Genomic DNA, 121,896 nt, shown 5'->3' on the forward strand with positions numbered 1-121,896 from the left:
CTCCCTCAGCATCTCCTGCCGCATGTGGATGGCCTGCAGCGCCTCCTGGATGTCGAAGAAGTTCTCCTGGAGACGCAGAGCACACAGAGGAACGTGTCAGGGTTGAGTTCAAGGGGGTCAGACCTTTTGTTTCTAATACTAATAGAGTTTGTGTCTCAGAGAACCAGGTGACAAACAAACTGTGGTTTTGGGGAGTTTGTGTTTTTCTGCAGTAAAATGTCCTGAAAGTGAATTTGACAGGAAACTCCCTCCGTTAGTCAGTGGGCAGGTGGCGGCTCACGGTGGTTAAAGTCCCGGCTGCCGCCACATGTTTCCAATCAGCGGTTAACAAACTGAGAGGAGCCATTCACAGCTCAGAGACGCCTCACAGCCAAGTGTCAGGGGAGGAGCAGGGAGAGGTCACGTTGTTCAAAACTACACAAAGCTGCGACCCTCTCTACACTTCACACAATCTAGAGCAGGAAAGAGCAGGAAGTGAAAGTCACACAGCAAAGAGAGCGTACCTCTGTTTTGATCCTTTTGGGGGACGGCTCGTCTCGGTCTCCACATCGAGACCTGCAGAGACACATCAGCAAACAAATGACTTCAGGTCAAGAGAACCACATTACATCTGAAATCTGACGCTCAGATCTGAGATCAGTGCCCAGAAGGCTGGAGCTCTTACTTGCTGGTGCGGTAGGTGTATTTGTATGTGACCTCTCTGGAAATCTGCCGGGCGAGTCCGAACAACTCGTCTCGACGTGTCAGCAGAGCCATGTCCCGCATGCAGAGCTGAGCCGCCGCCTCGTTCACCGTCAGCTGCATCAAACACACGAGTCAGGTCAGGAAACACACAATCGTAAACCTCCGGGAGGAAAGCTCATTGAACAGGAGAAGGTGTATGAACCTCGTGCAGCGTCAGGTGTTTGCCGTCCCTCCTCTTCGAGTCAAAGCGCCCGTAGATGGCGCTGTACTTACGAATCTCCTCCTCCCTCCGCGGCTCCTCGTCGCTCATCTCAAAGATGTGTCCGATCATCTTCGCTAACTTCTTGTTGTTCTTCAGTTGATCTTTGACCTCGGCCAGGTCTGCTTTAGGAAGTCCAGGGGCCATCCTGTCCACACACTCCAGCACCGACTGGACGGCGGCCGCGTCCAGGGCCTCCAGGGCGTCTCTGGGCGAGGACGGCGAGCCCAGGTCCGACGGCGACAGGCTGTGCTCGCTGTCGTTGCTGTGGCCCGACCAGAACCGGGCCTCGCTGCCGCCCTGCAGGGGCGACCCGGCCGACACTTTGTCCCGCGCCACCTCCAGCTTCCCGGGGTCTGAGCAGGCGGCTGCGACGGCTTTGGGGATCTTGACGCTGGCGGTGTTGGCCCGGTCCTGAGCGCTGAGCAGCGTGGGCGAGCCCTCGGGCAGCTTGTACACGGGGATGCTGCAGACGGGCAGCGAGCTGAGCGGCTGGTTGAAGATGGCCGGGTTGGTGACCCAGTCGCGCAGCGCCTTCTGCAAGCGGCGCACGTGCAGCGGCTTGCTGGCCATGCCGACGAGGGCCATGATCTCCAGGAACTCCTCCTCGCCGGCCTCGCACAGCTGCTGCACGTCGTCGCCGCCCTGCTGGATGAAGGCCTCGTAGTAGTAGAGCAGGTTCGCTCGCTGCAGGATCCTGTAGAGCTGCAGCTCACCCAGGGTCCTCGGCAACACCGCCGCCATACCTGAGGGAGGACAGGCCACACGAGGGGATTAGAAATCAGCGTTACACAACAACGTGAAATGGGGAATTTAATGAGAGAGGATCATGATCAGGACAATAAACAGAAAAAGTATAAAGTCATAAAAGGGGCAATAACAGGTAAACCGGGTTAATGTAGTGAAAGCTGCATTTTTGAATAACGAATCCAAACCTGCTCTCACACCTTCATCGGTTATTTCATGTCCCAACTGACTCTGAAACCAAATTATCACCGTGACCTGAAGAGGAGACACATTTCCACAGAAACGTACTGTACTCTCTATTCCTGGCAGGTGCCTGATTTCGGTTTATCAGGCCTGAACAGGAGTTTGGTTAAACACAGGAAGGACGAATTGAACTGCCATTTTTTTTGCCTGAATGGCACCGACAGGATATTTGAGTCTTTTGCTTTGCTCGTCCTAAATAATCTACATTTAAAACATCAGAATGCAGGATTTAAAAACTACAAAACGTCTTTTCACAGGGCTCAGTCAGTCGTTCCTTCACCTACGATTAAGAGAAGGTATTTCTTACAGTGCCGCTCCAATGCACAAGGTGATAAAATGCAGAACAGAGCCGTCAGTAGTGTTTCTACATGCATTGGATTCCACATCGGCAGCAGCCTGTGATTACACTCCTTCTGGTTGGGATCTTTGGTTGTTCTCAGATCGTCTCCTTGCCACCTCGAACTGAGAGGGGATCAGACAGAGGCTTGTTTCGGACTCTTCCTATGTGCATGTGAGGCCCTGCGGAAGCCAGGCTGACAGAGGAGTGGCAGTCAGCAGGCCCGGGCTGCTGGGAGGACCACATGCCTCTCTCCACCCCTGCAGGATGTGTGGGTGGTGGGCTCGCCTCGCCCAGAAATAGGCCCGGAGAGCCTCGGCCCAGGGAGCCAGGCAGGCCTCGACTCGGCCTCAGTGAAACGAGAGAAGACAATGACCTTATCCCATCTCTACCTCCAGCTTCAACAACCATCTACCACGAGCTTTAGCTGAACCTGAACCTGCCACGTTAATCAAATCTGTCTCAGTCAAAGTGCTGGCACAGAAAGGTCTGTGATTTATCTTCTTAAACTCTATTACTAGTTAAAGTAGTAATATATATATGTCTTTAATTAAACATCCTGGTCCGTGAGTCACTCAACAAACCCCTCAACAGATCCACGAAGCATCGAGCAGCTCCAGAGGATCCAAGTCCACGAATACACAACCTTCAGAAAACTAATTTACCAGTTTGAGAGTTTGAGATGTGAAGAGGAATCCACTGGACAAGATATAGAAACACAACCACCATAGTGTCAGTGTTTCATGGAAGGTAAATATTTCTTTCTTTTCCTCTTCACATCTCGGCAAGTTTCATCCAAACAGTTAGATTCACATCCGAATTAAAGAATGTTTTTGTCCAGATCTGGATCCGGCTGCTGAGTCCGACCTGGGAGCCGTCTGAACATCGTGACGTCTGATTACGTCTCGAGACAAAAGATCGGCTCTGATCACTCACGCTCAAAAGGTGGACAATTGTTTGCCATCGCAGAGAAAGGTGAGACCCAATGAATCATGGAAATACAGATTACACCTTGTTCAACCTGTTTGCACATGTTATATCAATTTGACACAAGTGGGGCAATAAAGACTTGAACCTTACAGAGCAAATAATTAAAGTAAAGCTTAAGAGACACGTTTTAATTCTTTAATCTTAAGTTTCTTGAGTTTGAATTCATACTTTCACACCTCTGCCATCGTTTATTAGTTCACAAGGTCACATTTGACATATGGATCAATGGATCTTAGGAGTTACCAGGTTTTGTAATGTTTAACTCTCAGAGTTGTGTAGTTTTTATTTCCTCCTGCAGGTCTCATCTCCTGAGTCTGTTTCTGAGAGAATCGTCAGTTACGTCTTTGTCTTAACAAAGTTTGTACGAACATCTCGGACTCACGGTGGATTCTGGGAAACAACGTTCCAGCTCATCTCCAAATGAAAAGACATGACTGGTTCGATCGAGCCTGGACGATATCAAGTCTGAAGACAGATATCGTCCAGTTTCAGAGTTAGAAGCTTTTGGAACCAAAACAATCAGACAATTAATCAGCAAATCCTCTGATAACGTCTTGATCTCTTCTTCTTTTGTCTTAAATGTGAGAGTTTGATGCTTTTCTTTGAGAAACAGTCGACTGCAAATTGAGCATCTTTGGGTTTTGGACAGAAAACCCACGTGAATATGTCACAAAACAATTAACTAATTAACAAAGAAAGCACTTGGCAGATTAATGGACTTGAGAGCTGCAGCCCTGAACACGACAGCAGGACCGAACGAGGCTGTCACGCTGGCACGGACTCTTCTCTGCTGCTTTACAACAGATCTGGGATCTGAACGACTATATTTAGCTGCAGTGTAAACGTGTGTGTTGCAGGTAGAATCGTCCATCAACACAGACAAACCTCTGCTGGAGAATGAAAGCGATCCTGGCGGCTGCAGCTTTAAAAGAACCTCGGCGTGTTCTGAGACGGGATCAATTTACTGTATTAGAGGAAAAACAGCTCCAGTGATGTTGTGTGTGTGTGTGTGAGTTTGTGTGTGTGTGTGTGTGTGTTTGTTCATCATCCGTCTGCACAAACACTCTCAGACTCCAACCGCCTGCCATCATACTCCAGTTTGATCACAGCAGACGTGTGAGTGTGTCCTGGGTGTGAATGGCAGCTTCTAAATGAAGCCCTGCTTCACAAAGCGAGTTGAGCGAGTTCAGCCTTTCACCTGGACAAGCAGGGCTCCCTGGCACAATGGCACCCACACACACACACACACACACACACAGACACACAATGAAGGCTGCTGTGTGGTTTTCCAGGTGAAGTGGCACGCCGGCGTTATCTCTGCCCTCCCACAGAGAAAAACCAGGATTCCTTTGATTTGAATGTGATTCAAGGGGAATTTTCTGGTTTGTCAGAGCAGCAGCATAAATGTTCTAATCGATAAATCATCACTATGACCCGGTCACCATGAGTTCATACAGCGTGAGTGTGTGTGTCTGTATCATATTATCACAGTAATTGAGTGAATATGGCTGTAAAATGCCCCCAAATCATGTAAAATACCAGTAATTCTCCTACAGCAACTTCTAAATGACTTCTCGTGGTATTTTAATACATATAATATTCATATAATATACATGTATCTGGCCATAAGGCTGCTTTACTGTATTTCCATGTCATAGTATTGCGACGGGGACCCAGAGCTGTTAATGTGATGATGAGTTCTGAGCTATTTTTATCTCCTTTGAGGTATTTTCAGAATTTTCTTAAAGCAGCCCATTCATTCTGAACACATAGAACATATAACAATCAGGAGAGTTGATCTCTAAGGTGTTTTCCCTTGACAGAGACTCGCAGCCTGTGTGCGGCTCAGTAGTGAGTTAATAATGGCATGTGGCGCTGTGAGCTATTTTTAAACCCAATTTAATATTTCTTTAAGGTATTTATATATCTTATAATAACACATACATCTTTCAAACGGAGGCATGGTTTGCATTTGCACTATTTCATCTCGCCATGATGAGAGTTCCTGTGCGTAAAAGTGAGATTTTAAAACACCTCCTATAATATTCCTGCAGAGACATGCAGGGTTCAATCCGAGTCTGGTTTTACCTACCTGGTGAGTTGTTGACCCCCTTCGGCTCGCCCTGGTCCGGTTCCTCTTCCTCTTCCTCACTGTGTAGCACCACGAACCCTAGGAGTCAGTTGGAGGAGATTCCCACAGCGAGATCCTGGTGCGTAAAAACGGGAAAATAGTGTCCAAGACGCAGAAGATATGAAGCCAAAGAGGTTTCTGTCGTCTTCTCTTGCTCGCGCCGAGCGTCACTCGTTCTTTCTTTCTTTCTCTCCTTCGGGAAACTTTTTCTTTCTCCTGACGTTGAGAGAAAAGAGAGAGAATCAGTGAGGAGCCTCTGACCTTCGTGCGTCTTCGGTGCGTCTTTTTGCCTCCAAGTGTGTGTTGCGTGCGAGCCCGCGTATGGAGTGTGTGTCAGAACGTGCGTGAGCGTGTGTGAGTGTTTGAGTCTTCTCTCTCCACTCCCCTTCACTTGTCACCAGCGTCAAGACACACGCACACACTCACACACACTTCCGCCAGAGGTAATGAAGTAAAAGCACCAGGAGGAGGATGCGTGAAGGAGAATGTTCAGGTTACAACTTTTAAACATGCAGTGATGCTAAACGTACTTTAATATGATATTTGTATCTATATTGTTAAGAGAATGTGTAGTTGTCTCTTTCATTTACATTCCACTTCAACATTAAGGTGTCTTTCTCTTTCCAGATCCAAAACCCTTTCAAATTTACAAACAACAAAAAGGAAATTTAAATGCACAAAAGAATAAAATTAAATAAAAAAGCCAATAAAAATAGATTTATTACGAAGATTATTTAAGTACATGAGGCTTTTTGTGCACATTCGTGTATTTCTTGATCAGATTCAGGAGCTTTTACTTTGTCAGCACTTCCTGTCTGCCGCGTCCTCACAACGAGAAGCTTGACGCGTCAGCGGAATAAAGTGGGATATTCCGCGTCTCTCTCTCTCTGTCTGTCTGTCTGTGTCTCTCTCTCTCTCTCTCTCTCCCTCTCTCTGTATCTGTCTTTCTCTGTCTGTCTGTCTCTCTCTATTTCTGTCTTGCTCTTTCTCTCCCTCCCTCTCTGTCTGTCTGTCTCTCTCCCTCCCTCTCTTCTCTCTCTGTGTCTGTCTCTCCCTCCCTCCCTCTCTCTCTCTCTCTCTCTCTCTCTCTCCTCGCCCACGCTGCTCCCTGCGTGACGCAAATCCGCGCGTGGGTGGACACACGGGGCGTGGGAGGCTTCTGCACGGAATACCAAACACAGGCAGGTTCAACACCCACAGAGACACAGCAGTTTGCGCACTCCGGCTTCTTCTGCGGATCTCACTTCGTTATTTCTGCATTTTAAAATAATCAATGGAAATGGATCAATGTGCAAAAAGTCCTGGAAGATTAAAATGTTCTTTTGAACTTTAAAAGTACAACGTGTTCAATCAACAATGTGCACATGTTTACGTTTACATATTTGTCAGTTTATCTCTAAAATGTCAATATAGTTAACTTTATTACAGCCTTTGTTTAATTCACGGGTCCACGTATAATGTAAGTATGATATAGTATATGTATTTATGTGTAGTATAAGTATATTAATAAATACTTTCTTTGTTCAATGTGTTTATATGTGTATGTTTGCCTGTAAACAGTCAATATTGGAATATTTCTTTGTACAAATACAATTATATGGATTTAATGGGTCATAGTTTTTTCAATATAAGTATAAAGTTGCCATATTAATGTTTTCCTGTATATGTGACATCATACACTGACAGTTGTACCTGTTTGTTCCTTCAGTTCATGTTTCCTCCTCAAGCTTTTCAGAGGATTCTCTTTCAAACTAAAGGAAAAGAAACTCAAACATCTGATGAAGGCCACGACCAGAATTCCCCCCCGAACACACTGACTCTGTGCTTTGAGGTCATCTGCTGTTATCTTGAGGTTCTGTGGTGAGTGATGTCTGTACCTCTGTTCACGTGCGTCAGTGAAACAGGCCTGTATGCAAATGCTGCGATCTCATTGAGCCGTTTACAAGCAGCAGCGATGAGACAGGAGATGCAAATGGTTTCCAGCGCCGGGCGACGTGCAGCAGGAAGCCGTAGAGTACTTAAGAATACTTCATTAATGGCCACTAATACTATTACTTTCACTTGTTCAGCTCCTAGTATCCGTAGTACTACTTATGTTATTGTTACCAACGCACACGACTGCAACAACTCCAACGTAAACACATACTACGACTACTATTACTGCTTCTATTGATTACCTTAGTAGTTAGAGCTGCTTTGAATACTAACTAACTTTACTGCAGGGTAGTAACAGTAGTATTTTTGCAGCATTAGTTGAACATCATGACCTTTGACCTTTGTTCTACTTCCTAATGTGCACATACATATACTCGTATAATAGTACACTGGTAGGAGTATGCAGTGAAGTTTGAGTACTACGAGCTCCGATCACATCTCCACCCGATTCCCCATCAATGAGCTATTCTGGGGAATTAGGCCAGCTGCCACCAGTGTAACACCCTGGGGACGGAACCAGAGCGGCTTTTGTCAAACCCCCCCCCCACATCCCACCCTGAAACCCTGCACCCCCACCCACCACCCACCTCCGCTGCCTCTGCACCCTGAACACGGCAGTAATGAAATAAAATACAATAACAGAAGTACAATTCAGCGTCTGTGCCGCGGCTCCTTTCATGTGTCTTCAAAAGCCCAAATGATGAGAAAACTAGTATTTGTAGAGTGTGCGTGTCTGTGTGTGCGTCTGTGTGTGTGTGTCTGTGTGTGTGCGGGGGTGGACGGGGTGGAACTCCATGCTTTTATAATCCTCTAATTAATTTCAGAAGGAAACTAAAACAAATATCAAAGCAAAACTGCAGATTAGGCTGAAATCTAAACTCCTGCAGGAACATGGAGACGGCAGCAGAAGGTAAAGACACAGCGTAGAAATACAACATGTAGACTTAGTATGAGGAACAACCCACGTTAGGTTATGGTCAGAAATCGCCCGGTTCACACATCACCACCAGACTGCCGTCTGAAGAGCGTGACATGTGCTCGACAGCTCGGGGAGCCGCTCGTAAAAGGAAGCTCTGAGTTGAGCCGGTTGTGTGTCATTGTGCGAGTCCAAGGTCAACGACGCACTTTCATGCAAGTGTGTGATGTGTGATGAATTTTCCAAACGCACACATGGAGCAGGTAGCAGGTAGGATTCCAGTCCGCCCACCTTCAGCCGATAAATCCACGTCTGCCTGCTGAGTGTGTGTCTGTGTGTCTGTGTGTGTCTGTGTGTGTGTGTGTGTGTTATTATGCAGATATGACCTTGGATGGATCAGCCTCCGAACAGACGGGGATCAAATCAAATTGTGAAAGAAACGAGGAGGAGGAGGAGTTTCACCTCCAGATCTCCCTCTTTTGATCTCCTCCTCCTTTCCCCCCTCCTCTCACCTACACACACTCACAGACACACACACACACACACACTGTACACTCACTAACTAACAACAAGAACCAAACAAGAACAAATTAAAATGAGAGCGCCGGCAGGAAATAGGATGTCCACCCACACTCTGAGGTAGGTCGACACCCAGGCTGCGTGTTCCCACAAGTCCCAGTTTCCCAGTTCACCAAATTTTACACCACTGCCTTGCTTCTTAACACTCCCACTGCTCCCTCTCCGCACGGCACTGTATTTACATGATGGTTTCTACAGCCGGGTTCAGAGGAAAGAAACACACACGATACATCCATAAGAAAGATATATGAGCTATTCTCCATATCATCCACTGTTTGTCTGAAGATGATTTATCTGCTTCTGGACACATTTGAGTTCCCGGTGTCTGAACGTCAGGCCCCTGGAGGAGTCAGTGTAGGCTTGTGTCTGAGAGTCTTCATCACAGGAGCATGTTATGGATCCTGTATAACCCACAGACATCAGCCTCCTTCAGCTGAGCACCATCTCAGCTGAACGAGTCGGAACAGGCAGCTGTGGTCAAACGGCTCCTCTCACTGCACCTTCTACTAGAACATCTGATTCTGATGTGACAGGTTGGAGCAGGCGTCGGTCGCCCGCAGGGAAAAAGGTTAACCCACATTGACCGAGATGCTTTAACCTACAAAATGTATCACTGTTTGTGTGTCCTCGTGTGGAGAAGGGTTTGATTCCCGTGGTCCTGCCGGGCCTGGACATCCCCTGTCCACACCCCCGGCCCCAGACGATTGGCTGATGCCTCCGGAGGCCAATTCATCATCAGCCGAAAACCGAGATTATTATTTAACTCACTTAAACAACAGCTCCTGAATATGCATCACACTGCAGTAGCCACTATATTTACTGCATATATATATATATTTATATACGATTATACTAATGTGGAGTATCACCGTCAAAGTAATAAATAAAACTATAGATTCAATTTTCTACTCATTTTTCAATTAAGTCCTAAAAACCTCAGGGGGGAGGAGTTGTGAGGTTTTCACATGACATCAGCAATCTGCTTTCACCGCGTCCTGTCAATCATTTCCAGTGAGTAGGCGTCACACACACACACACACACACACACACACACACACACATTCACACATTCACTCACACACACTTTTGGCAATGAGCTTCTTCATATTTCACTTTTCTGGAGACGCCTGCTTGTTTAATTCCTTCTCGCTTCTGTCTCTTCTTCTTCTTCTTCTTCTTGTTTTTTCCCTGCAACCCCCCCCCCCCCCCTGTCTCCTCCTCGACCCCCAAGCCACCCCCCCACCCCTCGGAGTAGAAACACATTTCAATGACACGCCCACGCCTGGGCCTGTCAGCCCCTCGCCCTGTCAGAGCGCCCACGCTGCTCTGCTCCCCTTCTCCCTCCCGTCTGGCTCCTCTCCTCCTCCCCTCCCCTTCCCACCAACCCACATCCTCAACACTTTGCGCTCGACAAAAAAAAGCTCTTTTCATCCAAGTTCCTCTTTTGGAGGAAGAAAAAAAAAAAAAGAAACTAGAGGAACAACAGAGCAGCATGATTTAGTCTCCAGGCGGTGGTGGTGCTTGTCATGGAGTGTCCCTTTTCATTTGGAGGGAATATGGGTTACAGAGAGACAGTGGTGCCAAAAGCAAAAGTTAAAAGATTTCAGTAATGAGGGAAAAATAAAAAACACTAAACTATCAGGGCTCTCCTCTCGTCTGGAGCTCGGTGACTCCATTGTCTGCTCCACCCTGCGTGGTGCTGCCGGTCCGGGTGGCAGGCCCGGTGCAGTCGGGCGTGGACGTGACTTCACTTCACCGGGAGGGAAAGAAAACGTGAAATCAAGAATCTGGACAGAAGAAGCAAAGACAAAACGTTTTCCTTTGAGTTGATGGTGTCGTACGAGGCCACAGCGTGTGTGTACTGGGAGAATGTGTGTGTGTGTGTGTGTGTGTGTGTGTGTGGACGTGCAGGGCGAAAGCTGGTGTGTTTGCACAGGCTCCCCGGTTTGTCTTACTTTGTGTCTGTTGAGAAAGTGTGGGATGGTATGAGCGGCTTATGTCTGACTGAACACGTGTGTGCCTGCGTGGGTGGGGACTGTGTATAGGGGCGATGTGTGTGTGTGTGTGTGTGTGTAAGTGTGTGTCTTTGCACACAGTACACTGGTGTGTGGGCGTTTTGGGCAAGGATGTGTGTGGGCGTAGTGTGTGTAGGCGGAGGTTATGTGACATACAGATAGAGACGGCAGTGTTCCTGCACTGTGTGTATGTGTGTGAAACTTTACTGCAGAGTCTCAACTGCACAAACAGCTATAGGGGCCCTGCTGCCTGCAAACGTGCCAGCGTGGAAATCTGCAGCCTTCACACACGTCCACGACAAGTGAGAGTTTGAATCTCCTCCGAGGAGTCGCGGGGAGAAGGAGATTCTAGGGTCCAGAGGAGGAGACGTGAACTGAGGAACTAGTTTTTTGGGGTTGAAAACAACTTTAAAAAAGCCTAAATGAGTTAAATGACAAATGAAACACAATGAATTCCCGCTTGATGGAATTTTGCGGTGACTGTTGTTGTGAGGTGATTCATTGTTATGGTGTAAACGCTGTGACCTGAATCCAGCACGAGACTCACTGGAGAAAATGAGTCAAAGCAAACAGCAGCTCACAAAACAACCCGGTTTTATCTCTGTTGAAATTATGAAGATGTTCAAAGTTAATTAGTTAAATCAATTGATCCTCAGATGTCGACACAAATCAACAGTGATGTGGTTTAAACTTTCATTTTTATTAAAGATGAATAAATAAATATACGTTTGACTTGATGATTAATCTGAATATAGTTTGACTAAACATTTAATTTGTGTTATCAGAGGGTGACACAGACTCTCCTGCAGTTGAAAGGTTAAATTGCCAACGTGTCAAACATGTTTAACTAAAGTCTTTTAATTCAGAGTCTCTGGATTCAAATATCTGTTCAAGCTCAAACCCTCGGACGTGTGTGTCCTTAAAAATGTTGTGTTAAATCTAAAATACATAAAATAAAAACTTTCCATTGAATCTAATCACAATATCTGAAGGCTTCACACCAAAGGAACACTATTAAAATGAAATGTTGAATATTTGAATATAAAATGTACAAAATGTGCATCAAATCACCTTCACAGATGGAAACACAGATTTAATAAAGTGATCCTCTGCTGAAATAAGTGTTATTTATTAAAGTGTGGTTCTCAGCACATCTGCAAATCTCCTGCATCGCTGGCTGCGCTGCCAAAGTAGTGGAATCATGAAAGAAGTGGGCCGAGCGTCATTCATGCGGTGGAGTTCTCACTGCTCTTTGCTCTGCTGCACCTTTAGAGCTGTAAGTGGGAAGCCCTGCAGCTCCCTGCTGACAGGCCGTGGGCTGACGTGGAGGGGATTTGCCCATTTTGGCCACGTACGGGCCTCAGCGACCCTCGCCGCCCACGCCATCCTCACCCTGAGAGTGCTGCTGACGTCTGACATGTCTGCTGCTGCCAGGCGGAGGCTGAGGCTCCCTCCGCCCGACCACACACTGCAGTCAGAGAGAAACCGTGGAGCCTCAGATGTGGTGAGAGAAACACCTCAACTCTGACGCGGTGATTAATCTGTTAAATGTATTAATTTGAGGAGGAAAGGTCACGACTACCTATGAGAGCGCGTTCGCCGTCACATGCGACAACAGACGAGCACTAAGAGGAAAAACATCCCTTGCAGGAGAGTGAGGAGGAGAGATACTGGTAGAGATGATGAAACAATGCGAGCTACAAGGGCGTGAGCAAAGTTGAGGCGAGCTTTGAAGTGAAGCCACACATTTTGCATGATTATTGCTGTTAAGTTTTTGATCTCAAGCCAGCAGGCACGAAAAACAACAGCAGCTTGGGATTAGTCCCCCCCCACTCGCACGCCTACCTTGCCAGCATAAGTCCCTGACTCAATTAGAAAAAAACCTCTGCAACTTAGGGCTCCTCGCGCACAAGTGCCCACATCGCCCTGCCCACGTCCCTGCAGCACAACACAACCGGCGTCACTCTAATCGCACAACGAGCGCACGGGGGATTTGTCCTGGTGACATTAACGCAGAGACGTGCTGACAACTAATGTACACACTGATAAGACACTGCGGAGACAACAGGGCCGAGCACACAGAGGAAATCAAGATTCATCCGCCTTTAATTAAATATCAGGTTTCATCCGCTGCGGCTCCTGTGAGAAGCAGAAAGGTGAATATCGACTGGTCGCAGATCAGAACCCAGAGATTCTGGTTTCACTGGAGAGTTTCAGACCCGTGATCGACTGTTTATGAAGCTTCCACATTAAAGATGAGAAGCACTGATGCATCGTGTGTATGCAACAAGGTGGATTGGGATCCTGGACTGGGAATAAAGATGGCTGACCCCTCTCCTCTCCCTCCCTCTACCCGTCTTGCACCGGTAGAGGATAGAAACAAGAACTTAATGTCCTGGTCTATTCTGTGAGATCCTCCTGGTGGTGAACGACTCCCTCCCTCTCCAGGAGGTAAATCACCAGGAGGTGAATCACCAGGAGAAAGCACCGCTCTCCTCGCCGGTGACTCTAAGGTTCACTGGAGTGTCAGTTAAAGTGCAGCTCTCCTGCCGTGCCGGCCCTGCAGGCTGCGGGGGCCGGAGGAGGGCCCGGGCGGGGCCAGGCCGGGCCGGGCTCCTGGGCTGCTGGGCTGCAGGCCGCCCACGGAGAGGCCTGGCTGGGTGGGCGTCATCTATGGAGCGATTGATCCCGGCCAGGACAAAACGTCTCCCTGTTGTCCTGCTCAAGCCGCAGCGGCAAAAAAAAGATCTCTGAGTCACTGCAGCAGAGACGCCCCACTGCTCTTAACTAGTAATATCATACTGGTTACTTACCAGTTAGCGCAGGACCAGATGGTGGCGACTATGACCAACAACCTAAATATATATAATAATCATAATACCACCACGCAAAGCGAGAGGGGAGATATAATATTGAATATATGTTGTGATTCAGCTTCATTCCCACTGACCCAGGATCTTTACACCTCTGCAGAAATCTAACAAGTGTCACCTTCATGTAGATCAGAGCTTAAACCCCGAAACACCACTGTACCCCAGGAGGTCAGAGGTCAGGGGTCATCAGCAGAATCCTCCAGACACCGTGCAGTGACATGTGAAAACACATTTACCTCCTCAACGCAGCAGTTTCCATTCATCGGCGCCCCTGAGTGAGGGGACAGAGGGGGAGAGGCGGCCATGACGGCAGGTTGAGCGTGGGGCTGTCGTTTGACTTTGGTCTCACGCCGGTCTCTCTCTTTTGAAGTCCACGCCGCCTTGCTGGTGCTGGTGGGGGAGCTGGTGTGGGCTGGTTGTGGGGGTGTACGCCTGGAGAGGGGGAAAGGTCACAGCCACAGAGAACAGGTCTGTTAGACTTTCTAATACGTATCACAGCCGAGCCCCATCAGGCTGAGCTGTTTATCAGCTGCTGCCGGGGAAGAGAAAAAGCACCTGTAGTTTCTGGTGGCGTGGGTTTGATGCTCACTTCTTATGCAGGAGGGAGTTCTGGAAACTTTTGGGCTTGAAACATGTGAAGGAAACAAAGGTTACTGCAAGGAGGCATGTTACTACAGACACACACAACAGAACACAATCAGAGAAACAACACATTTGTTTAAAAATACATTCTAAAGCAACACTTTGCAACCTTACATCTATCTATCTATCTGTCTATCTCTCTATCTATCTATCTATCTATCTATCTATCTATTGATTTTTATATCTATCTATCTATCTATCTATCTATCTATCTATCTATCTATCTATTCTTCTATCTATCTATCTATCTATCTATCTATCCTTCTATCCATCTATCTATCTATCTATCTATCTATCTATCTATCTATCTATCTATCTATCTATCTATCTATCTATCTATCTATCTATCTATCTATCTATCTTTCTTTCTATCTATATCTATATCTATCTATCTATTCTTCTATCTATCTATCTATCTATTGATTTTTCTATCTATCTATCTATCTATCTATCTATCTATCTATCTATCAATCTATCTATCTATCTATTGATTTTTATATCTATCTATCTATCTATCTATCCATCTATCTATCTATCTATCTATCTATCTATCTATCTATCTATCTATCTATCTATCTATCTATCTATCTATCTATCTATCTATCTATCTATCTATCTATCTATCTATCTATCTATCTATCTATCTATCTCTCTTTCTCTCTATCTCTCTCTAGATCTATCTATCTATCCTTCTATCCATCTATCTATAATTTCGGTCAAACTATATGTGAGATGAAACATGTGAGAGGTTTTCATTTATGTTTTAAGATATGGAGACTGAAGGATATTTGTGCAGCTTCAGTATCGTGGAATAAGTTGTCGTACTTCAACTTGAGTATGAACCTTCAATTCATTGTTCTGGGAATTAAACAAAGACGTAACGTACCTGAAGATGAAGAACACGTTCCTCCTCCTCCTCCTCCTCCTCCTCCTCCTCCATGTTGGTGCAGATGAAGTGCGTCCTCTCCGCCTCACAGCACGACTGTCAGAGGTCACAGAGGTCGCTGCATCTCTGGAAATCTCCTAATTAGTCAGATTAGTGACACATCAACTCTCTGCTTTTTCATCTGATTGATAATCATCATCATCATCAACCACATCACAGACGCACAAAGCTCTCATTGAGTTTTAATGACTAATAATGCATGTTCCCTTTTCACCCAGTGATCTCCATTCACAGGTTCCTCATAGTCCCTGCTGATCGAGAGGCTGCTGTTCCATGTTGTTTTTTATTTCTTTACCGTTTCATGGTTTCCTTCCTAATCAGTTGTCGCTCGTTGATATAAAACGTATCTGAGAACACTAATCTCGTTAAGGTAGAGAAACACCTCCCATCCTGCTGAGGCTGCTCTCGGTTTGTTCACCACAATCCTTCTTGGCTGGTGAGACCGAGAAGGACTCTGGCAAAATCTGGATCCATTGTGGCCGGTGGATGAAAAAACATGTTAATTTCCTCCCTTGATAATGATGCATGTCAATTCCAAATGTGATTACACAAGCAGAATGGCGCACAACACGCCTGTAATGTGCTTAAGATGTTTTAAAATACATGACTGCGTCTGCACACTGTGACATACATGAGACCCTGAGGGGAGCCTGTGAGGGGTTTTCAGATTAAAGCCACGGGGGGGGGGGAGCCCCAGGATTAAAGGTCTTTAAAAACAAAAGTAATTCAAAGCATTAGTGACAGGAAGAACTCAGGAGATTATAAACTGGGTTTGGTTTTCAAAATGAAGGAATGAACAGTATACACACCAGAATTTGATTTAATCCAAAGGATAAAAAGCAAAACCCTCAAATAGTTCAGACTGATAATGAAAGTTTGAATTCCTCTGACATGCAGCTGATCTGTCCCAAACTGGAAACATGTTGCTCACGCAGGTTGTTGTTTGTGTCCTACAGCAACAAGAATCAACATATGTGTTTCAAAATGAATTCCTTGAACTGAAACGGGGAGTCAGACATGTCCTCCTGCCAATAACACGACTCTGTGGTCTGTACTCTGACTCACACTTGACTCAGGTGGTCCCGAGCGCAGTGCTGCAGGAAATCTAACTGGTTTCACTGGAACGGCGTCAGCAGCTCTCGTCTCTGACCCGTGACCCTGCTGGTGTCTGCTCGGTCACACTTCACAGTTTAGTCATTTAGCTCGGCGCTCTCCAGCAGGTCACCTCGCAGGTTCCTGATCTAACACTGACGCTCAGCCCATCAACTCACACAACTCACACAACTCACACAACTCACACAACTCACACAACTCACACAACTCACAGGGCCACAGACAGCCAGACGTAAACAGGAAGGACGTCGGAGTTTGAATTATAAATGTTCAATCGAATATCTCAGAATAAAAACCAAAACAAAAGTGAAGATGTTCTCAGGGTAGCGGTTGTTCTGGGGAGAATCTAGTCTCATGAGCTGAGTGTTGTTATAACACCGACTCATCTTCAGCACAATAAACTGAGGTTCTGCACAAAGGGAAACTGAAGCCAGAATAACTCGCTCCTCCACAATAAGATTTAAAGTTGGTCACCAGCTTTTTTATTTGTGTCTTCACGTCTGTCTGTTTGTTTGTCAGTTACCAGGATTGTGCACAAACTACTGGAGGGATCTAAATCTGGTGGAAGGATGTGTGTGGCTCAGTGAAGATCCCGTCTCCATCGATTTCTCTCTGGTGCTTGATGTTTCCCACTTGCATCATTAAAAACCTGCCCCCCCCGAGGCGATTCACGTGCACACAGAACCATTTATCATCATTTATCTCTGAGAAGGTAACGAGACGGAGGTGAAGGTTTCAGTGGACGAGCCTCTGTCACCTCCTGCACGACAAATAAATGAATCATTTCAAAGAGCCTCTTTCAAAACCCTTCATAGCTTTGTATATGTTTGGCATTACCAGTAACCAGCAGCAAGAAATCTGTCTGTGTGGTTCTGTGAAACCAGACAGCAGCTTGTTAATCCTTGGAATCCACACTGCTGTCGTTCTAGCCATCAGCTGTGGGGGGTTCTCTGGACCTCAACATGGGGAGAGGAGCAGATTATTGAACGTCTAAATATGGTTTTGATTCTTTTCCAACACAGTAACAGAAACAGAAAATAGAAGATGAGAGACAAAGGAAAGTCTGAGAATTCAAAAGGTTTGTTTTCCCACAGAAGCTCAAAAGTTTGAAACGTGAAATCTAGAATTGCAGTTTTTGACTCACTGGCAATTATCTTCTTTTGTTAGTTTTTTATTGGGGTTGTTTTTGGCTCAGTTCCTGTGAGTCCACTGTGATCCCCAGGGGGATTGTGGGTAATATGGACACCTTGTTGAGGCTCAGGGGGGGGGACAAGAGGCGCCGTCCTCCCCTTGACTCAACAGCCCCCCCCCCCAGTCGCCTCCACAGGGCGTCTCGCTCGCCTTCACATCACAGCAGGGACGGAGACGAGGCTAAAAACAGCTTCAGGTTGCATCGGAGCTGGAAGCCGCTGATTAGCATAATGTTCAGGCTCGTTCCCAGTGATGCTAATTGGGCCCAATTAACCGGATGCAGCTTTATTGTGTTTTGACAACGTGGTGGTTCCATTAACGAGGCATTAATATCATCATTTAGGTATTTGTAATGGTCACATTTGTGCAGAAGGTTGAAGGAAGAAGCATTTTTCTGTGCCTGAGTTGACTTCAATTACAAAGGCAGACTGACCCTAACAACCACTTTTGACCTCACTGTGACCTTTGACCTGTAATTTGAGTCTGGTGAAGATTTAAAGAAATTCCCTCAAGGCCAGACGAGAGATATGAAGTCTAAGAACCTAAAAACACCTGATTGTATTCTCTCTTCTCCAGGGATTGACCCTGAGACATTCAAACCGAACCATTCTCCAAAATCGAACAGTTGATCCAATACGTTCATGAGGCACAAGGGTTTTGTGAGGTCGCCCTTGACCTTTGACCTTCAAACCGCAAACTCGCATCAGTTCCCCCGTGGCTCTAAGTTAACATTTGAACCCAAATTAACTTCACAGCACAAAGTTATTGTCTTTTTTCCTGTAGATAAAAGTCAATCAAAGCTCCACCTGGACCTCGGTGTCATTGAAACTGAAATGTTTATTAGTATTAAGACCAAAGAGCAGCAGCAGCCATCAGCAGCAGAGGAGCAGCTCAGATCTCTCCCCCGGTTATCAGACAGGCCGAGTCTGCCAAGATTTTATTATCTTTATTTTTATTTATTTTTTTAACGACAGCTCAAGCCTACTTTTTTGAGGAAGCCTATTACTGTCCACCCACACACACCCATCAGTAGCAGGCGCACCACGACCTCAATAACCCTCCACGCACACACACACACACACACAGGCAGAGGATGGTTTAGTCCATTTAAGAAATCCACTGGAGTTCCCACAACACTACTGCCATCAAGTGGCTGCTTTGAGTCACGACATCTGCCTGAGAAACACCCTGCAGCATCGATATGGTGAATGCTAAGGTACTTTATACTTGTAGTACATTAACATGCGAGTAAAAGTACAGCCCTTTTTACTGCATTATATTTGCCATTCTGCTGGAGTCACGTAAACTGATATTTCAAATTGGTACACTTGTAAACAATATCAAATATCCATGCTACTTTGTACTAAATACTCTGTGTATTATTATATTGATTAATGCACAATAATTTATCAATAATTATACACAAACAGAATATTAGAATTAATCTGAAGTGTTGTATTTTTGCAATAGAAATAGAAAAACTTTCAAGGCATTTTTCTGTCCCCAAAATGTCCTTTAATCAATCATCCATATTACAGTGAACAGGATTTCTTCACTCCTTAAACTTTCCGACTGAAAAAACACTGAATACTTGGAATTATTTGGCATGAGAGGCAAACACAGCAGGTCCAGAATCTGTCAGTTATTGGCAGTTTCAATACAAAAGCAGTGGAATCGACCTTCAGAAACCCCCGACAGTGTGTTTTACAGTAAAGGGGTTTCTGCCGGACATCTTGTTATAATAAGTTAAGACAACGATGATGATTAAATAAGCGAACAGTGTTAAAAAGAGGCACTTCTTCATCAGGGTGCTCCTCAGGAAAATACAAATATACAGCAACAGAACGTCAGCACTTCATCCAACGCTCAGAATTCATCAAGAAGAGAGAAGTGATGATATCTGAGGCAGATGATTCTTCTTTATGGTCCCTCGTGTTTCCTTATATGTTGTACTTGAATATAACAGAGGTTCCCAAACCCTGGACCACAGAACACACAGAATAGAGACTCAGACGTGCAAGCAGCTGTCGTAGAGACGCGTTTGTTTTATGTTTGGACAGAAGAGGTGAAACGCCTGGAAGCTGCAGTCACACACTAACGGATTCAAACACTCACACGACGGCCTACAGCTAAAAACAAGTTGTTCAGAGGACTTGTCAACACCTGCAGGAGTTTAGTTTGAATCCTGAACCTGAACAACTGTCTGGCTTTTAACTTAGCGTGTAAACATAACGATTCGGTGAGTTCTCTTTGATGCGCCTCCATCGTGTATCGAGGGAGAAGAAAAACTGAGAAAAGCACATTTGTTTGGTAAAAAGATTCAATCCATAAATAAAAACAGTTTTTGATTTGATTTCTTTAAGGATTTGCGTTTTGAAGAACGAGACAAAGAGAAGGTCGAGTCGGTTGCTGAGGCAGTTTTCAAGAAAGTTTCCTGCCAGAGAGAAAAACGCCAGAGTGAGTGGCCTTGGGAACCTCTGTGTTAATACATGGACAATAACAAAACATGTAAGTGAAGTTCACTTGTTTTACATTGTCAGATTTCATCACTTCCCGTGAGAATATAGTCACTAAATAACTTAGCAAGAGGCACATGGTTCAACTTGAAGGATTCTCCTCCACACTCCAGCGGTAAAGGGCAGTTTCACTCAGAATATAGTGCACAGAGCTCAGAGGTGCGTTGGATTTGCTTGCCTCGGACGAGCAAACGCCACCAAGCGCACCTCTTTTTATTGTATTTAAACATATCAACTAAAGTCCCCTCTGCAAATACAACCCATTAAAACAAGTCATAGGCTTAAAACTGGTTTTATAAATTAATTGTAGGGTTAAAATATTTCCACCTTGATTTGGAAACGACTGCATTCTTAAATTATTATAAATATAAGGTTGCAGCTCCAGTGGAATGATTCCACCACACCTTTGTTAAGCGACCTGTCATGATGGATATTTTTGCAGTTCTTAAAGCTCAGCCAGTTCAAAGCTCAGCGAGTAAAGTAAATAGTTTCTCCACTTCAGGTCAGTCTGTGGTCTCCACTGTGAATGCTGGGTTCTCATGAGGCCCTCCTGTGTCTGAGGGGGGCTGCGTTTGGTCTTCATCCGGTTGGGCGGTGTTTGGGTCGGAGGTGGCCGGCGGCGGATCGGAGTGTTCCTGTGAGGACGCCACCTCCCCAGCCGACGCCCCATCATTAAGTACCTGGCAACAGGAGGAACAAACAGTGAGGGCGTTGGACACCATCTTTCATTTCATCTCAGAATCGTCTCTTACTTACTAATCGTCTAAAAACCCTCAGATAACTAGAACTAATCTAATCTAGCTGGAACAACTTGTGTCTCCCTGACTAGCTGACTAGCCCGAAATAATAAAGACATAAAACGATTATTCTAACTTTCTATCTTCAGAGAAACTGAGCAGAGGTTCAATCTGACAAACAGTCATGAGGTCATCGGCTGCACTGACCTCTGGGAATCCTGTGGCCTCACTTGTGTCGTCTGCTCCCTCAACAAATCTGTTTCTCTTGTTCCCGAGACAAATGTCTTTAATGTGTGTGATGTCACAGATTTCTCTCATCTGCTTGAAATGACTGATGTGGTCAAACGTCATCATTCAGAGACGACACATAGATTTCAATAGATTTAGATTTTTGTCCCTAAATCAACAACACGACTAAGAACCTGGTTCTGTTCTTCTTAAAGTTCATGTAAAACCAAGAAGTGACTTACTTGTACTCAAGTAGAAACGTTCACGTGGTTCTTTTACTAGAATTTCTACCTCAGACAAATGTTTGAGTACTCCCCCCCCCTCTGAGTACCACTATCAGGTACTAGTGTACTGGTCTGAACATGGACTTTGTGCAGAGACAGTGTTTGTCCTGCGACTGTCGACGTTTCAGTCGGGAACAGAGAAAAGCATCAAGAGCAAAACCCAGTGAGAGAGAAGAGGGTCAGAGAGACGTCTTCATGCAGGAAGATCAAACACAATCACATGCATCACACACAAAAGGATCTGGGCCCATATTTACTGAAGTGTTTACACATTTAGAGTGAATACAAAACGTAGAAATATTCAGTTAAGTTCAATAAAGAACAGATTCTCGATGAAACAGAGTCAACAATGGAGAGAAGAACTTTCAAAATAAAAGTAATGGGGCCCTGACGATGATTAATGGTGTTTTATTTTCTCACAGGGACGTTTTCAGATTTCAGTCGTTTCAGCTTCTTGCTAAATACAGGCCCTGATGTAATCAGGAATGCATGCACCTCACATGACGTCACCGCTGGGGCGTGGGAGTTTTCACAATATGCAGAGACGTATGCATGCGCGTACACACCCACATACCACACACACACACAGACACACACACACACACACACACACACGGTAGTTTTCCATCGACCTTTGCACGCAGTTATGTCTCACCTTTCTGAAGCCGTTGAGGGGAGGAAGTGTAAGAGGGTTGAGATTAGTGAAAGGTAAAGAAACATTTCCCACACAGTTACGAAACAGACACAACACACGTTACTATGATACAACATCTATTGTTACTGCAGCTACACAAGCACGCATCTCTTTCCAGTGACGACACGCAGGAGTCTCACCTTAGAGCAGAAAGTTAGTTTTATTAATGGATTGATGTGAAAGTCTCTTAGAGTCTTAGAATTCCAAAAGCTGGATACCGTGAAAAACCAAAGATGAGGATGTGTTAGAATTTAGAATGGATGAAATGGTGTTTTGTGTTCACCTGCAGTGGGTCCGCCTCTGCCGGTGGTCCGCTGCTCTTCGCAATCTTCATCATCTCTTTGATCTGGAAGATGGCGAATGCGATGGTGACCCAGGGGGCGCCGGAGAGCACCCACGCCGGCTGCATCACGTCCTCCTGATCCTCCTGGTGCTTGGTCTTCTTCACGGGTAAGACGGCGGCCAGGTGGACCGGGCTCCCGACCTGGCTCTGGCTCTGGCTCTGGACCAGGTCGATGGTGGCGATGGGGACCGGGCTGGAGGGAACCGGGATGTTCTCCGCTAACATTTTGTCCTCTGAGAAAGAAAATGAACAGGACATAAGAAGGAAACATGGGTTTATGGATAAAGACATAAAAACTGTGTGATGGAGGAAGCTCTTCCCACCTTTGCCCTCTGAATCTCCGCACAGAAACTGGATGAAGGAGAAGATGAGGAGGATGATGAGGGAGGCCATGCCGATTCCTCGGAACGTCTTTGCAGCTCCTGCAAAGCAAACAGGGAAACATCAACTCTGGGAAAGGGACATTTCACTCACATACACACAAAGTCAGTGACACCACCACTGTGTCGTACCAAAGTAATTGACGAACACTCCTCCCACCATGGCCCCGCAGCCCCGGCCCAGGCCCAGGTGAAGGCCCTGCAGGATTCCCTGGGCAGACGTCCTGAGCGCCGGCGGCACGGCAGCGCTCAGGAAGGAGATGCAAGCTGCCCACACAGAGGCGTGGGTCACACCTGGAGGACACAGGGAGACAGGGACGGGTCACAGCTGCTGTCACATATCCAATATGTTAGAAGAGATACAGAGACATTTTGAATTTGAGCTTGTACCTGTGGCAGTTACAGCTCAGTTAATAGATTGGAACCGTCAGATAAGAGCAATAAAGCTCAATTACAATACTCATAACTGTAAAAGAAGTTATATGACACCAGAAGCTGCAGGAGAGAAGTCTGCAGCTCTAATGACTTTTACATTAGGCTCATTTAGGGGACTGATATCTGTGAGTGTGTCCACTTTGCTGCAGATCCAATAGAACATCTTCCTCTGGTGGATTTAAACGTGGTTTCACCAGGAGACTGCTGAGCTGGAGAGTCTTTCTAGTTAAGTTTGAATGGTTTTAACTGGTTGACTTCACAGTAAGATCAGTGGAACTGGGACTTAAGCTCCGAACTCGTTCTAGCTTGTTGACTCTGTGAGGCGTCGGTGTTTTCTCAGGGTGGAACTTCTCAAGCGAATGACTCATCCAGTCGCTGTCGTCTCACACAGTTCGAAATACACTTTACTAACAATTCTATTAGAATATTTGATCTTTAAATCATTTTCATTTTTAATTCCCCCACAAAAGGAGCTGGTTAGAAGATATAAAATCACAGAGAAAGACCTTGAACGATGAGTCAATTAATTAATTAGAAGATCAGCAGTTATTTGTTTGTATTCTGATTAAAGTTTTTCCAAACTGAAGATTTACAGGTTTTCTGATTAATTGAGAAAATAATCAATGACAAAAATACAACAGTGGAACTTTTAGTTTGTTTGAATAGATTGTAGTGTTGGAGTCGGGTTTGTTCACTTTGTGTTATCATCCAGACGTTAAACTGTGGTCAGACACGCTCCATTAATAAGTAAATATACACACATGCACGCGTCATGTGATCTTCAGTGTGCTCAACCACAGCTTCACTGCTCTGTTTGAACATTCACCCTGTGAAAGCTCAGGGTTGGTTTCTCTAAGCTTCCTCTCAGAGTCTGCAGCTTCATCGCCCTGCGTGAACCCGGCTGCCGCAGGAAAGACGCCATCTGATAAGCGTCCTGTTAAACAAACAGACACTTTCCGACTCGCCCCGGAGTCCGAGCTTTTCTAATCCTTCCCTGCAGGCGGAGAAAGGAGCGGATGTTACCTTGAAGGACCTCCATGGGCAGGACGATCCAGGCGTTCTCCAGATAGGAGATGTAGAGGTACCGAGCCGTGTTGCAGGCCAGGCCGATGTAGAGCACCCTGAGGGGCAGAGACAGAGGGAAACAGGGGTTCATGTATTGAACTACGCTCATTTGTATGAATCATTGTCTTAGGAGCATTTTAAAACATGCACAACAACTTAATTTAGGGAAGAATGTAAATGTCCAATATGCAACTTTGGCCACTAGGGGTCTCACATTCAAAACAACAACAAAAGACCTAGTTTAATGATGTCATGGACCCTGATGAGGTCATATATATTAAGTTGTATTCACATCGGGATCCACTACGAGTGACCAGCACAAACCATGGAAGGACCGTGATCAATGAATCCAGTGCCTGATGAGCTCAGGATCAATGAGTGTGGTTGAGTCCCGAGGGAACAAGGTGAAGAGCAGCTGAGAGCAGACGAACCTGAATGTGAACCCGACACGCCCTCTGTCAGTCGCGTGTTCAACACCAGACAACAGTGTGTCACTGTTTGAGCAAACACCGACAACATTGTTTCTAAAGCTGCATTTTTCCATTTGTGTGTGGTTTGGCATTTTACACCTGAGGCAGCGTCTCATGAGCGACTGTCCACAGGACGATGAACAGACACGGGGGCAGAGCGGCTCGCCTGCAGCCGCTCTGTGACAGATGCTCTCTGCTCTCGACCACAAGTTCCAGAGAAACAGGAAGCAGAGCTTCACATCCTCGCTAACTGTCGAGTGACGACTCCGCGACGTGAAGAGAAACACAGTGTGAACATCCTGGATACGAGTCACGTGATGCTCTACAGCTACAAACACCTCAGAGCTGGAACATCTGCTGCTCTGGATTAGAAGTGTTTGTTCTTGTAGATGAGCCAAATCAAGGAGACACTGACTGCACGTGATCTGTTATCAAACCTGAATTACATTCTACACATGAAACAGCACCAGGTATTCTAGGTTACTGTGACACACATGCATAACTGAGGGCTGTTAGCTTTTAATATTAACAGCAGGATGTGTGACGCAGAATATTTCTGTATTTTAAATCCTTAGACAAACTCTGCGCCCTCTCTCTTAGGAGCTGTGTCATAGAAGTTGTGTGTTTTATGCGATTTGGGTCCGGAGCTGCAGACCGACACCTAACACCGCACTCTCAAATGTCCCCAAGGCCCGCGAGCTCCAGGCCCAGAGACCCCCCCCCCCCCCCGAGCATCAATGACGGCTTTGTCTGCTCGCTGCTCTGAGGCCGGTCGCTGCAGAGACGTTTATCTGCTGTGACGAACCAACACGGTTTCATCACGCTCCGTGTAAACTGCAGGAGAGAATGTCCAGGATGATTGTCATTAACACACTGGACATCACAACCTCATTTACTTTGATAGAAGCTCTCATTTCAGTTCTTTTCCTAAGATTTATAATATTTAAAAAGTTCTAGATGTAGATTTTGATCTGTTTTCAACCTCAGTTATTCATTCTGACCATGTGTCCCCCAACTATCGCAAAAGATGTCAAGCATGCAAGTTGTTATTAAAAGTTGTGTGATAATTGTTGGTTATGCTGAATATTGACATTTATCTTAGTTTATTTATTGATTTATTGGCTTGTGTATTCAGAGACCTCATCAGAATCTTCCTCTCCTGTGTGAAACTATCTTCAGCGTCTCACCTGACGTGTCCGACCAGCTCGATGAACTTGTGGCTGGTGAAGTAAGCGGCGAGCTCCGAGATGTGACTGAGGACGGAGCAGACGCCGAACAGCGTGGTGGTGCCCTTCAGGTCCTCCAGGTGCCAGTAGAGGAAGCTGAAGACGAAGCCGTAGCCGAAGCCCATGAACCAGGCGACGAAGAGCACGGAGCCGTACCGCACGGTGCACAGGAGCCTCAGGAGGTCGCTGTAGTGGAACTCCTGAGCGGCGTCGGGGCTGCTCCGGCCCGAGGAGCCGGACTCTGGCGTCTGCCCCCCCACCCCCTCTGGAGGCTCCTGTCGGTACTCGTCGTCCTTTTCAAAGTGAAACTGAGTGGCGACAATAAACGCCAAAATCATCAGCACGCCAAAGACGATGAAAGCGATCTGGTAGTTGTGCAGCCGGTAGTCGGGCAGGACGCAGCCGATGACGTCGATGAGGGGCGTGACGTGAGTGTGGTCGATCCAGATGCCCACCAGCAGCATGGCCAGGCCCCAGCCCAGAGAGCCCCACATCCTCTGCAGGCCGTAGCGGTCCCGGGCTTTGCCGAGGTACTGCAGCGTGATGGTGTCCACGATGGTGACGGCGGGGGCGCTGAAGAATTCGCCCACGATGATGACGAGGAGGATGAGCAGGAAGTTGGTCTGCACCTGGTCCGTGTTGTAGGTGATCTGGTACTGCTTGGCTGTAGTCGGGGCAGCAGAGGTGGTGGTGGTCACGATGGTGGTGGTGGGTTGGGTGGAGTTCGGTCCGAGCTGGGTGGTGTTAGTCGGCTCAAAGGGGGGGGCCACGGTGGCGTTGGCGTCGGCGTTTCGCTGGTACCTGTGGAGCACGCTGAGGTGGAGGAGTTCAGGACGGTCGAGGAACCCCCGGCGCCGCCTGGTGTGGTTGGTGAAGTTGCTCGGTGGTGTGAAGTTCCCATGAGGGGGCGTGGTCATCCCGGGCGGCACCGTCGTGGACACAGCGACATCCTGTTCCTCACAGGTCATCTCCGCCGGTTTGACGAAGCCGATGCCGCAGTTGAACATCAACCAGCAGAGCACCGAGAAGAGCAGGAGCACCTTCCCCTTCTTGAAGCGGTCAGCCACCACGCCCCAGAAGGGGGCGCTGCAGAACTCGATGAAGTAGCGGATGCCGACCAGCAGCCCGCTGCGGCTGGCCGACATGCCGAGCTGCTTGTAGTAGATGGGCAGCAGGGGGTGCAGCGAGCCGTAGGCGGCGTAGAAGAAGAAGTAGAAGACCTTGGAGACCAGCAGGTGGCTGTTGATGCGGAGGCACATCCTCTGGCAGCAGTTGATGGAGTCGGGCTGCGAGGACGGGGGCTGGTCGGCCGGGGCGTCCGCGGCGGCCACAGGCATCGTGGACACGTCCGGCTCCACCGACAGAGAGTTGAACGACTCCGCCAACACGTACTTCCTCTTCTGCTCCTCCTCATCGTCGGTCAGGATGGCAACCTTGTCGTCAGCCGGCATATCTGGAAGATAAGGAAATGAGGCCGACGGTCAAAAACCAAATGCCACTGAAACGATAGAGCTTCATCTGCTCTTCATCATCATCATCATCATCACGTTCAGATGCAAACAGAAGACAGCTGCCTTTTTATCACAGATCATAAACTGCTCACACTCAGTTTATTTAGATACTGAAGTAAAACAATATATTAAAAGTCATTCTACGCTCACAAAACAGGATAAACCCTGAATGTGGGTCCCCAGTATTTCGAATTGTACACCTGAGGATTATGGGTATTGTGGTTCTTACCTGAACATGTGGCGTCATATAACATTGTTTAAAAATAGATGGTTTAAACAATAAGTGTGATCCTTTAAATAAACATAGTGTATTTCTATGGGCTCAGTGGAAACCGTCCCGACGCTCCCATGCGGAAGTGTTGACATCAAACCAAACTCCATTCATTTAAATGAGAATTTAAGGAAACGGGCTACATCATCGTTGCAGGTGGATTTAATTCGGGTTATTAAAACTGAACGTTATGTAATTTGCTGTGAGCTCATGAAACGGTGGAAAGCATCAGATGCAAACCGGAAACTCAGAGAACTCACCGGCTCCGGTACCATGGAAGTCAAACCGCGCGGTGTGGAGTTTCTCTCTCAGGAGATAAAACGATGAGTTCCCGGTGGAGACGCCATGTTTGTGTTCCAGAGACAATTCAAAGAGTTTCTCCGGCTCTCGGCTCAGAGAAGTACACACGCGAGGGAGCGATACTCGCTGGATACTCGGCAATACTCCGTAAAATACTCGGAAACAAATATCTGTGACAACAACAGACACTCGTCCAACCGGAGCTCCCACCTGTCCGCGCTGTGACGTCACGGCCACACCACACTTCCGCTTCAAAACAAACCACTTCAGAATAAAACTCACGTTCCCTTCGATTCTACTGTATTTTATTATATTATATTATTATACTGTATTGTTATCGTCCTATGTTATTATATTTTTTTGGGTTGTATTTATTTGTGTTGTTTATTATTATTAATATGTTTTATTTATTAACTTTAAGTTATACTATAATAGGTTGTATTATATTATTGAACTGTATTGTCCCATGTTATGCTTTAATATTAAGTTATATTTACTAAATATAAAATTGGATTATATTATAATTTGTATAATTATAACCTTGGTTTATGCTTTTATTTTGTCGACTTCCTGTAGTTTTGATTGATAAACCCATATTGATTTGCTTCTGTGGCAAACAAATATTAATTTTTGTATATTCTAAATGTATCTCATATTTCCCTCTAATTACATATATATATATCAAAATAAATCAAAGCACGGTTCCTTTTTAAAAATAATTGAACATGCACGTGATGTCAGATTGTTGGATTTTGCTTAAGTTCCTGGAAAGTGTGATAAAGATATTTGACCAGGAAACAAACCAACCATCTGCTGCTTCAGGTTTATTAAATCAAATGCTATAAAGTAATTTGCAGTTTAATAAACCTTGTTACCCTGCAGGGCTGTAGTGTGATTTTATGTTGTTTTCTATTAGAAACACAAAACGTACAAATAAATGTCACAACATCCCATTTAATGCTTTTCCAAAGTAAGAGTCACATCAGGGACATTAACAACACGCGGCCGCTTCATTAAATCCATTCACAGAATAAATTATATTTGCTCTTCAAAGGTTTTATTCGAAAATAAACATTTCTTTCTTACTTTAATATATGATGGTAACATGAAGTGACACACAGACACAACTCACAAACAAACAGGGATAAACATGAGACGAGAGGTGTTAATAATAATTTAACTAATAATAATTTAACTGAAAACAACTCTTAAGAGGCAAAAATCAAACTAGGACGACAAACTGTGACAAGAAGGATACGTGGATGTTGTTTATACACATTTTTTATTTGCTGCTCAGGATATCTTCATAACCATTCCATGTATTTTCCTATTCACAGACATAAAGTATTTTGACCTGATTGTTTTTATTGTATAAATATTTATATTAAATCTGGAAACACTGATAAACTTAATTCTTGATTATAAGTCTGAAGAACAAACTGGTGTCAGATGTGATGACAGTGAAGACACTGATAGAGACTCCTGACTGAGTGTGAAGCCATTTCTGTGAATAACCTTCATCGCTGCTGTAGCTACCTTCATCACTGAGTGTTGGTGGAATCTTCATCTTCATCATCTTAGCTCTAACAAATGTTCAAACACTGGAATCAGAAGTTTAGCTGATTTCTTCCTAGAATATAAATCCAGCCTGAGGATGAATTAAACTGTGTGTGTTTGTGTGTGTGTGTGTGTGTGTTTGTGTGTGTGTGTGTGTGTATGTGTAAGGGGAAAAAGTCAATGAGAAACTGATGAATATACAAATATTTACATGAGCACAACAAGAGACGGTGAAGAGACGACTCAGAAGAGGAGGGTACTACTGTCCCATCTGATAACATGGGAGAGGCATGTTTGACCTCTGACCTGTGTGTGTGTGTGTGTGTGTGTGTGTGTGTGTATTTGTGTGTAAAATAGAGCTTTCAAAGTCACGGTCGACAGAGAAAACACCTCCGGGGAAACTGGGAAAAGAAGTGTGTGTGTTGTTTGAGTGTGTTTTCTAACTCAGTCTCTCTCTCACATACACACATACACACACCCATACAGAAACACCCACACACACACAATCACACACTCACACACACACACACAAACACACTGGGGAGAGAGTCTCCAGCGGTCTCTGGTTGTCAGTGTGGATCCATCAGACCAACAGGGGGGAGGCCGTGACCTCCAAACCAACACCACTCACTTCTTTTCCTCCGTCTCCTGTTTCCTTCTTCCTTTCCTTTACATCTCATCTCTTCTTCCTCTTTCTCTTCATCATCCATCTCTTCTTTTTCTTTTCCTTCCTCCTCCCTCGTCTCGTTCTCCCCCTGTTTCCTGTTTCTGCGTCTTCTCTGCACACTTGTCCTTCTCTCAGAGGAAAAGGTCAGCGACTACTACTACTGTTACTGCAACCCTACTAGAACCTAGTACAAATACTACAATTAATGCAGTTAACAAAATACTGTGATACAACAACACAAAAAGAACTACTGCTTATACTATAACAACAACTTTTCCCCATCCTCTTCCTTGAGTCTTATGTGTCTAATAATACATAATTAGTACTATTACTTATGGTACATTCAGCTGTTAATAATTCACATAATGAGAATTTAAAATAAATAGATACATAAACTTCAATCTTAAATATGTTGTTTTAATTAAACAAATCAGAATGAATTCAGCTTGAAGTGAATCAGCAGATTAAAGACGACTGTCGCCTGTTGGGAGCAGTCGTGTCCTTCAGCCTGTGGCATTAATATTTCATAACCTATCCACCCACCTCATCTGCTGGGGTTGACAAAACAAACACGCTGATCCAACGTGTTTTGCCATATTGACATGAAGGGGGTGGTGTTTTCAAGGCGGGGGGTTAAAGGTCAAACCGTGCGGGTGAAGACGCTCAGTGAAGCGTTGTCACCGGAGAAGTCAAAGAGAAACATTTTCCTGTCAAACACAATCACAGCCGAGCGTAAACAAAGTCCATGTTTACATGGTGACATGTTTACAGTGTGATGTCAACAACGTAAACAACACACCGACTGTGTTCAGGTTCCTGAGGTTGTTCTTACTCATCTGTTTTATTCAATTTTATTCAAACGTAAATCTTTACATTTTTATTAAGGGTTTTATAAATTATAATTATTTGATGTGATAAAAAACAGGTGGAAACATCATGATTGACAGATGATACTGACCTCGATGCTGTGACTCCGCCTCCTGATGACGTGCAAAGTGCAAGATGGCGGCGCCTGTATATTTCAGCTTCATTTCTTTACAACAGGAGGAAGTGGAGACGCGTCGTCCATCTTTAATAACAGTCGTTAAGAGAGAGAAACCGTTATAAGACGGATTTCTTCCGTCTTCCTGGAGCCTCACAGTTTTCTGGGTGTGTCATCGAGCTGTCACTCAAACCTCTGGGCCGCACAGGAGCCTCTGTGGTTTGACCCGAGCGTCACGCTGAGGTCGAAGCCTGCGGGCGGCTCCCAGTAAAGGTCAGCAGCAGCATCCCGCAGACACACACACACACACACACACACACACACACACACACACACACACACACACAGACACACACACACACACACACACCCACACACACACAGACACACACAAACACGTCCTCTGGAGGTTTGGTGACCTTTTAGCTCCCCCTTGACTTCGACCACCTGCAACTTCTGAAGCTGGTTTTGGGAAACAAACTGAAATCTTGTCCAGATTTGATTTATTTGATTGATTATCTGTTATAAATTGTGTTGTCGTCTATCTGTCAGGTTGACGGAGGCCGATGCTGTTGATGCTTATTTTTCTCTTTTGGTTCAAACTGATGTTTTACCTGCAAAGTAGTTAAAAGCCAATAAAACCAGTGACCGCTGTATGACCCTGCTGCGGGAACGTGACCTTTTCTACAAAAACAAAACAACACTCCTCACAGGGACCAGCTTCATTCAACAAGAAACCAGTTACAAACCTTAACTCAGACCATAACTCTGCAGACACATGTGTGTGTGTGTGTGTGTGTCTGTGTGTGTGTGTGTGTGTGTGTCTGTGGGTGTGTGTGTAAACAGGCACCGAAAGACAATGTGCTACAGTTATAATAAAACATATGTGGTCATAGAATAAAAGTAAAACCAGATGAATGGGTTTTGAGAAGGACTGAAGGTGATGAGACGAACATTAAATTCCTTCCTGTCAGATTTCCTGGTTATTCTTTATTTATTCATGTGTTATTGTCTGCAAAACACTTTGTATCTATTATTGTAACGTCACCACAAATAAAGTTCAGGTCCATAATTCATGGTTTCCTCTGGCGGAGCAGGAGTGTGTTTTACCTGGATGCAGGAGGCAGAGCAGGGGGAGTGTGTGGTCATTGGGCGGAGGTAATGCACAGTGACAGGCCTACGGGTGGAGGCAGAGACGGAGGAGAGAGATCAGTGTTTCCTGCTGCAGCTCTGCATATGGACTCACAGGAAGAAACACAGGAATAGAAACACACTCAGGTGGAAGAATGGATCGGTCAGCGATCGATCAGAGGCTACCTGAGGAACTTCTGGAGGCTTTACAGAATACTGGGATTTTAAAACATTAGATTTTAACCTTTAATAGACAAATTTTCCCAATCATGAAGATGGAATGATTTTAGTTGAATTTAAAGATAAAGATGAATTGTTCCTGAATTGGTGAAAAGCATCGTGGGTAATGTAAGAAAGACGACTAACTGGGAACACCTGAAGAACAACTACAGGTGACACTGGAACAGAAACGTCAGTCAGAGCATCTGAGTGTTTGTGTTGCTGAGCGGTTTAAAAACAGGTCAGCAGCTCTGCTCCCGCTCACAGGAACTTCCCAGGTCTCCATCTGGGAGAAGGCCTGAGTGGTTAGAGATGGAGGGCAGTAAATATTTCATATCTCCTCTGTGCAGCAGGAGCGACTCACAAGCACATGTGCTCCTGATCATTAAGTACTGGACACAAAGGACATGTGTGCAGGGGGTGTGGTGAAGCAAGAGTCTATCTCTCTATCTCTCTATCTCTCTATCTATCTATCTATCTATCAATCTATCTATCCATCTATCCATCTATCTATCTATCTATCTATCTATCTATCTATCTATCTATCTATCTATCAATCTATCTATCTATCCATCTATTTATCTATCTATCTATCTATCTATCTATCTATCTATCTATCTATCTATCTATCTATCTATCTATCTATCTATCTATCTATCTATCTATCTATCTATCTATCTATCTATCTATCAATCTATCTATCTATCTATCTATCTATCTATCTATCTATCTATCTATCTATCTATCTATCTATCTATCTATCTATCTATCTATCTATCCATTTCTCTATCTCTCTATCTCTCTATCTATCTATCTATCGATCTATCTATCTATATATCTCTCTATCTATCTATCCATCTCTCTATCTCTCTATCTATCTATCCATCCATCCATCTATCTATCTATCTATCTATCTATCTATCTATCTATCTATCTATCTATCTATCTATCTATCTATCCATCTATCCATCCATATATCCATCCATCCATCTATCTATCTATCTATCTATCTATCTATCTATCTATCCATCCATCCATCTATCTATCTATCTATCCATCTATCTATCTATCTATCTATCTATCTATCTATCTATCTCTCTATCTATCTATCCATTTCTCTATCTCTCTATCTAACTCTATCGATCTATCCATCTATCTATCTATATTTCATAGTTCTCTTTCACTTCTACATTTTCAAACTGTTGTGGACATTGTTTTTTTGTCGTTGTGTGATCTCAGGTATTTTCCCATCACAAACCAGTGAGTCTTCGTCCCCCTGCCTTTGTAAGGTGGTGAATTCTCTCTCTCCCCCCCCCCCCCCCCCCCCAGTGGGCCTGTGGCGGCGGGTGTGTGACGCAGCGGCCCACAGAAGCTAAAGTGGGACACACAACATCTTGCTTGGATGATTGATCACGTCACAAGCGGGCAGAGTTAACCGGCTGAAGACTGCGGGAGAAGAAAAACTCTCATAAATGATTCAGGGGGGCATTAAAGATGTACAGTCAGTTCTGCACTCTCACATGCAGCAGCTCCCTGGCTCCTGCAGAAACACCTTTATTTTAATATTAGACGATGATTAGGAATTCCTCTCTGTCCAATCGTGTCTCGTCAGGAGCAAATATCGTTTATTAATTTAAAAAAAACTCCCACAGAATAAAATGAGCAGTTTAATACGGCCAGGCTTTGATTTTTAAAATGGATAAATCCTGATGATAAAGCTGAGATGCAGCTGATGTATCAGATGCAGAAGAAACAGGTTATCTAAAGGTTCAGTGCACAAAGAAAACAAGACGGATTCTGCTTGACCTCCTTTTCTCCCAGCAGGAGGAGGGAGGTTTGATTTGTGACACTGCTCCTCCCTCCTCTCAGGAGCTGCAGATCATCCTTGTCTCCTTGTTTTCTGAACTGATCTCAACCTGGAAAACTAACTGAGCTTTAAGTTCAGGGAGATTTTACTTTGTCTGAATCTCTGTGGTGTTGCTCCTCAGTAGTGTGCGACTGTTTGTGTTGGCAGTGGATCACCTCTGGTCTCAGTGTGTGTTTGTTTGCTTTCCGCCGGGTGTGAGTTCACACGTCCTCTGGTGCAAAAAGCATTAGAACGAGTGGGTGGAAGTGGACAGCGGTGTTGTGGTTGTGTGTGTGTGTGTAGGTGTTAGAGTGTGTTTCCAGTGACAGCAGCTAAAAGCGTCCTCAGGTTGTTGGTGGCGTGCGTCACTTCGGTGTTTAACTTCTCTGAGGTCCCAGAATGCAGCTGTGGCTAGATTTCATCATCATCATCATCATCATCATCATCATCATCATCTTGTTGTGATTTGTCGTCTCTGTTTAATTTTCTATTAACTTATCAACACAACTAGAGCCTAAAGTCTACAAAGAATAGTTATATTAGATATTTAAAACCTCAAATCACGTGTCAGGCTGCTTTCAGTATTATTATCTTCATTGAAATTATATATTTGTTCATGTTTTGTCAGTAATTTTCATGTATATAAGTAAAAGTTATAAGGAAAGTGATTTGAGGGGATTTCTTTAAACCACGTGGAATAAAACCTGAAGAGGAAAGTGTTCAAGATGCTGCTCTTCCATCTGAGATCAGCTCTTACCTAACTTTCCTGTGAGGCTACTCTGTGCACTGAAGGGATGGTTGGGGGGGGAGGAGCTGAGGGAACAGGTGAGCAGGTCAGGTGATGGATGGAGAGGGGTGCTACACTGACGCCTGGTGGGCAGGTGAGGAATGACAGGGCCTGAGAAGACACAGGACGTCAGCACAGAGATGAACAAAGAAAAGACTCAGCCAAGGGTGTTTGCACCAAATCCTTTATTCCAGGATCCAGGAGCACATCTCAACACATGGCTCCGACACAAACCGCCTTTTTCTTTAAGTTCAGTTTAGGTACAACTACGACTTTCAGTGATAAAAGTAGCAAAATAAAGTCTGTGTGCCTTTAAAAACATCGAACAGCTACTGGAGGGTTTGGTTTCAAAGTTCAGTTCAGTCTCAACTCTGAGGAAATGACTCACGGCATAAATATAAAGCGATTGGTTCACTTTCAAAGGGAATCTGTGGACAAAGTGGATTATAAAGATATGGAGAGAAGAAGCTTCATGTACGTAAAGTGTTTTGAAATATATTCTTCATTTACTGAAACATGGCGAGTGGGAGCTCACCGTTATGGCACCATTTTGTTTTGAGCTAAAGTGACAAACTGTCTTTAAACATGACATAGAGATAAAACACGCGACTCTCGGGAACAATATTCAAACAACACTGAGTCATAAAATGCTTTTTTTTTTCTACAGGACTACTTTCAGTGCTGGAGGAAGTTTGTAAGAGCAGTAAATTCAAAGTAGTGCTTGAAACAACGTCGATAGAAAAAACACTTACTGTCTATATACACACACACACACACAAGCTTCTGTTTCTCAGCGTCTGGAAAATGACCGTCTCTTTATAAATGTTCCTTTCATACAGCATTTGATCTCACAACTGGTTTTAAATAATCTGTTTTATAATAAAAGTTCATAAAAGCAAAAGCAACCAGAGGAAAACAGACAAGAGGCGTGAAGTCAACCTTTGATTGACAGTTTGTTATCGTAGTGAAATAAAAGCTTCAGGTTTAAAACATCTTTACAGTTTGTTTTTTTACCAGAGACATTCAGCGAAGGAACAACTGCAGACACACACACACACACACACGCGTGTTCACATGTTTCTCATTTGGTTTTGGAGTCGGTGCTAAATGCAGGGGGGGGGGGGGGGGGGGGGAGCTGCTTCTTTTAAACGCTGGTCAATGGGAGTGAAACTGCATTCATGTCATATCAGACGTTTGTTTAACACAGAAAATTGACTACACACATAATTATTCAATCATAATTTCAATCGTATACAGTGAATCTGACATGACATGAACGCAGGGTGAGGTTTCAAGTCCCACTGACGGCTGTGGGAGTCCAGCTGAGGATTCTTTTCACTGCAGGTTTTGTCGAATTGTTCAGTTTGTTTTGTTTAAATATTTAACACAAAGAAAAAATAAGACACAAAACTGTGTGGGACAGATTCTGTTTTCTACGATTGAGGCAGTGGCTTGAATTAAAGTTGAAAAGTCTGTTTACAAAAATCTGTCAGTTCAATAAGTCTGATTCCACATAAATGCACAAACTGGCCAGATATGAAATTAAGAACAGTTCAAATGTTTCCTACCTCTTAGTGCAGGTATGGGATAATAATATTACCAATAATAAAAAATTGTGTGATGACAGAAATCAAATCTTGAGAAATGCTGACATGCACCTCCTCCCTCACCTTCAGTTGTGATCTATTATTTACATTTAGGTCCTTAATGGACGTGTGTGCACGTAAGTGCACTCAGGGTTTCCCCACATGACGGGGGGTGGGGGGGGGGTCTGACTGGCCGCGGCCGCCCAGACAAGGCAGTAATGGGAGATTTTCACACTGTCTCCGGTCAGGAAACCAAAATGCTTTTTTGTTAGAGTTCAGTGCCACTGACGGACAAATCAGATCCTCTCTGATCACGTCTGTAAAACACCAGTAATTGCCCAACTTCACTGTAAACCTCAAACGGGCTGAAATGCTGCATTAGGATAAATGTCCTGCTGCCGCGGCTGAAGAAGCAGCAGCGATAACAAAACACCTTTAAACTGCTTCTGGTTTGAACCTTTCAGAACTAGTTTGAATCTCATCTCAACAATATATAAACGCCTCGATTGAAATGCTGTTTTCATGTAAAGCACCAGGACGCACATCTACATCGAGGTGAGGAGCGAACACTGAAGGTTAAATGATCTGCTGGTGAGTTCAGTCCTCGTGTGTCTCCACTTCACACACGGAGCAGGATTACCAGGCGCTCACATTCCTGCAGAGACAGATTACCAGCAGACGTGTTGAGCAGTAAATACACTAATGAAAGCAGCATGTTCTCACACACACACACCCACACACACACACACACACACAGCTTCAAATGCTCACTTGTAGACTACTGTGAAGTTAAATCTCCAGTTGTGTGCTTTATTTGAACAGTCCAGTGGCTTCTATCTTATTAAATGGCACTAAAACTGATTGTCAAACGAACCACTTCTGTTGAAAGTCACAGTGTGAAGACGAGAGGAGGAGGAGGAGGAGTTTTGGCTTGAGGCTGATGTTCAGGTGACTCCTGATGAAAGAACACAAACCTCACACATGGACACAAAACTTTCAGTGAGCGCACAACTCACGAAAAGCCTCATTTGTCTTCACTCGTTATCACCGTCTCTAGGTTATCTTCGACACCTCGGTTCTCTGAGTGGAGCTTGTAGGAGTTGTTCCTGGAAGAGGAGTTGAAACGTTCTCTTGCTTTGTGATTATTTATTCTTCCTTCTGTACCTCCTCCTCTCGCCTCCTCGGACTCTTCCTCCCTTCAGAGGAAGAATCCAGACGTCTGTGGGTCCTGTAGAGCAGCGAGTCCTTCAGGGCACGAGACAGGGATGTCCTCGGTGGCCACTCCGTTCCCGTTGGGCATCAGACACGTCTTGATGTACGCTGCGTTGGTGGCACTGAGGAGGCAGCCGTTCTCCAGCTGGGAAACAAAAACCACATGGTCCCAGTAAGAGATGTTCAGGGACTGAGACTGATATGAAAATACAAACTGATTGGAACCGATGAGCAAAGTCCAGGTGTCAGAGGCAAGAAGTGAAAAATGGTGTCGTGTGTGTGCTCTTTGTGGTTGTGTACTTATGTTGACCTCAATCACACAATGAAGGTCGCGTCAGGTGGACCTCAAGTCCCGAGAGACCCCGTGACAGGATGAAGAGGAAGGAGGAGGAGGAGGAGGAGGAGGAGGAGGAGGAGGAGGAGGAGGAGGAGGATCCGACAGTATGCAGCTGTTGAGTTGACATCACAGTGACTGTAACCCACCCCCCCCACTGAGTCTAAACAGATAAGGTCATTTGCCAGATAGTTAAGGACGCAGTCGTTCAGCTGTACAACAATAAGACATTATAGAGTCATATATATAAAAGTGATATTTAAATATACATATAAAATAATATTTTTCCTTTTAAATTAGATGTTCAAAAGTCGTTCTCCAGTTTCCTGCCCCCCCCCCCCCCCCGCCAAGCCTTCACAGCATTAGGTGACGATGACAGTCAGATTGTAGGTCAGCTCTGCTCATGCTCCACTGCTCAGTCTGCCAGTATTTTTCTTTCAGCGACAGCCACTGACCCTGAAGAATAACAGTGGATGCTGAATGGGGCGGGGGGGGTGAATGGATGCCTGGCGGGGTCGGCCATCTCCTGGGCCCGTCCCGACCTGATTCTATTCATTATTGTTCTCCTCTCACTGCTGCCGCTCTGTCCTCGCTAGGGCCCGAGCTCCCATGAGGAGTCATATCTCCTCTGTGGTCTCTGCGTTCAGTAACACACAATAAGTGGGTTCAGGGTGAAGAGAAGCTTTTCTATTCGATCGGATTCCTCTCGGATCAAATCATAATGTTGACTTTATTGTAAATGTGTAAGACGGTTGATTTTCTGTCGTTTCTATGTGAAAATGTGTTGATTTTCAGAGAAACCTGCTTAAATATGCCGACTCATCAGCTCATCGACAGAATAAACTGGATTTAGAAGCAGTAGTAAAGGTTATTTCTGAGCACACGATGTGATTTAACACTGAAGATACCATAAACATTCAGCAGGAATAAAAGAGGAGCAGTACGGATCCAGACTCTGCTGCTGCTCTAGGTTCCAGTCGACTCTGACCCATCTTCCTCTTATCTTATTTACATGGCATGTCCGCTCGCATCACCACAGTTTACCCTGAGCTCCATGGCAGCCCAGGGCCTCTGTGTGCTGACTCGGAAACAAATCTATTTACATGACAGTGAAAGAGAGCAGTGCGGGGGGGGGGGGGTGAAGGGTCAGGGTTGTGGATTCTGCGGCGTTCGCTTTGTTGATGTTCGATGATATTTGAGAGCAACACAAACTTAAGGCCTCGCCACTGGGAGAGAATCAACGGCTCTGACTCCCAGACCAAACAGTGGTGAGTGGAGCTGGCAGCCTCGCTTGTTCAGAGAGGGAAGGAAAGAGAAGAGGAGGACGGGACAGAAGATGGAGGTGGGAATCAGGTTTTAAGGATCACTGGTCCTCCCTTCATTTCATGTGGCTGGTATTTCACAAGGGGACGTTCTGTACACTTTATTGAGTTTGGAGGATGCAGTGTGGTTCACATGCATCTTCAAATCCAATCACATGCTTGATAGATAAGAATAAAACCAGGATCATCCACAATTTAAGGCCATGTAAACTTTTGCATTAATGTTTCTCTCTGTACTTTACCCCTGTTTAAAATTTGCTGGAGAAAAAGGTGATGTCAAGTAATTAAATTAAATATTCCCTGACGGCCAGAGAAGCTCCCTGACATGTGCTCCCTCACCTTGCCATGGTCTTCTGCCCCGGTGCTGAACATGCCGTAGGCCTCCAGGGACGGCAGGCTGTGCTGTGGCTGGGACAGACCCAGTAGCTGCTCTAAGTCCAGCGAGGAGCTCTGACTGGGACACTGGGACAAACCTGATGGAGGAACCTGAGCCTCCTGCATCATCTGCTGGTGTTTCTGTTGGGCCCATACATCCTGCATGATCACACTGTTGGAGATGCTGTAGCCGGTGTGCTCCACCTCCGTGTGCGCTGGGAAGGCTGCGTGTCCGTTTGAGGTGTGAGATCTGCTCAGTCCCAGCTGGTTGTGGAAACCAGGTAGCAAACCGCTCTGGCTGTTCTCCTGCTGGTGGGACTGGAGGTGCACTGGGTACTGGTCTTGTTGGAGCTGCCACTGTTGACTCAATCCCAGAAGGGAATGAAGGTGTTTGTGGTCACCGTTCAGCTGTGAGGCTTTGAGCACAGTGTGCGGGTGGAGGTGGGTGTGGTTGTTGGGGTGATGGAGGTTCTCCGTCGTGACCATCCAGTGACCGTTGGTGTCCAGAGGCTGGATCTGCCCCAGCTGCCCTTTCACCAGCTCACCTGCTCGGACGTGTTGCTGCATCTGTTGCGAGAGCTGGACGATGGGCTGCCGGCTGCTGGGGGGGGCTGCAGGGACGGCAGCTGTGGAATAGTCCTGTTGGGAGACGCTGTGGGCGGAGTCTGTGTTCGGCGGGTGGCCCAAAAGTCCAAATCCAGCCGGTTCCCCTCCCTCGTTGCCACCCTCCAGGGAGTCGTGGATATAGGAGAGGATTTCATTGTTGGTGAGCAGGTCGCTGAGGGAGGGGATGTGGTTTGGGTCCAGCTCCACCTGAATCATCCTCTCGTCCAGCAGCAGGAGCTCCAGGTCTTCAGCGTTCAGGCCCAGGTTCTCCAGAGCGCTGAAGAGCTCGCTGTTGGAGCACGTCTCGTCCCCGTCCAGAGACAAGGAGTCCAAGGTGGCCAGCAGGGGGTCGAAACTGGCTGCTTTACCGTTGCATCTTCCTGTCTCCCCGTTGGATACGATTTGCCAGCTGTCAGCACCAAATAAACCAGTGAAACCATCAGTCTGGCTCGGCTGCTCCCCAGTCAGGCTGCTCTGATAGGTCATCTTCTTCTCCATGTCGGGATGGCAGACGTACACAGACTCGTCCTGGCTCATCAGAGCTCCCAGCAGGGACTTTGGGTCCAGCTCATCTGAAGAGCTCCGGTCCACTTTGCCCTTTTTGGACTTGCTGCCTTTGGCTTTGCCCTGGAAGGATTCAGGGAAGCCGTGCAGCGGATGCCCGGTCTGGTAGAGCAGCGCCTCCCCGGTGGCGAAGGTAAAAGGAAGGTGCATAGATCGCTTCCTCAGGGTTTCCCCTCCTTCCTCTTCCCTGTGGAGGAAGAGGTCACAGAGAAGACATTAAAAGAGATACCACAACTCAAACAAATCAAGCTGGAGTCGCTGCGCACTTACACCAGAGGCCTCTGGGTGGCGATGATGTAGTCGGGCTTTCCGTTCTTGTAGACGAGCCGGGCGTTGGCCTGGACCCACGCCCACCGGTTCTCCTTGGTGAGCAGCCTGAAGACGGTGAGGCCGCTCTCTCCGGTCTTCATCACTGGAATCACATTGGAGACGTTGGAGGCTCAGTGTCACTGCTGTTCGCTCTGCACCCCCCACACTGTGCCATACTCACACTGCATCTGCTCAGTGACCAGGGCTACGTGCTTGCACACGCTTACACAACACAACACACACACACACGTACATACATCCTGACATCCTCCTGCCCAAATCCCTCCTCTCCAGACTCAGCGTTGTGTTGTGTCAGTGTGTGTAACAGTGTGTTTCTATGTTGTGTGGTTTCTGAACGAACCTCAGAGTGAAGCACAGCCGGGGGAACTCAGACTAACTACTGACATCTAATCCCTCTGAGAGAAGTTTCCTGGTGTTCTGATCTGTGGCCTCGTTTTCCTTCTTCATAATCTGAGGGATTAGAGGAGTAAATGTGTGTGTTCTTCGATTGGGCCAATCACGTCTCCTGACCCCACGTGGCCCCGCCCGCTGGGTGGCAGGTTCTGTGTGAGAATGTTTATCATGTCCATTGAACACAGGAGTGATCAACACTGCATCGGCAGGGATCACACATGTTAGGGTTGTCCCGGGAAAATCATTCAGCTGACGTCATGTGTTATTGTCATGTTGTGTTGGTGGCTGCTGAACCTGCCCCCCCCCCCCCCCCCCATCTGTGCGTGCATCAGAGCGTGGCCAACACGTATGTATCTCTGAGTTATACGTTTCCAAATGCATATGCATGTATTTCCCTTTCTGTATGCATGACTACATGCAGTGTGTGTGTGTGTGTGTGTGTGTGTGTGTGTGTGTGTGTGTGTGTGTGTGTGTGTGTGTCTGGTAGCAGTGATGCGGGAGTTGAGGGCACCATGGTTACGACTAACCGGGTCATCCGGTACACAAGCTAAGTAGGACACTTGACTCTCGCTTGGAGATTTCCTGCATCAACAACAGACACGCACAGCGTTGGTCTGTTTGTTTGTTTGTTTGCTTGTTTACTCGTAGCATGTGTTACAACTGTAATGTGAAGTCAAACATGAGACATGGGTCAACAGTCTGGGATATGTAAACACCAGGAAGTCAGTAAAATCTCCCTGGATCCAAGTTCCAGCCTCAACTTCATCTTTCTACTGAGCTACAACAATACACTTGAATAAACGTTCATCCCTGTTCTTTTTCAGTTTATTATGCACTTTGTGTTAAAGTGAGGAAAGTGAGACAAGAGAAAGAACACAACTATGTGAAAACATGAAATTGCTGAACTAATTTTTGCTACAGAAATAGTTTTTGATCAAAAACACGTTATACTTGTGTACTGTTATTATAAATATGGAGTCTGAAGCGTTGCTGCCTTGCACAAGAGAGTCCTGGCAGGCTTTATAGACAGAAACCATCTCATGTTCCTTGTCTGTTAACATGGAGGAGGCGTGTTTCTGATGAGGAGGTGAAATGCTTGTCCTCACTTGTGTAAACCATGCAGACAGCTGTGACTTACTTCTCACGTGGTTTTCTGCACAGTACAACATGTCGGCAGCGTGGATGAACTGGTAACCAGAGCCTCGGACCCTCAGCTCCGCCTCGGTGTAGCCCAGGACTATTTTACCCCTGAAACCAGATCAGATCAGTGGATACACGTGTGAGTTACAAGCTGAGCTGTGCTTCATAGCAGAGCAGTAATATCAGGAGTTGTAAATGTACTTTGCGTCGCAGGCCATGGGAGTGAAGTCGAGCTTGTGCTTGGTCCTAAAGATCATGTTCCTCGTTCTGATCTCCAGGATGGCTGGAGGCTGGATGGGCGTGGCGATGGCGAAGAGAGCGAGCTGAGGCGGCGTCCCGGCCTCGCTGCCACTCGGCTGACGGCTCTGACCGTGGAGGAACTTCAAGCGACCCTGGATGTTCAGCGCCTGAGAGGACAAATGAACACAGAGAACCAATAAGACGTTGAGCTTCTCTGACTCTCCCTCTGAGACGACCGGACTTCATCCCCTCATCCCTCTCATCTATATGTGTTTGACTTTAAAAACAGAAACCTCAGGGTTCAAGTTGTGTCAAGTTTTGTATCAACGACCCACAGCTGCTCAAAAGGAACCAAAACGAACTTTCTCCTGTCGGCCGCCCTCCCCTCGCCCTGTGGCATCTCGTCTGAAGACCCCCCCCCCCCTGCTCGGTTAGCTCTGGTTAATTGACTTTGGTGGGTTTAAGAGCCTGCAGCCATGATGTCAGGAATCTAGCCCTGAATAGCAGGAGGGATTACGAAAAAACAAAGCCATAGCGACCAGTAGACACAAGTACAAACCTGGCTTACTGCTCACGCAAACGCACTGGGAGGGAAGACTGAGGGATGCAGGTTTTCAAAGTCATCGATGAGCCCTGCCGGAGTGTCCTCGAGCAGGAGAATCAACCTCTTTACGTTCCAGACTTCAACCTCTGACCTCTTTGTAAACATCTGCAGTAGCAGCAGCTGCAGAAACATGCGTGTGGCCTGTGAAGTGCCTTGCTCGTGGGGGGCCCTGCCTCTTTTTTCTCCCGGGCAGGTTTCAGGGATTTGCACCGCTGCTGAACCGCGACGAGATTTTCTAATTGTCTTAGTGAGAGCAGAAGTGACCGGTCTGGAGCTGACAACCCTGACTAAGCAAGTTCCCCCACTTCTCTGGTCTGTCCTGAGCGGGGGGGGATTAAGACCTTTACCCACGACCCTGAGGCTCTCTTAAGGCGGATTACAAGAGTAAATGGTGGCTTCTGATCCCGGAGGGACTCTGAGGTGGCACGCCATACCGCCGGCAGCACCGACAGGCCTCAAAACACTACACAACAACTGATGTCTGAGTGTGGACACGTACTGAGGTCAGTCACGCTTATAGAACTAGTTTTTCTGCTAAACGTGACAATGAGTCGGCACGAGAGATGCTCCAGTAACGAGCTTCTCTTCCGGAAACATGGACGAGGCAAAACCTGTCATTTGCTTTTTAGGAAATAGATTTAAGTTCCTCTTACCAGGAAGCCGGAGGAGTTGTCCAGCAGACAGCGGAAGCGGCAGATGAAGCCTCTCTCCAGGAAGGAGGAGTTCTCAGGTGGAAGCTGGTCGGGGTTGTAGCTCACGAGGCAAGAAGAGGTCGACTCCGACTCCCCATCTGAGGATATTAAACACTTTATTACTATTTGACTTATTTAATGTAGATATGGGAGTGTATGTGTGTGTGTGTGTGTGTGTGTTTGTGTGTGCAGATTGTACAGTGTGTCCAGTGAGTGTGTGAACTGTTCCAGCTGCCTCCTGCAGTTGAAGGTCACCTCTCGCTGTGACCTCAGTTTAGATTCTTTTTTTAGAAGAGGAGAAGAAACTGTCCTCCAGGCTGTTTATCTATCTACATGCACGATCGTTCAGGATGTTGGGTTTAATATTCTCACATAGATAAATGTTCCACGACATCAAGACTCATCAGAGTTTCTGCAGGTTTCCACAGGTTCAATGTGAGACCTTTAAAGACCCTGAAGGAGAACTGAGGGACTGGGAGCGTGTGCAGGAAACCCACCTGTAGAGGGATCTGTGGGGGGGCCGACAGGGGGGTCGAGGGCCCAGTGCAGGTTCCTCCTGAACTCCTGCTGGTCTTCAGTGTGAATCAGCTCAAACACACTCTGATGCATCACGTCGGTCTGGCAGGAGAACAACACACTCTTTGTATGAATACACAGTTTAACCGGTGCAGGGGCAGCACAGAGACGTTCAGGGAGAGGACGTGACACTTGGAATGAGATTCTGTGAGTGAAGGTGGATGTTTGGAAGAAGCCGTCACTGTCAGCAGGTCCCCTCAGGGCTTCGTTGGATTCCGTTTGCCTTGAAGTGGAGCCAAGAGAAATCAAGTGTCGCTAAACGTTTAATTCAAATAGCTGGAGCGGAGCCAGAGACCTGCTGTGACCCTGATATCTGCTGTCCAGGCCCAGCGTGAACCGGTGAGGACGAGAGGACGAGAGTGGGACTGAATGATCCAGAAGGAGATCTGACAGGTTAAAACCACAAGAGCCCAGAGGCAAGGAGGATGAATCACTGTACATCCTGTGATTGGTGCTGCGTCTGTCTCTCGTGGTGTTTTTCTGTATTTGTCTCATTTAAATCTGCTTTATCACAAAGTTTTATCAATAAACAAAATGACAAAATCACCTCAAGTTATTCCTCTAGAGCTGCAGTGTAAGTTCTGACATCCTCATTTCAATCTGTTACCTACAGAATACAACAAATACAGAACACAGATGAAATCATGACGATGAATCCTTCTTGTCTGAGTCCCTCCTGTCACTCCTCCTGTCTTTATCCACTTGTCCCACTGTTGTGTCTTCTTTCACGGGTGTAACAACAGCTGTCGACACCTTTTTTTTGTGTGTCTTTGTGTTCTCGAGGTGTCATGCTGTGCCTTGTTGTTTCCAAACACGCCACGCGAGCGGAGACGGATGCTTCACCGAGGATTTAGGTCTGTTTGGTAAATGGGAGGAGACGCGCCTCAGGTGGACAAAGACGTGGGGGGGCGAGAGGTGATGGTCGCACCCTTGCCAGCAGTGACAGAGGGGGGGGAGAAGATGTGTGAATGTGTCCGGGTGTGTTGAGTGTGTTGTTGTGTCTGTCTTTAGTTTGTGTGCGTCTCTGTGTGAGTGTGTGTCACAGAGACGCTCAGGCAGACTTTGGATAATTTGATAATCACATTCTCAAAATAGAGATTACACTGGAGCCTATGGTGCTTTGTTGTCAAGCCAATTGGATTAAACCTCTCGCTCCATATGTGCGTTTGTTTCAGTGTTTGTTAACTCCACCCGCCTCAGAGACACCTGCCTCCTCAGAGGCGCCCCTCTGCCGGCTAAACTAATTCCCCTTAATCCAAAACATGTTTAGGTCCCACAGTGAGACTATGAAGGGACACATGTGGTGGAGAACCAGCCTTTGAGAGTGAGACAGATATGTGACATGAAGGTTCTCCAGGAGTTCTGACCTGATGGAAACCCAGGTAGTCCTGGATGGTGTGAGAGCAGAAGAAGACGATTCCCTCGGCCGTCACCGCCAGGACGAAGCCGTTCAGGGCCTGCGGACAGAAAACACACTGTGTTGTTTGGAAGATCAAGTTTTATGTCACCTGTGATCAGGACTTAAACCCAAATGTCCCCCGACAACAAGACACTTCACAGGACCAGAGTAGAAATGCCTCATCCAGCTCCACATGTCACATTGTGTCACATTGTGTTACGGTAACAATCTGCTGGAAATGGACTGCGTTGAACCGGAAGCTGGAGAAATGAGTAGAAAGGCTTGAAAACAGGAAAGGAAGGAAGAGAAGGAGTAAAAGCTGGAGCAGCGTGCGTCAGTTCAACGAGAAGTCATGTGGAGGAGGAGACGGGAGGCGAAGGAGGTCACTAATGTATGACTAACACCTCCCTCATCGCTCCTCCTCCTCTCCCCGTGTTTTCCCCGGGCCTCGGGGCCCAGCGAGGAGGTGATGACACTCCGTCCCGCCGCTGCCATGAGTCACAGCGGCATCCTGCCAGCAACCGCCCACACCTCGCGGATGATGATGATGCTGATGATGGTAATGATGGTGACCTCTTGAGGAACACACTCTTCATCTAATCAGACACATGCTCTAATACACTCCCCTGAAGTTCCACGCACAGGCTCGGTTGGATTCTAACATTCAAATCGCTGCTGCTGGGTCAAAACTTTACATTTCCATTTGAAACCTTTTTCAAAATCCATTAAATGATGTCAGAAATGCATCAGGCCGGAAACAAGACGGTTTCTCTGAGCTGCTGAATAATTCACAGTTTAGAGGAAGAGGGTCTCACCCGGTGGTGTGAAGGGGAAAAGCAAAACCTGAATTCACTTGTTCCCTGGTGCTATTAACAACCGATGCTAAATGAACATACACACACACAATCCAGGATCCAGTGAACACAGCAACTCAATTTAAAGATGCTTCCTCCCCAAAAACACAAGTGGACGACGTGTCTCCAAATGAGGCGACATCCACAATGAGCGGATTACAAACACATCTGTCCACAGGAGCCATGACACAGATCCAAACTCAAATAGGTTTCAGTAGCTCCACAACTCGAACACGTAGCAGCAGCGATGGTATTAAAACTAAACCACTGATTAGAATCAGTGCATTGATAATGTATTGATCCCAGAGGAGCAGGTGAAGAGTCAAAGAGGAGTCGGTGTGGAGAGCAGCAGCTTCCTGCCTTCAGCGGCTCCGTCCCATTACAGACACCGGCCTATGAATTATACAGAGCTGGTGAACACATGCATTATTGAAGGGAGGGGGGGTTTGGATGTGTGTGTGTGTGTGTGTGTGTGTGTGGGTCAGACTAAAACATGACGACCTCTGCTGCTCTGCAGAAAACATACGGACCAGCTACTTCGATTCAAAATGACTTCATGAAATTCGTCCTTTATGGTGAAGTGTTTCCTGTCACTGGATTGTCATCTTCCAGCGAACACACACACACAAACAGACACACAAACAGACACACAAACAGAAACACACACTAACTCACTCTCAGTCCCAGGCGAGAGAGGTTGACCAAACATGAGAGCGAGAGAGAGGGATGCGTTTCCTCCAGACAAATGAATCTACAGTAAATATTTATACACACAGCTTGTATCTGTGTGTAGTGTGTGTAGTGTGTGTTCATGGTGTGTGTGTTGGACAGTTCTGGGCGTGGTCACTCACTGAAGGTTGCCTCTCTCTGGCAGTTTTTAGAAGCTTAAGTCGTTAATCCAAGACTAATGTGATTATGTATAAATAATATGCTGATTGATTTTAATTCAACAACAAATTATAATGTCTTTTAATCCATTGAGCAAAGACTGAAGAGTAGAAATCTATCTGAGTTTGTATAACTGATGTTTTCTGCCCATCAGGTATTTGTATGGTTTGTATTTATCGATCAAACAGTTAAAAGATATTCTATTTACGGTGAAATATAAAACAACAATCATTCCTCTGTGGCCCTGGACTGAAAGGAGAGACGTCTCTGCAGCAGGTCAAAACCAAACAACCCTGTCCTGCTGCCCCCCCGCTGTGCAGCGCCGCCTCTCCTCCATCAGAGGCCTCCGTCTGACCCGGAGCCGCCCAGGTCCTGGTGGTGTTCCTGATGTGTGCAGACTCTCAGTGTGATGCCTTAAAAAAAAGCCAGAGCCAGACTCACTGAGAGCCTGGGAGCCGGGGGGGGGGGGGGGGGGGGGGGGGGGGGTTCGTGGTGTCTGGAAAACAGCTCCTCACTGACAGCTTCCTGAAGCTGACCGCCCCCCCCCCTCCCCCCTCCTCCTGCTCCAGACAAACTTCATCCACACCAGCCAGAACAACGTTTGTGTTTGGTTGTTTGTGTACCTGCAGCAGCAGCTCCCCCTCAGGCATTTGTGTGTCAGCTGAACCCGGCGTCTTGCCGTCGTTGTGTTGATCGCTGAGCTTGTTCAGGCCGGTGGGCGTCTGGCTCTTCAGCGCCACTGCAGGAGGAGAGACAGAGACGTTAGTGAAGTACCAGCGGCCATTTGCAAACATCTGAGCTGCACCCTGCACTGAATCGAACACGTCGAGGGGAGGAGAGTGTTTTCAGGAGACCAGAGGGAGTAACACGTCTCCAGAAAGAGACGGAGAGCGACACAGAGGGGACGTCAGGACACGAGATGGAGTAACACCCACAAAGGTGAGAGGAGGGACAGAGCAGCAGAGGACAAACAAAATGCAAAAAGAAAACTACACAGAGACAGACGGATTTTAACTGATATTTAGAGTTTCACTCTAACGAATAAACACTGGTGTTTAAAGTGTTCCAGGTTTATCATCGGTTTCTGTGAAGGCAGACAGAACCAGGCCCTTCTCCTCTGTGAGGCCCGGGGACAACAACAGAGAGGCCAGCGCTGCGCCTCTGACCCTGAGGACAGAAATCTATTTGAGTGTGTTGAGTCTGAGCGAAACAAAGAGCTTTTCTGAAGCAGCAGTGCTGACGTTAATGGAAGAGGAAATCTCAGACAATGAGAGGCCGAAGGTTCGACCGGTTAAATTGCTTCTTCCGAACCTGACCCACATTCCCCAGAGGGATCAATACAGCTCCTATCTCCGTTATTATGGTGAAAGTTGTCTTTTGTCCAGTTGGCTTGTGGACAAATGTGGAACATAGCTTCTGTCCTTGTTTTTAAAGTATGTATTTGATCCTTCATATAAAGTTAATTAAAAAAACAGATTGCTGATCTTGTCCCTCGTGTCCTCCACTGTCTGTGGGACGCTGGGACATGAACTGAGCTCAGGCCCCATCAGGACACCTGACTACCAACAGCCAATAGGGAATCGCACAGGATAAAGGACAAATGGTGACATGGAATATTTCCTTTTCTATCTTTTTGTAAATTTCCACCTCAGCTCCGTCCCCACCTGACCCAACAGAAGTTCACCTTGTATTGAAATGTGTTTGTTTTCCACTAACGACCTGAATGACAGAACGAAATCAGCCTCACAACGTGTACGACAAAGGTTTAACACAAATGCTGCTTCGCTGTGTGGCAGCTTGTGGCTGCGGCTGGGAGCCCTGTTGGTGTCGGAGCTCAGTGTAGTGGAAGCTGCCGAGAGAGAAGCACAACAAGCATGTCCACTATTAATAATTAAGACAGGAGGGGTGGAGGGGGGAGGTGTTCTCCCTGACGTCATGACCAGGAGCCGGCGGCAAGAAAAAACACCCCAAGGCACCGGAGAGGAGGAGGGGAGGGACGAGGGGGCAGGGGGGGGCATCTGTTGGCACAACGGAGGACACACACAGCCGATAAAAACATCACAACAGACACTCTGCAGCCGTCTGAGTGGCTTCCCAGCGGCGGAGACAAAGGGAGGAGCGTGGAGGCCGTGATTGGAGGAGGGACACGCAAGCAGCTTCCTGTCCCACCTCAAACTGAGAACTTGAATTCCCTCCCCCGCCCCCCCGCCTCTCCCATTAAAAGGTCTGTGACCGAAATGAATTTTTCAAAGGTTCAGCCGAGTGGCAGTGGCTGGGGGGGGGGGAGAAGAGCACCTCCCAGATGACAACAGAGGGCGAGCTGCAGGCAACAGAGTGTCTGTGGGTGTTGGGCGATAAAGAGATTTGAGTTTAATACTAATGATAACAAACCTGCAATATTTATCTTATTGTTTTAATTATCTTTACACATATAATCTACCTTCAAATTCAAGCATGTATGTTATTGATATTTGCTTTGGGACGAAACCAAAACAACTAAAGTGATAGAAACACTCTTGAATAAAAATGTGTTTAACGTGAGCTTTCCCTTTTCAGCTGGATCCATGTCCCATCTGCTAACATGGGGGAGAAGGCGACTGATACAGTCTGTGGCGTCAACAGATATTTAAGTCTCCACAACATGAGTCGTACACACACAGACACACACAAACACACACAGATTGTCTCCATGGGTATAAACAACAAGGAAGCAGCATGTGACGGTGATAAAGAACAATAGATCCGCGGTGCTGTTACATAAATACACACTAATCTGCTCTGAGCACTTGGCAGATGGCTTCACATGGAGACAGATGTGCACCAGCACACACACACACAGACACACACACACACAAACACACATGCTGGAATATCTGCTATATGAATAAAGTTCATCGGCTGAAGTGTGTTTTTTTTTTTTTTACCAGGCGACCTGAACGACTTGACCTCCACAGAAACTTTCTCCTTCACTTGCCGCCTCATGAGGCAGAAACAAGGTGTGATTCCAGCTTCACTCAACATCTGTGGCTTGTAATTGATTCACGACCTCAAAGCCAACGGGGTCAATCAAAGATAAAAGGCTTTGTAAAGATAAAAAAGCAGAGAGAACAATCTGCTGTGCTCTTAAAACTCCGGAGGACGCCGGGCTCCTCCAGAAGGCCTCAGCAGCAGCGTCTCCTTCCTAACACTGACCCATGGAGAAAGAAAATGGATGCAGGAGTCAAAAGTTAAAAAGTGGGTGCCTGTCTCCCCCCTTCCCACAGTGAGGCGGCTGAGTGGATTATCCCCCCCCGTCCAGCTCAGCCTGCAGCACCTTGTCCCCGTCCCAGCGTCCTCTGTTTGACCTGAGCACTAGTGTGGGACAAAAGCTTGAGGACAGGGAGGTGTGTAGTTCATGTCCCACCTGAGAAGAAGTTCTTGGTGCGGAGGAAGCTGACGCTGAGCCTCAGGATGGACAGCTTGTCCAGGCTGGACACCACGTCCTCGGGGAACGGCAGCAGGCCGGCCAGCCGGTCCAGCTCCCCGTTCAGCCGGTCCCGGTGGCGTTTGGACGGGTTGGACTTGGCCCCTTCAGCCGGGGTCGGCTTCACTCTGGTTACGAGGGGAACACTGTGAGATTTAACTTGATTATCGGGGGGGAAAACATCCAGTTCAAAAAACAGTCATCAAGGTGATTGACGGTTAAAACTAACCACACATATAACAACACTTTGTTGAGTTCTGTTACATGTGTGTGTGATATTAAACAATAAACTATTTCTTTACAATGCAAGCTTAACATATATGTAATAAATGATTTAACACAATAATGTCTGTAAGTGATTCATGTTTAAGACCATTACTCAGCATTTATAAGCTCTAACATATAAATAATCTGTTAAAACATGTTTAACAGCCATAAGCACATTGAGGTGATGAGTGACTCTACATTTGTCTGCAGCTGGTTGTTGTAAATTAAAGTTCCACTGCACCAGTCAAACATAAATAAACATCAACAGGAGCTTTGGTTGATTTGCAATGAAAGACTAGATCATGTAATGAAGTGTTAGCTCCTTGTTTACTGGTTTTAAAGTGGGAGAAGAAGCTGACTCACCCCTTCTGAGCCGGTTTCCTCCTCTTCCTCCCCGCGTACATGTTGTTTAGTCACTGGTTCACACGAGCAGTAGAATCCAGTAGAGTCCAGGTGTGACTCCGGATCGAGAAGGGAAGTTAGATTCGGATCAGCTCGAGCGGCTCCTGCTCCATCTCAGCGTCTCTGCCTCCGAGGGAGTCCCGCCGACGCTCCGCTGGAACTGAGCCCCGCTCAAAGTGCACGTCCCGGGGAGGAGTTCATCACCGAGGGACGCTGAATACACCCGGTCTGTCCCCGGTCCTGTCACCACTATGTCCCCGGTCCACTCTCCTCTCTGTCCCGGCTCCTCCTCCTCTCTGTCCCCGGTCCACTCTCCTCTCTGTCCCCGGTAGTCTCTCCTCCTCTCTGTCCCCGGTAGTCTCTCCTCCTCTCTGTCCCCGGTAGTCTCTCCTCCTCTCTGTCCCGGCTCCTCCTCCTCCCCGCTCCCTAAAGGCAGCGCGCGCCTCGTGCCCTGCCCACGGGAACGCGCAGTGGGGTGAAAGGTCATGTAAAAGGAATTCTATTTTTTTTAAATAACACTTTAATTTTAATGACAACACATTAACTCACAAATTGTCATGATGCAAGTATAATTACTAGTTATTTATTAAACAATTATATAATAAATTAATCAGTACTATTATCTGCATTTCGTGGTATAAGTACTTGTTTTATTTTATATAGTATAAACAAACTTTATATTTACTATTCGCAAATATGGCACTTTACATTGTATTTAATATTTTGTTCTGTGTTTTTTTTTTATTGGTATATATTTTTTAAGGTACTTCATAACCTTGTTTAGAAAAGTGTGAAGGAAATAAAGTTGTATTAATAATATATAACTTTCTACAGCACAAGTACTTTTACTTTAGCTCAAAGTACTTTCCCTTCACTTAAGTAAGAACTTGATTTGTACTTTAGTTTGTAATCGAGTATTTTTATGGTTTTTTTATACTTTTTTCACGTAACATTTGTAGTTTTATCTCCAAACCTTCAGATTTCTGTACATTTATTCAACAGATTATAACAAATCAGATCTCAGCTCAGCAGTAAAAACTGTTTCCTGCTTTAAACTCAAACTGTTATTCAACTGAACGTGAACTTTCTGTGTTTCAAAGTGAGACACGTCGAGAGGCAGCGTTTTATCCTTTGTGGCCCAATTTGCTGCTGAATTAAAAACAATTAAAGGCTTAACTGGGAGAAGATGTATTGTTACACTGAACTCATGGAACAGCTGCCAACAGGCCGACAGCAGCATCTAGTGGCCACTGGACGCCATTACACCAACAACACCAACACTAGGATTATGAAGAATAAGTGTAAAAAATAGATAATATGCTAAAGTGCTTGGATAATCCTGAAGAGTAGAAGACCAACAGGGGCAGACACAAAGGAAAAAGGTATATTGATGTGAACTTGACACAAAGTGGTGGAAACGTTAGCGTGTGATCACTTCACCTTTAATACGGTGAGCAGGAACATATTGACTCAACATTCATACACTGTTAGAAGCAAAAATATTGAAGGCAAATCCACAAGATATAACAAGTTGAAAAGTTACAAAGTAAAAACCATCATAACAAGAGATTACAAGTGAGTATGCTGTGCAGACAATGTACAAAAAAATTATAGTTGTGAGTCAGGTTAAGCCATTATTATGATAAAATACACATTATATGACGTATTGGGGTTTTGAAAAAATTAAGAAGACAAATATAGATATTTATATACAAGGTACACAAAGATACTGCATTTTGGAGCCTTGAATTTGAAAAAAAAATAAAAGTACAATGGCTTTGTCTTTTTTTTTTATCTAGAAGCAAGCAACAATATATATTTAAATTTCTATATGCAGTGAAACAGAGAGAGAGAACGAAACGCTTCATTTTGTACTGAGTCTTAAATATTTGGCCTCCGATGAGGAAACATCCACATGTGATGGTTTACGAACTTTTGCTGAATTGACGACAAAGAAGCTCAGTTACTTTTGTTGTAGTTGCTCGCTGCTGATGTTTAAAAAAAAATCTTGGGGGGTTTGTGTGACTTTATTTAAATTTCTTCTATTTTACAACTGCTTCGGCTCGGTTTTCGATTATTATTCCAAATCCTTACTTTCAAATACCGAATCCAAATCTTATTTTGGTGCCTTGAACACAAACAAACAAACTTTTTGGCCTTTTCAGGAGATTCACTGAAGCATCGCTGCAGAGTTAGATCATATATGGCTATTAAAGAATAATAGATACAAGCCGAAGCAACTTTAAACTCAATCTGCCTCCACTGTTCTCACTGCCAGTCCGTGCTTTACTACATTACCCATAATGCAGCTGAACGACCCTCAGAGAAAACAGACTCGTGTCACATTTGAGGATTTCCAACATGTAAACAGCGTCAACATCCACGAGCGGATAATGAAGAGAAAACGCAGATTTTTAAATCGACTGTCAAACAAGTTGAGTATTTTTCAGCTCTTTTAAAAAGGTTCAAAATAAAGTGCTGTGCTAATATAGAGAGATAAAAGTTCTGCTGCATTTAATTCATTTGTTTGCTTCTTTGAAAAACAGCTGGATGAAGTTCCTGACTTTTTACATGTTGCTGTGAATTTACATGTTGGAAACCATCGACCACAAACTCCCCGTGTGACATGAACGCAGCTCGACGCGAGATTTTCTACGTGAAACTACAAATACAATCATTCTGGTCCATCTCTCGTCGTTTCTCTGTGTTTCCACAAACTATAGAAATCAGTGAATCCGTAGATCTGAGTCTGATTTGTCCCTTTGGTATCCTCGAGTATCAAGCATCACACATGGCTGCACCGACTTGTTTGGGGTTTTTCAAGTCAAGTGTTCAAGTTGGTTGTGAGCAATCTGCTAAAGTCTGCTTCACAACTAAGTGTTTGTTATCAAAGGTTCAGAAGTGCTGAAGAGGAAAAGTGATTTTACGGCTCAGTCCTGGATGAAGCCAGGTGTGACTCAGCGTCTCTTTTCAATCTACGTGCTGAGTAAAGATCCACAGACAATCGAGAAGAGCTCGTTTTAAAAAGGCACTTGACGTTTCCAACCCTGTCGTGTGTGTGTTTTTGTTTAACTTGCAAAGTGTTTTCCATTTTTTTTCCTCGTTTAAAATATACAATAGCTGCCTTTCACTGTTTTACTTCTGCGTTCTCGCCGCCGGACGATCAGCGTTGATACATAAAGCACAAGACACAGAGCGAAGAAGAAGAAAACGGAAAGCTGAGAATAAAATACAAGTATCGGAAACATTCTGGTTTTTCATTTTCAGGTTCTGCTATTTGAGGAAGTGTAGTTCGACTTTAAATACAATATTAATGAAATAGATATTTATTATCCATTTAATTTGGGCTTTATTAAAATAATAAGTCATTAGAATGACTTTATAAGAGCATCTTGTTTGTATTTTTGCATCTATCATCACCAAACCTGTAGGAACTTTTCTCTGATAAAAGTATTCGTGAATTATTTTCACTATGCTTTGGCAATAAAGGGAATAGTGCAATAAATCTTTAAAAAACTGGCGAGTGAAGTTAAGGCGAGGGCGAGTTTCACTTTGGTTTCAAACACCAATTTCCACCACGCCCTTTCTCTGCTCCTAGTCCGGATGGAAAGGCTTCTTTTTTAAATTGCAGATAATTGACAGACTGTCCCTTAAAGGTTTCAAACAGTCTGTCGGGTTAAGGCACTGTCTACATTTGTTTTTCCTCTATAACAAGAAAACAACGACACAGAAATATTGAAGAACAGAAGAAGAAGAACTGGCTCAGTGAAAAAAGATCGGACTGCTTTAAAAAAATCTAGAGACGAACTAACAAGCAGCTGGTTTCACTCGATCATCTTGTTAAAAAACGGTCTGTTAGTAGGATGATGCTGTGATTTCATTGTGCGTTTCTTTTTTCTTTTTTTAAAGATATATATATATGTGTATATATATATATTTATACATACCCTGTCTGCAAAGCAAATCTCCCTCAGTGGGACAGTAAAGAGTTGAAATGAACTTAATCGAGACGCAATTTGAAAAACAGCAAAACAAGAAGACGTCAACACATTTCATCCTTCTGAGAAAGTAGAAAAGAGGAAGAGCAGGAGGTCGAGTCGGCATCCGGCCTCTGACTCCACGTGTGGGTTGATCTGATCCACTGTGTGTGGGACAGTGGAGCTCAGGGACCAGACCGGAGAAACATTCGCCCAAAGAAACCAGTTCTACTTCCTCCTTCGAGTCTTTTCTCATCTTTAAACATCTCCAATTTGCACAGAGTGTAGAACGGGCACACTGCTGCCTCCTTGTGGAGAGACACCACCCGCTGTTCACGCAGCGTCAGCAGAATTAGCTGCTTTTTATCTCCACCACAGTGAATTTACTGAAGTTCTTCTCTCATTGGTCAACACTGAGAGGAGGTGGGACGATTCAGAAGTGCTGTGTGGTGATTGGCTGACACCAGTTGAGCTGCAGCCAATCCTGTGACAGTGTTTTGCCAAACGTACTATTTCTCAAACTTTGCACATAACAAATCACTGAGGAAGTTTTTTTGGTACAATCCAATCAGCTCCAAGAAAAGATTTCATTCTTCTTCCATGAAAACAAACTCTCCTCCGTCCTCAGGAGACGTCTCCTCCTCCTCGACCACTAACCAGCCGTCCTCAGCCACACTTGAATTTTTAAAGCTTTCATCACTCTGTCCTAATTGGGAGAATAAAGAAAAAGAGAGAGGGGGACGTGTCCTGTTTTCTCTCCTCATCCTGTCCAGGGGCACGTTTCTGTTGTTCAGTCTATTCCGTTTCATGTTTAGAGACAGGAGTCTAGTTTTCCTCTCGGGCCGGGTGGCCAGCGGCTCGTCCCTATTTGTTCTCGGAGTAGTACAAGGTGTCGCCGGGCAGCGAGGGGAACGGGAAGCCTTTGTTCCCGAGGACTGGGCGGCTGTTGATCTGGGAGGAAGAACCGGGACAGGTGAGGACATCTGACAGCTTGAGGTGTGGAATCAAGAAGATGATAAAGAAACCTCATAACTAAAAGTCAGTTGAAAGGATTCTTACCTGCGTCTGTTCAGTGAAGTTCAGATACTGCTGCTGCTGCTGCTGCACCAACAGGTCGTTCAGGTCCAGGCTGGCGGGCATTTGGCAGGACAGCGCCGCCTCATCGGGGTTCGGTAACGCCGGCATGCCCAGCACCGAGCCTCCTCCCTGGTAGAAGCAGGCGGGATTGGAGAGGATCTGGTTGTTGCCGGTTGCGTTCATCTGCTTGCAGGCGTTCACCTGACCCAGGGGCAGTCCGTTCACAGGCACAGACACCGGGGCGTTACCGAACATACAACTGCTCGAAGGTGCCAGAGGAGGCGGCGGCTCCAGGTTCTGCTGAACAGCAAAAGGTACAGTGGGAGTCTCTGGAGACCTGAACACTGGTCTGCCGTTGACAGTGGTTTGTGGTGCAGCGACTCCAGGCAGAGGGTTCCTCTGAAGTCCTGGCATTTGGTTGAGGCAGGCGGCCATTTGTTGGCTTCCACCGGACATGAGCTGCTGCTGCTGCTGCTCCAGCTGCCAAGACTGTCTCTGATTCTCGCTGTGGTGTGTGTGAAGCTCAAAGTGGCCCTGCAGGCAGCTGGACGGGGGAGGAGCTGCAGGGAAACCTGGTTCCTCTGAAATATTCTGGGTGTAAGTCTGAGCAAAGCTGTTGACTTGGTTGGAGTTTTGGATGGAGGAGTTCCATCGGTTTCCCACGAAGTTGAACACAGGGTTTAACTTTCTGTCTCCGCTTTGGTCCTGGAGGCCGATCGGCGCGCTGGGCATCATCATCTGAACCTGGTTCGGCACTAGGTTTGGGTGAAGCTGATTGGTCTGCCTGAACGCTCCCAGGTTGTTCTCCTTGGCAGCGACTTGCAAGCTCCTCAGTTCGTTCTGTGTCTGAACACGAGAGTCCACCAGCGAGGGGTTGAAGGTCACCGGAGCGATGCCAAGGCCGACAGGATTGGGGAGCATCTGCTGGGAGGCCATCTGCTGAAGGGTGGGGCCGTTTAGAGCAGAAGACCCCAACTGAGGAAGATCCATGTGGGTGAGCTTCATCGTCTCCAGGACCGGCACCGTTTGTCCGTTCATCATCGGACCTCCGTTTGAGATCAGCTGGCTCTGAGGCTCCAGGGGCCACCCGAAGTTCTGCTCCACAGCCAGGCTGGGGTTCTGGATCGGGTGGTCCAGAGTGGAGAGGGAGGCTGGGATGTCCAGCTGATCTGGCAGCTTGAACCCGCTCTCCTTCTGCAGCTGCTCCTCCACGTACGACAGGATGTCGTTGTTGAGGATGTCGTTCAGGTCCTCGCTCATTTCAGACGTGTTGGAGCTCATCCTCAGCAACATGGTCTCCCAGCTCCTGATCTCCTCCGGCTCCACGTCCAGCGTGCCGATCACGTTGCTGTCCCCGAGGATCTGCTGCAGCGTCTCCATCATGTTCTGAACCATGGCCTCCGACTTAATCAGATTCCCCAAAGGTTTGGGTGAAGCGTGGGGCCAGATGTCTCCGGGCACGCTGACGGTGGCGTGCGTGTCCTTGAAGGCGGCGTCGTTGAGGGAGCTCATGGAGTTGGGGTTGTGTTCACAGTAGATGGACTGGTCCTGCCTCAGAATGCAGCCCAGCATGGAGTTGGGGCTGACGGAGAACTCGTCTATTTTCCTCTGCTTGGGGCTGGAGCACATGTCGGGCATGTCGGGCATGTCGGGCATGTCCACGGTCGGGGTGTTGTCGTACAGCAGCGCCTCCCCGGTGGTGAAGTTGAACGGCAGCTGCAGGCGTCTGAGACGTAGCTGTTCCTCTCCTTCTTCATTTCTGCAGAAAATAGAAAAAACATTGTTACATGAAACAATAACAGAACCAGTCTTCTGCTGTTTATTATTTCAAACTGAAACGTGTGGATTTTAGAAGACGTTACAAAACAATTAATCCCCAAAAGTTTGAATTACTTCTAAGAAGCTGAAATAGGCAAATATTTCTGTTGGATTCAAAACAGAATTAATCAAGCGACTGTTTATTTAAACAAGTAATAATTGTGGTAAATGATGGGACGTCCCCTCCGGCTCTTTGGGTGTTAACTCACGTCAGAGCTCTCTGCCGCGCCACGATGAAGTCCGGTTTCCCTCCTTTGAACACCAGCCTGGCGTTGGCCTGGACCCACACCCACAACCCCGTTTTCTTCAGCAGTCTGAAGATGGTGAAGCCGCTTTCTCCGGTTTTTATCACTGGACAAGACACAGACAAAAAACAGTCAGAGAGAGAGTCATCTTTAAACAGGTGCCACTCACAGACCTGTGGGTGTTTGTGGGAACTTACTTTTAATGTGGTTATCGGCGCAGTACATCATGTCTGCAGCGTGGATGAAGTGGTAGCCTGAGCCCCGGGTGCACAGCTCTGTCTCACTGTACCCTAACACCACTTTACCCCTGTGGACAAGAAACACAACAACATGAGAGACTGGGTCTTAGAGCTGGGGGTCAGTGTGTATGTGTGTGTGTGTGTGTGTGTACCTGGTGTCGATGCCCATGGGCGTGAAGTCGAGCTGGTGCTTGGTTTGGAAGATGAGCGTCTTGGTGCGGATCTCCAGGATGGACGGCGGCTGCAGCGGCGTGGCGATGGCGAACAGAGCGAGCTGCGGTGGCACCAGAGTCCCGTTCTCCGACACCCGGTTCTGACCGTGGAGGAACTTCAGGCGTCCGCGGAAGTTCAGGGCCTGAAGACGGACACGAGACAAGTTCACACACAAGCAGAGGTGAGGAGGAAGACGTGCGTTCATCTAGGTGATCGATGGCGGTTACCAGGAAGCCGGAGGAGTTGTCCAGGAGGCAGCGGAATCGGCAGCAGAAGTTCCTCTCCAGGAAGGAGGAGTTCTCTGGGGGGATGGCCTGGGGGTCGTAGTTCATCACGCCGGTGGTGATCTCTGCAGAGTTCTCACCTGTAAACATGATATTCACATGGTTAGGGAGCTGGCGGTGAAGCCGGGGTCGGCGTTTCTCCTATGGTCACTCACCGGGACTGTCCACGCCGCCGTCCGATTGGCTGGCGTTGGGCTTGAGGGCGAAGTGGAGCTGTCGTCTGAACAGAGCTCGGTCGTCGGTGTGGATCAACTCGAAGACGCTCTGATGGACCACGTCCGACTGGAAACACAAGTTACTCATCATGAAAACTTTAAACCATATTTTTTGTTTGGTTAAAATGTTAAATGCGTGAGTCTGACGATTAAAAGTCCCTCAAAACTCCACACAGAGGCTTTCAAAATAAAAGAATCCAACTTGATTTATCCTTATCAAGAAGATGTGACCTTTGCATGTCAAAGAAAATCATGTGACGTCTCTGTCTGTCACCACTGGCTCTTCACGGCGAGCACATGTGATCATAACAAATGTTAAATAATGGAATGGCAGCCTGTGTGTGTTGGCGCACATGTTTCAGACTGGCCCTCCTCCAGGCCGCCCTCAGTCCTCGGCTGGGTGGCGAGCTCCATCCCGACCCGTGTTTGCACTGGCGAGCTGCGTTCAGGACCGATGATGTGAGTGTAAACACTCCGCAGCGGGAACAATGCCCCGGCGGATGAATGCCACTGATTTAAGGCTGGAAAACACAGAGACCCTGTTGTGCTCCAGGAGCGAGGTGCTGAGCGGACCACACCTCGCCGCTTGGTCTCTTACTCAACCGATGACAAACAAACCAGAGACAAAGCCGCTTGTCGGTCGGAGCTGACAAATGGCTTCTCCGAGTTCAAAACACGCCTCAAGTCTGGATTTGTCAGCACGAGAGGTTTGTGAGTTGTTGTTTTGAAATCACTGCAGAGACAGAATGAAGTGCCTCCAATACCTCAGAGCTAATTTCACGTTTCATCTCCTTGAAACTCAAAATAAAGTACAAGCTGCACATTGGCATCGACAAATCAGCTTCATCAGTTTCCTCTTTTTCTATCTGCGGTGCGATCTCGCCCGTCTGCTCTTTATCTGCAGCTCGTCTCTTCTGGTCCCCGCTCTGTAACTGCGCTTAGAGCCGCTCTATAAATAAAGTTTACAACAGTGGTAAACAGTCCAAGCAGCTGGGGAATCGTTTCCTTCCCTGATTAGCATCCTGACTTCAGATCGTCGTGGAAAAGCTGCGACCTCTAGTTTTTCATTCTCTAAAGGAGCAACACAGTGTTTTTAAATGTTTTATCTCTTTGGTCTCCCTGTTTTTTGTCAATGCAACATTTATTAAATGTTTATATTTTCGTCTTCTCTGTTTCCTAATGTTTATAACTTGTTATTTTTGTCTTCTAGGTCTGAATCCTGGGAGGAGGAACGTGGGTGTGCTTGGAGACAGTCACAGCCTCTAACTGACATAAGAAGAACACAATGTTCACTGTGACAGACTCGAATCTGTGCGACTGTTATTGTGCAGGAACACAAAATGAAAGTCAGTAGGACTCCTGCAATCCCTGCAGTGCTCAGATCTTTTGAAAAGGAGGTTTTATGAGGAACAGCAGAGGTCAGGAGGTCGATAAAGTGAAAACACGTTTTCCTCACGTGACCTCGAAGCCGACACAAGATTTCTATTCAAAACAAATCACCCAAACATGCGCGATCAATTCTAAACATCTCCAATGTCCCACTCAACAGACTCTCATGTGTTTCTCGTCCACAGGGGGAAGTGGGTTCCAGTTACAGTAAGACAGAGCTGTGCATAACTTCCTCAACCCTGAAGAAGAAGTGCAGACTCTGACTGTTGGTGCTCTTACCTGGTGGAAGCCGAGGAAGTCCTGGATGGTCGGGGACATGTAGAAGACGTAACCCTCAGCCGTCACCACCAGCACGAAGCCGCTCAGCGCCTGTGGACCAGAACACAACATCCTGTCAAGTTAAAGATGAAGAAGAAGCCAATTCAAGATATTAAACATTACTAAAAGGCTCATGTTGAATATCCGACTGCAACTAAAGTCAATAATTAGATTTGATTCCTTAAGTCTATAAATGTCATTGATCCACAGACGGCGTTTACAGATCCCTGGTCGTCCGGGCCGAACCAAACCCGCTGGAGCTCCTCCGATCCAAACACATTCATTTTGGTTTCATCTGACCAGAGAATGTGCTGCCAACATTCATCCGGTGGCTTTTCATGGCACTTTGGCAAAGCTGAATCTTGCAGTTTCATGCGGCGTTGAGAGGTTTTCTCCTGTGATTGGTGGCACGGCTCTCCCTACACCAGCTAACCTCTGCTCCAGCTGCGTTTCAGCTCGTGTTCGGGAGCCGACAGAAGCTTGGACACGTCTCACGGCCACTTTGTTATCACGTGGGGCCGTGTTGCATCAGACAAACAAGTCTCAGTGAAGCAGGACTCGTATGTTTCCCAGTGAGGTGTTACCTGGAGCAGCAGGTCGCCCTCAGAGAAGCTGACTCCGTCCATGGAGGTCATCTGGGAGCAGTAGGGCGTGGAGGAGGAAGAGGAGGAGGAGATGGTCGTGGAGATGGGAGTCAACGCATTCTGGACTTTTCCCCCAAGCAACAGGTTCCCGTCGCTCGTCCAGCTGGAGCCGCCCTGGCTTTTCTTCATGGTGGCTGGAGGTGAAGAGGAAGGAAACATGTCACACTTTGTACTTTGCAAAACGCAGAACAGGGAATTCATCATCATCATCATCAGAATCAGAATCAGAATCAGAATCATCAACAGTTTATTTTCAATTTGCATTTTTCGTCCACAAACAGAAAAACAGGAAGTGAAAGAACTTTGAGAAACAACTTTTACTCTTGTCCACAAATCTGTGAAACAAGCGGAAACGGTTTTGTGCGACATCGACTCTGCAAGCAGCCGAGTGACGGATCTGTTGAAATGAAAAGTGTGAAGTGAGAACAGCAGAAATGAGGAACATCTCTTCTCTCTATCAGGGTGGAGCTGCCTGATGTTTCCTGTCACTGACACTGTCGCTGAACCCATCCTCCTCTTCCTCCTCTTCCTCCTCTGGCACTAAGCGGGCGCTTCTCATCACCGAGAGAGAAAACTAACTGACCCCAGCAGCCGAAAATATCCTCTGAGAGGAAGCAGGTGGATCTGAACAATTCAGATGATGATGGAGTGATGAGGAGGAGGACGGACACATTTATGAACATTTCATTTTTGCTGTGCTCTTCTTTTCCAGCATTAGTCATTTTTTGATCAAATCTATTCTCTAAGTGTTCGACTCCGAAAGAAGTCAAAGGTACAAGTGTGAGGTATTTCAATCAGCTCTCAGGGTCACCGCGACCTTGAGCTTTGACCTTTGACCACAAACATTTGATCATTCCCTCCTCCAGTCCCACTGAACGGTTTTACCAAATTTGAAGAATTTCCTTGAAGCTTTTCTTGAGATATTTTGTTCACAAGACTTGGATGTGAGGACAGAAAACATTCTGCCTCCGGCCACTAGGTGTCACCAGCGTGGATTATGCACCATCACAATCTTGTTTTTTAAAGTTACTCAAATTAATATGCTGAGATAACATGTGCAAAGTAACAAGTCTCTCTCTCTCTCACGCACACACACACACACACACACACAAACAGACATACACTGTCTCAGGGTGGAGGCTGGCTCAGCCCAGGCTAAACAAGGATAACAGGCAGAGCCACAAAATTACCCGTTGGCCTTGGTGTTTTGTTTTTTTACGTCTTCCTGTGGACTGAGCTCAGCGGGGAGCCGCAGATTCTGGAAGACGAGACTTCGTGTGAAGTGGTCGACGGACGAGACTCCATCGATCGGCTTCTTACACGAGATCCTCGCCAGTCATTTCAGAATAATGGACAATAACTGTCAGATTAAAAGTTATAGGAACAATTGTTTGGAGCTGTTTCTTTAGGAAGCAAGTTGTAAACCCATGACACGCATTATGTTTGAATTGAGAACAACTTGAAGGGAGGGTTGTGCAACAAATAGATGTTTCATTTGGAGTACTTCTATTCTTAAACAAACTGAGGAGGTTTGACTTAGAGGAACTTGATTTTATTAATGGCTCATGCAGAGAAGAAACAAGAAACCAGTGTGAAATGCTTGTCGGGGCTTTTTTATTCTGAGAATGTTCCCTAACGACATTTTGAGTGATCATCACTAAGATTTGTACGATTTTAACATTTTACCTGAACTCTGGTCTGTTTTCTTTTTTTTAGGTTCCTGGATGTGTAAGACTTTCTTAAACCGACAACTTAAAGCAGAGTTTGTGCTTCAAACTCTACCCAGTGCATGTGGAGCAGCGGCAGATTAAACGGACACTTACTGGTCCAACATAAAACGCAGAAGATTTATGGTTTTGCAACAGACTGGTAAAGACATTTCTTCAGTCGATGTGGTTTTTTAATTTCTTCTCGTCCACTGCCGTTTCAAAACGACGGCTGAGCGAGTGGAAAGCGGTTTCATTTATTATTTATTTCAGTTTTGGAGGCTCTTTAATCAGCAGGGACAGATGGGAGACGTCAAGAAGTTTGATGTTTGAGAGCGAGAGCCTTTTATTTTGATTCGTGATTCAGGGAGAAACTGTCATTTCTAATCTTTCATGATCTCTGAGGTTTGTGTCGAGGCTCAAATGTTCCCTGGTTTCTTTCTGCTCGCTGCTGCAGTGAAACAGAGGACAGGAATATGTATTTCCACATTTCTGAAGACACATTCAATCCAGGGGCTTAACTTAAACCAAACAATCCTGGTCTTTTAGGAGCCTCGACACAAATCAAGCGTTCTCTCTCAACCTCGCATGAACTCGCTCTCAGTGGCGAGTGTGAAGCTCTGACGCTGGGAACCCTGAGGCTTTCATATACGCTTTAAGACTTTCTCTCTTTTACCAACATATGGAATCGACTGAGCTGAAGCTGCAGCTGTTTCACACACAGCACCACGGAAAGAAGGATTTTGAAAAGGCAAACAAGTCTCTAAAATGTTGACACGAGTTTAAAGCTGCAACTAGTAATCATTTTCTTTGTCTTGTTTGGTCTATAAAAAGAAATATATATAAAACAAAGCAATGATAGTAATTTTACTGTGGTCTAAATATCATGCTTTTATTTGAGATCGATTTAAACCGCATTATGCAAACAACAATCTCCTGCAGGCAGATGAGGGAAATGCTCTGGTGCCACCACACGCAACATAATGACGTCATCACAAGTGATCAGGCGATAGACAGAGCCCTCAGCTTCCCCCACAACAATTATGAATGTTCAAACTAATATGGTTTCAATATTAAATCATCAGAGGCCAGTTAGGGGACGGCTGCAGGACGAGTTAATCCTATTTCCCCAAATGTCTAAACTATTCTAATCGTGACATCCTGGTTGAGCCACATGAACGAGGCGACCACATGAACTGGTAAATATGATCAGAACCCAGTGACAGGAGAGAGTCTGTCCGGGCTGTAAAAGAACCGAGAGAATCTGGTAGAAAGAGACAGAAACATGCAACAAAGGAACAACAGAACCAGATGGGTCGGTTCCACACAACAGAGCAGAGGCGGAGGAACTTCAGCGCCGTGGTTCAAACTGGACACACGCTCTGTATCGCTGCTTCCTGCGTGAGGACGACCAGGTGGAAAGACCTTTCAAAAAGCCAGCGTTTACACAAAGGTCGATGCGAGAGGACGCCGTGCCAGGAAATGTAAATTCTGCGGCTGCAGGCTCAACGTTTGCAGAAGAATAACACAGAGCTGCTGGATTGATCATAAAAATATGAAGGGAACACGTAATCTGAGTTATGGAACCGTTGGAACAATTTCTGCTGGAGAAAGAAAAGAAAGACGAGGGTTTTGTTTTGGTGAGACACATAAATCCACCAGTTAAAGAGACGGAGAGAAACTTTATTACACTGAGATGCCCTCTCGCGCTGATTTACACCGCTGTCTGTTTGATTCACTCTGATTAATGGTGCTGCATGCCGCTCACTTTCCCAAAGCTTTGTTTCACTGGTTCCACACATGTTGGCGGGTGGCCACCCCAAGAGCTCAGGCTCCAGAAATACTGATGCAGCAGCAGCAGCAGCAGCAACAGCAACATGCAGCAGCAGCAGCAGCAACATGCAGCAACATGCAGCAACAGCAGCAACATGCAGCAACATGCAGCAGCAGCATACAGCAGCAACATGCAGCAGTGAGAGCAGCAGCAACATGCAGCAACATGCAACATGCAGCATGCAGCAGCAACATGCAGCAGCAGCAGCAACATGCAGCAGCAGCTGTCTGGGCAAGACAAAAATCAGTTGCCCAGACATTTCCAGAACCTAACCTGCGAGCCCCCAAGTGAAATGTCCAGAAAAGTTGGAAAAGATGATGATCCAACTCTGCTCCTCAGATCTGGAGGCGATTTTCCTCCCAGACGTTATCACATAAGTTGCATGAATGTTGGTTTGATCCCTGAACCACACAAACCAAGACAGAGGAGCACTCGCCCGACGCCTCCTTGCTTCTCAGCTGATGATCAACTCCTTAAGGGAGCTGCAGAGGAATAACATTTTACAGCTAAACTGTCAAATCAATTTAAATAAGGAAGGAAAACTCAGATTAATTTACACCTTTTTAGTTTTTTGGGGATGGAAACTTGACGATTAAGATTTGTATAAATGTAAAACATTCTTGCGCCTGCTCTGAATTTTCAACATTTCTTTTTCATAAAACAAATGCAAATCTAAATTCTAGACCAGATCTTTGCTGAAAAGCTGCACTCGTCTGTTTCCTCACACACAGACCGGTTTTAAAAATCAGCTTTAAAACCTCCCGTCTTTCAGATTCCGAATCTGTGGTGATTTCCTGTCATGTGTTGTGTGTTGCGTCAACATGCGAGCTTGAGTAACAGCTTCATGTTAAAACAGACTCATTGTTAATCCCGGGCTCCTTCACTCCCCCCGCGCGCTGCCAAATGTTTTACTGCTCCCACGACGCGCTCGGCTCAGACTGCAACGTGATTTATGGCAAAGCACAACAGAGCCAATGGATTTCATGCAGTCTCACATTTCAAATTTAAATACTGAATCCTCTTTTCTTCTGCCGGCCAACGGCAACACCACAACCTGGGCTGTTTGCTTAAGAGATCCCACGGCTAATAATAATAATTATCAACAGTAATACGACATCGTAAAACTCCAAAGACAGCCTGGATGCACACACTAACCAGAGCTCACAGATCCTGACAACCTCTAATTACACTGGAGAGAGAGATATACTGTATTTTATAACTAGAATGGCACCAAATACAACACATTCATAAATATCAGTCCTCTAAATAGGCTGAGATTTGATATTACATCTAGTATTCCGTGGAAAATCAATAAAAATGTTGATTCAGATCAATGCCTTTATTTGATCTGCTTGCCCCGTGTTCCACCAGGTTTTGTGGAAATTTTTTCCGTGCCTTTTGTGCAATATGGTAATAATACTAAACAGGCTTTGAAAAAATGTTAATCACCAATTTCTACTTTATTCTTATGAATCATTTCCTCGAGGATCCGTTAACCTAGATCTGCTCTCTGACGAAACCTGTGAAATCACCTGGTGTTGATGTGCAGCCACACCTGGTGTGACATCGCTTCTGTAACCCGACCTCACACACACACACACACACACACACATTCATTCGAGTTGTAGGAGTAACGGACAGCTCTTACACATAATATCATTCATCAGCAGACGACACCTGGGGACGAGATTTAGAAAACACTCCTCCACCGGAAGAAAAAGTGACATACAAGGTCATTAAAAGTGACGAAGGTCCAAGCGGAGACGGAGCAGGACCCAACTTGTGCTAAATGAGACACTTCATCACAATGTGCGGCTCTGGATAACGATAACAAGTGCAAATACGAACCAGTCGTGCATATGCATAAACAAACAACATGTGGTGTGTGGGTTGTTTACAAATATTGAGTTAAGATGTATGTTACCCGAAACTAGACACAAGAATTTTCGAGAGTGTACGTCTTTGTCTTGGGTTTCACTGCTGCCTTTCTGTGGTTTTGGTGTAAGTGTGTGATGGGGGGGGGGTCTGTATGGGCATGCCCGGAGTTAGGCGTCTGACGCACACTCGTGTACACTCATAGCCGAAGGCGATCTGGTTTAGTGGTTCAGCGTCACAGTGCAGGAACAATGAGATATTTTAGTACAGAGGGGAGATGGTGAGAAAGAAGTTTGATTAAGATAAGGCCGACGAAATGAAAGAGGCGTGGGAGGTATAAAAATAGAAAGTACGACACAAAGGGAGAAAGAAGAGACAAAAAGACAAGCTGGCTTCCAAAGGAAAAATACTAATTATTCTGAAAGAAGTACACAGACAAATACTACATAAACAAAGACAGAAAAAACCTGAGAGGACCGAGGCAGGTGCCCTGAGGGACTTCCAGGCTGCTCTCTGACATGGTGAATAAAAACCACTTCATTTACCCCCCCCCCCCCTACCCTGAGTGTGGAGGTTTAACAGGGAACAGCTGACTCCTACCAACCACCAGAGCCCTCATAAAATAGGAGAACCCCCCCAGAACCACCACCACAGGCCCCCCCCACCTCTTCTCCTCCCATGTCTTCACAAATAAGACGAGGCCCTGAAGCGCTCGGTCCGTCCCATTCGCCAGTTTCGTTTTCTGATCAAAAAGCGTTACCAACAAAGCCTGTTTATACCAAATGCTCTTGTGGTTCCACGCTGGACTTTAATGGTGCTCAGATGTCCCGACAGTGAGTTTACAGGGTTGTAAAGGAGCTAAAAGTGCTTTTAGAGAGTTTGGATATTGACATGATGGCGAACTACCTAAACGTTAGAGTGCAGCTCGGGCCAAACCTTTCCCGACTGAGCCCGAGGGAGAATTAGCTGAACCGGACCCGAGCCTGATGTTTTCTGAGATTACAGATCCTGCAAATAGGAACTTGAATATTCATTAGCCCTGTTTTTAAGACCTAATAAATCATATTTGAACGTATTTACAGATGTTTGACGGCCCTTTGGAAACCCTGTTCAAACATTTATTACAAAAACTGGCTGCTTCCCTCTGTAGTGATATGATAAGTTGATGCTTTTCTTTTTGATTCATATTCGGAGATTGATCGATGATGTAAAAAATCAAAACTAGATCCTTAATGTTGAAACCTTTTGATTCCTGGTAAGAACAAATAAAAGCGATGGCACTCAAACCCACAACGTGGCAAATCCTCTTGGGCTGGTGCGAGCCCCTCAACCCGCCACCCCCCACCTCCCCGTCTCCTCTCTCTCTATCATATTTATCATATTTGCGAAAACACCCGCCCTCCTTCTCTCTCTCCTCCCCCTCCAATCCCTCCATCTCCCAACACCCGCTCTCTGAGGCACTTTGTGGTTTCTCTCCACTTTGAAACCCAAGAGCTGAATGGAGTCATTGTTCTTCATCGCTTTGGACTGCAGCAGGATGGAGGAGGAGGAGGGAGGAGGGAGGAGGGAGGAGGGAGGAGGGAGGAGGGAGGAGGGAGGAGGGAGGCGGGGGATTGTGTGTGTGTGTGACAGGAGATCAGCATCACAGACACTCATGCTCTCTCTCTCTCTCTCTCTCTCTCTCTCTCTCTCTCTCTCTCTCTCTCTCTCTCTCTCTCTCTCTCTCTCTCTCTCTCTCTCTCTCTCTCTCTCTCTCTGCAGGTTTGGACATGAGCGGTGAGCAGAACGTCGAGCAGCACAGAAAGAGGCCTTGTCTGGTTTGGAAATGGAGAATGGGTTTGGGGTTCGAACGCTGCCTCCCTTTGCTCTGGGGCTTTAAATCATCTCTGTGTTTTTTAACGTGTATCATCTGTTGTCTGAACTGTGTCGTTTCCTGTTTTTCTGCCGTGGCTTTGATCCGGGACATTTCGCTCAGCTTGGCTCCCACTCAGCGCAGACCACATGTAATACACACTGGAAATAAAACACACTTTATCCCCTGTAGTGGGCGCTGTCACACACTGTCATCATGATATACAACACCCACACATTTATAACATTCTATATGTGCAGATATAACAAAGATGAGGTAAATTAAATTGCTGTTTTAATGATAAGGGATTCAATAAATTCTAATAAAAGTATATTTTAGATGAAATTGAATTTGCACTGATTATTTATGAATTAATCCCATCTGAGAATAACAGCACTCAATTAATTTATAGTTGAAGAAACTTATATGAATAGATTGCAAACTTTCATTTAGTCCCTTTACAAACTCACTCACAACACCAGTCATCCGAAGCCTTGTTTTTCTAACATTTCTCATCGCACTTTGTTTTCTTCCTTCACTGATGTTGTTACTGCAACTTCCTTACAAACCACAACTATTTCACCGATGGCCGCGCCCCGAAGATGAGCCCACACAAAGACAACAACCTGACCACGGGAGAGCAAATAGAAACGATTACAACCTAGAAGCCTCCAGTTGTGTGATAAGTCATTTCCAGAAAAGTGTTCTCTCTGCAGAACATCATGACGTCACAGTGACGTTCACCTTTGACCTTTTGAATAAATATATGTGTCATCACATTTTTGTCATAATTAGCGCATCAGTTCTTGAGTTCTAGCCAAAACAACCTGTTTCGTGAGGTCAGCGATCGTGAACTTTGAAGAAATTCCTTAGAGGCATTTCAGAGTCATGGAGTTCAACAGAGCGAGACAGACAGAAGGACAGAAGACATCTATCTATCTATCTATATATCTATGACGCCTCCAGTCCAAGGCGCTGCACCATCTTCAGACCTCAGTGTTTAGATTCATATCGATGGATTTTCTGTCTTCGGGCTGAGTGATAACTTCCAGCGCTGTCGCTTCTCAGGTGTTTCCTGGAATATTCAATTTAAATGTATAGGACCAGTGTAAATACTCTATATGACATCCCCTAGTGGCTGACTACAGAACAGTGTATTTATAATACTCCTTTTAATGTAGAAAACAACTGTAATGAGAAAAAACTCCAACTAGGAAAATGCATATATTTTACAATGCATGGTGCTGGAACAGTTAAACACACCCACACACTTTAACCTGCTGACCTCTGACCCCTCGCATGCAGCGATAAGGCCGAGTCTGGAGGAGACGTCTCAAAGTTTACATTCCTCTGTCTGAAGGGCAGGTTGCTCCGAGGTGATACTGCACACGACCTCCCCCCCCCCCCCCCTGCACACACACACAGACACAGGGATCATACCGATCACTCATTAAATAGAAGGACAAAGGGGAGAACTCGTTTCATCAAATGTGGACAAATTTTCTTTCAAACCGACGAAGATCCCGGTGCTTCACAGGACGCTTAGACAGCTGAGGCTATATTCCTTCGACTGGTGCAGATTCACTTTCTACAGGTGTCCCTGACATGTTTAATTCACAATATGAGGAGCCCCTGACCTTGACCTTGACCTTTGACCATCCAAAGTCTACTCAGTTCCCCCTTAAGGCCAATAAGCGCCTGTATCAAATAAGAAAGAAAATCTTAGTCTAGAAGCTCAGTAAGGTTCTTTCTTTAACACAACAGATGGAAATACGGCTAATTTGCTGTAGCTGTTGCATACTCTCACACACACACACACACACACACACACACACACACACACACACACAGAGCGACGTTGCGTGCAAACTTTCAACCTCTGGCATCCTGAGCTGAGAAAGGAGAGGAAGGAGGCCGGCGGAGGAAAAGACAAGGAGAGAGAGAGAAAGAGAGAGAGAGAGAGGGAAAAACATTCAGCGTGATTATTGTGTGAAAGAACACACACACACACACACACACACACACACACACAATGGCGAAGGCTGCCAAAGCCTCTTGATGCCTTCACTGGCTTTTGGGAGGTTTGCATGATTACATGTTCTCCAATTTGGGACTGCTAAATGTCATTATACAGTAGATACTGATGAGGGGGGGAGGAGGGGGAGGAGGACGGAGATGGAAAAAGAAAGGAGGTAAAGAGGGGTGGAAGGAGATTTAGTTAGAGGGGGAGGAAAGAGAGAAGGAGGAAGAGGGGGATGGAAACAGGAGAGAGGTAGAGGGAGGAAGAGGGGTGAGGGGGTGTTGAGTAACAGCCAGTAATCTGTAATGGAGTTTGAAGCATAATGTAGCTCCGGTGCTCTTATCGCTTTCGTGCCATGGACCCATTGAGGACAGGAAACCACTGCCCCCCCACCCCCGACACACACACACACACACAGTAATCAAGCTGGAAGTAGTGGGAAAGGTTATCTTCGTATAAACAAGTAGCCATCTGCACCAAACCTGGTTTAACATGTACAACTTTACAGTTTAAATACACGTCAACATGCTCCAGGTACAAGTATCCACAGAACAAGTACACAGCTCTCTGCGGACACCGAACACACAAGCATGGTCAACGTGGACATTGTCCTCCTGCGTCTTCACCACGCTCCTCGTCTCACTGCACCAAACAAAACCTCAGAAACATTTCAAACCTCTGTCCAAACCCACACAACTCCTGCCCCCCCCCAAAAAAAAGAAAAGCAGCAGATCATTTGAAATAATAATGAGCTCATGCCCGGGAATTTGCAGGAGGGCAAATTTCAGCCTCGCACTTAACCTCCATTCATTAATTCTCTCCCTGCAGCCGTTTGTCTTGATCCAGAAACGTGCCGACAACTTCGAGTGTCGGTGGAGCAGCTTCTCAGTTGCTTGTTATTGCCGGTGGCAGCAGTGGTGCTGACCCAGTGAAGCAGTGGTGCTGACCCAGTGACACAGTATTCATAAGTTTATTTCTCACTCATGCAGTAATCAACTGTTTCACTGTGATCTTCATCGGGTCAGTGATTATTCCACTAAGTTTTATAAACATGTGACAGAGTGCCAGCTTCTAAATAAACAAATTACGATACCTGGATACCAGTCAGTAAACCAGTAAGAAAACGACTGAGGCAATAACCAGTCAGTCAGTACCTGGCAGAGCCGCTGCTTTAAGCCCTGAGTGCTGACTGACAGGCGCTCTCAGCAGCAGACAAGCTCGGCAGGCAGCCAGTGGAGTTGCGTGTCAAGAGTTTATTTAGACAGGAAAGAGAGAGAGAGGGAGAGGGAGAAAGAGAGGGAGAGGGGGAGGGAGAGAGAGAGAGAGAGAGAGAGAGAGAGGGGGGAGAGAGAAAGCGGGGGGGGGGGTGCAGGTTTGGGTTGGGGGCAGGCTGTTCAAAGATGTTTTGCTCAAACCTGAGAGGTCTCACTTCTGTCAGAAATCAAGATCTGAATGGACATAGCCGACAGAGCTGATCATCTGATTGGCCGGATATAGAGTTTGGGTAAAGGCTTGTCATTGGCCGTCGGCCTCAAACCCGTCCTCGTTACGGGGAAAGAACAACAACTTCCGAGCTGCAGCCTCCTCACTACAAACTGCAAATAACTCATCAAACTTAATAAACATTTACACGACTAAAAGTGTGTTTGACGCCTACTTTGACTTATTAGTTTGACCCATGGCCCCTCCAATAACATGGAGATGGTTGGGTTTATGACCTATACTGCAGCCTGCCACCAGGGGGCCATTGAAATATTTTGGCATCACCATTCTCCGGCGTTGTCAAAGTCTGGATGTGAAACACTAACCTTGTATAAACTCTGTGTGTCTGTGTGAGTGCGCAATATCACAGAGACACTTAAACATTAACACGATATGCGCACACACACACACACACACACACACGCAAGCAATACGTATTAATTCTGGAGCCTTGCCTGTTTGTATAAATACATTATGCAAATAATCGTGTAAACGTGTGCATTGTTTCCATCTATTAACCGTAGATGTGCAAAAACATGCACAAAACACACATACAAGAGAAAAACACACAACTCTGAAATGACAGATGTGCTCTATTCCTGGCAGAGGTGTGTGCGTGTGTGTGCGTGTGTGTGTACTTTACGTGGAAACACTATCAGTTTGATCAGAGGAGTTGGCTGGATCTGATGTGCTTTGTGCAGTGTGCGTGTGTGTGTGTGTGTGTGTTTGTGTGTGTCTCATCATGTCAGGTTTCTTCTGCCAAACTTTCTCTCTTTTGTTTCTCTCTCCCTTCACCTTATTTTCGCTCTCTCCTTTTTTAAATTCATTTCTCATAGCTCTCGCCCTGTTTGTTTTTAATGTTAAATTTAATAAAATATACATATATATAAATATATAATATTATATGTATTGAACTTCTCAAGCACTAAGTGAACTTATTTTGTCTCTGTGATTGGACTTTGTCCCACAATGCATCTTGGTAGTCTTAGGTAATGTCATTTTTTTGACGCCACTTGACTCATTTACAAATCAAATGAACTAACGTCAGATGGATCCTGATCGCTCACTGAGGTTTTCTCGTTATCGCTGAGGCAGTCATTTGTCAGACGAGTGAATCAGAGGAAAACCCAGCCGACCTCAGCAGCTTCCTGCCTCGGGTCGGCGGTGAAACCGAGTGGAGCTTCCGTACCATGACATCAACGACCCTGGTTCAACTGCAGGAGTCTTTAAGGTGGACGGAGATGATACGGTATGACTCAGATCGAACGTTCATTCATTCAAATCAGGATTATCTGGAAATTTTGTTTACACAGAACTGACGTTATGGAATTTGTTCAAACTAAAAAGTTAAAATATGCAAATCTTGGTGTTTTAGACTAAAACTGTCTTGAAATTTACTTCAGGTCGTTTTCTTGATTGATTTGCATTTTGCTCCTCTCGCAGCTTCTCAAGTCACTTGACCGAAATCTCAGAATAAAACCAAAAGAAATCAAATGAATCATCAGGTGAACAGACCTGAACCTTGAAAACCCTCACAGGTGGCGCCACGTGTAGCTGGTGCCACAAGGAGGAAGTGGTAGCACATGGCTGCCACTGTGGTGACACACACAGAAGTGCAAGTGATGGTTCATTATTTCCATCGCTGGTGTCGGGACAGTTTCCTCCTGAAAGAAGTGGCCGCGTCTACAGACCTACACCTGAAGAGGTTGTTGTTACAGCCGTTCAGCTTCTCTTTCTCAAATCCTCCTTAATGAAGTCTGAAATACCAAAGGGAAATACCAAAACCCATTAAAACCTCATCACTTCCTCTTTATCTTCGCTTGAGGCAGAAACGGCCCACACTTTCAGGGTGTGTTTGCATTTTGGACAAATCTTATCACTTGACAAAACAAAACCCACAATAAACCGGTTCATGAAAAGCTGAAACTGAGCCAGTGTGATGGTGCAGACACACAGAGTGAAGTGAGAAGCTTCAGCTGGATGTCTGAGCTATCAGCTGTAGAACAGCCGAGAGAAACAGCGCACTGATTAGGGATCAGTGTTGTGTGTCTGCTGTTCGCTCCCTGCAGCCTCGCCACACAATCAACTCCAGACCGCACATCTGCACAGCTGTGAATGACACGAGGGAAACCTGAGCCACAGAGTCAATATTGCTCTTTTATTAAATATTAGATACCATCCACCTCTGGTCACAGCTGGAGGAAAGCAGGCGGGACAACCTGAAACCAGACGCTCCACTTCTTATTGACCTAAAAAAGGTTTTCTATAAAATAACTAGTGAGCAGGACTTGAACAGCTCAGGTTTCAGATTAAGGAAACACTGAGTACGTGAACGTTTTGTTTTACTGGGTATCACTGGAGCATATGTGATGTCTGCAGCTTCACTACAAACAAAAGGCTGTTGATTTAAGCTCCAATAATCCAGTTAATCACAGCAGATTTCAAATCCTTTGCTGAACATGTTCACTTCAACACAGAGCAGACGTGCAGCAGCTCCCGCTCGAATGAAGTTCTCTCAGAGTCCTTCTAGAGCTCATCCTTCTGAAGCCTCCCTCACATCTCACCTGTCAATCATCACAGAGCTGCACAGCTTTTTAAATTTAAAGATAGTGTGTTAATAATCAAAAGAATTGGCTGTTGATTTGAGATTGAACTCTTTCTCAAACTCAAAGAGAGGTTCTGCTGGGAAAACAACAAAAAGAAGAGGAGGCACCTGAAGTCTTCACCTCCCACGATATAACGTTTGAACCACGAGGACGTTTGACAGGACGTACGTGTGTCAGACAAAAGTCTTTAGCGCAAATATGCATCATAGTTTTTTGTGATATGCGCCCCCTGGTGATTCAGTGCATGTCTAGATCCCTGATTCACTTCAGAGAGAAGATATGAATATGAGCGTTTCTCCCTTTATATGGAAACTCAATTTCTTTGTTCTTTAAACGCAATTTTCAAAAGGTCTCTACGCCTCTTTTCCCTGACAATAAAGATTCAGACTGAACTGGAACCATCAACATGTTGTGTCGATTGTCGGTCACAGTGAAGCCTCGGACACACAGACACACACAGACACACACAGACACACACAGACACACACAGAGCTGAGGAGAGTCTCAGAGTTACACATGTGAATGCAGACAAACCGGCCGGATGGGTTTGTTCCAGCACGTCTGCAGGAATGTTACTCCATTCAAAGTAAAAGTACTCAGTGACTCAGTACTACACTAACTACTGATGCCATCACTCCAAGGTCAGGCCAAGGTCCAAACCTGCCAATGAGCAAGGCAGCAACTATTTTTTCAGTGTTTATTCTCTCTTAGATGTAAATTGAGTCATGCAGGTCATTATTCATTCACTTTCTTTTTCAGAGCTTGTTAGTTTCTTTACATGATGTTTGTCCTGTTGTATCTTTTAAAAGTGTAAAATATCCATTTTGATTTGATTTGTCTTATAATATTGTCTTAATAATCATTGTATAATTATATTAGGGCTTCGTACACAACGTGTTTTTTTAATTTCTTATTCCGTCTCTTCAAGAATCTAATTCCAAGGAACAGCTTGAAAGTAAAGTGACGGGCGATGAACTGTGTGAACTCCGGTCCGACTCTCACCAGCATCTGAAGAGCAAAGACACTTTTTCTGTCGACATCAAAGTGAAACCCCCAAACACCCTGGAGCTCCTCACTGCAGCAGCTTCGCTCACAAGACAGAACCAGAGCTTTCCTTTAATTATTATTGAGCAACGCACATTGGGAATTCATTTTCTTTTCCTAAATAGATTTATAGTGTTTTGGAGTGAAACTCTTCCAATGTAAACTCTGGCTCGGCCTCTTCACGGAGCTCTCCCAACCTAAACAGAGCAAAGTGGGACCGGAGGCGAGCCGCTCGTCCCCAGACGGAGTGGCAGAGCCTCTGGATGGCATCAGAGCAGAATCAGGCTCAGGAATTCACCAGCCGAGCGTGACTCTGTGCCTGTGCGGTCAGTAAACACTGCTGGTTGAGGAGGAGAGGGGCCTGCATGTTGGCTGGATGGCATGGGAACGTTGCAGGAAAAGTAAAAGTAAATCCTTAACCCTTTGAATTGTTGAGTCGGTCTGAAGTTCAGCGTGTGCGTGGTTTGTCTGTGAAGAGGGCGGAGCCATCGTCTTCCTGTGGTTTGTCTGTGAAGAGGGCGGAGCCATCGTCTCTCTGTGGTTTGTCTGTGAAGAGGGCGGAGCCATCGTCTTCCTGTGGTTTGTCTGTGAACAGGGCGGAGCCATCACCTCCCTGTTGTTTGTCTGTGAACAGGGCGGAGCCATTGACCTCCTGACGCGCCATGAGAGGAGTGAATGATTTCTGATTTGTATGTAAATCATATGAGAGTCTGAACCAAGCTTCATGTGTTTGTTCCAATCCTGTCATCCTGGAGAGCTCCTCCTCTTCCTCCTACTCTTCCTCCTCCTCTTCCTCTAGCAGTTTGTCTCTCAGCTGTTTCTGCTGCTTTCACTGCGTCTGCCTTCATTCATGTGAATTCACCCTCTGGCTCTGTTTTACTTCAGCCTACCACACACACTTCTCTCTCTGTCTCTCTCTCTCTCTTACTCTCTCTCTCTCTCTCTCTCTTTCTGCTTGAGGTTTGAAAATCACTATTATCTGCGACTTGAAATACAACTTCTCAATATCAAGTTGATTATTGACACTTTTAACAGTTTGCGTTGTGACTTTTAAAATATCTTTTAAATAGCTTATCATTCCATCGTATCCTCCACATCCGGATGCACGACCCCTCACGTGAAACGGTAAACCTGCGTCTGTTTGGTTTAGTTTCTGGGCGACACCTCGCGACACATGAGCCACAAATCTAATATGAGACACTCAGACCAACTGATCCGGGAATCTCTCACCTTCCCCTCCAGCGCGGCCGGGCAGGGCGACAGGTTTTATTTGTCGATCCCGACAGGCTCTTAAAAATACACAACACATGGCTAAAAATATTTCTGTCGGAGTGGACTGCCGCACACACGGACGCTGCCGGCTTCGAGAGCTCCGTCAGCTGCTGCTACATGAAGCCCAACAGGAAACACATGATAAGCTACCTTTAAACAGTCGGGGGGGGGGGGGGGGGGGGGGTGGGGACTGCTTCATGTGTGTAATTGCCCTGCAGCTTGTGTGCATGTACACAGCTGCTCGCTCCACAGTTTATTGTTGGTGAGTTAAGGTCACTTTGACTAATTCGTGATTGAAGCCAGACTTCTCCTCTTCTGCTGCAAAGAACAAACACCTGTGGCAGGTTTGAGATCAGTGTCCGAGCTCCTGAAGACAGTTTATCTGATCGTTTAAAACAGGGGGGGGGGGTGTTTGCGAGGCCGTGTCCACACTGATGTGGAGATTTAACAAAATGTAATTCTGCAGTTGAGCCTCTCGTTCACACGCAAAGTCCCTGAAACTCAGATTCTTCATGTCATTGATATTTGAGAGAAAAGAAAGATGTGGATTTAAGCTTATTTTCTGTCTTCAAGCTCCATATATTTGTTTGGATCTTTATTTACTTTTTATTTATAGTAAAGTTAATGATTAAACTGGATAATAAAAAGCATTGATTACATTTTTTTTTACCTCCTTGAAGCTCCAGGTTTTGTTTTCTTCACATCAGCATGTTAATGTGTTAATGACCAAACCTCTGCATCTGTGGCAAATTTCAGCTCCAAGACAACATGTGGTTTTTGTTCAAACGTGGATAAAAACAGATTTTAAAAAACAGATCTGAAGCTCCTTGAGAGTTTTGTCCCTGCTCGTGTTCTACTATTGATTTAATCATCTAAACTCAAGCTCTTATTTTTCTGCCGTGTCACAACTGAAACAGAATCTCTGACCCCAGATGAGTTTCACATGTGTCAGAGTTGTGTGTGTCCTGCAGGGCCGTGAGGGGGTTAAACCCTCCGCGGTGTGTAGAGTGATTACACAGACCCAGTCATTGTTTTGGTGTTTGGGCCCAACAGCGAGGACGGCCATGTTTGTGGACATGTCTGAACCAGCTGGAGGGAGGCGCCGGCTCCTCTTTCATCTGCACCGGTGAGGTATGTAAACACGAGGAGCAGCACACCATCTACCTGGAGTCACCGAGAACTGAACGTGTAAAGACACAGGGCCGACCGATTCATTGTATATTCCATTATTGATTGAATTGAAAGAATGTTTGATACACCGGGTTACTGCAGAGGGATTTCATCTGTATCTCTTATTTAGCAGGATTCTGTAAAAACTACAGGACAGATTTGCACAAACCTTGGTGAAAGGATGTGGTACAAGTCAGAGAAGAAGCATTTTGTGTGTGTGGAGCCGGACTAAAGACCAAATTAAACTTTTGAATAAAGTCTCTGCATAAAACAAGAACTACAGATTAATTGCACCAATAATCCAAGTATCCACATTTATACTTTTGAAACCTCTGAGTTTCAGGTAAATTTAATTCATGCAACATAATGACTTCATGTGTGAGACGGTGCTTCTCTTCTAGTCGTGATAAAGTTTGCAGCACTTGAATAATCGTAGGTTTGATTAGTGGCTTTTCAGAAATCAATCATTTCACTGCGTTAACAGTTTCTTTCCATTGAATATAATCCCCTGATGTCACGTGTTGTGTCATGGTGAATCCTGCAGCAACACGCCAACACCTACAGCCGGGGTTGTCGACTACATACTGTCTCTCACACACACACACACACACAAACACACACACACACACACCCTGCAGCTGCCACTCTAATACCTGCGAGAGAGGTTTCAATTTCCTGCCGGAGCATTTGGATCAAACGGCTTCAGAAGTTTGCAAACACACACACACATTTGTCACCAGGGAACTCAGCGGCAACAGCTGCTGTGTTACAGTAAAGGCCGGCGGCTGCTGGTGTCACCAGGGAGCTGCTTGTGTCACCACGGACCTGCTGGTGTCACCAGGGAGCTGCTGGTGTCACCACGGAGTTGCTGGTTTCACCACGGACATGCTGGTGTCACCAGGGAGCTGCTGGTGTCACCACGGAGCTGCTGGTGTCACCACGGAGCTGCTGGTGTCACCAGGGAGCTGCTGGTGCCACCACGGAGCTGCTTGTGTCACAACTGAGCTGCTGGTTTCACCACGGACCTGCTGGTGTCACCAGGGAGTTGCTGGTGCCACCACGGAGTTGCTGGTGTCACCACGGACCTGCTGGTGTCACCAGGGAGCTGCTGGTGCCACCACGGAGTTGCTGGTGTCACCACAGAGCTGCTTGTGTCACCACGGAGTTGCTGGTGTCACCACGGAGTTGCTGGCGTCACCACCAAATCAGTTTGTGCTTCCAGCCTTGTTAATATTGTTTCTAGTGTTTTTGCCATGTCCCATCACAGCCAGGGGTTAAGTGACTGAACTCAACCTTCATTGATCAGGGAGACACTACGTCCAATTAGTAATCAATTACCTGTACCCATGCCAACAATCATCCAATTAGTAATCAATTACCTGTACCCATTGCATCTTTTTCCTTGAGGCAGTTTTCTGCTTTTCTTTGTTCTACATGGTTGGAACGAGACATTTAAAGACGTGGCCTCAGACTTCAGGAGAGAGACAGAGCCTAATTTGATCTGGACAGACGAACACCATCCTCCTGTGAGCACTGGGGCTCTTTTATAGACCCTGACACCAGCTCCTATTCAGCCACGCTGCTGCTTAGTTTCCAGTGAGCCAATCTAAACCAATGACACCGCAGCTGAGCAATGTCCACGGTCATCAGGAGCATCGCCGGGTTGTTATGTTAATGAGGAACTGAAAACATTTAGTCATGGACGAGGCTGAAAACGCTTCAAAAAACACAAAAGAAGTAAAAACAGATTTGGATCAAAGTAAAAGTCGTGAGCTGGAGTTTGAGCGCTGCCGGCTGCGTGTTGTGAAACTGCATGATGTCAAACGTCTCTGTGGAGATTTCACAAGACGTCTTCCTTTGTGTGGATTCACATGAAAGCGACAATGAGCCGTGTCTCACAGCTCTCAGCTCCGGGGAGACAGTCACTTTTAGCTTGAATCTAGTTTTGGTTTTTGGCAGAAACACGAGAAAACCAACAAGACACTGGAAGGAAAGGAAAAGTTCAGATGGTGACGCAGGCCTTTTTTTAAAACTTTAAACCATTGAGTCTTCTTTAGTGTTGCACATCTCTATCAATTACACATCTTTAATGTCAGAGATTAAAAACATTCCCAGAAACGACAGCTGGGAAAGATACGGCGGGGGGGAGGGGAGGGGGGGGAGATCTGTTACAACAGGCTTTTTTCTTCAAGTGTTTCCAAAGAAAAGAGAAGAAGCAGAAAATAAACAGATGAGAAGCACAGACGATAGCAGCAGCGATGCAAACTGCTGATTACATTAACGCGGCTCATGCTGGTGTCACCGGGGCGTCTGCCTGCAGCAGATCACATTTCCTGCTGCTGTCGCTCACATTCATTCGTACGTGTTGAAAAGCTAAAATGAGCCGTGGGACGATGAGTGAGCAATAAAGAGCTGATGAGTTTCTCCCAGTTTGACTTGTTTCTGGTGGGTTGACTGCAGAACCTGGTTAGACGCTGAGTTTCACATCTGGAAACGCTTGAGCTGGAAATGTACATAAGTGCACGTGTAAAAAAAGAAAAGTCTCTGGCTGAGTGAAACACAGACACAGCGTCCTGTTGACTTTACTGGATCAGGACAGTGTTATTTTGAGTTAGCCAAATTCTAATCGGGTTATTTTTAGTCAGAGTTTTTGATCACGTGACACATTATCATATATCTATAAGTTATAGTAATTACAAAAAGAAATCCCATCAGGCTCCAGGGTCGGTGTAACGTTGGAGTATAAGAATAAAGACCTCAATGCTGGTAATATTTACAAAAGAAATACAAAAGAAAGTTATAAGGCATTGTTAAATAACCATCTGCCAGTCATCCTTCTTAACCCTCTAAAGACAATTCACTGATATTCTGCTCCTGCAGCAACAAACCATGAATATTTCATCCGCTGCTCGATCACTTGGGTTTCTCTTGTTTTTCTCCGGCCGACTTGAATCTATAATTTGAGATTAGTTGTCGGTGCAGGTATCGAGTTGTGTTGAACGGCGGCTCGAGTTCCCACCGCACCGGAGTGTCTCTTGGCAGCTCCTTGATTCCTTAATGACCTGCACATAGTTGCCTCGCTGCCTGTGTAAACTCTCATTCATGGGGAGGAGGGGCGGGGCCCAGAGGCTGCCAGTAATTTTCCATAATAAAGATCCGACCCAACGCATTTCCCTGTTATTAAGAACAACAGGGCCGCTGCAGCTCCAGACGTGCAGCGTGTGCAGGGAGACTCAGTATCTCTCAGTGCTCGCTCCTGATTGGCTGCGTAACGAGCAGGAGAGATAGCTCAGTGATGGATCACTCCACACAGTTTCAAACGGACAGTGTGTGTCTGTGGGGGGGGGAAGCAGGCGCAACAGGTGGACGGCGCGGCCGAGGTTGAAACATGGAAAACGCAGAAGATCAGCGGCCGGCGGTTCCTGCACGTGGTGCCGCAGGATTTACAGCCGCAGAGAGACTCGAGCGCAAAAGAACCAAAAACACAGAGCGGAAAAACAGGTGGCGAGAGCCGACAGCTGCAGGAATCAAGACTCTGAGGAGCAAGAGCCCGATTCTCTGGCCCCGTGTTGTCCTGTGCTCACTGAATAAAGTCTCTGGCGTTTCATAATTGATCTGCACGTAGGTGGAGAGCAAGCAGGCGGCAGTAGAGCTGTGAAGAGATAAGGTCACTGAACATGCAGATCTCAACACGTTCAAGCTTCTCAAACTAGAAAATAATCTCAACAAATAGAATATCCAGAGGGAATCAACACTTTCCTAACTTGAGTCCAGTGAGTAAAACACAATCTACGCTACAGTCTTCCTTGACAACTGGACACAGGACTCACAAAACGCAGCTGAAAAGCCTCAACCCAACTCGAAGGAAGCCTCAAGTCGGTGATTCCTAACATGTTATGCGTTGAAATCAAAGAATGTGCAGTTGTGAGTCCTCGTCACGTGTGTGCGTGGAGCTAAGAGGGATTTTTCCTTTGGTTTGGAGTCTTGTTGGAGGCTTCAAGTGGCAAAAGTATCTGATTCTCAAGGAGGAAAAGTCCAGAAACAAGAGAACAGTCAGACGGAGTAAACACACTTTGATGTCACGGATCTCTTTAATCATATTTTCATCCCTGGAGTTTTTCTTGGGACCCATTTATTGGCTCTCCGCTCCCATGCTGCAAACCTTTGGCCCGGTTTCATTCCAGGTTATCCAGTTACATTCAGGGACAACAGCTGGTGGAAGGAAACCGATTTTCACACATTCAGAGCGAATGAAAGCGTTTTACATGATCACTTATAGTTTGTGTATCTGCTGCTTGACCAGTTGTATAATATTTAAGTCTCATACCAACTCTTAACTTTTCTTTTCAAAAAAGTCTTGTTGAACTTTCTTCCTGGAGTCTTATGGATACAAGTTTTCAGAAGACGAGCACAAAGAGCACGAAGGCTTCGTCCTTTTCCAAATCCAACATGAAGCATAAAAGCAACATACCTAATGATGTTAATGAGCCTCACTAGGAAACTTGATATTTGACAGGATAAATCACATGAGGAGGTTTCGTGGAGCACAATAATCACTTAAATCGCTTCAAGATGGACGAGTGAAATAAAAGAACTACACCAACATCGTCCAGAAGACGGGGAGTATAAACCCATCGGATTAAAGATCATTTTTAATTCAAAACATTTGAGGTAAACAAAGAGATATTCTGGTTATAACGGATCAACGAGCGTCCAGCTGAGAAGAATCCAGATCGATCAAAAGTTCCCCGTTTCTGCACAAACTGTCACCGGGTTAATTATCTCCATTGTTCGATGGCGTCTCCGACAAATCAAACCGCTTGGCTGGAGCCTCCCGCTCCGTATCAGGGACGTTCACAGCTCGGCAATTATCCAATGAAAGGAGAGGCTAATTCTGAGCGACACATTTGGGTCGATAAAGAGGAAGTGGAGTCAGGAAGCAGCTTGTTCCTCCGAGGAAAATGAGATCATGACGGTTCGGCAACTGTATCCTGACTCTGGAAATATCTGAACCTCCACACTTTCGTAAAAAAGGGGTCTTGGGTAAAAACATGACCCTTTGAGAAGCTCTGAGGAGCCACCACACAGCTTCTCCTCCTTCTACACAACGGGAACTATATAAGTACGTAAGGATTCACCAAACATGTGGTCGCAAGAGCTTTTTATTTTAAAGAAATATGAAATTATGCTAATTTCCTGGAGAATCTTCAAACGCTGCATATTTCTCTAAATACTGTTAAGATTTGTTATCTCCAGTTTCTCAGTGATGAGGAGCCTCAATTTGTGGATGAAGATTGTGATTTTAAAGAAAAACGATATTGAAATCCAGCTCGGGAGTTAGCCTGTATGCTAATGTTAAATTAAATCTCATTTAAATCAGATTCACGCAAACAGCACCGATTCTCTACCGTTAATGAAACTGTTCTTGCAGAATCAAATTAAATTATTTTGTGGCTTGAGATTCACTTAACAGTAGAAAGAGTTGGAATTGCCCTTTAAAACCACTTTCAGCTTCCTATAACTTACTGCAGGGGCTTCTGGGAAAAAAGTTTAGCCTCACCTTTGACCTGCAGCTGCTTGTCACTGTGGACGATTTTCTTTATTATTCAGTCATGCAATAACACGCAATAATATATACAAAAATCCACTGGGACGTGCACAAGCTGCTGCTTTTCACTGATCTTTGATTGGTAATAAATCCTGCAGATTATCTTTTATCCTGAGTGTTTAGATTTTTAAACTTCCTTTTCTAATCGTGTTCTTTTCTGTCCCTGCATGCTCTCAGCAGAATCGCAACCGAGATTCAAGACAAACCACAAAGCACAGAGCACAGCGTGTCCTGTGCTTCTTCTTTAAATAACAACGTGTATCTCTGAGCGCGTCCGAGCCACCGCTCAGCCCTGTCTGGCCCCAGGGCTGTGGCTAGAGCAGAGGTTAGCAGACACCTTTCACTCCACCGCCACTTCGCCCCGGGCGCTTCCTCCCGCCCTGACTTCCTCTGACAAACATAACTTCCTATAAGACACAGAGGAGAGATTAGTCAACGTGTTTTACAGGTTTCCCCTGATTAACTGACAAGCACGTGGAGCTCGGCGGCGAGTTCCAGGCAGAGAGGCACGTCGGGCCGAGCTGCGATTAATCTGCACTGATCTGCTCCACGCTGCTTTTCATTAAACCTTCCCTTCCCCTGCTGCTTCACTTTCTGGAGTCTCTCTCCTTCACTCATGTCGACTCAGTGTCCTCTGAGCGAGGGGACAGAAAACCTCTGCAGGGTTCATATCTGAGGACGTGTTAGCTGACAGGTGCTCTGTGGTTTGGAGGTTAATAATCTAAAGAGATGACTCGGTGCATCATGGGTACACAGCTCAAAACAACTCTGTGAACTTTACTTTAGGTAAAAGCTGCAGAGAAAAGTCAACATGAGCTTTAAAAACTGCATTTATCATTTTCCAACTTTGATCCCATGTTAAAAAGGCTTGTTTTCATTCACAATTTGGTGCATTGACGTCTTATTCCCTTTATATATTCACAAGAGCTCGCCACGCTTTTCCCAGCTCTTTGTTTGGGTTGTTTGTGTATGGTTGGCAGTGACGGTTGAGCAGGACGGACGATGCAAATCATTTTTATAGTGGAGATAAAAATCGGGCTCAGTAGTATCATCTCCCCTCGAACGGACAACAGAGACAGAGACGTGACGACAAACTGCAACTGCTCCATAGAAGCAGATGTGTCAGGTGCTGGGATTTGTGGGTAAAACAAAGTGAGTAAGGCTTTAGTCACCGATGGGGAGCGGACGGATGAAAGAGACGGAGGTCGTTTGATTGTTCTCCAGCTTTATGATTGTTCTCTGCAGGAGGAATAGAGCTCAGCACAGAAACAACATCGTGGCACGAAAACAAAGCCCGCCCACCCCAACATGTGATGTCACTGACTGGGAGGACGCTGTGATGAAGAGTCATGCGTGTTTGATCCATGTGGATCGTGGAGAGAAACACGCGTGTACCAGAATCCCTCTGGTTTATACTATCTGTATATTGATTTCCCTCAATTAAACTACATCATCATGAAAATAAAAGTTTTTTAATTCCTCAAAGTTTCCAGTGAATGTCAGAAAAGAAAGAAAAGAAAACTACAAATTTAAAAGATATGAAATGATTTGTTAATGCTGAAGATAACAATACGTAGATAAAGCAGAAATGAGTGCATGAGGCAGCAGCAGCATGTTTCTGCTGATCACTACACACACACACACACACACACCAAACACACACTGTGGTCTTCCCCAGATGCCTGGGCAGGTTTCTACACGAGCGTGTGTCTGCTGTGTTTTGACTGCGACCCAGCGTGCTGACGGTCTGCAGGTCTGATGTTATCACCCTGGACCCAGTGAGACCCACAGGACTCCTTCCAGACCCTCTCCAGATCATATTCCAGGAATCAGACCACAAACAAACGTTTTTCTTCTCTGGTGCATCATGACCTCATTTGTGACCTTTGACTACACTGACACATCAGCTGCATGAAGACTTCCTTCAAAGTTTACACAAGTCTCAGGTATTTAAAATGGTTCCCATGTTCTCTCCCTCCTCTTGTCTTGTTTTCTGTTTGATTCTGTGTCGACAGAACCGGTTTGTGGCAGCGCTGTAAAGGTCTCTCTGTTGGACTTTGTCTCTCCTGCCAATACAAATATTGATGCGCATACTTCACTGTCACAACCCAGTTCTTTATCTCCTGTTCTCAACCCGTTCACCCTTCACTGAACAAGCTGTTTATCCTTTCCCAGAAAACAATGAATGAAACTGGTGAATCACATCTTTGCAGAAAGCGGAAATGTAATATATACTTTTAAAAGCGTGTAACAACAAATCTAATCTGAATATCTGTGACGGAGTAGGTGCAATAAAACAAGTCTTCTTTAAAGTTTAAGTTTAATTAATCTTTAAAATCCCAAATATTCCAGGAGACCAAAAGCCTGCAGAGATCCTGGGTTTTGAGATGAAAGTACTCAGCTTCACTCAGCTTCACTCTGCTTCACTCTGCTTCACTCAGCCTCACTCAGCCTCACTCAGCTTCACTCGGCCTCTCTCGGCCTCACTCAGCCTCACTCAGCCTCACTCAGCTTCAATCGGCCTCACTCAGCTTCACTCAGCTTTACTCAGCCTCACTCGGCCTCACTCAGTTTCACTCAGCCTCACTCAGCCTCACTCTACTTCATTCGGCCTCACCAGGCTTCACTCAGCCTGACTCGGCTTCACTCTGCCTCACCCGGCTTCACCCGGCCTCACTCGGCTTCACTCGGCCTCACTCGGCCTCACTCGGCCTCACTCGGCCTCACTCGGCCTCACTCAGCCTGACTCGGCTTCACTCAGCCTTACTCGGCTTCACCCTGCCTCACCCGGCTTCACCCGGCTTCAATCGGCCTCACTCAGCTTCACTCGGCCTCACTCAGCTTCACTCAGCTTCACTCAGCCTCACTCAGCTTCACTCAGCTTCACTCAGCCTCACTCAGCTTCACTCAGCCTCACTCGGCTTCACTCCGCTTCACTCGGCTTCACTCTGCCTCACCCGGCTTCACCCGGCCTCACTCGGCTTCACTCGGCCTCACTCGGCCTCACTCAGCCTGACTCGGCTTCACTCAGCCTTACTCGGCTTCACCCTGCCTCACCCGGCTTCACCCGGCTTCAATCGGCCTCACTCAGCTTCACTCGGCCTCACTCAGCTTCACTCAGCTTCACTCAGCCTCACTCAGCTTCACTCAGCTTCACTCAGCCTCACTCAGCTTCACTCAGCCTCACTCAGCTTCACTCCGCTTCACTCAGCTTCACTCTGCCTCACCTGGCTTCACTCAGCCTCACTCAGCTTCACTCAGCTTCACTCAGCCTCACTCAGCTTCACTTAGCCTCACTCAGCTTCACTCAGCTTCACTCAGCTTCACTCGACCTCACCAGGCTTCACTCAGCCTCACTCAGCTTCACTTAGCCTCACTCAGCTTCACTCAGCTTCACTCAGCCTCACTCAGCTTCACTCAGCTTCACTCAGCTTCACTCAGCCTCACTCAGCTTCACTCAGCTTCACTCAGCCTCACTCAGCTTCACTCAGCTTCACTCAGCTTCACTCGGCCTCACTCAGCTTCACTCAGCTTCACTCAGCTTCACTCGGCCTCACTCAGCCTCACTCGGCCTCACTCAGCCTCACTCGGCCTCACTCAGCCTCACTCGGCCTCACTCAGCCTCACTCAGCTTCACTCAGCCTCACTCAGCTTCACTCAGCTTCACTCAGCCTCACTCAGCTTCACTTAGCCTCACTCAGCTTCACTCAGCTTCACTCAGCTTCACTCGACCTCACCAGGCTTCACTCAGCCTCACTCAGCTTCACTTAGCCTCACTCAGCTTCACTCAGCTTCACTCAGCCTCACTCAGCTTCACTCAGCTTCACTCAGCTTCACTCAGCCTCACTCAGCTTCACTCAGCCTCACTCAGCTTCACTCAGCTTCACTCAGCTTCACTCAGCCTCACTCGGCCTCACTCAGCCTCACTCGGCCTCACTCAGCCTCACTCGGCCTCACTCAGCCTCACTCGGCCTCACTCAGCCTCACTCAGCTTCACTCAGCCTCACTCAGCTTCACTCAGCTTCACTAAGCCTCAGAACGAAGCAGGTCCGAGCAGACGCTGTTTAACCAGCATCTGTTTCCTGACAGCGGTTCCCGACGCAGGACTCCTGCCAAACAGTGAATCTGCAGCAGGACTTGCTTTGTGTTTTGGAGGTGAGCTGCTGATATGTGTGTGTGTCTGTGTATGTGTGTGTATGGTGTGTGTTTCATGTCATTGCAGTGTCGGTGTGTGTGAAACCTCGGCAACAACCACAACACTGGTTTCTGTCTGTCGACGCCTCGGAGCAGCCTGCCAGGCAAACGGCAGGAAAAAGCAGAAGAGGGGCGAAGTGGACACTCCCTCGATTCTTACAGAACTAGAGTTTCACTCACAGTCTAGAAAACTTAGAGCACTCAACCTCCACTTACTGGCGTCTTCTGGATCTCTTCACCAGATTAAATTGAGGAGCAGTCAAACCAAAGTGCCTGGAGATGTTTTCTTAGCTGTTGTTTAAAAGCACTACTGTATCTCTGACAGCACGGTGACCCTTGACCTTCAACCCCCTCCTCCTTCCTCAGCCATGAGACTGGTCCGAGGTCGGGCTGGGGGGGGGGGGTCACGGGTTCAGATAGAGGAACCTCGACGACCTCCAGCCGGTTGTATCTGCTGGGAATAGAGAGCGCAGCCTGAAACCGTCCGCTGGAAGCACATCTGGAAAATACATGGAGGGGGAGGGGGGTATAGTGTGTGTGTGTGTGTGTGTGTGTGTGTGTATGTGTGTGTGTGTGTTTCCCGAGGCCCAGCAGAGGAGAGGGAAGTTCAGCCGAGCTATTATAAGACCACAAATTACGGCTCTCCGCAGCCAGAAATCTCCTCTGCTGGGGCCTCATCAGACTTCACTCCAAAAACCAAACACATCCACTCTGGAAAAATGTGGAAACCTCAGATCCGTGCGCTGTGGATTTCAAGAGGACCTTCATCACAGAGCACTGATCTGTGGGCAAATACTTCAGTGACACACACAGACAGAAGGAACAAAAGATTCTCAACGACCTCCTTTGCCTGAAACCGTTCAACATCCAGCTTTTGTTATTTTTTGACATCGTCGTAAAAGGTTGTTTTTCTTATTTACTGGTGAAATATCACCCGGCACTTTCAGTTTTACTTCTTTTATTCACATGTTCTACTTCTTTGTAGTTGTTTTCTAGACATTTTGCAAGATTTCCATCTCTTTTCAATCATTTTGCATCTATTTGAGGCAGATGTTGGTCTCTACGAGGCCATTTTGCATCTATTTGAGGCAGATGTTCAGCTCTTTGCAGTTGTTTTGCAATTGTGTTGTGTCATTTTGCAGCAGTTTTGTGTCTATGTGAGGCAATTTAGCCTTTTTGTTTCTCTTTCAGTTTATTTGGGCCAACGATCATTTTCACAGTTGAAGCGAAGCAAAGAAAGCTTCTGAGACACAGACGCTGACAAACAGAGCCGTGTCTGAACATGAGGGAGGTCTGGTTCAGAAAACGTTCAGAGCGTTAAACAATGCCCGTGTTGTGAGCGTCGGCCATGGGATCAAACCTCCAGGCGTTTCCCAGTGGCCTCTCCGCCCCATCCTGCGGCTCGGCCCCGGGGTAAGAGACAGGGACGAGAGGACGGACACAGAGCGTTCCTTTCTCATCCACTTCCTGCCGCTCCGACGTGCCGGCCTTCCCATGAGCCTTTACACTCCCGGGTCGTCTTTGTTCGCTGACAGGCATGCTGGGAAATTCTCCATCGCACAGACTCTGACTCGTCACAATGAGGGATTCACCGAGGCCGCAGACGCTCAGTCAGTCTGTTCCTCTGGATCTGTGAATGTCATTATTTCTCTCCGAGCAGACACATGAAGTCACTCCTCGTCTGCGGGTTAATGACCAAAATGACCCATAATGCAACACGCAACCCAAATAGAAGCACTGCACACGTCGGTTGTTTACATTTAACATTTAAAGTTGTTTTTTTTAAATCAAAAAATAGCAAAACTCAAGCAGTGAGAGCTCAAGTACTTCAAACATCTTAATTCAGGTGTTTACTACCTTTTAAAAAGCTCTTGAGCAGCCGAGCTGGATCTGGAAATTAACCTATTAAACCGATCAATAATCTATATTTAACAGTTTAATAGTCAGACTGAGCTGCCGTTTAGTTTCTGTCTGACACAGTTTCAGACCCTGTGTCTGGAAGGAGGAATTGTATTGCTCTTAAGTAAATGTTTGTACTGGGAGTGGAGGGAATATCTTGATTTAATTTGTGGTCACTGTTCCGCTGCTGTTTTCTCTGACGCCTGCAGAGCTCCGACTGGCTCGGGTGTTTTCCCTGCGTCGGGAAATCTATTTTAATTGCGATGTGGGCAGCGGGGCTCATTTATAAAAAGCTGTGCAGCTTTAACACATTCACGTCGTCACTCAATCACCCCAGAGGTTTTCTGGCTGTTGCATCATTCGTGTCACATGACGAGTTACAAAGCCATGATGGACGATTAAAACCAAATGATTTTCTGATCTTTTAAAAATCGCTTATCGCTTTAATCACATTTGCAAACATGTTTTAGAGCCACAATCAACCACAGCGGCTTCATATCTCAATTCATTTGTGTGGTTCGGTGATAAAAGCTTGTCTTTTTGGCAGAGATCCATCCAGACACTTCCACCTGCTGTGCTCTTAACCTCGGGGAAGCTCTTTGAATTGTTTATATTTATTCACGTTACTTAAATCAGGTTTTTTCTCCGAGGCTGTGCTGTTCATCATGAGGGGAAACGTGCTGGAGAGACAGAGCAGATCTTCACATCTGTGCCTTCTTTCTCAGCGACCAGCCTTTTTAAACCATTGTTTAGACCTTTTTAGAACTTAAAGCCATGAATCAAAATCTAAATTCAGGGTTTGTCTGCGCTCTAAGAATATCGAAGCCACTTCCTGTCCTGTCGCTGCCCCGGCTCCCAACATGACCTCACAGAAGATCGGCCATGTTCTTTCAGTCCAAGTAAACACATATCTGCTGAGGATCTACAGACGAGGTAAATCTGCATCTCAGCTCACCAGAACTGACACACACACACACACACACAGACACACACAGATACACACAGATACACACTCTTTAGTTTAAGAAGACGGCCTCATTTCAACCTTAATCCTTGAGCAGCTGCTTTGTATCAGATTTACCTTTTAAAACTTGTAAACTCCATTTTATGCACTTGCTTGTTGCTCGATGTCTTTTATTTTGACTGTTTGCACGATTAGTTCTACGCTCCGTCCTCGTGCTTTTATCCCTCCACACTTTTAATAATCACCTTTCTTTGATGTCTCGCTTTTATTTGACCGTTAAAGCACTTTTATGTTTAGTGTAATAAAATCACTACGCTCTATTATCGCAATTAGAGCGAAGCAAAGACAGAGATACACAGAGGAACAATCGGTGGTTATTATTATCTCCATTATTAGGCTGCAACATTTATCAGCACACACCGGGTGAGACCTGGAGAACAGTATGGTTAATGACACTGTACTATCTATGAGTACTAAATATGACTCTAAAGGAAAAATACCCAGAGACATGACTAATGATAATAAACTACAGTTAAAGACGCTTCCTGGCTGATGATTTATTGATTTATTGATCAACTAATCTGCTGCCTGCCATCAGATATAGATAGATAGATAGATAGATAGATAGATAGATAGATAGATAGATAGATAGATAGATAGATAGAGAGATAGATAGATAGATAGATAGATAGATAGATAGATAGATAGATAGATAGATAGATAGATAGATAGATTTATTCATACTCAGGTGTGTCAGTATAGACGGGAGCGAAAAGCTAGTTTTAGTTTTAGAACTCAATAGGTGTATGAGAGTGGATGTAGCCTGGAGGTGGAGAAGCCGACCTGTCATTACACAAAACCTCAAAAGCCTCGGTAATGAGGACTTTGTTCAGACTCACTTAAGATGCAGCACAATGGGCTTTCACCGCTTCTGATGCATGCACATTAAAATGAACCTTTGAAGGACCAGGTCAGATTGGGGGGAACTGTGTGTTGGAGGGTGTCATGAATGGATAGAGCCTTGAGTTGTCCTGCTGCAGACCTGCCGTGCAAACAAGCCGCCCCCCCCCCCCCCCCCCCCACCGCGCTGTAACAACACACTGGAGACCTGCAGCGTTTGTTTGAGCTGGAGGGGGGGGGGAGCCGCGAACCTCAGACGTCGGAGCCGAGGAGGAAAGGGCTGAACAGTCGGAGGAAAAGGGGCCCCGGGGTGCTGCAGGGGCCACCACAGGAAACGGGTGTGGCTCGATGGGAGAGGTGACGGATCAGTGGCCAAGAAGCGGGCCTGTTTGTATGTGTGTGATCTCAGAAGCTTTTATGAAGACTGGCACTTATTTTTTTCATCTCGTCCTTTTTGATAAATCTGTTCTCAACCTGTAATAACCTGCGGCGTGTGTGTTGCAATCAGAAAGTAAAAGAGCGGCTTCTGGGCGAGGGAGTTAGAAAATACAAAACACTGTCACATGCTGAGTTAGTTATTCTGTGCAGATCCAGGGGCGAACGTGCCAACAGGGATTTTGACTGTGGTTTGGATTATCACACAAAACACTCCAGTACCTGTCAAAATAAAAGCACAAGCCCGGTGGGATGTTGACACAGGGAGGCAATTTATAAAGGATCAGGGATTAATCCGTTAATTCCTTTCTTTTGTTAATGGAATTTTTCTCTTTTATAACTGATTCTATTCACAACATTAAGATTTTTTAATTTACAATAAGAAAACATGACTTTTCTTTTCAACCAGCTGTAAAATGTAATCTCAATCGATGACTATTTCTTCTCATCTCAAAATAAAAGCCCTGGGTGAAGCTGCCACCTAACCTCATAAGGACACTTGTGAAAGTAACCAGACCCCCGGGCGCATCTGTTCAGTCGACACTCGGTGAACCACGCTGCCAAATAGTTGATCCGAAAACACGAACTGAGATCAGGGCTGAAAAATGAATTGTAACTCTGTAACTCCAGAGAAGAAGAAACTGCTCAGTGCACAAATCAACAACTATTCTTTGTTTTCATTCAGAACCTCATTTACCATCACTTCATCTGTTGACTCTTCCCTCGGTAATGAGGTCAGCTCAACGAGCTCCATGACGTCAATTCAATCAAATCAATCAATCCATTGTTTAGTCTAAAAAATGTTTTTGTATAATGTAGAATAGAAAGCGTGAAACTGGACAAACACTCCGTGGACCGCCCGTCGACTCATCCAGCAGCAGAGGGAAAGCTTCTGACCATCAGAATAACAGTGACAGCATTTTAAACTACAGCACAGAGCAGGTGCACCTCACATGTTTACACACACATACACACACACACAGTGGACCCCGAGTCTTAACCGTCATAAAGCCGGGGGGGGGGGGGGGGGGGGGGGGGGGCACGAGCCTCTGAGGGTAACTGTGCGTTCAGGCCGACATCCCCACCGGGTTAGGATACAAGAGCATCGCCTCTGCTACACACCTCCTGTTGCTGAGGAGGGTGGCTCCGAACACACACACACACACACACACACACAAACACCCACACTGTGAATAGGAACCTCATCTTTCAGGCGTTCTGGATCTAATTGCTGCTATTTTCAAAAGAGGTCTCAGAACAATGTGAGGAAGCTGGATGGAAACTGGAATAACCTCCCAGCACCATGTTCACAGAAATCGGGCAGAATTCGTAAATATATATAAATAACCTCCAGGTTCCCGGAGGAGAGATTTGTCTCTCTCTCTCTCTTTTTTTTTAAAGAACTTAGAAGTTTATTTATTTTTCAAGTAATTGTTAACAGAGATTTACAGCAACATTTGGGAAACAAACATTTGGCTGGTTTTCTTCTTAGCCGTGTAACCTCTTTTTTTGCAAGTACAATAGAAGCTCTATTAAAAAGATAAAGACGGATTAATTAACCTACATTATTTGTAGTTAAAAGTATGTTTATTCTAAACTGTTTCCACAAAATGCAGAATTTGTTGTATTAGGTTTGAGTTAAAGGGAAATGGAGCGAGTCAAAGAAAAGTAGAGAAACCTTTGTATTGAGAATATTTAAAAAATGATTAAATGAATCCAGGAGAAAACATGGCGAGAATCAAACAACCAACCCCACTGTGCTCGTACTGGAAGGGGATCGAGACAGCAGCACTTTTATCCCTGATACAAATAGAAACTGATAGTAAATTCACAAGTGGAGAAGAGTCGAGAGGCTTCAATGGAAGAATAAGTGATCAAAGTGATGCAGCCTGTGAGATAGGAGAAAACACATCTTCAGCTCCAAAGGTTCCCACACTCACCATTGAAGAAGCTCTTGACCTTCAGGTAGCCGACGCTGAGGCGCAGGACGGACAGCTTGTCCAGCCGAGCCCTGACCTCCTCGGTGAAGGGCAGCAGGCTGGTGAGCTTGTCCAGCTCGCCGTTGAGCCGGTCGCGGTGGCGTTTGGACGGGTTGGACTTGATGCCATCGGGAGGTGGAGGTTTGGGGCTGCGGGCAGAAGAAAAAGGACTTGACAAGGAGAACAGAAGGTTCATTTAGGACATCTCAAAACAAACATCTACAAGAAAATAGAAGCGGTTTTGACTCTTTTTTTAAAAGGTCAGTTCCCCTTTCAAGTCTGGGCCCGGGTTTGAGACTGAGAAAGGTCACGATGAGTGCAACCAATGAGCTGGAGGCTAAATGTGTTCTATAAACTGACGTCTGTGTGCGTCAGTGCACCAGCAGCTGGAAGACATTGAAATAACAAGCAAATAAAACAACAGAGAGACACATAAATAAATGTGCCTTTTAAATTAGGCTGAAGCTCACGATTATTCCATTTATTGATTATCATTCGTCTCATGAATTTAAATGATTCACAAACCCATGACTCAAAATCCAAAGGTCAGAAAGTTCCCAGAGTAAAAACTAACATTCTGGATGAGTGTGTTCCACGTAACAAGACTTAAGATGAGATGAATAACCAAATCTTCACACCTGAGCACCTGGACACAATTAAGATTTAAAGAATGAATGAATACAGAGTCGTAGGTGCCGGCCCTATAGACATCCCTCTGTGAAAGAGCTTCTGGATGTTGGGGAGTAAAACGTTGAGATCAACAAACAAAGCCCCGCCCACCGGGACTCTCCAGAGGCGGAGCTGAGGAGGAGCTCCATCCGATGTAAACATGGGAACCAGGTGAACGGCCTGAAGTCACCTGCTCAGGGACGTGTTGTCACCCGTGTGTAGAGAGAGACAGAGAGAGAGAGAGAGAGAGAGAGAAAGAGAGAGAGACAGAGAGAAAGAGAGAGAGACAGAGAGAGAGACAGAGAGAGAGGGGAAATGGACAGTTTCCTTCCTGAATCAGATTTCCTTTCAACCATTTAAAAAAATTACACAAAACACAAAACTGAAAGTTCAAAGACCAAGTTCTTCTGCCTGCAACTTCCTGCTGACTTGAGACACAGCAAATGTTTTCAAGGGAACAAGATGGCGGCACTCGCACCCGAGATAATTCAGATTCATTATTGGGGGAAAACGGAAGGAAACCAGCCAAAATAAATATATTCAGTTTACTGTACTTGATGAATAGAAACATTAAAATACTGATCTGTGGTGGTGTGATGGTCTAGTGAAGCGGACTGGACTGCTACATATTTAAATCCTGATTAAACTATAGAGGAATGCCTGACATAATAAACTCTATTCATAAGCGCCTGATGACATCTTGCAGCTCCAGTCTACTCATATTGGTTTCCATATCCGCCTCGGTGCAGTGGCATGTGTTCTCCAAATAAATTCCTGACACCTTTTTGTTGTTTCAACCTGTGTAATGTGGTAAACAAACCGCTCGGCCGCTGAGGCTCCGGCTGCAGCTCGACGCCGACGGGACAGATGAAGCTCAGCGGCAGGTCTGTATCTGTAACTGAACTCCGGTGACCGGCGGTAAACCCAGCGGCTTCTCGTCTGTAACTCAAACCAGACCTCCGCTGCACAGAGGGGCTTTTCTTTTTTCCCACAGAAGGTGTGAGGCCGGCCCAGGAGATGCCGCTCGTTCGGGGTCAACCCGAGCTCCATGGAGGATTTCAGACAGTCTGATGGACCAGGGCTAGGTCAACCATTGAGTTTAGAACTGTCAACCATTACATTTTCATGTATTCAATTCCTTATCAGCTCAGAAATCCACTGGTGACTTCTTCTTTAGTGACTCGTGTTCTTCAGAAAGTTGATACAAGAACAGAAATGAGTCGTTTAAAGATTCTTATCAGTTTCACACATTTTCAACTGAGAGGCACAAGTCATCATCTTAACTTCTTCATCTGAAGAAAGCACAGAAACGAGACCTAGTTATAAATAAAACTAATAACTAGATCTGTCTCTTTCTTACCTTTTATTAAAACGTGGGGGGAAATGTTTGAAGTTAAAATTGACAGTCTAGACGCGCATCAGGCGAATAGTTTGCCTCATGATCCGGCAGGGGGCGCTAAGTTGGGAACTTATAATCAAATAAGTTCCCGACTTGGAAAATTCCCCTCGAACACCACCTCAAGTCAGAGGAAAAGTTAGGTGCAGGTGCCTTCAAGTGTCCGACTGTGCAGCCTGGAACCAAACTGTGAAAACAGCGAGGACCAGAACTTCTTTCCTCGTTGTGTTTGTTCAACATCTCGTCTGCAGTGGATACACAATGTCAACAGCTCCGGGTTGATTTGCCAATATCAACTTGTGCCCTGAAGGTAAGAGAAGGCTTCCTCTGAAATGTGATGAATTTAGAAGATGGGTACCAATGAGCCTGAAGAAGGAATGTGATCAACTGGAAAGATTAACAGAAGGAATTGTAAAATATGTTGAATCCAGAAGATCAGATTCAAAGAGGTTACAGGCAAATAAACGTGAAGAACTCGTGCCTCGACTCGCTGGAGCTCAAACCTTCAAAACCTCTGGACCACAACTGACTGAAAACACAATCCCCAGCAGAAAGCCACCTTTCAAGAAGAAAACCACCTTCTTGAATTGTTTCAGAGCTTTTTCTGTTGTTGAGAGCAGACAGCCTCTGGGAGAACAGTTGTGGAGGGGAGATCTGAAGTGTAAGTGCAACACAAATGTGTAAAATGTGGACGCTGGCCCTCCCTCCCTTTCCCCCTCCCTCCCTCCATCCTTCCCTCCCTCCCTCCTGTAAATAAGACATCTGCTTCCAATAATACTCCAGAACACGACATATCTGAAATCAAGGCGAGATGGCTATCGCTGCATTCCTGACGGCACAACTCCCTGCGAGAACAATGAGCGACCAGTGTTGTTGCTTCTCGCTTTATCTGCTTAATCTGTCCTGGAAGGGGCGTGTATATACGAGTGTGTGTGTGTGTGTGTGTGTGTGTGTGTGTGTGTGTGTGTGTGTGTGTGTGTGAGAGAGAGAGAGAGAGCGAGCGTGGAGTTGTGTTGGATTTGAAGAAACACTCCCCTGCGCTCACACAAAGGCACTTTGTCTCCGACGGGGAAACGACACCTTAGTGGAACAAAGGAAACTGAACACGATTTTGGCGTCTGCTCCCTGCCGGAGTTATGATACAGGAAAAAAGAGGAGTGTGAGAGCTCCAGTGATATCAGAGCCAGAAAGACCACAGCCGATAGGTCATCGGGTTGAAAGCTGATCGATACTCGATCAATACTCTACTAATACTAACATCATCTTTGACACATAGAAATAAATGATCTCTGCTTTATATGTTTAATGTACTTTTCAAATTAATTCACATTCAGCTTCACAAACACTTTGATCTTATAAAAGTATAAAACTCAACACCACGTTAATATTAAATACATAAGTCCATTAATGAATCAGATAACTAGAGGTGTCTGTTTTTGGCTGATCTGGTTCATTAAATCCCTGGAAATTAAGGTATTTAATCACTTTGATGCAAAAATACTGGAATATATATCAAATACTACATAAATTATCAGAATATCTTATATTACCAACATTAACAAATACTAATATACATGTTTTAATTGTGTTTACTCTGATTTAAGTCAGTGTTTATAACTTTACTCATCCATAAATATTAGAAATTATAGCCGCACATGTTGTAATGAAGCAAAGCTGATTAGCACAACACAGGAACTAAAACCATCAGAATAAAACCATCAATAAAACAACCAGTGAGTGTGTTGTGGCACTGGTCAGTGTCATAACACCCAGGAAGTGGATGTTGGGTGACCATCACGTGTTAGTCATGAGAGAAGTTGTGCGTCTCTGGCTGTCGGTCTCAAGACGCATCAGCAGGACTCGAGCCAGGATCACGTCAAGCGACACAAAACAACAACACAAGGAAGAGCAGAAGTGACCGGTCTGTTCCTGCTCTCCTTCATTCTGTCTGACAAACAGAAATCATCTGGCACTTGAATTCATCTGCAGGGAAACACTGAATATAAACACATGCATGTGCCGCCATGCTCCACATTTCACTGTCAGAACAAAACAGAGGAAAAACCGTCCACTTTTTGTTCTTTGATGCAACTTGGAAACCTCATTTGATCCCCTACCATCAAAAATCAAAAGGGGAACTAACTGGAAATTCCTGTTTTGACTACAGGCTTTTTCTAGGGTTCATAAATCATCACATTTCAACTTTTATAGGGCCCATAAATAAAGAAGCTAATATATGTGGTTTCGTGCCCATCATGACCAAATCACTGTACACTTCCCAGGATCAGAACTGGCTCTGATGCACACCACTGCATCTCCAGAGTCGTCCCTCAACCCTTTAGGGCCAGAGTTACGTTAATCGTCTGCGGCATAAAACAATATTTCCTCTGTCAACATGGCAACACAAAGTCAGCACCATAAAATAATACTCTCCCCAGTTTACTGTGACCGAACCATTAATGTTCCCTGCGGCACAAAAAGCATTTTCCCCACAAACCACCATCGTGAAACTTTTAATGGGACACCTCTGACTGCGAAAAAGCTCAATTATGACTTTTAGTTAATCCAGGAAACAGTGTGTAAAGTCTATTTATAACATATTGTCTGAAATGCATAACGTGCAACTGATATCAGATATCAGCTGGCAGCCTTCTCAAGTCCAATATCTGCACCGCACCTTCTAACTGGTGGAGATCCCTACAGCTGCTTGCACACGGGCAAGGAAGCTCGGACATTTTCTTGGAATTTTGCGGAGGAGCTGTATGTGAGAAGGCAGATGTCTGAGTGAGTTGCTCTGGAACTTTTCAAGAACATAAGAAATGTCCGAATACATTTTTAAGTGGGTGTGTTGTTGACGACGACAAAGACGACAACTTGAGAAGGCGACGCACAAAGATGTGATTTCCACAGCAGGATTTCCACGTCATGTCCTTCCTCCTGCTGCTCGAGACCCGAACAATCTCCTGCTCTTCATATGTGAAAGGCAAAATGTCCTGACCCAGTTTTCCGGACATTTCCCCGTCTGAATACAGCTTGTGGCTCTGGTGGCTCACTGGGAAAATACCAGTATGATATAACAGCTTTCCTTCGCAGCATATACATGAGCATAGTTTCGGGGTGTCACGTTCATAAGTCATGGAGGGTGAATGGTTTGTGTCCACACACTTTATGTCATGTCCTGGGTCTTTGTCGGCTTTTGTCTTCTTACTTAAAGTTTGTTTTGCACATTTTTTGTGACGCTGACCCACGTTGAATTCTCCTTGTTTCCTCCGCGCGGACATTAGCATAGATTTAAATGTTCTGGTTTCACGTGCAGTGTAAACAAAAAGGTGAAGCGCTTGAGGGTTTGCTGCTGGAACACCGCCTCCAGTGCTGCCTGCCGGTTAAACACACGTCTTCTCACACACTCATAACTCACTCACACCCACCCCCCCCAGAAAAGAAAGGAAGAAAAAGATAAATTCCCAGAGAGTAAGTTTTCCTAAAAAACCGAGGCGAGTGAACATGGCAGACTTACGTAACCGTTTGCGTGACACAGAACTATGTTAATTTGAGTCAAGGGAGGGAGGAAAAAAACAACCCCGAAAAAACACACAGAGAGACAGAAGGAAAGACAGGAAAAAGTATGTTGTGGCAGTCAGGGGAGGAGGAGAAAAAAAACAGAGCAAGTCTCAGATTACGCCATCCTCCCTCCCTCCCTCCCTCCCTCGTGGAAACATTGCGTGAGAGTGCTCTCGCTCCGCGTCCTGATTATGATTAATGCAGGTAGTACCACACACACACACTGAAACCACGGTTCTGGCAGGGTTCTCCCGGGGTTCTCGGATCCAGCCTGTGGTTCCGAGTGAAGCAGTTAACACACGGTCTGGCTTGTTAAAGTTAGAAAATCACAAACTGGTTAAAATCACAGAGAGGAGGAGGAGGAGGAGGGCGGCAGGGAAGATTAAAGCTAAGTCCTGAAGGAACCAGGATACTTCTCCTGCAGCCCGGTGCTTTAAAGAACACCCCAAACTACTAAGAGCCTCTATGGAACCAGTCTAATGTTCTTTAGAGAACCATGAATGCTCCCAGTGGAACAACTGTGTGCTTTAAAAAAGCTCCTGAAGTTGGCTGAAGTTAGCTCAACGTGTAGAGAACCCCTCAAAAGGATCCTTAAAGAACCCATCTCGATGTTCCTCACAGAAGAAAGGGTCCTAGGAGGAAATTATTTTCAGCGTGGCGCACTAGAGAACCCTAAAAAGCTCTTAATGGCACTAAGTGTTTTTTAATTGCATGGCACATCAGAGAACAAAGTAACGTGGAATGAAGGGAAGAGCCCTGATGCTGCAGATAAAGGATCAAGGCATAGTTAGTCATTAACAGTCTGTTATAAACTATTTAAGTATGGAACCTTGAGTCTGAAAGTTAAGAGGATATGTAGGAGGAACCATTCCACCATGGTACTAAACCACTATGAGGGTTCTACTACACAGCTGTTACACACACACGACCCTTGAAGGTTCTTGAAGAGGAACTTTGCACATCTGCATGTCACCTGAGGGCCACCGTGTGTTGTCTGACCCACTTGGAAAGGAAGTTAGCGTCTGCTAAGGGGTTCCGTTAAGGTGTTTTCTCAAGGTGCTTAGGGAGTTCTGATTGGTCCGGAGGTGTCTGACTTCAATTCCCTGTTTCACCTGGGTGCTGGTGGGAGATTAAAACCCACAGCCGGGCTTCCACTGAGCGAAACCAGAACTATGTAGCACATGCCGCCCTGAAGAATGATCTGCAGAGCAACAGTGTGCAGCAGCAGTTCTCAGATTGTGGTCTGGGGCCCTCCAGGGGACCGAGCAGGGGAATCCAGGGGGGAACGACATGCCATGTGCATGTTTACCTAAATCACAAGTAGAACCATGAGGTGGTGTCATGATATTCCTGATGTGCACCTCCCCACCTACAGAGCGCCCTCACCTCAGCGCTATGCTCCTCCAGGAGGTTTCTTGAAAGGAGATCTGAGTGAAATGGCTTTTTTTACAGAGTGGAGTCCATTTGCACAAATCAGTCTGAGAGGGCCAGCTGTCTCACATGGTATAATTAGATTTAAATAGTACTGAAGCAACAGTTTTCTTTTATTTTCCATGCTGGTCGTGGATCGGCCTGCACGGCTGTTGGACTTCGGCACTTCACATTACCTCTGGTGTGGCTGGCCAACATTGCATAACCGCAGCAGGGGGAAAATAGACTTTATGGATCGAGCTCGGGACAATGCAGCTTCTATGGCAAACACAGAGCACAACGTGTGAGCTGCTGCGCCCTTGTTCCCGTGCAGCTCAGACTGTAATGCAGACTGACTGGAGGTGTTTGCACAGCTGCAAGCACCTACACACAGAAAGCTCTCTGCACAGCGCAGCGTGGAGGACTCACATAATGCAATTAAGAAGTTATAACCGCTTCGTGTTGCGTTGTAATAGATTATAAACTCATCCCGGAGGATCACGTGCAGTCCCAGCAGAGGAGCGGGTCACCAGACGCACTTCGGGGGTGTTCACACAGACACAATAAGGTCATTACGCACAGACAATTCATTGTAAACACGCTTTAAACAGCCTGTGGGGTGTGAGTAGGGTTATTATGGGATGCTACTATGCTGATTATACTGATTAGCGTGGTTATTGGGGTCGTTAAAGCAGTGGTTACAGCGGGGTTTCTGATTGACTTACATTTTCTGAACGGGCTTCTTTCGCTTCTTGGCCGCGTAAAGCGCTGTGCTCGGCAGCATGGTGGCGTCCGAGCCGCCGAGGGGACCAGCGGCTGGGTCACGGGTCGTCAGGGTCTCCACGTCCGGGCCGAGGAAGAGAGAAAACCCCCTCGACGACAGGCGAACCGGAGTAAAGAGGCTGCGGGGAAAGGAGCCGCAGAACGAGGCAGACAACCCGTCTCCTTCTCCGCCTGGTGCGTAAAACTACTTTTGTTTTCTTGAACTCCTCCAAACGTCAACTACCGTAGTCAATTACCGTAACTTTCAGTATTCCCGACGGCCGCGTACTCCCGCGTATGTTCACCGCAGAGCCCCGCACGTTTCACGCGTTCAAAGTAAAGTAAAGTTTAAAAAAGGTCCTCGGAAGGATTTTTCTCCTCTGTTGTGATTTGACAGGGCTGGTTCTGCTGCCGCCGCCGCGCGCTCCCGAAGCGGCTGGTGAGTGCGCGTGGGGCGCGCTCGTGTGTTTGTGTGTCACCGTAATAACGCGAGAGGAGACATATTTAAGGTGGAGCGAATGTGGGCCAAACGCGACTGACAGCTAAGAGCAGGAGGGACCAGAGAGCTGCGAACCCATCCGGACGACCTTAAAAACACTCTCCACCAATCACAGCGCGGCATTTACACGAGTTTTAATAAAATTATGACAATTTAGTAAACGCTCATAGTTATTAGAACAACAATCTTTTATAATTAAGTTTTTATTGTAATTTTTACATTTATTTTATTTTAATAATTATAATAAGAGTAAATACAATACAAATATAATAATACTCATACCTTTTTAACATATTTGAGCAAGGATTTATACTTAAGTAAATAGTAATAATATTACATCATTTTAAATATTAATACTCTATTGTAATACTTATAACTTTGTATATGGTTTGTAATTAATTGATCATTATCATAAATTATTAAAGAATAATTAATTCTATGTTAATGGGCCCAAAGTCTTTACATCTTTTGTTAAAAAATATTTTAATAAAAAAAAACGTGATTCTGCTGACAACCAATCAAATAGCCACTCAAAAAGTCGATGACCTCTGACCTCATAGCAGCTTAAGCTAAAGTGCAGTTTTTTTAATTTAAGAAAATTTAAATATGAATACAAACCAGAATCCAGTCCGACACAAGAGCTTTCAGCTAAAGACAGTAAAATCTAGCTTAGCCTGAAACTATGTATACATTAAACTTCAGGTTTGAATCCAGCTTCAGAGAAACTGAAGATAAAGATGAAGATGAAGATCTCTTCCTGTACAGGTTGGTTGTATCCCATCATTTACATGAGTAGTTTCTGGTCGTATGCAGCTGGTACCTGGTTTAGTTCAGTGTAGTTTTATGTATTTAGATTGTTAGAACACAAGAATGAACTCTTTTCACTGAGTTGTATGAAGCTGCACATCAGTCTGTGCTTCATGAAGAGAACTGTAGACATGAAGAGACAAAAAAGAAACAGAGGAATAACCACAGAGAGACACAAATACTTATAGAATCAAGTACATTTGTGTTAGAAAACTTATGGTTCAAAAAATCTTTAAATATATCTTATAAAACTTGTACTTCCAAATACCCAGGAGAACACAACTGGTCTGGATAACTCTTGATTTTCTGATTCCCACCTCAAGTCTTTTTCAGCTCCACTATTGGCCATGACAGTAATAGACCGAGGTGCTTGTACGTGATGGATGCTGCGTCCTCCTACGCCCTGTCATCGGGAGGTGAACTCGGCTTTACACAGCCCTGCTTTTTGAAGGATTCCTGTATTGTTCATTGTGCTCGTGGAGTCAATGTGAGCATAATTTATCTTAGTGCCTGGCGAGCGACGTGCTCCAGCACGCCACGCACCCAATATATAAAACAACTGAAAGGTGCACAAAGTCACTTCTCATCACCTGATCCCAACGTCTGAGCTCATACCTTAAGCCTTAAGCCTTAAGATATGAGCTCAGATGTTGGGGGGGCTTCACTGGTTCTGTCGGATCTAAAGTAAACTGGAATTTACTGTGATATCTTTTCATGATGGTTCAAACTGGCTCGCTTTGAACCACAGGAAATCAAGCTCAGGGTTTTTAATGTTTTTCTCTCTAGTGCTATAATGCTGTAAATAAAGATGGACGGTGCATCTCCACGTCCTCCTCTACAGGAATGAAGCCGAAATATCTGGATTCAAACGATAGTCCGCGCAGCAGTAGTAATGTTCAAATAAAAAGATAGATTTGATAGAAGGTCAGGTTTGAGGTGCAGCTGAACCTTGGAGTCTCCCTCCCTGCACCTGACAATGATGGTGGAAACCTGCGCAGACTGATTTACATTCATTATATCAACCATTCCCTGTAAAGACATTTTGGTCTTTTCTTCTTCCCTGTAATTAAAATGTACTTCTCATTTGCAACTGTTTTGCGCATAAAACAGTTCCAGGTTGGCCTCATGGAAGCTCTGAGGGGGAACTCTTGGCATCCATGTTGCCATGGCAGGATGTTGTGTTCAACACTAAACACGGCAGTTACACGTCAACAGTTATCTGTGATATGCCACCCTCTGGCCCTATTAAAACGCAACCTTTGTTAAAATACACCCTATTTTAATACAGTTTGGATCAACCGTCGAGCGCCTGGCAGCCGCGCTCTCGCTCATTTTTCTTTATGAGGCGCTTTTAAATAGCCGGAGCACCTTTTTCTGTTTCTGCAGCTCGGCTTTGTCTCCTCGTCTTTACCTAGAAGGACTTTGAGAAGGACGACAGTTTGATTCGTGCCCTCAAAGCTTGAATTTAACGGCTTTGTTATCTCCAGACGCTAATGGAGCCAGGCAGTTGTTTCTCTTAATTGAGACATCCACAAAATGATTTATAGCTGGTAATTCAAATAAATGATAGGGCTTTTTAAAGGATAATAGCTTTACTTTGGTCCTCGCCTGACAGCATGATTATGAATCAGAAGTTGTGTTGTGTCTCTTTTCTCTGATCAGAACATGCCCGCTGCAGCAGTAGAATTAAAAACCGGCCTGTTTTTGAGTTTTTTTTAGCTTTTGGCTTTCACTACACAGGGAGCAGAGGCCATTACGAAGCCAGAAGCTGTTGTTCCTCATCATTAGCTTGCTCTATGACTAAAGTGCACCAGTTTATATATTTGGCAGCACCAAAACAGGCTGAGGAGCTGCAGTAACTTTCCACCGAGCCACCGCAGGCTGCTGCTGTGTTTTATTGCAACATGCAGAGGTGGCATTTACACGGCTCCCAAAACTCTGACTACAACTTGTGAAATTTGTGTGGTTAGAGTTTGATTCAAAGCAGAAGATGGTTCCCACGTAGACCCTCTCTCTCTCGGGCCACAGCTCCATTGAGCGTGAAGGCAGTGCCTTGCTCAACGGGCACCTCGGCATCTGATACTTCTGTTTAAGCTGAAAGACATTTAGTGATAATAATCCGATTTTCTTTGGAGTTTTCTTTATCAATTACAAATGAAAACGCATGCCCTGAAAATCCCAGCAGGAAACCCAGACACCATGAAGGTCGACTTGTAGACGCATATATGGAAGTATCCACCTCCATTTGGCCACAGAGTGCAGAATATCTACGCTCCTCCGAGGTTAAATCCCTCTGGTTTTATATTTATAAACAGTATTATTTGACTTTGGGCTGTTTTCTGGTTCCTCGGACTGCTGGCAGAACTAGGGAAGAGTCTTTCACCGTCTGGAGCTTTGACACAGACATCTCTAAAATATGAAATGGCACCAAACATGGGTCCACGGTCAGAGTGAAACTTTTTAGACATCCGTCGTCTCAAATTAGCACCGGGCCACCGACAGAAGCAGGGATAAAGGATGTAGATCAAGATATGATTAAAGGTCACAGCCTCCTGAAATTACAGGTCTGAGTCAGTCGTGTTTTTTCCATGTCGGGCCGGTCTGGATGGGCTCGGACCTGCGGCTCATCCTTCAGCCCTGGTTAGTGGTGAGAGCTGTGCAGCCGGAGAAGATGCGGCAGGCTGCAGCTCTGGTTAATAGTCGTGTCCGGGATAGGCGTGTTCTGGTAAATTGGTGGCAGATGGAGTTGAGTTTGGACGCAAGCAGGGACTTTCAGAGGTTTGTAAATAACTGTGGAATCACAACCGGAATTTAGGAGATGCTCTGTTCATACTTGAGGGTACTTGAGTTCATTTGGACTCAACTTTGACTTCTATAATTCAAATTTTTGTAGTTTTCAAAGCAATTATACACTCTACTCTATGTCCTGGTCCATTTAAAAAACATACACAACATAGAGCCAACATGGAAAAACAAAAAGCCCAACAGATGGATTTTGGGCAATAAATACAGATATATGGCAATAAAACATATTGTCAATGATTCCTGTGATGTTGTTTTCAAACTTTATAATAGATAACTTTAAATAAAAAGAAAGCACAAATATTAACCACATATATATAAAAGAAGCTAAATGGTAAATAAACATAACATTTAAACCTGAATCACATTTCTGTGCATTAATCTGTAGAATAGTATTGTTTACACACTGATCTCTGAAAGGCGAAAAAGAAAAGTGGAAATTTACAATTCCAACAGAGCCGTCTTTATGTTCTGATGAGAATCATGTGATTTCACTGAAAACTCTACACTGGCTAAATTGACCCTGAGGGAGTTTGACTATTACATTTTTTGTCCATGTTGATACATACATATTAATGTTACTGTCCAGAGTAGTAATATTTTGTATATATGTGTAGTAGAAGTATTTTGTTGTTGTGCTATATGTATTGAATAATAGGAAATTCCCACAGCTACTAAAGTAGACACTTTTATTTTGAAGAGGGGATCGCCACTTTTGTGTTAAGGTTATTTTTGTTTCTTTCTTGTTGAGTTTTCAGCATTGTGTTTAGGTTTTGTCACAGTTCTATATAAGTATGTTGAACACCATGTTAAGTGTGCAGGACTCCTGGGGGGGAGTTTTACGTTGACAAGGACATTACCCGCGCTCCCATGGGTGGGGCTTCCTCTTTGCCGTGGACGCTGAACGGAAGCTACGTACTTTCATCGATCTTCTGACTTTTATTAGTTTTAGGTTGTAATTAACATCAGAAGTTAGTGTACATGTTGTATAATGTTGTTTTAATGATTTCATGTTAGTTTGTTGTGTTGCCAAATATTTTTAATTTGTGTAAACCTGCATGTGATGAAGAGGTGTGTCTGCTGTTAGCATGCTAGGCTAGCATGTTCCCACAACTGCAGGTATGTGAGTTTATAAATGTCTTGTTGTATTATTTTCTTAATGTCCAACAGGTATGTTAGATTGTTTAATTTATGTATTTTATTTACTTTATTAAATTGTATTTGTTTATTTATTTTTTATTTAACGAATTTTTAATTAATATATATATATATATGTATAAAGAAAAGAACACAGAAGTAAAGGCACTACATATGCTTTACTTCTTTTCACTATGGGTATTTCAGTTCCTCTTTCTGTTGCTGCTGAAGGTCAAAGGTCGGCGTCTCTTCTCCCAGGGCCCTGGTTAGACTGGAGGTTTTCATGTTTCTGAGACGTTGAGATGTTTGGCCTGAACATGACCCCGTTGATCACATCTGCACAGACACGTCGCTGCTCTGGATAATCACACACTTCTCTCTGGAGAGTTTACAGAGCGACTCTTTCTGCTTTTTTATTCACTGGAACGTAATTTTTAATTTCAATAGTCGACTGCAACGTCTGTGGATGCTCTGAAAAACAAGGGCGTTGTGTCTGTAAAACAAACCATTGTAGTACTAGTACCAAGTAGTAGTATGTCTGTTTTTGAATGCAGATATTTCTTAATCTGGTGTTTTGAGAGACTTCATATCAGTGTCCTGTGTTGTCTATAGTAGTTAGTTATTATTGAAGAGAAAAGGTCTGATTTTGTATGAGGTCTAAAATCAATAAACTATTCCTGGTTTTCTGTAACGAGATTTTTTGCTGAACCCAAGCAGAAGTGTGTCCATCTTTCTATTAGGATGGTTAAAGAGAAATCCGAGTCATGAGGGTTTCGAGCCAACAATGGCAGCATTTTCCCTCAAACAGAGCTCCTCTTTTTTTCTTGGAAATGGGGAAAATCAAATCTATGAAGAACCTTTTCAGTAATTGCAACCTCACATTCTTCCTCTTTCTTGGGATTTGTTATGGTTTGGTGTATTTTGGGAAATCAGCTCTTTTTTTTTTACCCCAGTTTGACCTTTATAAAGGGATTCAACTCTGTCAATAAGGGAACTGATTCTCATTTACCGCAATAAACTAAACTTAATTATCACATTTTATAAAGTGACGTGATCTTTGGGCTGGAATCAGTCTCACTGATGCTAAAGAGTAAAGATTTAAGCCCAAACTGGAAACGTTAAATCTTGAGTTTCTGGAGTCTAAAGCCCCAATGTCATGTTCTTGATTCAGAACAGAGAATTATCTAATTCCACTTTCTTTGACCTGAAAAAAGGTTTATCGGAAAAACTGAGAATGAATTTGTGAAAGTGGAAAAAAACAACTTCTCATCACTCGGATGATTGTGTCTGATTTGTTGTTTTGAAGTCCGGTGTCAGATATCTGTGAGCAGATGAGTCACTGTGAAGGATCTTGTTTTCACGACCTTCACATTAGTCATTGTTTACTGGATGAAGCCGCAGGAGTTGACAGCTATTGGGGGGGGGGGAAGGTTCCATAATCCCTGAAGAAGTTCTGCAGCTGTGGTGTTAGATAACCAGACATGTTAATACCTCATCAGGTATCAAAATATATATATAACGTTTCCAGTAAAACTATTGGTACTGATATGACTGGGAAGAAAAGAGTTTGGATAGCAGTCAAGCTCATTTCCTGTTATTTCCTGCTCCAGTATACTGTAGAAATGCTACTGGGAGATCCAGGGCAGTAGTTCTTATACTGGTGCGTGTTCAAGTCTTTATGTTTCTAATGAGTTTGGTTTTAATTATCTAGACAGGACTCAGGTCTCTGGTTTCAAACCTCACCTCCCGACTCAGGAGCAGACAACCTGATGCAGATATAAGAGGCTCATTCTAAAGTCGTCTCCCTGTCATGAAACCGTCTGGCCCTCTGACCTAACAGCCTCCAACCCTGTGCTTTAACCCCACAGCCTCTGAAAACCTCTGCTCCTATTTATACCCCAGCCGAACCCTGCAGCTCGTTAAAGCTGCTCCTGTGGCTGGGAGCTCGTAAGCAATTTGTTTGTGGGGAGAGTTATCAGGCAGAGCGCTGCACGTCTGTTTGGATGAACGCATCCGATCACACATTCAAATCACAGAATCAGCCGACCTTGACCTTTTGTCTTTGTCACCTGACAGTAACCTGTCGTGTCTTTGTGCTCAGGTTCACCACGTTCAGCCAGAGCTCCTCCACCACCGTTTCCCGACTGTAGCCCTGGTTCCACCAAACCGTAAGTGAACGCATCACTCGACTCCAAGCCCACAAAACACCACCAGTCACGGGTCATTTAAAACCTGTTATTCAGCAGGAGAAGAAGAAGAAGCTTCAGATCCGAGTCTCGAAAGTTTAACCAGAGGAGAACATGTCTCCTTACTTTGAGCTTGTCTGTTTATAATCCCTCATTAAACACTTTATTTATATGTAAGTGCTTTACAGAGATGAAATATCAACAAAGAGGGATTCAATGAGAACAAGGCAGCAGAGAAAAACAGAGCGATAAAATAGACCCGTTAAATAAATGAATAGTATTAGTCAGTGTAAATAAAGGCATGACCTGTATAAGTGCCCCCCCCCCCCCCCCCCCCCAATCAGGCTGTGATAATGATTGTGTTTCCAGAGCACGACAACTAGTAGGGATTGTATGATGCAGATATTTGTCTAAAGTAGTGTGAGAACTTGTAACTTTGAATTGTGTGATGATTGGTGCATCTGCTGGATGTGCGATGGCACGTCGGCCATACTGGAGATATATCTCATTGAATACTTCACAAGCCGGAGACTGACACTACAAACAATCACCTCAAATCTTTTTACACAGATGTTGAGAAATGCTCTGAAGCCATCAAGCGTCCAGAGGTTATCTGGGCTCTGTTTGGTTAAACACCAGCTTCCACACACTGACGCCTGAGAGATTAACTCCGCCTGAGAGCTTCAGTTCCTTCGCCAGCTCTGGAAAAATGAAAACAAAGAATGTCAATTTAAGAAAAACATGGCGGAGGAGAGCCGCATATTTTACTTCGTTCCTCAGACAACAAACACTCGCACACACTTCACCGCCACAGTGAGTCGTCAGAGCCGAGCGTCAGAAGGTTAGTCTGATGCCAGAAGATGCTTAGAAACAAATGGAACATGGACATGTGCATATGAGTCGGACAGACCGAGACAAACACACAAGATTCAGCCACATCTTTCCTTCTACTCTGAGGTTGTTGTGCATCTCTTTCTGTGGTTGTTGCTCATCTCTCTGTAGTTATGTCGCTTCTCTTTGTAGTTATTTTGTGTGTCTTTGCGATCACCAACGAGGATCTTACACACAATTGTCTAGTTTTTATGGTAGAAATTATAATTTCCCTGCCGTAGGTAAAAACAATGATAAAGTTACCTTCATTTGAAGTTTTATTAAACATATTTTGTGAGGATATATTTCTCAAATTGGTTCAAAATCCATATATCTACAAACTTTTAACAGAAAAAGTTTATAGTTTAGAGAAAAGGTGAAGTTCCAGTAGCTGCCAGCAGGAGGCTGTGGTCGCAGCAGCTCTCACATCACAATGTGTTCAGCTTTATGAAAATGAATCACAGCATTGTTGAGAAACCTCCCCTGGATAAATGGGGGTTGAACAAAAACCTCATCGCCAACCTGGGAAGTGGACATTTGTTTTCGAGTATTTATTTGGAAGAAGTTTCGATCCATCATCCTGCTATGTGACTAACCCAGCATGCTGGGAAATGTTTTGGTCGGTGGCCGTCTTTTCCAAACCCTGAAGTTTTGATGACTCACTCCTGGACAACGTAAAACCTGGTCTGGAAAATGAAGCGGACGTTTCTGTAGCTGCTCCTCAATAAAGTTTTAATCCAAATCTGACCGAAAGCACTGCAACCAAATGCCCCCAGTGTTTGTATCTTTAGTTGCAGCTCCTCTCAATACTTAATTTTAGCGTTTCTATCTTATTTAATCACAATCCTCGCTGACGCTAAATACTGGAACTTCCCAGTTCTGCCATAAATCTACTAACACAGTTTACGTGGCACCAAGCTGTTGCTTTCTAGGAGCAGTTTGTCCTGATCGACCTTGAACGCAGCATCGACAGCTTTTTGTTTTATATTCAGTTGAAATGTTTGTGATTGTCGTCGAATGGAGACGTTGACACATCTCGCACACAAACACACAAACACACAAACACACACACAGTGAATCAGCTCGTCTGGCCTCTCCACTCATCTGGGGTTGATTAAATTCACCACTTCCCTACACACACACACACACACACACACACACTGACATTGGTTTGAATAAAGTGGTGGGGGGTGTATCTTGGACTGCACACACACACACACACACACACACACACACACACACATACCTCACAGACTCATGATTAATGTTACCGTGGCTCCCCATGAACTCATTCACCCTTTCAAAATAAAATCTGTGGGTGTTCATCCCTTTTCTTTCTCTGCTCTATAATAATTAACTCAGATTTACTTTTCTAAACCGACTTTTCAGGGCCTCACAGATTTATCCTGACTTAACAATAACGATTTTGAAATTCAGTTGTGCAGAGCAATGCACATATTCCTACGGTCATGGAAAACCCTGGAAAAAGTGCTTGAAAAAAATAAAATCCCAAAACTTTTGGAGAAGTTATGGAATTTGTTATATTCATATTTTCATGTCGTTCATTTATGCTGAGTTTTTAAATAATTCGAATTAGCTTTGTGTTCAATCACAGGTTTATAAATGTATAAGAGTAATTCTAACCTCTGCTCTCTGATCATCTTTCAGGTGCAGCACTCAAACTGTAGTTTTTACCAATGACCAGCAGGGGGCGAAACAGCAGGCCAGATAATGGATGGCAAAAATGCTCAAAGTATTTCTCTCCAGGATAAAATGTGGGAATTCCTGGAATATTTCCACATTTACAGCCAGAGGGCGAACTGATCATGTCTGACATGTATTTCATGTTGTTGTGCAAAGTGTTCTGAGGGTGTAAAGAAAGTCTCAAAGATGGCTCATCTTAAACACGAGGATGCAGGGAGGTGCCGCCGGGGGTTGGACCTGCTGTAGGACGCTATCCGACTTCTAGAAGAACTCCTGCTGCCCCAAGGTTTTCTATGGTGGATCTGGAGAAACCTCAGTGAAGGAGGAATAGGTCAAATATCGTTGACAATACTTCTGGTGACTTGAAAACAATTCTTACTTAAAATGTTGCTTTATGCAGGATTCCTACAGTCATGACAAACCTGGAAAAATCATGGAAGTGTAAAAACAAATATTTCCAGGTCTGGAAAAGTGCTTGAAGAAAATAAAAAGGAAATTTGTTATATTCATATTTTCATGTTGTTCATTTACACTGAGTTTTTAAATAATTCTAATTAGCTTTGTGTTCAATCACAAGTTTCTAAATATGATATATATATATAAGAGTATTTCTCACGTCTGCTCTCTGGTCATCTTTCAGGTGCAGCACTCAAACTGTAGTTTTATCCAATGACCAGCAGGGGGCGAAACCACAGGCCTGATAATGGATGGCAAAAAGAATGGCGATGGTGAATGGGGTCATCGTAACTGTTGTCGTGGGCAAAGTTTGAAGAAATGATGGTTCAAGAAGAAATAAATCAATTGAGAATCTTGAACATCTTGTACACATGAAGTCCAGGCTTGTGTGTGTGTGTGTGTGTGTGTGTGTGTCAGCTTTCACACAAACATTAAGGAAACATAAATTAAAGCTGCACAGTGTTTGGATTGATGTTTCTACTCTTTCCTTGAGGGAGTTTCTCGTATTTACTTCAGAGAATTAGAGAAAACCAGAATTTCTACAAACTATAAAAGCTGGAGAACTGTCCCCAGAACAGGTTATGAGCGGAGCCTCCAATCACAATGGAGTCGCCCCTTCAGCCTGAGCTCCAGGTTGAATAAATGGCTTGTTGATGTATATTCACATTCCGGTAATGATCTTGTGGGACCGCCGGGTGGGAGGGTCCACGCTGCCAAGAGCCTTCTCTGGAACAGCCTGCGTTACTGGGGAGAAATGAGCCCTCTCTCCAGGGACGACCTCTTTGAAGTCCTTCCTCAGAACAGTCTGGGCTCATTCTTTCCTCGGCCGCTGAGGCGATGTTGTTATTGAGAACATCGTTAGCTCTAATTGATTTTTCAAACGGCGAGCGGGTGAGTCACAGATGAAGTTTCCCACCTTGGCGGAGCTCCTTCGTTCCTCGATGGTTTGAAGGACGCAGCTCTGACTGAGCAGGGAAAGAACCGGACCAGGTCCAGACGTTCCCTCTGAACTTTAACCTGCTCACTTCCCGACTTTAAACAAAGGAGAAGTCACACGCAAGCTGGTAAAAATGAAACGTTAATAAAGGTTGTTGAGGTTCACTCAGGACTTTCTCAGTGTAAGTCAGAACCTGGAAAATCCCAAGTCCACGAAATTAGAGAAATCAAGAAGCTTAAAGGGAAAAATACACTGAACATCAGGCAGTGTTGATTCATCTTGAATTCATGGCTACTCTAAGAAAATGATTTTATTTCCCCTGGTGCGTCATGGAAGACAGATGTTTTTGTATATGTAGACGTCTGTTAGTAGGAACGAGGCTGAAACAACAGTTGAAGAACTTCCTCAACCCTCAGGAGGACTAATAATAGTCACAGCAACCGCAATAGGTCATTTTAATGGAGTTCATCAAAATCTACAAGAACTAACTTTTACTAGAAGTTTAAAGTTGAAGAAAACATCAATATTCTCCTTATACAAACTGGAATGTGCCTCTCGGGGCTAAATGGGAAGTTCACGGATGTTTAAGTGTCTGAGGAATTCAAAGAAATGCTCAATACTTCCGAAAATGATGATCAAGAGTCTTGTTATAAATTCATTGGTTGATTTATTTCTGACCTTTAGATTGACCTTTGACCTGTGAACTACCAAGACACACATATCTGAGAACGATGGTGGGTTTGACTTGTCCTACAAATCATCCTGTACCGGTTGATTTACTGTTTCCTGAGCTCTTAGAGGAATATTCCTAGAAATATGGAAACAAATCCTCTGTGCAAGTATAAATAAATGACAACAGCGACTGACGGAGCTCCGGAAAGTCATCACGAGAAAATGTGACAAACCTTCTCCAGCTGTTCTAAGTCGATAAAGAAGGGATTGGTTTCACATGAGCTGTCCGGTAACTTTCATTTTATGTTAAAAGTTTGCGATTGAACAAAAATATTTGAATTTCAGTTCCGTTAAAAAAACAAAGACAACAACACTAAATCAACACTTGGATTAAAGTTTATCTTATTTGTTCTGTGACAACTTTCTGTTTGGTTTGACACCTTGACACGAGAACAGGCAAACAACGAGGCTCCTATCGCCATTGTTTCATATATTCATATTTTAAAATATTCAAAATAAAGTGCATGATTAAGTAAGACTGACTTTGTCTAAACAAACCTTTCATTTCATTTATAACACGCAAGGAGCTCAAGATAAACTTGAACCAATTTGTCCCCAAATGACTCAAGTAGTTTATTTTCTGCCCTTTAAGGTGAAAAGATGCTCTGTGTGTGTGTGTGTGTGTGTGTGTGTGTTTATTTGGGGCTTTTACGAGGTGATAAACGCACAAACACGTCGTATTACTCTGCTTCTCTGTGGATGTGTTTAAATAATGATTGAGTTAACATGAGCTCACTCCCGCGAAGGAGGTTTAATTTATTCTGTATATCTACGATCAAATTACTTTTCTTTTATATTCCACAACTACATTTCCCTGTTTGTCCTCACCATCTTTACTCGTCTTCTTTTCATTAACATATTAAATGTTATTGGTTTAAATGTCCTGAATATTGTATATTATCAGTTTTCCACTATTTTCTGTAAAAGTCTAACTTTTAGCCCCATCTGCTGTCAAGAGTTGGTATTACAGTCAGTTTACCAGTTATCCTGCGTTTGAGCTTTTTAAGTATGAAGAATAAAAGCTGAGGATTAAAATGACGGGAAACGTTTTAAATCCTCTCAGAGCTTTCGCCAAATATAATAATGTAATATAATATATAATAATACATTTATAAAAGTAACGCTTCTTTTTTGTTATCAATTAATTTATTTATTGAAAAATCATGTAAACACTTTCTGTATTTACATGATTTTTCAATAAATAAAATAACACTTTGACTCAGAACTGTTAAGATCTTTGAGGTCAAAGGTCAAGGTCACACTGACAACCTGTTCTTGTAAACACTAAATTAAAGGTAATTTCTCCACATACCACAGATTATTTTCTTCTCCACATGAGCTGTTTTACTTTCAAATAAACTGTTTAATTTCTCAAATGTCTTTTTTCTAACAACAATAAGTCGTTTTCATTCATAAATGAAGCTTCTCTGAATCAATCCCTCCTCTTTCGAAGTCTTTCCCTGAAGGAGTGTCTCACCAGTGCTGCTGTGGAGTGCTCGTGGTTGAAGGGAAAGTTGAAAGGAAACAAAGTTTTGACAGACAGGATTATTTTAGGCTGTCAGAGAGCTGCACTGATAAATGTTGAACTATAAAAATCAAGGCTGCAGTACCACATTTCAGCCACTGGATGGAGCTGTATGAACTTCAATCACATTGGTAACAAATACAAAACAAGTAAACTTATATTAAATGTAAATAAAAGTAAACATGAACTTTATATGTAAATTGAGTTGAAAACATCCACTTACACACTTTCATTGAAAAAGTGAAACAATTGATTTTTGTTAGTATCACTGACTTCAGGTTTACAAATCTTATTTCGAACAGTTGATTCATAACAGTGTCAGCGTCCAGTCTGCACTTAGTTAACATCTTAAATGTAAATCAGTGTCTGTGCTCGAAGCCTCGGCTGTGTAGTGAAGGTTAATTTGTCTGGTGGAGGAATTACAGGAGCTGTAAACCTCCGAGGAAACCAGTAGCACATGGGCTGTGGGATTTAACTGGTGAGACAGTGAAGTTCTGGTTCTTAAGGTTTCTCTGCTTAACGTTGATTGTTTATTATAATAATATAATTATGTGAAGCCTCGTCTACAGGATTGTTTTATTGCCCAGCCCCAATTAAACTTATGATGCAATAGTTGTGATAACCTTAGTTTCATAAACTTAAGTCCCAGTCAAGGACAACTTGGTCATTGTTGTCATCTCGACACAAATCCTGCTTCATAGTTCAGACCCCTGGACCTTGGTTTTATCATCGCCTCTAAAACAAACACAGATTCCAATGTTGGTCCACTGTTTTATTTCAGTTCATATTAACACAGCTCAGGAAACCATCTCCTGTTAGAGTAGATGAGAACAGCCACATTGAATGGAACCCCACAGGGAACTAAAAACAGGGAACTAAAAAGTCCTATTGGAAATATATGCAGTAAACAAGATGTTTTGTAAAGACAGTTTTTTATTCCATCTTCCATTGGAAACATTAAATAGAACTTTCTTTCAGGATGACAAGTATATTTTAACATGTTTTACAAACCAAGTGCTCTAACTGCATGACCCCCTCCCTTCTTTGAGTATCTCTTCTCCCTACGAGAGGTGATTTACGCAAGCTCCTCGGCCATCCTCTCTGCCTTCAGAACAACTTCCTCGATGGGGCCGACCATGTAGAAGGCCTGCTCAGGAAGGGCATCGTACTCGCCTGCAGAGAAACACGTGCAAAACGTTAGTAACGTGAAGATATTCAAGCATTCAAAAGTAAACTATTACTTGCATGAAGCACATTTACCATCAAGAATGGCCTTGAAGCCCTTGATGGTTTCTTTGAGGGGCACCAGCTTGCCCATGTGGCCGGTGAAGACCTCGGCCACCTGGAAGGGCTGTGACAGGAAACGCTGGATCTTGCGGGCACGAGCCACAGTCAGCTTGTCCTCCTCCGACAACTCATCCATACCCAGGATGGCAATGATATCCTGCAGGGATTTGTAGTCCTGCAGGAGAAAAGGTGGAACTGTTAGACGGGCGCTAACAAAGACAAACAGCGTCACAGAGTGTAAATGATCAAGTCCCACACCTGAAGGATTTTCTGTACGCCACGGGCAATGTCGTAATGCTCAGACCCGACGATGTTGGGGTCCATGATACGAGAGGTGGAGTCCAAGGGGTCGACAGCGGGGTAGATGCCCAACTCAGCGATGGCACGGGACAACACAGTGGTGGCGTCCAAGTGAGCGAAGGTGGTGGCAGGGGCGGGGTCAGTCAAATCATCAGCGGGCACATAGATGGCCTGGGGGGGGGGAACAGACATTTAGCCTTTAATAGTAATAATCCATAAAAACTCTACGTCTTTCCTCCATCACCAGAGAAGTCCTGCTCGTCTGTTTACCTGCACAGAGGTGATAGAACCCTTCTTGGTGGTGGTGATTCTCTCCTGCATAGTTCCCATGTCAGTGGCCAGAGTGGGCTGGTAACCCACAGCCGAGGGGATGCGACCCAGCAGGGCAGACACCTGAGAGGGAAGCAGATGAAGTCAATTACATATCAAATCAAGATATAAATTATATAATTATTAGTTGTGTAGGTCACAGACCTCAGATCCAGCCTGTGTGAAGCGGAAGATGTTGTCGATGAAGAGCAGCACATCCTGACCCTCCTGGTCACGGAAATACTCGGCCACGGTCAGTCCGGTCAGAGCGACTCGGGCACGGGCGCCAGGGGGCTCGTTCATCTGTCCGTACACCAGCGCCACCTGATGGACAAAGAGGTTAGTGCTTAATGTTTACTTGGATCTTTCACAGCGACAGTTTTGTTTTTTAAATTGTTTTCCTGAATCTCACCTTTGAGGTGGTGTCCTTCAGGTTGATGACTCCAGACTCAATCATTTCATGGTACAAGTCATTTCCCTCACGGGTTCGCTCTCCTACACCGGCAAACACGGAGTAACCACCATGGGCCTTGGCCACGTTGTTAATCAGCTCCATGATCAACACGGTCTTGCCCACACCGGCACCACCGAACAGACCTGCAGCCCAGAGAGGAGTTAGCAAGACTTCTACAAGTGGCAAGATGGAAATACTCTGTGCAGCATTTAAATTTAGCACATACCAATCTTTCCTCCCTTAGCGTAGGGGGCCAGCAGGTCCACCACTTTAATGCCAGTGACCAGGATCTCCTGCTCAACACTCATGTCGGTGAACTCCGGGGCCTCAGCGTGGATGGGTGCAGTGCTGGGGAAGATAAATCCAGTTATTAACAACTCCAACAGGCCTAAGACCCAAATCCAGTCATGGCTGTCATCTCATTCTCAAAGTGAACTCACTGCTTGGTGGAGATGGGACCCCTCTCGTCGATGGGCTCTCCGATCACATTCATGATCCTGCCCAAGGTCTCTGGACCCACTGGGATTCTGATGGGGGCCCCGGTGTCCAGGACCTGCTGTCCACGGACCAGACCCTCAGTTCCATCCATAGCAATGGTGCGCACCGTGCTCTCCCCTAAACACACAACATGACAAGTCAGTGCACACAGTCTCACTCCCTGCGGGCGGTCGAGGGTTGTGATCCGGGCAGCTCACCTAGATGCTGGGCCACCTCCAGGACGAGCCGGGCCTCTCTGCCGCTGACCTCCAGGGCGTTGAGGATGGGGGGGAGCCCCTCATCGAACTGGACGTCCACCACAGCACCGATGACCGCCACGATGCGGCCGGTGGCGACGCTGGCAGCTGCAGCTGGAGCGACATAGTCTCTGCCTGAGGAGGAAACACACATTCAGGGGATTTAGTGTGTGTGTGTCTTATTGAAGGTGTTAACGGAAACAACAGCGCGTGAGGCCGCTTCGCCTCAATGTCAAGTTAATGCCAACACCTGGAGAACGACTCAGAGTTAACACAAGTGAAACGTGTAGGTTTAAAAACAATGGTAACTTGACTCCTTCCAGCTAGACCCAGAGGAAATGAACCCCGATGACCCACGGGTGAATGAAGGGTTCGTGAAGCTAACGTTGCTAATGCTACTAGCTAGCGGCGCTTCCAGCAGAGGACACCGCAGTGAACAGTGTGTTGACACTTTGTCATGTTCCTGATCTTCTTCTACACAAACTCACTGGATCTGTGGTGAGAACACGTCTGTGCTCGAGTCGCTGATACTCCAGCGGGATCCTGGCAGGACGTCAGAGCTAAGCTAGCCGACGGTGCTATGCTCACATGTCATTACACAAAGGTCATTGCAGCTAGCAGGGTAAAGACACAGCCTGGTCATGCATGTTGCATGTCATGTATGACCAGGAGCACGTGTGGATACGTGTGACACTTCACGTGTCGGTGTTCTTTCTACATATCTGTTCTTTTTGACGTTTCCTGACTCGGGCCTGCTGCGCCGCTGCAGCCGGCGTGTTGCTAGCAGCAGCTAACGCTAGCACCGCCCCTGCCCTCTCGTGACAAGCGCCCAAATTACAGACTTTTCTCCGGATACAAAGCACCACGCGTACAGGGACTCACGTGAAAGGACGGCCGGTGATCCGACGAGGGCCTTGAGGGGCTGGACCCCAGGCTTAAGAGCCTGAAGAGCCCCGGTGCAGCAGCGTCCTACGGCTCCCAACATGGTCAAAATGGCTGAAGGTGGAAAGAGACGGAGAAACTTGGGGCTTTATAATGAATGAGAGCTGGGGTGAAGTGCGCATGCGTGAGACGTCACAGGGCAGACCGAGCATGCGCAGGCGTGTTTCTGAGCCAGCTGACACTGTGCCCTCCACAGACCAGATCCCTGTCCCCGTCTGTGCCCTCCACAGACCACAGCCCTGGCCCAGTCTGTGCTCAAAGGGACCAAGTAGAGGTTGTTCTTCTTCTTCACGAGTCTTCTACCTCATGGACATCTTGTCCCTGTGCAGCTGTCCCTTTCTACAACATGTGGACACAATGTCCCAGAATCCACTGCGAGGCTGTGTTCTGCTGCATGGCCTTGATTTGTTCTCCAAGTCTGGACGACTTTGTCTGTGAAACTGCAGAATGTCTGTAGTAATAAGATGAATGGTCACACACAGACATGTAGGGAGGATGGGGTAGATACACACCTCTGTGTGTGTGTGTGTGGGGGGGGGTACTTGTGTACTTCATTGATCCCAAAACTCCTAATTCTATTCATCCTTGTGTGTTAATTCATCTCCATACAATTTGACTCTCTCACAAAAGGAAGTCAGTGGAGGAACCTCAGTACTTTTAC

At 45.4% G+C, this 121,896-nt stretch overlaps 5 protein-coding genes across 6 annotated transcripts in view; all 5 read right to left on the reverse strand.

Moving 5' to 3' along the window:
- The window catches only part of nab1b (NGFI-A binding protein 1b (EGR1 binding protein 1)), a 10,909-nt gene extending 5,151 nt beyond the window's left edge, over positions 1-5,758 (reverse strand). The window contains exons 1-5 of the mRNA XM_062381023.1: positions 5,353-5,758; positions 887-1,689; positions 665-798; positions 504-555; positions 1-66 (exon numbers count right to left, since the gene is read on the reverse strand). The exon at positions 1-66 is cut by the window's left edge and continues 54 nt beyond it. Of these exons, the coding sequence (XP_062237007.1) occupies positions 1-66; positions 504-555; positions 665-798; positions 887-1,687 (1,053 nt within the window). The 5' untranslated portion in view covers positions 1,688-1,689; positions 5,353-5,758. The remainder of the gene's footprint in view (positions 67-503; positions 556-664; positions 799-886; positions 1,690-5,352) is intronic.
- Positions 5,759-19,095: 13,337 nt separating this feature from the next.
- On the reverse strand, positions 19,096-28,286 carry LOC133933659 (major facilitator superfamily domain-containing protein 6-A-like). Of its 2 annotated transcripts, none has more exons than XM_062380820.1 (7): positions 28,022-28,286; positions 25,941-27,432; positions 24,242-24,339; positions 22,916-23,077; positions 22,727-22,825; positions 22,344-22,636; positions 19,096-20,797 (listed from the first exon to the last, which is right to left on the reverse strand). In XM_062380820.1, exons 2-7 carry the CDS (start codon positions 27,428-27,430, stop codon positions 20,621-20,623), a joined length of 2,319 nt encoding a protein of 772 aa, XP_062236804.1. In that variant the 5' UTR covers positions 27,431-27,432; positions 28,022-28,286; the 3' UTR covers positions 19,096-20,620. The 2 variants fall into 2 exon arrangements, with proteins under 2 accessions (XP_062236804.1, XP_062236805.1); XM_062380821.1 differs by lacking the exon at positions 19,096-20,797 and adding an exon at positions 21,760-22,025.
- A 7,131-nt stretch (positions 28,287-35,417) lies between these two features.
- On the reverse strand, positions 35,418-52,634 carry LOC133933681 (aryl hydrocarbon receptor-like). Its single transcript, XM_062380857.1, has 11 exons — positions 52,459-52,634; positions 51,769-51,974; positions 48,989-49,104; positions 46,592-46,681; positions 45,146-45,266; positions 44,610-44,746; positions 43,314-43,519; positions 43,111-43,220; positions 41,520-41,661; positions 40,044-41,436; positions 35,418-38,193 (listed from the first exon to the last, which is right to left on the reverse strand). Exons 1-11 carry the CDS (start codon positions 52,497-52,499, stop codon positions 38,035-38,037), a joined length of 2,721 nt encoding a protein of 906 aa, XP_062236841.1. The 5' UTR covers positions 52,500-52,634; the 3' UTR covers positions 35,418-38,034.
- Positions 52,635-53,922: 1,288 nt separating this feature from the next.
- On the reverse strand, positions 53,923-103,653 carry LOC133933712 (aryl hydrocarbon receptor-like). The gene is made up of 11 exons (XM_062380896.1): positions 103,518-103,653; positions 95,718-95,905; positions 62,857-63,050; positions 62,234-62,323; positions 60,506-60,632; positions 60,294-60,430; positions 60,006-60,208; positions 59,812-59,921; positions 59,579-59,720; positions 57,534-59,310; positions 53,923-57,425 (listed from the first exon to the last, which is right to left on the reverse strand). Exons 1-11 carry the CDS (start codon positions 103,574-103,576, stop codon positions 57,339-57,341), a joined length of 3,114 nt encoding a protein of 1,037 aa, XP_062236880.1. The 5' UTR covers positions 103,577-103,653; the 3' UTR covers positions 53,923-57,338.
- Positions 103,654-117,966: 14,313 nt separating this feature from the next.
- Positions 117,967-121,334, reverse strand: atp5f1b (ATP synthase F1 subunit beta). Its single transcript, XM_062380798.1, has 10 exons — positions 121,176-121,334; positions 120,255-120,428; positions 120,000-120,174; positions 119,786-119,907; positions 119,518-119,702; positions 119,271-119,429; positions 119,067-119,189; positions 118,755-118,967; positions 118,470-118,671; positions 117,967-118,382 (listed from the first exon to the last, which is right to left on the reverse strand). Exons 1-10 carry the CDS (start codon positions 121,276-121,278, stop codon positions 118,285-118,287), a joined length of 1,554 nt encoding a protein of 517 aa, XP_062236782.1. The 5' UTR covers positions 121,279-121,334; the 3' UTR covers positions 117,967-118,284.
- Positions 121,335-121,896: the final 562 nt, after the last annotated feature.

Source organism: Platichthys flesus, chromosome 22 (assembly GCF_949316205.1).
Source record: "Platichthys flesus chromosome 22, fPlaFle2.1, whole genome shotgun sequence".
NCBI lineage: Eukaryota > Metazoa > Chordata > Actinopteri > Pleuronectiformes > Pleuronectidae > Platichthys > Platichthys flesus.

Excerpts from the sequence above, each read along its gene's own strand:
- LOC133933712 (XM_062380896.1), bottom strand. The coding sequence starts at position 103,576 with ATGCTGCCGAGCACAGCGCTTTACGCGGCCAAGAAGCGAAAGAAGCCC. Across the intron at positions 95,906-103,517 it reads AAGAAGCCCGTTCAGAAAAT|CCCCAAACCTCCACCTCCCG; the intron begins GTAAGTCAATCA and ends TTCTGCCCGCAG. Across the intron at positions 60,633-62,233 it reads ACTTCCTCGGCTTCCACCAG|TCGGACGTGGTCCATCAGAG; the intron begins GTAAGAGCACCA and ends TTGTGTTTCCAG.
- LOC133933659 (XM_062380820.1), bottom strand. The coding sequence starts at position 27,430 with ATGCCGGCTGACGACAAGGTTGCCATCCTGACCGACGATGAGGAGGAG. Across the intron at positions 22,826-22,915 it reads AGTGTTCGTCAATTACTTTG|GAGCTGCAAAGACGTTCCGA; the intron begins GTACGACACAGT and ends TTTGCTTTGCAG. Across the intron at positions 20,798-22,343 it reads CAGAGGCGGACCCACTGCAG|GTACTTAATGATGGGGCGTC; the intron begins GTGAACACAAAA and ends TCCTGTTGCCAG.
- atp5f1b (XM_062380798.1), bottom strand. The coding sequence starts at position 121,278 with ATGTTGGGAGCCGTAGGACGCTGCTGCACCGGGGCTCTTCAGGCTCTT. Across the intron at positions 119,430-119,517 it reads TGAAGGACACCACCTCAAAG|GTGGCGCTGGTGTACGGACA; the intron begins GTGAGATTCAGG and ends TTTGTCCATCAG. Across the intron at positions 118,968-119,066 it reads GTTCTATCACCTCTGTGCAG|GCCATCTATGTGCCCGCTGA; the intron begins GTAAACAGACGA and ends CCCCCCCCCCAG.
- LOC133933681 (XM_062380857.1), bottom strand. The coding sequence starts at position 52,499 with ATGTACGCGGGGAGGAAGAGGAGGAAACCGGCTCAGAAGGG. Across the intron at positions 43,520-44,609 it reads ACAACTCCTCCGGCTTCCTG|GCGCTGAACATCCAGGGTCG; the intron begins GTAAGAGGAACT and ends TTGTCCTCTCAG. Across the intron at positions 41,662-43,110 it reads TGCAGAAAACCACGTGAGAA|TGATGAAGACCGGAGAGAGC; the intron begins GTAAGTCACAGC and ends ATGTGATTCCAG.